Raw genomic sequence first — 144,179 nt, forward strand, 5'->3', positions numbered from 1 at the left:
AAAAGTTATTATTAAGAATTTTATTTTAATTTTTTTTTGGGTTAAGAAAATATATTTTCCTCAAAACCAACGTTTAAAATTATTATAATGACTTACTAGTAGTTGCTCTATTGTAATGCTTTTACGAATGAATTCCGTGCTCTCTCTGAGGAGGTCGCAGTGGAGGTGACAGAGGGTCAGCTTTTCACGTCTGGTCTCTCTGCTAGTTGATAATCAACTGAGTGCAAAATGGTGTCTTCCTTGTATTTATAAGTTTTACTCTGTGTCACTATTAATTTTTTTAAAAACTGCGTTCGTTGTGTTTTTTTAAATGCTTTGTTTTACTGTGGAAAATGATAATTTAAAAATGCTTTATTAAAAATATTGTTTTCATTCATTTGCTCCGTTTTGGCATCCATTTTGGAACATGTCTTTTGGTATTGTTTACATAGAAACTGTGGTAGGACAAGTTTTACAAGTGAGATGGTTAAAATGGCGCCTATGTGTATGTGTGTTTTACTCTGTATACTTACTTTCCGATTTATTCATGATAAAAATTGTGTTAGTACTGTTGTTTTAACTATCGTTCTTTTTGTTAATCTTTGAAATGTGTGAAAACGGAATTTAATTGGGGATTTTGAGTATTAATTCTAATACTCGAGTATTAATTTTAATACTCGAGTATTAATTTGGTTAAGCATTTCAGTAGATTTACGCTCAGTTGTTCTCCACATTTTAATACACTTCCCCACCCTAAAACCCCTAATTTCCCTGCATCCCGTGCCAGATTTTATTGTACTTTTAATTTAAAAAAAAAAAAAAATCGCGTTGTAATGGTATGCGTTGTAATAGATTTCGTTGTAACAGCACTTTTCAGTATTTTAATAGGTTTTGCGTTGTAAGAGTATTCGTTGTAAAGTAATGCGTTGTAGTAGTAGTTGCGGTGTAAAAAATGCATTGTAAAGGTATGCGTTGTAATAGCATGCGTTGTAACGTCATACATCCCACGAGGAGAGCTAAGCCCGCAAAACACACTCCACGCGTTGTGCTTGTGAAACATGATTCCCTTAGAAGCACATGGAGTTCTCTATCAATATGAAGACTTAAGTCGACCGCTCTCAGTTTGATTAACCATTTGGACTCAAGTTTTCGGAGTGCAGAAATTCTGTCCCCTCCACGTGGATGATCTGACACTATGGCAATCCCGTGAAACCTGATGCGTATTCCTGTGTGTAGTATTATAATGGTCGGCCAATGGGTAGTCGGTGTTCTTATTCCGAATGGCTCTAATATGTTCTTGTTTTCGCTCTTTGAGCGGTCGGATTGTGCTACCAACATAAATTATATTGCATTGGCGGATGATTCAATACACTATGAGTTTAGTGTTACAATTCATAAAGTGATATATTTGATGTATCTGTCCGGTGTTGCATCTGAATTTGGTCAATTTATTTTCAGCAAATTGGCAAACACTACACATTGTGCATTTGTAGAAGCCCTTTGGTTTATCCGGTGGCCATGATCTATTCTGGTCTGTGTCAGATTTTGCTCCGATGGAGGGACTTGACAAATCGCGTAAGGTTCCACCCCCTTTGTATGTACTACGGGGTTTGTTTGAAATATATGGATCCAAGCATGGTCCAATTTTAACAAATGCCAATGTTTATGGAACACTCTTGCTGTATGAGTTGTACTGTGTTATTAAAGCAATTTGTTTCCTTTCTGTTTGGTTCTTCTTTTTGCATTTGGACTTAAGAAGTCCTTTCCATTTTGTTCGATTAATCCTGGTGTGAGCTTTGTCCAGTGTGGTGTGATCGCAGCCCCTGTGAAGGAGTCGTTGTTTCAAGTTGGTGACCTCAGTTTGAAGAGCATCGTCACTGCCGCCATTCCTCCTTAGACGAGTCATTCCACCAAAGGGAATTGCACGAATTTGAGAAACAGGACGGGCGCTGCTAACGCGCAGCGCAGAATCGCATGCTGTGCTCTTACGGAATAGTTTACTCTCTAATTTGCCACCCTCTGCATAGATTGTGATGTCCAAAAAGTCAGTCTGTTTTGCACTGATCTCATGTGTAAAGCTCAAATTGTGTTCATTGTCATTGAGATGTTCAATGACACCACCCCATAGCATTATCACATCGTCGATAAATCTCCCCCAATATATAATGGGATTTGTTAGAGCAGATGGGCATGATTTCCAAATATAGTGTTCCTTATAGAAGGCCATTGTAGATATTTGCGAAGGAAGGGGGAACATTTAGCACCCATGGCAGCACCAGAGTGTTGTTTGTACCAGATGTTGTTGTGCATAAAGAAGTTATTATTGTGTGTCCGGCGTGTAAGTTCAAGAAGCATGACAGCGTGTTCACACAGGGTTGCATCCCGTTTAGAAAGAAAATATGTGCGTGCCTCCGTCCCCTTGGTAAAAGGAATGCTGGTATATAAAGCACTCACATCTAGGGTGCAAACGTGAGGCCGTCAGTCCAAACGAGATCTTCCAGTTTATTAAGAAGATCCTTAGTGTCCTCAATGAAGGCTGGCAAGTTTCTTACTAGTGGTTGCAGATAAATGTCTATATACTCTGAGATGCGTTCTGTCGGCCCCCCTATCCCCGATATAATGGGCCTACCCGGGGGCTCACTAGGAGTTTTGTGAATTTTGGGTAGGGTATACATGTACGCTGCTCTAGGTGCCACGTCATGAACATGAGACAAGGAGGTACAGAAGGGCCACCTGCCTTGTCATGACGAAGGGACCACGAGGCACAGAGGGCCACCTGCCATGTTATGAACAAGGAACCGGGAGGCAAAGAAGGTCCACCTGCCATGCCATGAACAAGGGACCATAAGGCACAGGAGGGTCACCTGTCATATCATGAAGGGACCAAGAGGCACAGAAGTGACCCCTGCCATGTCATGAACAAGGGACCAGGAGGCACAGAAGGTCCACATGCCATGTTATGAACAAGGGACCGGGAGGCACAGAAGGTCCGCCTGCCATGTCATGAACCAGCCTCCAACACCTAGTCTCCAGATGGGTGACTGACGCCTCAGGGCAACCTCTGCCATCACTGGACTCTCTCAAGTAGTCCTGGATGAATCAAAAAACTGTAACTGCGTCCACTTTTGGAGAGGAGGAGAGGCTGAGAGGTGCAGAACCCAGACCTGGTGGGAAAAGAGGAAGGCCTAGCTGAATGAACCTGCATGGAGGGTGAATCAAGGGAGTCCCCCCACAGCGGTTAGGACCTGGCGGCCCAGCTGGCCAGAACTAACCCAAGAAGGATGTACAAAGCCAGGTTGTCGAGTGACCCTGTTCACCAGGTATGTCGCCCCCCTCAGCCACCACACGGTCCTCCCTGTCACGCTGCCACTGCACCTGTTGTAAGATGCCCTGATTGCTCCTGTCTCCTCCGTTCCGGCCCCCTGACTGGTTGCCATTTTATTTTATTTTGTTTACTCTGGTTTACTGTTTGCCTACTTCTGTTCACTGTTGTGCCCTTTGTGCCCCCTGCCCCCCGCTTACCTTCCGTGCTGTACTTGGTTTTACTTTTGTGCCCTCTGTGCCCTCTGCCCCCCGCTCGTCTTCTGTGTCTCCCGCCCACCCTTTCACGCCGCTGCGTCCCTGCGGACCCGCCCCCTGCTGTTCCTTTCGCCGTCACTGTTGCCTCTCTGTTTTTGTTTGTCACCTGCTGCCTTTATTGTATTTTATTGCTGCCACTGTTTGCCCTTTTCTGACCTCGCCCCCCTGTCCCCTTTTTTTGCTTTCTGTGTCCTTTTCCCGCCGCTGCGTCCCTGCGGCCCCGCCCCCCGCCGTCCTATTCCCCGCCCTGCTCCCTCCTCCCAGCTGCTCCTCCCTCCCACAGCCCCTCATATGGCGGCCGCTCTCAGTGGCCGCGCGCAGCAAGCCCATCTGCGCCCGTCCGCGCCAGGACCGTGCCCAAAGCCAGAACCCCTGGCCGACGCTGGAACCAGGGTACCCAACTGAGATATGACTCCGCCGCCCTCAACACACTCAACACCGGACGACCACCCGCCTGCTACCGAGCCACTCCGAAGCACACCCACGGACCCTTCACCTGCCTAGCCTGCAAATTCACCTGCCTCCGAACCTGCAGACCACCCACCGGACCTAACATCAACAACAACCACCTCAAGTGCATCCTCCTCAACACACGCTCCGTCCACAAGCACGCCGTCAAACTCTGGGACCTCCTCGACACAACAGCACCAGACGTCGCCTTCCTCACGGAAACCTGGATGAACGCCTCCTCGGCCCCCGACATCGCCATAGCCATCCCGGACGGCTACAAGATCACCCGGAAGGACCGCGTCAACCAAACCGGAGGAGGAATCGCCATCATCTACAGGAACACCATCAGCATCACGACCAACGCCGAAGACACACTCTCCGCCGCCGAACACCTACACTTCCAGATCTACACCGACCCCAAGACCACCCTCAGAGGAACGCTCATCTACAGACCCCCGGGCCCGCGCACACAATTCAGCGAAACCATCGCCGACTTCATCAGCCCGCATGCCCTAGCCTCAACAGAATACATCCTCCTAGGGGACCTGAACTTCCACCTGGAGAAAAACAACGACAACAACACCACCACCCTGCTCGACAACCTCACCAACCTCGGACTCAAACAACTGGTGAACACCCCCACCCACCACGCTGGCCACATGCTCGACCCCATCTCCTCCGCCAGCAACCACGTCTCCTTCAGCCACTCCACCGGACTACACTGGACCGACCACAGATGCATCCACTTCACCTTCAAAAAGACTACATCCCACCACCGCACGCAACAGATCCCCCGCAAATGCTGGAGCAACATCACCACAGACCAGCTCCTCTCATTTCTGAGCCAGAACCCGCCAGCTGACACCTCTGACACCAACGACGCAGCCCACAATCTTGCACAGTGGATCTCCAACTGCGCCGACTACCTCGCTCCACTGGAGAACCCCCCAGGCACTACCGGCAACAGGAAAACCATATGGTTCACAGACGCCCTCAAAGACTCAAAGAAATCCCACCGAACCCTCGAAAAAACCTGGCGCCACGAACGGACAACAGAAAACATGACAGCCCTCAAGAACGCCACTCGCGAACACCACCAGCTGATCCACACCACCAAAAGGACATCGTTCAAAGAGCAGCTGGACAGCAACTCCCACAACAGCAAGGAACTCTTCAGCATCGTCAAAGAGCTCTCCAACCCCAGCGCCAGCAACCATGACATCACACCGTCGCAAGACCTCTGCAACTCCCTCGCCACGTTCTTCCACCGCAAGATCACAGATATACACGACAGCTTTGGACCCCAGACTCCGCCTCCAGACACCGAACCAACGACCCCCACCACCACCCTCAGCGCCTGGACCCCTATCAGCACTGAAGACACCACCCATGTCATGAACACCATCCACTCTGGCTCCCCCTCTGACCCATGCCCCCATCATATCTTCAACAAAGCCGACATCATCATTGCACCCCACCTCCGGAACGTCATAAACAACTCCTTCACGTCAGCCACCTTCCCTGAGAGCTGGAAGCACGCAGAGATCAACGCCCTTCTGAAGAAACCCACAGCGGACCCCAAAGACCTCAAGAACTTCCGCCCCATCTCTCTTCTTCCCTTCCTGGCCAAAGTCATCGAGAAGACCATCAATAAACACCTGACTGCATTTCTCGAGACAAACAACTCGCTCGACCCATCCCAGTCCGGATTTCGAGCCGACCACAGCACCGAGACCGCCCTCATCGCAGCCACCGACGACATCAGGACCCTGATGGACAACGGAGAAACAACCGCCCTCATCCTCCTGGACCTCTCGGCAGCATTTGATACCGCCTGCCACCGCACCCTAATAACCCACCTCTACAACACTGGAATCCAAGGAAAGGCCCTGGACTGGATCACCTCGTTCCTCTCCGACAGAACCCAGAGAGTCCGCCTCCCTCCCTTCTGCTCCGCGGCCACCAAGATCATCTGCGGCGTACCCCAAGGTTCCTCGCTCAGCCCAACCCTCTTCAATATCTACATGAGCCCCCTCGCCACCATCGCACGCAAACACAGCATCAACATCATCTCCTACGCCGACGACACCCAGCTGATACTCTCCCTCACCAAAGACCCAGCCATCGCCAAAACCAACCTCCAGGAAGGAATGAAAGACGTCGCAGAATGGATGTAGCTCAGTCGTCTGAAGATGAACTCAGACAAGACGGATGTCCTCATCCTCGGACAATCCCCATCTGCCTGGGACGACTCCTGGTGGCCCACAGTGCTGGGCACCACACCGACACCCACGGACCACGCACGCAACCTGGGTTTCATCCTGGACTCTTCCCTCACGATGACCAAGCATGTCAACGCCGTCTCGTCCTCATGCTTCAACACCCTGCGCATGCTCCAAAATATCTTCCGGTGGATCCCCACCGAAACCAGAAAGACGGTCATCCAGGCCCTCGTCACCAGCCGACTGGACTACGGGAACACCCTATACGCAGGAACCACAGCCAAACTTCAGAAACGACTTCATCGCATACAGAACGCCTCCACACGACTCATCCTTGACATCCCTCTCCTCCACAGCCACATATCCGCCCACCTGAGAAACCTGCAATGGCTCCCCGTCAGCAAGAGGATCACGTTCAGGCTCCTCACCCACGCACACAAAGCGCTCCACGACATGGGCCCCGAATACCTCAACAACCGCCTCTCATTCTACACTACCACCCGCCAGCTCCGCTCCGCCAGCCTCGCCCTCGCCGCCGTCCCACGGATTCGCAGAACCACCACCGGATGAAGATCGTTCTCCTACCTGGCATCCAAGACATGGAACTCCCTCCCCGCACACCTACGACTGACCCAGGACCATCTCACCTTCAGGAAACACCTCAAGACCTGGCTATTCGAGCAGTAGCAGCACCCCTCCCCTCCCTTCAGCGCCTTGAGACCCTCACGGGTGAGTGGCACGCTCTATAAATGTATTGATTGATTGATTGAAGGATGCATCTAGAACTGGTTAACTGCATCATCTATAAAGTAAACATGAGCCACCAGGGACCATGCGCTGACATCATCCGGACCATTGGTAGCCAACCCTTGACAGCCAGAAGGGGCATTGAGGTTTCATCTCTGTAACCGGCACATTGGAGTCCAGTCCCAGTGGCTGCAGCCATGACCTCGTACTCTAGACCTGTAGGAGCTTTGTCTCCTGGCGCTTTAGTTCTGGAGATGTCATATCTGAAGTCAAACTCAGGGCTTACCCGGTTCTCCAGTCCCAACTGGAGAGCCAATGTGTGCCTCTCCAGTGACGTTTGCTGTCCATGGTGGAAGAAATGTTGGTGCTGGCCACACTCCAGCATCAGCAGTCCACCTGCCTTAAACCAGGACCTGAGGCTACTTCCAGATCCAATTGTTTTTTCTTGAAGTAGAACCAGTGCTCCTAGCCCCAACTAGCAGATTCCAGGTAGCCTCAAAGTTAGAACTAGGCAGGCTTGTTAATGCATGGCAGATCCGGGAGTTTGGGAACCTGCCCAGGACAGGGGAGCCCTTGGCCTTTGGATGAAGGAAGCCATAAGTGGCCACAGAGCTCTGTGATGTTCGTAGCATCAGGGGCAGTGTCTCAGCCCAGAATGGGCAAGAACATACATGTTCTGTTTAACATTCGGTGCCCTAGCTACATGTGCAGTCCCCACTGGAGATTATGGGGTAATTACTCATAGCAAGCAGTCTGAGTTCTAGACTCTCCCTCACCTTGGGGGAAGCTTACAACATACTGCCCCTGTGGATTAAAGTGTCAACACACTGCCCTTGTGGAGTCAACACACTGCCCTTGTAGAGTAAAGTGTCAACACACTGCCCTTGTAGAGTTAAGTGTCAACACACTGCCCTTGTGGAGTCAACACGCTGCCCTTGTAGAATCAACACACTGCCCTTGTAGAGTCAAGTGTCAACACACTGCCCTTGTAGAGTCAAGTGTCAACACACTGCCCTTGTAGAGTCGTGTCAACACACTGCCCTTGTGGAGTCAACACACTACCCTTGAAGTATCAACACACTGCCCTTGTAGAGTCAAGTGTCAACACACTGCCCTTGTGGAGTCAACAAACTGCCCTTGTAGTATCAACACACTGCCCTTGAAAAGACAAGTGTCAGCACACTGCCCTTGTAGAGCTGTTTCAACACACTGTCCTTGCAGAGTCAAGTGTACAAAGGGAGTCACTTTGTTCTTCAGCTGGAGTTCAATAGTACACAAGACCCTGGGGCAGTGGTAGTAAGCGGCATTGCCCATCAAATATACTGCCCAAAAGCCACTGCCCACCAGTGATAATGCCCAATAACCACTGCCCACCCCAAGCCCTGAGGAAAGGCTTAGCGCACAAACAAAAAAAGAAAAGCTATTGGGAATATTTGCAAGTTTAATGAGTATCTAAACATTAAAGATTCTACTGGAATACATAAGGTTAGAAGTCCGGTGTCTGAGCATCTGTGCTATCCTTCAGTCCTCTGGCGCCATCTAGCGCTTCTGAGGGTGCACTGCAGGTCTGCTGGAGCTCCAGGGTCTCTACTTGGACTTGAGGTTCAGAGCTTCTTTCGCTTTGTGAATCTTATCAGTTATCCAGTCTCTGCAACAAAAACAGAGCACGGTTAGCATTGCTCCGAGAGGGGAGCAGTCAGTACAATCAAACGCAAGAGCACAGTAGACACGGCCCCCGAGAGGGGAGCATTCAGAAGGGTCAGATGCAAGAGCACAGTAGACACAGCCCCCGAGAGGGGAGCATTCAGAAGGGTCAGATGCAAGAGCACAGTAGACACAGCCCCCGAGAGGGGAGCATTCAGGAGGGTCAGATGCAAGAGCACGGTAAGCATTGCCCCTGAGAGGGGAGCATTCAGGAGGGTCAGATGCAAGAGCACAGTAGACACAGCCCCCGAGAGGGGAGCATTCAGAAGGGTCAGATGCAAGAGCACAGTAGACACAGCCCCCGAGAGGGGAGCATTCAGAAGGGTCAGATGCAAGAGCACAGTAGACACAGCCCCCGAGAGGGGAGCATTCAGGAGGGTCAGATGCAAGAGCACGGTAAGCATTGCCCCTGAGAGGGGAGCATTCAGGAGGGTCAGATGCAAGAGCACAGTAGACACAGCCCCCGAGAGGGGAGCATTCAGGAGGGTCAGATGCAAGAGCACAGTAGACACAGCCCCCGAGAGGGGAGCATTCAGGAGGGTCAGATGCAAGAGCACGGTAAGCATTGCCCCTGAGAGGGGAGCATTCAGGAGGGTCAGATGCAAGAGCACAGTAGACACAGCCCCCGAGAGGGGAGCATTCAGAAGGGTCAGATGCAAGAGCACAGTAGACACAGCCCCCGAGAGGGGAGCATTCAGGAGGGTCAGATGCAAGAGCACGGTAAGCATTGCCCCTGAGAGGGGAGCATTCAGGAGGGTCAGATGCAAGAGCACAGTAGACACAGCCCCCGAGAGGAGGGCATTCAGGAGGGTCAGACGCAAGAGCACGGTAAGCATTGCCCCTGAGAGGGGAGCATTCAGGAGGGTCAGATGCAAGAGCAACATAAGCATTGCCCTCAAGGTGAAGATCTAACCGATGTGGAGGCGAAGTTCTAACTGATGTGGAGGTCTAACCGATATGGAGGCATAGGTCTAACCGATGTGGAGGCGAAGGTCTAACCGATGTGGAGGCAAAGTGTGAGAAGTTGGCCTGATGTATGATGTCACAAGTTATAGTGTACACCTTATATCAGTCCAAATACCCTTACGGTGATTGGTTGTAAAGTCAACCTTATAGACCAGCTATCCTAGTGGTAGCATGGACAAGAGCAGTCTTAGGCTAAACTCTGAATGGCATGTGAAGCCAGCTGTGATACCATATATAATCCCTTGAATACCAAATGAAAGGACACCACAACAGATATATATATAAAATAAAGTGTATTTATTCTAAGCAAACCCTCAGCACTCTTTATGAGTATAGAGGTAAGTACAACACAGTCTTATTAATGCATACAGTAAGTCACACAGGTAAGTAATACAGTTAGGCCCTAGGGGCCACGCAAACCATATACTAAGTAAGTGGTATAAGAACCACTGTCACGGAAATAGAATAGGCCTAGGCCTAGGGAATCGCTGGGGCTACACTACACTAGCGTTAGTTAGGAAGTGGGAGGCCCACGGGATTCGTGTGCAGAGTGGAAACACTCACGCGTAATGCGTAAAAGTCAATAGCAATAGTACAGTTTAGAAAACGGTAGATTTAGGACACTTCCGGAGTAGCTAGGAAGTTGAGACTTGAAAACTAGACACTAGGATAGTCACTATCCTGATGAGCACCGGAGTACCCAAGTTACCTAGCCCACAGGCTGCGGGTGCATAGGGGTGAAGATGCGTCGTTTTCGTCGTCGACTCCTATGGATGCCTGAAGAAAGATGCTGACAGGCAGTCAGTGAAGAGTGTCTGGTGGATCCCAAGGCTGGGATCTAGAAGAGAAGAAACCTGCAAGCAGAAGGGACAGAGTCAAGGTCACTAGCCAGTGACCACGTGGAACCAGGAAGGAACCAGGCGATGTCGTGAAGAGTTGCAGGTGAAGGTGAAGCTTGTCGCTGCAGCCAGGAGGACCAGGAAGCGTCGAGGGCGACCAGGACCAGGAGGCGAGCTGTCCCACGAAGGCTCTTGCTGTCGGCGGCGTCGAAGTTGGACTAGGACTCACCAAGCCTTGGCAAGCGGAACCCACGAAGAACAAAGGACTTGCTTCTGGTGCAGACCAGGAAGGTCTGGGGTGCCTCTTCTTTGCAGAGAAGCGGGAGCCAGTCTGGAGGAGCCAAACCAGCGCAGAAGATTTCAGGGTGCGTCGTCACAGAGGCCACTAGCCAGCGGGCAAGCAACCGGACAGACGCGGCAAGCAGGAAAATGCTGAAGGGCCCCACGCAGGACTCGTGGAGTGTGGGGGGCTGATCTTCGGTGCAGATGGTGCTTGGGGTTGGGGCTTCTCAATCCCCGGTGCACAACTTCGAGGGTACCTCAGAAGCTGCGCTGTGAGTTACTAGCCACTTTTCCCAGGTAGCCGGTCCCACGTCGCTCGTCGCCTCCACGGATCTCAGCTCTGCTGCAGATGTGGATGAGGGTCGGAGAAGTCTGGAAGTCAAGGCTCTGGTCGGGCTCTGCAGTCGGTTCCTCGTAGAACGGTCGCAAAGCAAAGGGTAGTCTCTTGATGGTGCCTGTTTGCACAGGGTAGCCACTCCTTGGCTACAAGGGAGATTCTTCAGTCTTCTTCTTTCGTCGAATGTCGAAGGTCCAGAGTTTCTGTTCAGTTTTGCAGGTTCAGGATAATCTAATCTCTTGAGGCCCAACTCCCACTCTTATACTAATCTGGGGGACTGGGATACCTGCTAGGTCACGCCTTATGGGTGGGACCTGGGAGGGGGTGGTTACACCCACTTCCCTTTGTCCAGTTTCGCGCCAGAGCTGGGGCTGGAGTGCCCCAGCGCCGGTTTGAACTGGACTATGCAAGGAACACCTTGTGTGCCCCAGGCATGTCTCATTCCTTTCAGCCCACCCTGCCCCAATACACTAAAGGCTGTCTGGGGAGGTGCTAGCACCTCCCCAAGCAGGAAACCTATTGTCCAGGCCTCCCTGGCTGGGATCACTCCCAGCTGCAGGAGGTCAGACTTGTGTCGTGGCAGCAGCATCCATTTTGTGATGCTGAGGCTTTGGTCAGAGGCTAACAGTTGAAGTATGATTTTAACATGTCTTTCCCTCTAGAAGGGGGGAATAATATTCTCATGTCCAGAAATGGCATGGGGGTATTATTCCACAGTGTTAGACACCTTACACGACCTGTTTCGATAAAGCCAAACCATAGTTACCATAACCGTCTAAGATTATAAGGCACTTTAAGAGTATATGGTAGGCTATATCATAGAACAGCTATAAGGACAAGGATCCGAAAGCTGCAGACAGGCTCAGCTCATGCTAGAGCACCATCTCACATGTTACCAAGCACTCTGCCTCCAGGATTGTCAAGGCCTGCCATAGGAGTGACTGATAGGTACACATGTGTCTATATGTAAGTTAGGTATAGGAATACTACACCTAAGCAAGGGGTGATTACACGACCTTGCCCCAGCTGAGTGATCAGCCAGTTGTGTCAAAATGGAAGGCCAGGCCAGGGGTGGCATAATACATGCTGCAGCCCCTGGTAGGCCTAGGGTACACCTATGCCCTGGGTACCTAGGGTACACTGTACAGGGGCCAATAAGGTGATCCTATCCAAATGGGTTATGCACCTAAAGTACATAGTATTAATTTAGAGAGAGAACAGCAGGGCTGTGGGTCTGATTAGCAGGCCCACAGCCACATCTAAGTCGAAAACCAGTAAAGCAAAAGCAAAAAGTGGGGGTGAACATAGAAAGCAGACCCTACTCTCCTACACAACCCCCCCCCAAACTTAGGGACATTAAACTAACCTTGACCAGTTGAGTCTTCATGTTCTAAGTGGAAATATCTGGAGAGTCCATCTGCATTGGCATGGTCAGTCCCAGGTCTATGTTCCACTGTGAAGTCCATCCCCTGTAGGGAAATGGACCACCTAAGAAGTTTGGGATTTTCACCCTTCATCTGATTTAGCCACAAGAGGGGCTTATGGTCTGTCTGAATCTTGAAGTGAGTGCCAAACAAGTATAGCCTCAGCTTCTTCAGGGCCCAAACCACAGCAAAGGCCTCCCTCTCAATAGCTGACCAACGTTTCTCTCTAGGGGTCAGCCTTCTACTTATAAAAGCAATGGGCTGGTCTTGACCATCTACATTCAGTTGTGAAAGAACAGCTCCCACACCTAGCTCAGAAGCATCTGTCTGGACAATGAACTCTTTGGAGTAGTCTGGACTTTTCAGAATAGGTGCACTGCACATGGCCTGCTTCAGGTCATCAAATGCTTTTTGACAGCTTACTGTCCACTGAACTTTCTTTGGCATCTTCTTGGAGGTCAAGTCATTAAGTGGTGTCACTATGGACCCATAGTTCTTAACAAACTTTCTGTAGTACCCAGTCAGGCCCAAGAAAGCTCTGACCTGAGTCTGGGTAGTTGGAGGAGCCCAGTCCTTTATGGTCTGGATCTTGCTCTCCAGTGGTTGAACCTGACCCCCACCAACTAGGTGGCCCAGGTATACAACCTTGCTCTGCCCTATCTGGCACTTAGTGGCCTTGATAGTGAGGCCTGCCTTTTGCAGGGCCTCTAAAACATTCCTCAGGTGGACCAGGTGATCCTCCCAGGTGGAGCTAAAGACAGCAATATCATCAAGATAAGCTGCACAATAATCATCCAACCCAGTAAGGACTTGATTCACCAGCCTTTGGAAAGTGGCAGGTGCATTCTTCAAACCAAAGGGCATTACCACAAATTGATAATGTCCTCCTGGGGTCGAGAAAGCAGTTTTGGCCTTTGCACTCTCAGCTAGTCTGATTTGCCAGTAGCCTGCTGTTAGGTCAAATGTGCTCAAAAACTTAGCAGCTGCCAGTCTGTCAATGAGCTCATCTGCCCTAGGTATTGGGTGGGCATCTGTCCTAGTGACAGCATTGAGACCTCTGTAATCCACGCAAAACCTCATCTCTCTCTTACCCTCTTGGGTGTGAGGTTTTGGCACAAGGACTACAGGACTAGCCCAAGGGCTCTCCGAAGGTTCAATGACTCCCAGCTCCAACATCTTTTGTACCTCAACTTTTATGCAGTCCCTGACATGGTCAGGTTGCCTGTAGATTTTACTCTTCACAGGCAGACTGTCACCAGTGTCCACCTCATGGGTGCACCAGTTTGTCTGACTTGGGGTCAGAGAGAACATATGTCTGTAGGATTGCAGAACCTGTCTGCAGTCCTGTTGCTGATGGACAGTGAGGCTGTCAGAAAAGACCACACCATCAACTGAGCCATCATCAGGGTTCTGAGTCAACAGGTCTGGGAGAGGGTCACTCTCTTCCTCCTGCCCCTCATCTGTAGCCATGAGTAGCCCCATGTCTGCCCTGTCAACATATGCCTTCAATCTGTTGGCATGAAGCACCCTGTGGGGGCTTCTGGGAGTCCCAAGGTCCACCAAGTAGGTGACTTCTCCCTTTTTCTCAACAATAGTGTGGGGTCCAGACCATTTGTCTTGGAGTGCTGCTGGGGCCACTGGCTCCAACACCCACACTTTCTGTCCTGGCTGGTAAACAGTCAGTACAGCCTTTTGGTCATGCCAAGCTTTTTGGAGTTCTTGGCTTGCCTCAAGGTTTTTAGAAGCCTTCTTCATATACTCTGCCATCCTGGAGCGGAGACCAAGTACATAATCCACTATGTCTAGTTTGGGTTGTCTGAGAGGTCTCTCCCATCCTTCCTTCACCAAACACAGGGGTCCTCTTACAGGATGCCCAAACAAAAGCTCAAAAGGGCTGTAGCCAACCCCCTTTTGTGGGACCTCTCTGTAAGCAAACAGAAGGCAGGGTAAAAGGATGTCCCATCTTCGCCTAAGCTTGTCTGGTAATCCTTTTATCATTCCCTTTAGGGTCTTGTTGAATCTCTCAACAAGCCCATTGCACTGTGGGTGATAGGGTGTGGTGAACTTATAGTTAACACCACACTCCTTCCACATTGCAGTCAAGTATCCTGACATAAAGTTGGCACCTCTGTCAGAAATGAACTCCTTTGGAAAGCCCACTCTGGAGAATACTCCAAGCAGGGCCCTTGCCACAACAGGAGCTGTTGTGGTCCTCAGGGGAATTGCTTCTGGGTACCTGGTGGCATGGTCCACTATCACCAGTATGAATCTGTGCCCAGATGCTGTTTGTGGGTCCATTGGTCCTACAATATCTATGCCCACTCTTTCAAAGGGGACCCCCACCACAGGTAGTGGTATGAGGGGGGCCTTTGTGGTGCCACCTGATTTGCCACTGGCTTGGCAGGTGACACAGGAGCGACAAAACTCCTTAGTATCTTCTGACATATGGGGCCAGTGAAAGTGAGGGACAAGCCTGTCCCAAGTCTTGTTCTGGCCTAAATGTCCTGCAAGGGGAATATCATGGGCCAAGGTTAGAAGGAAGCCTCTGAACTTCAGTGGTATGACCAACCTCCTGGATGCACCAGGCTTGGGGTCTCTAGCCTCTGAGTACAGTAGCCCTTCATCCCAATACACTCTATGGGTACCTTGAGCATTCCCTGCAGCCTCAGCAGCAGCCAGCTGTCTGAGGGGTTCAAGAGAGGGGCAGTCTAATTGAGCCTGCCTCAGATCTGCCCTGGAAGGTCCCCCTGTCCCAAGAAACTCAACCTGATCAGGTTCAAGTTCTTCTAGGACAGTTCCTTCAGGGCTCTCAGAATCATCCTCCTGGGAGGGCTGATCCACCACCTGAGGCAGGGGGGAAGGCACAGCCTTAACCCTACTGCTCTTTCTCTTGGGTTGTGACTGGTCCATAGTTTCAGGATCCAGCACTTGTTCAGTGTTGCACTTTTTGGCCTGTGACCTGGTCACAGCAAGGACATGTGCATCTATCCCCAGCATTTCTGCATGGGTCCTATACTCCACTTCAGACCAAACTGAAGTTTCAAGATCATTGCCCAGTAAACACTCTACAGGAAGGTCTGAACTAACAACAACTTTCTTGAGGCCCGTTACCCCTCCCCAGGAGTAGTTAACAATAGCCACACTATGGGAGGTAGTGGCATTGCTAGCGTTGGTCACTAGGTAATTCTCACCTAGTATGATCTGTCCAGGGTCCACAAAAGCAGGTGTCACCATGGTGACACTAGCTCCAGTGTCCCTGTAGGCCTGAGCCATTCTTTGGTTGATAAAAGGTGTCTGTCTGTACTTGCCCAGGTTACTGGGGCCTACAGTAGAGGACAAAGCTAAGTCCCCATCACAGATCAGAACAGCCTGAGTAGGTACTCTGACTAGGCCAGAATCCTCCTCAGTTCCCAGGGTTAACCCTACTACACCCTTTTGCTGGGAACCACCACTTACAGCTGAACTAGGGGGTACAGTTGCCTTAGGGGCAATGGTGGCTGGGGGCTTATCCTTTTTGGTGCACTCACTAAACCAATGTGAGTTGGACTTACAATAGTTGCACCATGGTTTCTTTTGGCCATCTTTCTTCTTATCCTTTTTGGAACCACCCTCCCCCTGAGCCTTTTGGGGGCCTGGTGAAGACTTCTGGTCTTTTTGTTTCTGCTCATTACCCTTCTGGTCTGCCTTTTTCTGATCACCGCCCTGGTTCTGGTTTTTCTGCTTAACTCTAGTCCTGACCCATCTATCTGCCTTCTTTCCCAATTCTTGGGGAGAAGTCAGATCAGAATCAATCAGGTGTTGATGCAATAGCTGGTTTTGACAGTTGTTAAGTATTTGCTCTCTCATGATCAAATTATACAATCCTGTATAGTCCTTAACCTTACTTCCCATTAGCCAGCCTTCCAGAGCCTTAGTGGCACAATCTACAAAGTCAGTCCAGTCCTGAGTCTGTGTCTTCTGGGTATCCCTGAACACCAACCTGTATTGTTCAGTGGTTAGGCCAAACCCATCAATCAGAGCACTCTTCAGGACAGTGTAATTATCTGCATCCTCATCACTAACTGTGAGGAGCTTGTCTCTTCCTTTCTCAGAGAAGGAGAGCCACAAGATAGCTGCCCACTGACTTTGGGGTACCTGCTGTACTTTGCAAGCTCTCTCCAAAGCAGTTATCCATTTGTGGATGTCATCCCCACACTTGTAGGGAGGGACAATCTTGCTCAGGTTTCTATTATCATAGTGCCTGTCTCTATCTCTAGGAATGTTGCTGCCACCAGTGGGTTCTAACCCACTTAACTTTTGCTCTCTAGCCAGAGCAAGCTTCTCTTTGGCAAGGGCAAGTTCTTCCCTCTGAATCCTCAGATTAGCCTCCCTCATTCTGGCTGCATGCTCCTTTCTCTCAGGTGAAGTCATTCCCCTGTGAGAGGAAGCATTAGAGATGCTAGAGACATGGGAGTGGATGGATTCCCTTGAAGGGGATCTGTCCCTCCTGCTTCTCTGTGAATGCCTACTTGGGGGTCTGTATGGGGGGACCCCATGCAAACTCCCATGTAAACTTAGGTTAGCCTGGCTAAGTCTCCTTACTTGGCTCTGGCTGTCTACCTCCCCATCTGAAGCCCCATCTGACTCCTCTGTGGTGGGTAGACCCTCCTCTGTGCCTAGGGCACCTGCCGGAGATGCCCTATGAGCATCATACTCCTCTAGGAGTTGTCTTAACTGAAGGAGGGTAGGGTTTGCACCCTGTTTTATTCCTCTGGAGGTACACAAGTGTCTCATCTCCTGGAATGTTAAGGTATCATATCTAGAGGGGATCTTTTGCAGACCTGATCCTCCTGAGAGAGCATCTACTTGATCTACTCTCAGAGACATGATCTAGTGAGGGTGTGGTGTGTGCACCTACCTACACTAGTTGTATCTACTAAACCTCTCTAGTAGTTGTAGTCAGGGTGTGTTACTCCCTTCAACCTACAACTACAAAGTCCAGTAGGACTTAAGTATAATAATCTATGTTATATGTACCTAGACAATATCTGTGTGATCTTTCAATTTAGTATCTCAAGATTACAATGGTATTACAACAGCAAGCTCAGATCCCAACCGCTGCTCACCAATGTGAGAAGTTGGCCTGATGTATGATGTCACTAGTTATAGTGTACACCATATATCAGTCCAAATACCCTTATGGTGATTGGTTGTAAAGTCAACCTTATAGACCAGCTATCCTAGTGGTAGCATGGACAAGAGCAGTCTTAGGCTAAACTCTGAATGGCATGTGAAGCCAGCTGTGATACCATATATAATCCCTTGAATACCAAATGAAAGGACACCACAACAGATATATATATAAAATAAAGTGTATTTATTCTAAGCAAACCCTCAGCACTCTTTATGAGATTAGAGGTAAGTACAACACAGTCTTATTAATGCATACAGTAAGTCACACAGGTAAGTAATACAGTTAGGCCCTAGGGGCTACGCAAACCATATACTAAGTAAGTGGTATAAGAACCACTGTCACGGAAATAGAATAGGCCTAGGCCTAGGGAATCGCTGGGGCTACACTACACTAGCGTTAGTTAGGAAGTGGGAGGCCCACGGGATTCGTGTGCAGAGTGGAAACACTCACGCGTAATGCGTAAAAGTCAATAGCAATAGTACAGTTTAGAAAACGGTAGATTTAGGACACTTCCGGAGTAGCTAGGAAGTTGAGACTTGAAAACTAGACACTAGGATAGTCACTATCCTGATGAGCACCGGAGTACCCAAGTTACCTAGCCCACAGGCTGCGGGTGCATAGGGGTGAAGATGCGTCGTTTTCGTCGTCGACTCCTATGGATGCCTGAAGAAAGATGCTGACAGGCAGTCAGTGAAGAGTGTCCGGTGGATCCCAAGGCTGGGATCTAGAAGAGAAGAAACCTGCAAGCAGAAGGGACAGAGTCAAGGTCACTAGCCAGTGACCACGTGGAACCAGGAAGGAACCAGGCGATGTCGTGAAGAGTTGCAGGTGAAGGTGAAGCTTGTCGCTGCAGCCAGGAGGACCAGGAAGCGTCGAGGGCGACCAGGACCAGGAGGCGAGCTGTCCCACGAAGGCTCTTGCTGTCGGCGGCGTCGAAGTTGGACTAGGACTCACCAAGCCTTGGCAAGCGGAACCCACGAAGAACAAAGGACTTGCTTCTGGTGCAGACCAGGAAGGTCTGGGGTGCCTCTTCTTTGCAGAGAAGCGGGAGCCAGTCTGGAGGAGCCAAACCAGTGCAGAAGATTTCAGGGTGCGTCGTCACAGAGGCCACTAGCCAGCGGGCAAGCAACCGGACAGACGCGGCAAGCAGGAAAATGCTGAAGGGCCCCACGCAGGACTCGTGGAGTGTGGGGGGCTGATCTTCGGTGCAGATGGTGCTTGGGGTTGGGGCTTCTCAATCCCCGGTGCACAACTTCGAGGGTACCTCAGAAGCTGCGCTGTAAGTTACTAGCCACTTTTCCCAGGTAGCCGGTCCCACGTCGCTCGTCGCCTCCACGGATCTCAGCTCTGCTGCAGATGTGGATGAGGGTCGGAGAAGTCTGGAAGTCAAGGCTCTGGTCGGGCTCTGCAGTCGGTTCCTCGTAGAACGGTCGCAAAGCAAAGGGTAGTCTCTTGATGGTGCCTGTTTGCACAGGGTAGCCACTCCTTGGCTACAAGGGAGATTCTTCAGTCTTCTTCTTTCGTCGAATGTCGAAGGTCCAGAGTTTCTGTTCAGTTTTGCAGGTTCAGGATAATCTAATCTCTTGAGGCCCAACTCCCACTCTTATACTAATCTGGGGGGCTGGGATACCTGCTAGGTCACGCCTTATGGGTGGGACCTGGGAGGGGGTGGTTACACCCACTTCCCTTTGTCCAGTTTCGCGCCAGAGCTGGGGCTGGAGTGCCCCAGCGCCGGTTTGAACTGGACTATGCAAGGAACACCTTGTGTGCCCCAGGCATGTCTCATTCCTTTCAGCCCACCCTGCCCCAATACACTAAAGGCTGTCTGGGGAGGTGCTAGCACCTCCCCAAGCAGGAAACCTATTGTCCAGGCCTCCCTGGCTGGGATCACTCCCAGCTGCAGGAGGTCAGACTTGTGTCGTGGCAGCAGCATCCATTTTGTGATGCTGAGGCTTTGGTCAGAGGCTAACAGTTGAAGTATGATTTTAACATGTCTTTCCCTCTAGAAGGGGGGAATAATATTCTCATGTCCAGAAATGGCATGGGGGTATAATTCCACAGTGTTAGACACCTTACACGACATGTTTCGATAAAGCCAAACCATAGTTACCATAACCGTCTAAGATTATAAGGCACTTTAAGAGTATATGGTAGGCTATATCATAGAACAGCTATAAGGACAAGGATCCATGTTAGACCTGGCACCTTGGCGTGAGTCTCCCTTCCTCTTTTTGTCGCTGTGCCTCATGTGTTTTTATGGTGTTGGCCGCTCAGCGCGCTGTGCCACTGCCAACCAGTGTCACGGTGCGAGTGCTCCCTATGTAAATTGTATATGTTGGTTGGATTCCATGATTGGATTGTTTGATTTACTGTCAGACCCCAGTAAAGTGCGCCGGGGGCGCCAGGGCATGTAAATACGAACACCGCTGGTGGGCTTGCAGCACTGGTTGTGCCACCCACAGAAGCGGCCGGTAAAATATACCCGAGGTCTGCCATCGCAGAACCTGCGTGCAGTCTGGTACTGACATGCTGACCGGCAAGTGCCCACACTTGCCAGTCCCTAAACCCTTCTCTTAGCTGCATGTTAGTCACCCCTCTGGTAGGCCCACGGGCAGGGTGCATTGTACGCCTAAGGTAGGACAAGCCTGGATGCGTGGCATGTCCTAGTAGTGAATTACCGCCATCTTGTTGTTCACTACTGCAAGGCTACCCTGTTCCCATAGGCCAGTATGGGCGGCCTGGATTATTACACCCTATGATCCTAACCGACCCAGGGAACATGGTAGGAGATCGAGTTTAGTATGCCTGAACTCAGAATAATAAGGTACATCTTTTCGCAAGGTTTATTTTAATATTCCGGGTTTGCAAATGCCGCTTTTAGAAAGTTGGCCTTTGCTTGCCTAAACCTTTCAGCCGCCTCTGCGTGTTGTGTATCTGATGTCTGGCTGGTGTGAGTGACAGGGCTGGGGGAACCCAGATGGGCAGGGCTAGGTAGCCTGGTATGAATAGGACGATCGACAGGTAGATGGGTGGGAGGAGTGCTCCTAGGTTCTGAATAGGACAGTGCTCCGCTACCTCGATGCCGGCTCCACCCCCTGTGGAGCGTCTGATGACTCTGCCCTGCACTCTGAAAGGAGAAGCCTGCATCACGTAAACAAAGTGCTCAGAAACCGGACTGAACTAGGCAAGGGCCCCCCTGGCCTGGGAGAACAAAAGATTTGTGGTATAAATAGAGGAGCCCTGCTCCTAAGAAACTAGATCCGCTTTTGACCAAGAAGAATCTCTGCCTGAGGAGGAGGCACCGGGAAAGCTGTAGGAGGAAGACTGTCCCTATCCTGGGGGATTGGCCTGCAGTGGTGACCTTGCTACCAAAGGAGAGAAGAGAAACTGTTGCTGAAGACTTTTACTTTACTTTTACTTTCAAGACTTGTGCTTTTCCAAAACGATCTCCAAGGGCTTGGAACTGAGCTTGCCCCCTGAACTGAGCCCCAGGACCATTGGGCTCTACCTGATCTTCACTCGCCTGCTGCTGGACTGTGGTGTCCTTTCCCTCGCCGGAGCTGTGACCCTCGTGCCCCAGTCACTCCTTGAGCCGTGACCAGGACTGCTTAGCCGCCCCCGCCTTGGGAAGAGCCTCGCTCGATCGGAGCTGCTCCCCCTACGCTGTGCTGGGCTGCCCCGTCACCTCGCTCGTTGGAGGCTCGCTGTGCACCTTCACTCTCCCGCCGGAATCGGCGTTTGTGAGCATCTCCAAGCCTCGGACGGCCCGGACGCATCTGCGTGCCCGGCTGCCCCGCTTTGTTCACCCGCCACCTGCAACACCCCGCTCTTGTCGTGAGCCTGAAGATCAGACCCCCATCGTGAAGTGTGTGAGCCCCGGACGCCGCCTCGCTCTTCTGTCGAAGAGCCGCTGAAATCCCGCACCCGCCTTTGCGTCAAGAAACAAGGTACTGTACTTACGAACTCGACCGCGAGCTCGCATCGGATCCAGGGTCCGCAACGTTCTTATTTCCCTGTCATCTGCTGTGTGCTCCCTGGGCGCTGCCTCAGCACGAAGTGCGCTGAGGCCTACAGTTACCTTGTGCCCGCCTAAAGAATTTTCCGTAGAACTTGACCGAATTTCCGAGAATTGTGGCCCCATCAGTTCAACGTTACTGGGCCTTGTATTTGAATCTGCTGAAACTACATAAAAGCTTATTTTTATATACTTCCTGATTGGTGTCCGTTTGTGGTGCATGCAAGGGGTTTACTGTATGTGTAATTGCATTTGCTTAACCGTGTACGCCTGAGACTTAGCCTAGACTGCTCGCGCCACGCACCTAGAGGGTGAGCAGGGGTTATTCTGGGGAGTCATCCTTCGCCCTGACAAGAAGTAAAGGGTCCCTGCTTGTTGTGGGTTCACACCTGCGTCAACCAGAGCCCCCTCATTTCTAACATTGGTGGCAGCGGTGGGATTTACGGATTTGCATTTGTGGTTTGCGTATAGTGAATCACTGATCACCACGTAGTGAGAGCAGACCAGTAACACAGCCACAAGGCTAGCATTTGTTTTTGTTTTGCCAAGAGTCTCCGTTGCTAGAGCCATGCCTGGTTCACTTTCAGCCGGAAGGGCGGCTTCCATAATCTCTGGATTTGAAGACGTAGTATGGGACGAAGACGCACTTCAGAATCGTACCAATGACGACTTGAAAGGTCTTTGCTCCAAGTTCAGGATTGCCCAAACTGGATTGAAAAAGAAGGAACAACTTGTGAAAGCGCTGAGGGCCTGGTATGAGTCAAAGGCACCAGAGAATCAGGTGGAAGTGGTTCCACCAGAAAGTGTCCATGAGTTTGGCAGATGCCTGTCGCCAGAAGAGTTGGCGGACAGGGCTGCAACCCGGGCACACGAGGTGGAAATGGCAAAACTTCATGGGCAGATGGATATGGAAAAACAAAGATTAGCCATGGAAGAAAAGAAACTACAATTAGAGCATGACATGAAGCTGAGGGAGCTGGAGCTGAAAGCAAAAAGTTTGGAGCTTAATCCCTCTGGTGGCAGCACACCGCCAGTACCGGCGGAACCAAGAGTTTATATTCCCAAGGATGTAGTGAAGGAGTTCTTCAGGAATGACGACATCGGGCAGTGGTTCAGAGCCTACGAGGTAGCCATGTCTTCCCACCGGGTCCCTGAGAAAGATTGGGGAGCGGGGTTGTGGGGAAGGTTTCTGAGTGAAGGGCGGGACACACTGTTAGATTTACCTGTTGATGTTCGTAATTCTTATGCCCATATGAAGGAAGCATTGATGGCTAGGTATGGGTTGACCCCTGAGTTATATAGACAGAGGTTCAGGGGTTGCACTAAGATTCCCAATAGTACGTATGTGGAGTATGTGACTTTCTTTTGCAGAGCGCTGGACGGTTGGGTAAAGGGTAGTAAGGTAAATGATTATCAAGGGCTTCTTGATTTAATGGCATGGGAGCACTTGTCCAGTAATTGTTTTCCTGAGCTACGCCAGCACCTGATCGATAGTAAGCTGACTAACCCGAGTAAGCTTGCTGAGGAGGCGGACCGCTGGGTCAGTACCAGGGTCCACAAGGGTACCGTGGGAGATTCCGCCAAAGGTGGGCAGGGTCCCCAGCAGAAGAGTGGGGGGGACAGGGGTAAACAGAAGCAGTTCCAAAAAGGGCCCCAAAATAGTCCCCAAGGGAACCAAGGGAAGGGTTCTCAGCCTCCCCCACCCCAGAAACCGACCGGGGCCCCGACAGGTCCTCCTGTTCCAAAGGGGCCCGTAAGATGTTACAGGTGTAACAATTTGGGGCATTTTGCCTCTGATGTAAAATGTCCATTGTTTGGTAAACCAGCACCCACTGGTGCTCCATCCCGGCAGGTGACTAGTGTAGCCTTGGGGGAGGAGAGGGATGTCCAAGGTGGGTGGGGTCCCGCAGAGATGTCCCTGGTCTCGCTAGGAGACCGTGAAGTGGTCCCTCCAACCCAGCTGCCTGAGAACACTAAGAAGTACAGGCAGTGGGTGACCATAAATGGCCATAGAGTGGAAGCTCTTAGAGATACAGGAGCCAGTGTGACAGCTGTCAGGTGTCACCTGGTGTCTCAGGAGCAGGTGGTCCCCAATGCATTCTATCCCGTTGTTGCCGCTGACAACACAGAGAGACACTGCAAGGTGGCTCAGATTCCCTTTGAGTGGGGGGGGGTCTCTGGTACTCTTCAGGTAGCTGTGAGGCCCGCCATGCCTGTAGACTGTTTGTTAGGGAACGATTTGGAGAGCTCACCTTGGGCTAAGGTGGAGCGGAGTGCTCACCTGGAGATGTTGGGTATGCCGGATTGGGCGTGTGTCACCACACGGTCCATGGCAGCCAGTAGAGGTACTCAAGAGGTCCTGGAGCCTGAGAGGGAGGCCCAGGAACCGGCCTCAGAGAGAAGGAGCAAGGGGCGCGGGAAGCCGGCCCCTGAAGTTCCCACGGTCCAGGAGGAAGCAGACCTTGAGGGGGATGCCCTGGAGCCTACAGGGGAGCAGATAGCTGAACTGGGAGACCTGCCGGAGCTGACCCATTGGCAGCAGGGAGGGGGTCCCACCAGGGAGGACTTTTGCAAGGCACAGAAGGAGTGCCCTTCTCTCGTGGGTATGCGGCAGCAGGCTGCAGACCAGGCCGCAGGGGATCAGTCAGGATCGCATTTCGTTTACTGGGAGAACGACCTCCTATATACAGAGCCTAAGGTTGCTGAGCCTGGGTCAGCCCGTGCGCTGGTGGTACCCCAGGACTTCAGAGCCTTCCTACTGGGGCTGGCTCACGATGTGCCATTGGCAGGGCATTTGGGGCAGGACAAGACCTTTGAAAGGCTTGTCACCCACTTTTATTGGCCTCAAATGCGCAGGAGTTCAGATACTCACTGCAGGACATGCCAGACTTGCCAGGCAAGTGGAAAGAGTGGAAGGAAGCAGAAGGCTCCACTCCAGCCATTCCCTGTGGTCGGTACCCCATTCCAGCGAGTGGGGATTGACATTGTAGGGCCACTGGACCCCAGGACAGCGATGGGCAATAGGTTCATCCTGGTCCTGGTGGACCATGCCACCCGGTACCCGGAAGCCATTCCTCTAAGGACAGTGACGGCCCCCGTGGTGGGACGGGCACTGATGGGAATTTTCTCCCGAGTGGGATTCCCTCTAGAGGTGGTGTCTGACCGAGGTACCAATTTCATGTCCAAGTACATGAAATCCCTTTGGCAAGAGTGTGGTGTAACCTACAAATTCCCCACACCTTACCACCCCCAAGGAAACGGGTTGGTTGAGAGATTCAACCGAACCCTCAAAGGCATGATAATGGGCCTAGAAGGAGCCATGAGGCGTAAGTGGGACGTCCTCTTACCATGCCTTCTCTTCGCTTACCGTGAGGTGCCACAGAAGTCTCTGGGGTTCAGTCCCTTTGAGCTTCTGTATGGTCACCCAGTCAGAGGACCTCTAAGTCTGGTCAAAGAAGGCTGGGAGCAATCTCCCAGGAAGCCTCCCCAGAATGTATATAGTTACATGCTGGCCTTCAGGAATCAGACTAGGCGATTCAGGCAACTTGCTGAGGCAAATCTGGAAGCCAGCCAGGAGGAGATGAAGCGGTGGTACGACCAGAATGCCACTCTGGTAGAGCTTCAGCCTGGACAGAAAGTATGGGTCTTGGCCCCCGTGGAGCCGTGTGCGCTCCAGGATAAGTGGACCGGTCCCTTTGAGGTGGTGGAGCGCAAGAGTCCTGTTACCTACGTGGTGGACCTGAAGTCTCCTAGGAACCCCTTAAGGGTCCTACATGTCAACCGCCTCAAGCCCCACTTGGAGAGGTCCCAAGTGGGCATGCTCTTGGCAACAGATGCTGGAATGGAAGAGGAGACAGAACCTCTTCCTGACCTCCTGTCAGCCAAGGAGCAAGATGGGTCAGTGGATGGTGTCATCCTCTCTTCCACCCTGACCCCTGAGCAACAGAATGATGGTCGCCAGTTGCTGGGACAGTTTTCTGACCTGTTTTCCCTGGTCCCTGGTGTCACTGATTGGTGCGTCCATGATGTGGACACTGGGGATAGTCCACCTGTGCGGCACAAGGCCTACAGGGTGACTGACAGGGTGAGGACATGCATCAAGGAGGAGGTCTCCAAGATGTTTGCCCTCGGGGTAATTGAGTCTTCTAGCAGTCCTTGGGCCAGCCCCGTGGTCTTGGTCCCAAAGGCTGCAGGGCCGGGAGCCACACCCGAACTCCGGTTCTGTGTGGACTACAGAGGACTCAATTCGGTCACTAGGACCGACGCACACCCCATCCCCAGAGCTGATGAGCTCATCGATCGGCTAGGGGCTGCCAACTACCTCAGCACGTTTGATTTAACGTCTGGGTATTGGCAGATCGCCTTGACCGAGGGGGCCAAAGAGAGGTCAGCATTTTCCACCCCAGATGGGCACTACCAGTTCCGGGTTATGCCATTTGGGATGAAGAATGCCCCTGCCACCTTCCAGAGATTGGTCAACCAGGTGTTGGCTGGGCTGGATTCGTTCAGTGCAGCCTACCTGGATGACATCGCCGTGTTCAGCTCCACTTGGGAGGAACACTTGCGTCACCTCTGGGAAGTGTTGATGGCGCTGCGCAAGGCGGGCCTCACGATCAAGGCGAGTAAGTGCCAGATCGGGCAGGGTTCCGTGGTGTACTTGGGACACCAAGTTGGGAGTGGCCAGGTGGCACCCCTTCAGCCCAAGATAGAAACCATCCTGAATTGGGAGGCGCCCAAAACCCAGACGGAGGTGAGAGCCTTCCTAGGTCTCACCGGGTACTACAGGAGGTTTGTCAAGGGGTATGGCAACCTGGTTGCCCCCTTGACAGCGCTGACTTCGAAGAAGCAGCCCAGGAAAGTGATCTGGACTGACACCTGTCAGAAAGCTTTTGAGGCCTTGAAAACTGCTATGTGCACGGCGCCCGTGCTCTTGGCTCCCAACTTCTCCAAAGAGTTTATCGTTCAGACAGACGCTTCAGAGCATGGTGTGGGGGCTGTTCTTTCACAGATTAATGAGGAGGGCCTAGATCAACCCGTAGCCTTTCTTAGCAGGAGGTTACTTCCACGGGAACAAAGGTGGAGTGCTATTGAGCGTGAGGCATTTGCTGTGGTCTGGGCGCTGAAGAAGCTAAGACCCTACTTGTTTGGGTCTCACTTCCGGGTTCAGACGGACCACAGGCCCCTCAGATGGTTGATGCATATGAGGGGTGAGAATCCAAAGCTGTTGAGGTGGTCCATTTCCCTACAGGGTATGGATTTCACGGTGGAACATCGCCCTGGTACAGATCACGCCAATGCTGACGGTCTGTCCAGATTTTTCCGCCTTAGTGATGAGGAACTCCCTGGGGTAGGGTAGTTCTCCCCACTTTTCAGCTGGAGGGGACACGTGTTAGACCTGGCACCTTGGCGTGAGTCTCCCTTCCTCTTTTTGTCGCTGTGCCTCATGTGTTTTTATGGTGTTGGCCGCTCAGCGCGCTGTGCCACTGCCAACCAGTGTCACGGTGCGAGTGCTCCCTATGTAAATTGTATATGTTGGTTGGATTCCATGATTGGATTGTTTGATTTACTGTCAGACCCCAGTAAAGTGCGCCGGGGGCGCCAGGGCATGTAAATACGAACACCGCTGGTGGGCTTGCAGCACTGGTTGTGCCACCCACAGAAGCGGCCGGTAAAATATACCCGAGGTCTGCCATCGCAGAACCTGCGTGCAGTCTGGTACTGACATGCTGACCGGCAAGTGCCCACACTTGCCAGTCCCTAAACCCTTCCCTTAGCTGCATGTTAGTCACCCCTCTGGTAGGCCCACGGGCAGGGTGCATTGTACGCCTAAGGTAGGACAAGCCTGGATGCGTGGCATGTCCTAGTAGTGAATTACCGCCATCTTGTTGTTCACTACTGCAAGGCTACCCTGTTCCCATAGGCCAGTATGGGCGGCCTGGATTATTACACCCTATGATCCTAACCGACCCAGGGAACATGGTAGGAGATCGAGTTTAGTATGCCTGAACTCGGAATAATAAGGTACATCTTTTCGCAAGGTTTATTTTAATATTCCGGGTTTGCAAATGCCGCTTTTAGAAAGTTGGCCTTTGCTTGCCTAAACCTTTCAGCCGCCTCTGCGTGTTGTGTATCTGATGTCTGGCTGGTGTGAGTGACAGGGCTGGGGGAACCCAGATGGGCAGGGCTAGGTAGCCTGGTATGAATAGGATGGTCGACAGGTAGATGGGTGGGAGGAGTGCTCCTAGGTTCTGAATAGGACAGTGCTCCGCTACCTCGATGCCGGCTCCACCCCCTGTGGAGCGTCTGATGACTCTGCCCTGCACTCTGAAAGGAGAAGCCTGCATCACGTAAACAAAGTGCTCAGAAACCGGACTGAACTAGGCAAGGGCCCCCCTGGCCTGGGAGAACAAAAGATTTGTGGTATAAATAGAGGAGCCCTGCTCCTAAGAAACTAGATCCGCTTTTGACCAAGAAGAATCTCTGCCTGAGGAGGAGGCACCGGGAAAGCTGTAGGAGGAAGACTGTCCCTATCCTGGGGGATTGGCCTGCAGTGGTGACCTTGCTACCAAAGGAGAGAAGAGAAACTGTTGCTGAAGACTTTTACTTTACTTTTACTTTCAAGACTTGTGCTTTTCCAAAACGATCTCCAAGGGCTTGGAACTGAGCTTGCCCCCTGAACTGAGCCCCAGGACCATTGGGCTCTACCTGATCTTCACTCGCCTGCTGCTGGACTGTGGTGTCCTTTCCCTCGCCGGAGCTGTGACCCTCGTGCCCCAGTCCCTCCTTGAGCCGTGACCAGGACTGCTTAGCCGCCCCCGCCTTGGGAAGAGCCTCGCTCGATCGGAGCCGCTCCCCCTACGCTGTGCTGGGCTGCCCCGTCACCTCGCTCGTTGGAGGCTCGCTGTGCACCTTCACCCTCCCGCCGGAATCGGCGTTTGTGAGCATCTCCAAGCCTCGGACGGCCCGGACGCATCTGCGTGCCCGGCTGCCCCGCTTTGTTCACCCGCCACCTGCAACACCCCGCTCTTGTCGTGAGCCTGAAGATCAGACCCCCATCGTGAAGTGTGGGAGCCCCGGACGCCGCCTCGCTCTTCTGTCGAAGAGCCGCTGAAATCCCGCACCCGCCTTTGCGTCAAGAAACAAGGTACTGTACTTACGAACTCGACCGCGAGCTCGCATCGGATCCAGGGTCCGCAACGTTCTTATTTCCCTGTCATCTGCTGTGTGCTCCCTGGGCGCTGCCTCAGCACGAAGTGCGCTGAGGCCTACAGTTACCTTGTGCCCGCCTAAAGAACTTTCCGTAAAACCAAGAGAACTTGACCGAATTTCCGAGAATTGTGGCCCCATCAGTTCAACGTTACTGGGCCTTGTATTTGAATCTGCTGAAACTACATAAAAGCTTATTTTTATATACTTCCTGATTGGTGTCCGTTTGTGGTGCATGCAAGGGGTTTACTGTATGTGTAATTGCATTTGCTTAACCGTGTACGCCTGAGACTTAGCCTAGACTGCTCGCGCCACGCACCTAGAGGGTGAGCAGGGGTTATTCTGGGGAGTCATCCTTCGCCCTGACAAGAAGTAAAGGGTCCCTGCTTGTTGTGGGTTCACACCTGCGTCAACCAGAGCCCCCTCATTTCTAACAATCCGAAAGCTGCAGACAGGCTCAGCTCATGCTAGAGCACCATCTCACATGTTACCAAGCACTCTGCCTCCAGGATTGTCAAGGCCTGCCATAGGAGTGACTGATAGGTACACATGTGTCTATATGTAAGTTAGGTATAGGAATACTACACCTAAGCAAGGGGTGATTACACGACCTTGCCCCAGCTGAGTGATCAGCCAGTTGTGTCAAAATGGAAGGCCAGGCCAGGGGTGGCATAATACATGCTGCAGCCCCTGGTAGGCCTAGGGTACACCTATGCCCTGGGTACCTAGGGTACACTGTACAGGGGCCAATAAGGTGATCCTATCCAAATGGGTTATGCACCTAAAGTACATAGTATTAATTTAGAGAGAGAACAGCAGGGCTGTGGGTCTGATTAGCAGGCCCACAGCCACATCTAAGTCAAAAACCAGTAAAGCAAAAGCAAAAAGTGGGGGTGAACATAGAAAGCAGACCCTACTCTCCTACACAAAGGTCTAACCAATGTGGAGGCAGAGGTCTAACCGATGTGGATGCAAAGGTCTAACCGATGTGGAGGCGACGGTCTAACCGATGTGGAGGCGAGGGTCTACATGATGTGGTGGCGAAGGTCTAACCAATGTGGAGGCAGAGGTCTAACCGATGTGGAGTCGAAGGTCTAAGAGATGTGGAGGCAAAGGTCTATCCGATGTGGAGGCAGACGTCTAACCGATATGGAGTCAAAGGTCTAACCGACGTGGAGGCGAAGGTCTAACCGACGTTATGTTATGTTATGTTGTTATGTTACTGGGTATTTGTTGAGCGCGCGGCTACTCCCAAGAGTGTCCCAGCGCTGTGTGCTGCTGGGGAACCCATCCTGGCTTTCCCTGTGAGAAGGTCCCTACTGGGCATCTCCAAGGTGAAGACCAGCATCCCCGGCGCTGATGGGGCCGTAATTGGAGATTAAGCAAGCTATTGCCCAGAGTTGCTGAGTGGGATCCATGGTTAGAGTAGGCACCGAGGCGAGAATCATCGTGTCTGCTGACCTTGGCCCAAGACCCTGCCAGGTCGGGAATCGAACCCTGGTCCCGGGCCGACTTCTGCTTCCGGGTCTGACGCCTCTAACCAGTGAGCCACACCACTCCACTTGACGTGGAGGCAAAGGTCTATCCGATGTGGAGGCGGATGTCGAACCGATGTGGAGGCGAGTTTCTAACCGACGTGGATGCGAAGGTCTAACCGATGTGGAGGCGGAGGTCTAACCGATGTGGAGGCGGAGATCTTTGCATCAGGCCTACTTAAGGACCTTGAAGAATGGGCCGCATTGAACATAATACCAATATATCAATCAGGATTCCGGAGAGAACAATCTCAAATCTGCGTCCCTCACATTGATGACGGAGACGCAAATATACATGCAGTATCTGCAATGCAATAGGTCCCACATTTGTAATCAATCAATCAATCAATCATGGCATTTGTAAAGCGCACTACATACCCGCGAGGGTCTCAAGGGCCAGGCGCTGGGGGGGGGAAGCTGCTACTGTTCGAAGAGCTAGGTCTTGAGAAGTCTTCTGAAGGTCAGAAGGTCTTCGGTCTGCCATAGGCAGATGGGGAGGGTGTTCCATGTCTTGGCGGCGAGGTGGGAGAATGATCTGCCGCCGGCGGTCACTCTTCGGATGCAGGGGACAGTGGCGAGGATGCAGTCTACGGAGCGGAGCTAGCGGGTGGGGGTGTAGAGCCTGAGTCGGCTGTTGAGGTACGTTGGTCTGGTGTTGTGGAGTGCCTTGTGTGCGTGGGTGAGGAGTTTGAAGGTTATCCTCTTGTTGACAGGGAGCCCGTGCAAGTCTCTCAGGTGGGGTGTGATGTGGCTGTGGCGAGGGATGTTGAGGATCAGGCGTGCGTAGGCGTTCCGTAGTCCAGTCTACTGCTGACGAGGGCCTGGGTGACTGTCCTTCTTGTTTCGTGGGGATCCACTTGAAGATCCTGAGAAGCATGCGGAGGGTGTTGAAGCAGGAGGAGGAGACGGCATTGACCTGCTTCGTCATGGAGAGGGTAGAGTCGAGGATGCCCCTAGGTTGGGTGCATGGTCGGTGGGTGTTGGGGATGTTCCTACTGCAGTCGGCCACCAGGAGTCGTCCCAGGCCGAGGGGGTGGATCCGAGGATGAGGACCTCAGTCTTGTCGCAATTCAGCTTCAGTCTGCTGTTCCTCATCGGCGATGGCCTTCATTCCTTCATGGAGGTTGGTTTTGGCGGTGTGGGGGTCCTTGGTGAGTGAGAGGATCAGCTGGGTGTCGTTGGCATAGTAGATGATGTTGAGGTCGTGACGTCGTGCAATGTGGGCAAATGGTGCCATGTAGACGTTGAACAACGTTGGGCTGAGGGATGAGCCTTGGGTTACGCCGCAGATGATCTTGGTGGCTTCGGAGTGGAAGGTGGGGAGGCGGACGCTCTGTGTTCTGCCGGAGAGGAAGGAGGAGGTCCAGTCCAGGGCCTTCTCTTGTATTCCGGCATCGTAGAGGCGTGTTCATAGTGTGCGGTGGCAGACCATGTCAAAGGCGGCTGACAGGTCAGGGAGGATGAGGGCCGCGGTTTCTCCGTTGTCTAGCAGGGTCCTGATGTCATCGGTGGTGGCGATGAGGGCAGTTTTGGTGCTGTGGTTGCTGCGGAACCCAGACTGGGACGGGACCAGGATGCTGTTCTCCTCAAGGAAGCTGGTCAGATGTTTGTTGACGATCTTTTCAATGATCTTCGCCGGGAACAGGAGCAGGGAGATGGGTCAGAAGTTCTTGAAGACCTTGGGGTCCGCCTTGGGATTCTTGAGTAAGGCGTTGATCTCTGCGTGCTTCCAGCTCTCCGGGAAGGTCGCTGTCTTGAAGGAGATGTTGATGGTTTTCCGGAGATTGGGTGTGATTGTGCTGCTGGCTTTGTTGAAGATGTGGTGTGGGCAGGGGTCTTCCGGCTATCCGGAGTGGACGGTGTTCATGATCTTGATGGTGTCGTTGTCGTTGATGTTGGTCCAGGTGGTCAGGCGGCTGGAGCGGGTGGTGGTCGTGGGAGCGGGGGTCTCAGTGGTTGCCGGGATGGTGACGGCGTTAAAGCTGTCATGAATGTCTGCGATCTTGCGATGGAAGAAGGTGGCAAGCGAGTCGCACAGGTCTTGCGAAGGTGAGATGTCATTGGTGTTGGAACTGTGTTTGGAGAGTTCCTTCACGATGATGAAGAGCTCTTTGCTGTTGTGTGCGTTGTTGTCTAGGCGGTCTTTGAAGAAAGTCCATTTGGCTGATCTGATGAGGTGGTGGTGTCTGCGGGTGGTATTCTTGTGGGCTGTGTAGCTTTCCGGTGTTGGTTCACGGATCCAGCTTTTTTTGAGTTTTCGGCAGGTTTGCTTGGAGGCCTGGAGGTCTTCGGTGAACCAGCTGGCTTTCTTGCTAGTGTGGGTGTTAGAGGGCTTCTTGAGCGGAGCGAGGGTGTTGGCTCAGTCGTTAATCCACTGTTTGAGGTTGTGAGCGGCAGTGTCGGGGTTGGTCGGATCTGGAGGTGCGCTCCGGGCGAGGGTGGTGGAAAGCTGGTTTTTGGTGACTCTGCTCCAGCAGCGGCGCAGCATCTGTTGGGTGCGGTGGTGCGTGATGGGTTTCCGGAAGGTGAAGTGGATGCAGCGGTGATCGGTCCAGTGGAGTTCGGTGGTGTGGTTGAAGGAGACGTGGGAGCTTGTGGAGAAGATGGGTTCAAGCGTGTGGCCGTCGGAGTGGGTGGCTGTAGTGACGAGTTGTCTGAGTCCGAGGTTGGCGAGGTTGGCGATCAGGGTGGAGGAGTTGGTGTCGTTGTTGTTCTCGAGGTGGAAGTTCAGGTCCCCGAGGAGGATGTAGTCCGTGGAGGCGAGGGCGTGTGTGCTGACGAGGTCGGTGATGGAGTCGCTGAACTGTGCTCGTGGTCCGGGGGTCTGTAGATGAGGGTTCCTCTGAGGGTGGTATTGGGATCGGTGTGGATCTGGAAGTGCAGGTGTCCGGCAGTGCTGAGGGTGTCGTCTGTGTTGTTTGAGAGTGTTCCTGTGGACAATGGCGATTCCTCCTACTGCTCCATTGGTGCGGTCCCTGCGGGTCATCTTGTAGCCTTCCAAGATGGCTATGGCAAAGTCGGGTGCAGAGAAGGGGTTTAGCTAGGTCTCCGTCAGGAAGGCAACGTCTGGGGTGTTGGAGTCCAGTAGGTCCCAGAGTTCCACGGCGTGTTTGCGTGCAGAGCCTGTGTTGAGAAGGATGCATCTGAGGTGGTTGGGTTCTTTGGTAGGTGGGTTGGCGGGCCGGATGCTGGTGAAGCTGCAGTTCCAGCAGGAGAAGGATCCTTGGGTGTGCTTCGGGTTGGCCAGGCAGCAGGTGCGTGATCGTCCGGCATTGAGTGCATGGAGGGTGCTAGAGGTGTAGCAGAGGTGGGCATCGTGGCATTCGCGGGGGCCGGGAGTCCTGGCGCTGGGCACGGTCCAGGCGCAGATGGGTGCAGACGGGCTTGCCTTAGACGAGCCTTCGATGCGCCAGCGGCGCGTCCGCTGCACGGCTGAGCAGCGCCCGCCATATGTGGGGAGGTGGGAGGGAGGAGCAGCTGGGAGGTGGGAGGCAGGAGGTAGGGGCAGGGAATGGGCAGTCAGGGGGGCGGGGCCACAGGGGACTCATCGTCGGGAATGGGAGAGGTGAACGGCATGGAAGGCAAGGGCACAGAATCACGGGGGCACAAAAGGAAAACTGGGCACAGATCACAGGGGTCACAGAAGGAAAAATGGGCACAGAATCACAGGGGCACAGAAGGAATACCGGTCACAGATCATGGGGGTCACAGATGGAAAAAAAACAGCACAGAATCACGGGGGCACAGAAGGAAAAAACCGGCACAGAATCACAGGGGTCACAGAAGGAAAAAACGGGCAAAGATCACCGGGGTCACAGAAGGAAAAACGGGCACAGAATCACGGAGATTGAGCTATTGATATTGAAATGATGATACCTTTTATTTATGTTTTTTGAAAATCTGCAAGTGGTGCGTAAACATGTAGGGGCCGATTCACAGAACTAACTTAAGACAAAATCCTAAACTTACTACTTTTGGTATTCACAGAAGTTAGGATTTTGTCTTAAGTTTGTCTTAAGACAAACTTAAGACAGACTTAAGACAAACTTAAGACAAACTTAAGACAAACTTAAGACCGACTTAAGACAGACTTAAGACAAACTTAAGACAAAATCCTAACTTAAGTCTGTCTTAAGTCTGTCTTAAGTCTGTCTTAAGTTTGTCTTAAGTCAGTCTTAAGTCTGTCTTGAGTCTGTCTTAAGTCTGTCTTAAGTTTGTCTTAAGACAAACTTAAGACAAAATCCTAACTTCTGTGAATACCAAAAGTAGTAAGTTTAGGATTTTGTCTTAAGTTAGTTCTGTGAATCAGGCCCGTACTTTGTACTTATACTCATTGTTTACGAGAATCAAGACAGGCTTTAACTGCACCTCTTTTACTGCCAGACTTTCTTGCAGTGAGCAAGGACTATAAGTACAAAGGGGCAGATTTACTAGCCCCTTGCACCACTTTTGCGTCATTTCTAACATGGGAAAAGTGACGCAAAAGTGGCACAAGTGGCTTGTAAATAAGCCCCAAAGTGCATGTTCATGCACCGCTTGCAGGTTTTTCAAAAAATACAATGACAATAGCTCACACTTTTACAAATAAGAGACCTATTGCATTGCACATGCTTGTTAGAAAGATGTGCATGTGTGATCAGAGAGATCGAATGGCTAAAGTGAGCACTCCCATCACCCCCTGTTGAATGCTGTGGTGGGAAGAAGCAAAAGTGTGACCGAGTACTGGGGGGCGCTAGAGTGCCCGAGGCCAGATGGCTGCTCTGCCGGCCAGGTGTAAAAATCCGACGAGAATCCGCCCATCCAGCTACAGATTATAAGAAATACAGCTCATGAAGAGAGGGAGCAGTAAAGCTAGACTCGTGAGCCGAAGATTTGGAAAAATCCACAAATTAAATGATTAAGCCCAGAACCAGGCCTGGCCCCACAGCAACGCACTTGGATCCCCAACGCAGCCCGTGCTGCACAGGGAGAAACATGGGCTGGGGAAGGGGGGCTGCATGGTGACACCACAAGCTGTGGCCCTAAGGTATCCACGAGTCAAGGAAAAGACCAGAGACTGCATCTGTGGTCCTGCATGGTGACACCACGAGCTATGGCCATAAGGTACCCACGAGTCCAGGAAAAGAAAAGAGACTGCATCTGTGGCAGTGCTTGGTGACACTACGAGCTATGGCCCTAAGGTACCCACGAGTCCAGGAAAAGACCAAAGACTGCATCTGTGGCCCTGCTTGGTGACACCACGAGCTGTGGCCGTCACGTACCCACGAGTCAAGGAAAAGACCAGAGACTGCATCTGTGGCCCTGCATGGTGACACCACGAGATGTGGCCGTCAGGTACCCACGAGTCAAGGAAAAGACCAGAGACTGCATCTGTGGCCCTGAATGGTGACACCACGAGCTGTGGCCTTAAGGTACCCACGAGTCCAGGAAAAGACCAGAGACTGTATCTATGGCCCATCCATGGTGACACCACAAGCTGTGGCCCTAAGGTACCCACGAGTCAAGGAAAGGACCAGAGACTGCATCTGTGGCCCTGCATGGTGACATCACGAGCTATGGCTCTAAGGTACTCACGAGTCCAGGAAAAGACCAGAGACTGCATCTGTTGCCCCGCATGGTGACACCACGAGCTGTGGCCCTAAGGTACCCACGAGTGAAGAAAAAGACCAGAGATTGCATATGTGGCCTCGCATGGTGACACCACGAGCTGTGGCCTTAAGGTACCCACGAGTCAAGGAAAAGACCAGAGACTGCCTCTGTGGCCCTGCATGGTGACTCCATGACCTGTGGCCGTCAGGTACCACGAATCCAGGAAAAGACCAGAGCCTGAATCTGTGGCCCTGCATGGTGACACCTCGAGCTGCAGCCGTCAGGTGGCCACGAATCAAGGAAAAGACCAAAGCCTGTGTAGGAGAGTAGGATCTGCTTCACATGGGTACCCCCACTTTTTGCTGGTGTTTCACTGTTTTTCGACCTTAGTCTGGCTGAGGCCCTGCTAATCAGGACCACAGCCTAGCTGCTTCCTCTCTAAAATGGTTTCCATGTACATTAGGTACATATCTAATTGGATTCTGGAGTGCCTTATAAGCCCCTAGTACATGGTATACTATGTAACTAGTGCACAGGTACCTTAGAGGCCTACCAGGGGCTGCAGCATGTATTATGCCACCCCTGGAAAGCATTCCAAAATGACACCACAGGTCTGCTACTGCAGCCTGGGTGAGGGTGTGCTTGCACCACTTACTGTGGTATAGGCTACCTATATCACTACACTATCCAGACACATATGAACCTATAAGCCACTCCTATGGCAGGCCTTGACAATCCTGAAGGCAGAGCGCTTGGTTTTAAGTGAGAGGGTGACCGAGCATGAGCTGAGCCCCTCTGCAGCATTCTGAAACACTTCCTTATGGCTGTTCTGTGATACAGCCATACCATATACTCTTAAGTGCATTATGACCACGTGGTAAATGCTAACTTTGGAATGGCTGCATCAAAACATGTTGGGTTTGGTGTCAAAACTTTGGAATACTACCCCCCCCCCCGCCAGCCCTGGCAGCGGGGGTAGCATGCCACCCTTCTAGAGGGAGAGACATGTTCACACTGGCTAATCCCGGTTAAAACTTTCCAAAGCCCTGGCATCACAAAATGGATGCCACTGCCACAGACATGGGTCTGGCCTCCTGCTGCTGACCGAAACTCTGGCAGGGGAGGCCTGGACAATAGGTTTCTTGTATCAGGGAGGTGTAACCACCTCCCCAGACAGGCAGATGTGTATTGGGGCAGGGTGGGTGCATTCAGAGAATGCTTGTGAGAAACTGCCTGGGGCACACAAGGTGTGCCTGTGCATAGCCCAGTTCAAATCGGTTGCGGGGGCACTCAGCCCCTGCTCTGGCATGAAACTGGACAAAGGCGAATGGGTGTAACCAGCCCCACCCTAGGTCCACCTATAGGTGGGGCCTTAAAGTTAGTCCATCCCCTAATCTTAGTATAAGTATAGGAATCCAGTCCCTAGGACTTTAGATTACCCTGGAGAAAACTCTGCAACATATATCCTGGACCTTCGACTTTCTATCACGACTAGAAGACGGAAGAAATCTCCCTTGAGGTCAAGGAGTGACTCCCCTGCTTGACAGGCACCAAAGAAGCAACTGACCGGTCTGCAATTCTGAAGCTCCCGCCGGACGCCGAAGACTCTGCATCCCCAGATGTGGATTTCCAGACTTCACCGATGCAACAGTTAGTCCACAGCAAAGCTGAGTCCTGTGGGTATCGTGGGTGACGTGGAACCGTGACCCCTGGACACTGTGAACTTTTGCAGCAACACTATCTTCCTGGTCATCCTCGAAGTTGTGCTTTGGGCTACGAGTAGCCCCAGCCTTGATCACCACCTGCGCCGAAGATTGTTGACCTCCACTCCACAAGTGACCCGTGGGCCAGCTCCAAATGCGACTGCTCTAGGCTCCTTCGCGATCACTAGCCCGTTGGCTAGCAGGTCCCCACGAAGGCAACCCCTCTTCTGCTTGGGCTTTCCTGGTTGCCCCAGAAATACCCTTACTTTTTCTTGCTGGGTGAGTCCATCAGACCTTGCTGGTCTGCACCGCAGTCCTTTCTCTGATTTCCAGTGAATTGCCGTTGCCAAGGCTAGTTGGGTCCTTTCTGGTCGACGAAAATGCAGCAGTCGACAGACTTTGTGGGATAGCTCAAATCTGGCTAGTGGACTTCGTCAACGCCTCCTGGACCTCGTGGCTGAAGAGTCAAGACACCCATCAACTCACCTGAAGCACCCAACATCTGTGGGCATTGGTCCATCCTGCCCTAGGTCACTGGCAAGGGACCCAGACTCTGTCCCCTCTGCTTTCAGGTTCCTTACATCCCAGATCCAGACTTGGATCTCTTCGGACACTTCGCCTCTTCACTGCAGCAGCAGTTCTTTGCAGGTTTCCATTGGAATCGATGACGCGACCCGACACCAAAAGACACCTATGCACCCGACTTCCCTGGGTGATGTAACTAGAGTACTCCGGTGTTCTCGAGGGTGCTAGCCCTAGAACTGTCTTAGTCCAAAAGGGTTTGGTCATGACTCGATTAGAAGTGTCCCTAATCTTTAAAATTCCAACCGCGACATTCCCCATAGAAGATAACGGGAACCCGCGGTTGTGTTTTCACACTGCATACAGTCCCCGTGGGTCCCCTTTGTCACTACCTTGGGTGGTTCCTTGAGGTCCCAGTGTTTCTAGAGGCTATAGGCCTAGGGCCTATTCCAGTCGTGGTTCTTATACCACTTTTTAGTATATGGTTTGGTACGCCCCTAGGGCCCAAATGTGTATTTGTGCTTTTACTGATGCTTGATCACTTGTAACTAAAGTACTTCGAACGCCAGTCTCATAAAGAGACTAGAGGGGTGTTTTTTATCTTAAATACATATATGTTAAATATATACCTGGTGTGGTTGTCCTTTCATTTGATCATTCAAGAGATAATAGACTGGTAAAACAAGCTGCTGTACGTTCCTTCAAGACTTAGCCTGAAGGCTGCTCTCCATAGCTACCACTAGGATAGCTTTCAATAAAGGTTGTCTTTAACCATCCATAACAAGGGGTGGTTTGGACTGATACAAGGTGCCCACCTGAACTAGTGGACAGCATATATCAGGCCACCTTCTCACACTGTATCCCGTCATCACTGCTCCAGGCACTCCTTCCCGTATCCCTCCCTTACTGCTCCCAGCACTCCATCCTGTATCCCTCCCCTACTGCTCCCAGCACTCCTTCCTGTATCCCTCCCATACTGCTCCCAGCACTCCTTCCTGTATCCCTCCCATACTGCTCCCTGCACTCCTTCCTCTATCCCTTCTTTACCGATCCCAGCACTCCTTCCTGTATCCCTACCTTCCTGCGCCAGGCAATCCTTCCTGTATCCCTTCTTTACTGCTCCCAGCACCCCTTCCTGTATCCCTTCCTTACTGCTCCAGGCACTCCTTCCTATATCCCTTCCTTACTGCTCCAGGCACTCCTTCCTGTAAACCTTCTTTACTGCTCCAGGCACTCCTTCCTGTATCCCTTCGTCACTGCTCCCTGCACTCCTTCCTCTATTCCTCCCTTCCTGGTACTTGCACTCCTTCCTGTGTCCCTCCCTTACTGACCCCTGAACTCCTTCCTGTATCCCTTCCTTACTGCTCCCGGCACCGCTCCTTCCTGTATCCCTTCTTTACTGCTCCCTGCGCTCCTTCCTGTATCCCTCCCTTTACAACTCCCTGCACTCCTTCCTGTATCCCTCCCTGCACTGCTCAAGGCACTCCTACCTGTATCCCTCCCTGCACTGCTCCAGGCACTCCTTCCTGTATCCCTCCCTTCCTGCTCCAGGCACTCCTTCCTGTATCCCTTCCTTACTGCTCCAGGCACTCCTTCCTGTATCCCTTCTTTACTGCTCCAGGCACTCCTTCCTGTATCCCTTCCTTAATGTTCCCTTCACTCCTTCCTGTATCCCTCCCTTCCTGCTCCAGGCACTCCTTCCTGTATCCCTTCCTTACTGCTCCCGGCACCGCTCCTTCCTGTATCCCTTCATCACTGCTCCCTGCACTCCTTCCTGTATCCCTCCCTTACTGCTCCAGTCACTCCTACCTAAATCCCTTCTTTACTGCTCCCTGCACTCCTTCCTGTACCCCTTCCTTACTGCTCCCTGCACTCCTTCCTGTACCCCTTCCTTACTGCTCCCTGCACTCCAGCCTCTATCCCTCCCTTACTGCTCCCTGCGCTCCTTCCTGTATCCCTCCCTTACTGCTCCAGGCACTCCTTCCTGTATCCCTCCCTTACTGCTCCAGTCACGCCAACCTGTATCCCTTCTTTACTGCTCTCCGCACTCCTTCCTGTAAACCTTCTGTCTATCCTTGTTTCTAGCTCTTCTCCCACTCTCTTCTCTCAGACCATATCAATGTCTAACTCTTCCCTGGGCTCCTCCATCCATCCATATAACCGTGTAACCCTTTCATAGTAGTGTCTCTCTCGCTTCCCAGTTCTAGGTCTTTCATACTTGTGTTTGTCTCTTCTCTCAGCTCCTCAGTACTGGACGCTGCACTCGCCCCATGGGCCAGTGATGGTGCAGGAAGGTCCTTGCCTGACGCTGCCCTCACCGCACATGGCAGACATGGTGATGGGCAGGTGACTGGTCCCCCAGTCCGCTCGCCCTCCCGTGACCACAAGGGCAGTAGAGCTTCACAAATGGAATTTAATTCACAGTTGAAACAGGTTCATTGTCGTGGATTTTGCGAAACACCTACTTGGCTTTTTCACCGCCTTCTATAACCTTATCTTTGAATTCCTTCAGTTTATCGCCAAAGCCGGGGGAGGCGTCGGCGGAGGCGTCGGCGGAGGCGTCGGCCTTGGTGACGTCTGAGGGGGAGAGGGGATAAACACTTCATTAACAGGCACTGTAGAGCTGAGAAGCAGGCACAAGAAGCGAGCAGAGAAGCCTAGAGTCAGGTTGTGATTGGAAAGATTGTGGTCTGATTCCCAAAAACAATCTGAGACAAAAGTCTAACTTTACGACTTTTAATATTCACAGAGGTCATTTACGAGTTGAATCTCTGGCTCGGACCATACTCTCTGGCTTGGGCTGTACTCTCTGGAATCTCAAGCTCGGGCCATACTCTCTGGCTTGGGCTGTACTCTCTGGAATCTCCAGCTCGGGCATTACTCTCTGGCTCGGGCTGTACTCTCTGGAATCTCTGGCTCGGACCATACTCTCTGGCTTGGGCTGTACTCTCTGGACTCTCCAGCTCGGGCTGTACTCTCTGGAATGTCTGGCTCCGGCCATACTCTCTGGCTCCGGCCCTACTCTCTGGCTCCGTCCCTACTCTCTGGCTCGGGCTGTACTCTCTGGCTCAGCTGTACTCTCCAGAATCTCCGGCTCGGGCTGTACTCTCTGGCTCCGGCTGTACTCTCTGGAATCTCCAGCTCGGGCATTACTCTCTGGCTCGGGCCATACTCTCTGGCTTGGGCTGTACTCTCTGGAATCTCCAGCTCGGGCATTACTCTCTGGCTCGGGCTGTACTCTCTGGAATCTCTGGCTCGGACCATACTCTCTGGCTTGGGTTGTACTCTCTGGAATCTCCAGCTCGGGCCAAACTCTCTGGCTTGGGCTCTACTCTCTGGAATCTCCAGCTCGGGGATTACTCTCTGGCTCGGGCTGTACTCTCTGGAATCTCTGGCTCCGGACCTACTCTCTGGCTCCGGCCCTACTCTCCGGCTCGGGCTGTACTCTCTGGCTTGGGCTGTACTCTCTGGAATCTCCGGCTCGGGCTGTACTCTCCGGCTCGGGCTGTACTCTCTGGAATCTCTGGCTCGGACCATACTCTCTGGCTTGGACTGTACTCTCTGGAATCTCCAGCTCGGGGATTACTCTCTGGCTTGGGCTGTACTCTCTGGAATCTCCAGCTCGGGCATTACTCTCTGGCTCGGGCTGTACTCTCTGGAATCTCCAGCTCGGGCATTACTCTCTGGCTCGGGCTGTACTCTCTGGAATCTCTGGCTCGGACCATACTCTCTGGCTTGGGCTGTACTCTCTGGAATCTCCAGCTCGTGGATTACTCTCTGGCTCGGGCTGTACTCTCTGGAATCTCCAGCTCGGGCATTACTCTCTGGCTCGGGCTGTACTCTCTGGAATCTCCAGCTCGGGCATTACTCTCTGGCTCGGGCTGTACTCTCTGGAATCTCTGGCTCGGACCATACTCTCTGGCTTGGGTTGTACTCTCTGGAATCTCCAGCTCGGGCATTACTCTCTGGCTCGGGCTGTACTCTCTGGAATCTCTGGCTCGGACCATACTCTCTGGCTTGGGTTTACTCTCTGGAATCTCCAGCTCGGGCATTACTCTCTGGCTTGGGCTGTACTCTCTGGAATCTCCAGCTCGGGCATTACTCTCTGGCTCGGGCTGTACTCTCCGGAATCTCCGGCTCGGGCTGTACTCTCTGGCTCCGGCCCTACTCTCTGGCTCGGGCTGTACTCTCTGGAATCTCCAGCTCGGGCATTACTCTCTGGCTCGGGCTGTACTCTCTGGAATCTCTGGCTTGGACCATACTCTCTGGCTTGGGCTGTACTCTCTGGACTCTCCAGCTCGGGCTGTACTCTCTGGAATGTCTGGCTCCGGCCATACTCTCTGGCTCCGGCCCTACTCTCTGGCTCCGTCCCTACTCTCTGGCTCGGGCTGTACTCTCTGGCTCAGCTGTACTCTCCAGAATCTCCGGCTCGGGCTGTACTCTCTGGCTCCGGCCCTACTCTCTGGCTTGGGCCAGATGAAGAGTAATCAATGGTCCAGAATTTTTACAAAAAGGAACATTAGGAATGTGTGAAAAAATGGTAGAGCAGGTCATGAAAATCAGTTTGGAAAGGGAAAAGGGTGTGGCCAGACACTGCATCACATTCCAGAAAAGTTTGCTCCTTTGCATTATGGTACATGCAGTTCACAATTTACGCTCCCCTCAGTGCTGACTGTAGTGTTACACCAAACTTTCATGTAACACACAGTCAAGTCAATACTGAGCCAATAGGTCAAATAGGACGAGTGATGGTGTGGGTAGAAGGTGGCTGAGTGCTGTGGGTAGAAGGTGGCTGAGTGCTGTGGGTAGAAGGTGGCTGAGTGCTGTGGGTAGAAGGTGGCTGAATGCTGTGGGCTAAAGGTGGTTCAGTTCTGTGAGTAGAAGGTTTCTTTGTTATATGTACAACTGTTACAAGTGGTATGGGTAGATACTGTCTCCTGTACAAGTGGTAAGGGTGGATGCTGTCTCTTGTACGAGTGGTACGGGTAGAAGCTGTCTCTTGTGCAAGTGGTGGTAAGAGTAGAAGCTGTCTCTTGTACAAGTGATACAGGTAGAATCTGTCTCTTGTGCTAGTGGTACGTGTAGAAGCTGTCTGTTGTACAAGTGGTCTAGGCAGAAGCTGTATCTTGTGCAATTGGTAAGGGTAGAAGCTGTCTCTTGTTCATGTGGTAAGGGTTGATGCTGTCTCTTGTACAAGCGGCACGGGTAACACTCTTGTGCTAGTGCTACGGGTAGAAGCTGTTTCTTCTACAAGTGGTCTGGGCAGAAGCTGTTTCTTGTAGAAGTGGTAAGGGTAGAAACTGTCTCACGTACAAGTGATAAGGGTAGAAGCTGTTTCTTGTAGAAGTGGTAAGGGTAGAAACTGTCTCACGTACAAGTGGTAAGGGTAGAAGCTGTTGCTTGTACAAGTGGTCTGGGTAGAAGCTGTCTCTCGCACAAGTGGTAAGGGTAGATGCTGTCTCTTGCACAAGTGGTCTGGGTAGAAGCTGTGTCAGGGACAGGTGGTAAGGGTAGATGCTGTCTCTTGCACAAGTGGTAAGGGTAGAAACTGTCTCTTGTACAAGTGTTAAGGATTGACGCTGTCTCCCGCACAAGTGGTAAGGTTACAAGCTGTCCCTTGTACATGTGGTAAGGGTAGAAACTGTCTCTTGTTCAAGTGGTAAGGGTAGAAGCTGTCTCTTATACAAGTGGTCTGGGTAGAAGCTGTCACTTGTACAAGTAGTAAGGGTAGACGCTGTCTCTCGTACAAGTGGTAAGGGTAGAAGCTGTCGCTTGTACAAGTGATCTGGGTATAAGCTGTCTCTTGTACAAGCGGTCTGGGTAGAAGCTGTCTCTCGAACAAGTGGTAAGGGTAGATGCTGTCTCTTGCACAAGTGGTAAGGGTAGAAACTCTCTCTTGTACAAGTGTTAGGGTTGACGCTGTCTCTCGCACAAGTGGTAAGGGTACAAGCTGTCCCTTGTACATGTGGTAAGGGTAGAAACTGTCGCTAGTACAAGTGGTCTGTGCAGAAGTTTTCTCTCTTACAAGTGGTAAAGTTGGAAGCTGGCTCTTGTTTAAGTGCTCTGGGTAGATGCTGGCTCTCGCACAAGTGGTCTGGGTAGGAGCTGTCTCTCGCACAAGTGGTAAGGGTGAAATCTGTCTCTCATACAAGTGGTAAGGGTAGAAGCTTTCCCATACAAGTGGTCTGGGTAGAAGCTGTCTCTTGCACAAGTGGTCTGGGTAGAAGCTGTCTCTCGCACAAGTGGTAAGGATAGATGGTGTCTCATGCACAAGTGGTCTGGGTAGAAGCTGTCTCTTGCACAAGTGGTAAGGGTAGAAACTGTCTCTTGTGCAAGTGGACTGGGTAGAAGCTGTGTCTCGCACAAGTGGTAAGGGTAGATGCTGTCTCTTGCACAAGTGGTCTGGGTAGAAGCTGTCTCTTGCACAAGTGGTAAGGATGTTGTCTCTTGCACAAGTGGTCTGGGTAGGAGCTGTCTCTTGCACAAGTGGTAAGGGTAGATGCTGTTTTTTGCACAAGTGGTCTGGGTACAAGCTGTGTCTCGCACAAGTGGTAAGGGTAGATGCTGTCTCTTGCACAAGTGGTCTGGGTAGAAGCTGTCTCTTGCACAAGTGGTAAGGGTAGAAGCTGGCTCCGGGTTTCCTTACAAGATGGCTCAGCAGTTTGGGTATCAGCTGGCTCAGAGGAATGAAGTATAGCGCTGAGAAGTGCCAACAGTTGGCAGATAAAGCGCCTTACCAGTCATCACTGCTAGCGTCACAAGAAGCACAGCCAAGGACAGGAGCAGCTTCATGGTGAACTCTGATTATGTCAATCTCTGCAAAAGAAAAGTAAAGACCAAAGCTGTGCAAACCCTTAACTCAGGAGGACTCCGAGAGCCTCACACGGCCCTGTACCCACAGCATCAAAACCCCCATGATCCTCACTCATGGCCCTGAACCCACATCCCCACACATGGCCCAGAACCCACAGCTCCCTGAAACCCACAGCCCCACACACCGCCCTGAAACCCACAGCCCCACACACTGCCCTGAACACACAGCCCCATACCACACACCGCCCTGAATACACAGCCCCACATACTCCCTTTAAACCCACATCCCCACACATGGCCCAGAACCCACAGCTCCCTGAAACCCACAGCCCCACACACTGCCCTGAAACCCAGAGCCCCACAAGCTGCCCTAAAACCCACAGCCCCACACACTGCCCTGAAACCCACAGCCCCACACACCGCCCTTAACATACAGCCCCACATACTCCCTTTAAACTCACAGCCCCACACAGCCCTGAAACCCACAACCCCATACCTGGCCTGAAACCCACAGCTCCCTAAACCCACAGTGGCCCCACACATGGCACTGAAACCCACAGCCTCATAGGACCGTGAAACCCATAGCCCCACACATGACCCTGAACCCACACCCCCACACATGGCCCTGTAACCCACAGCCCCACCTATGGCCCTGATTTACTCAGCCCCACACATGGCCCTGAAATCCACAGTTTTCGGAAACCCACAGCCCACACATGGCCCTGAAATCAACAGTTTTCTGACACCCACAGACCCACACAGGGCCCTGAAACACACATTTACACATGACCATGAAAAATACAGTCCTACACACGACCCTGAAACTCACAGACCACATACGACCCTGAAACCACAGTCCCACACATGACCCTGAACCATAAGCCCCGAAACCCACTGCCCTGCACACAGTCCTGAAACCCACATCCTCACACACAGTGCTGATACCCACAGCCCCACACATGACCATCATCCAAAAGCCCCACACACAACCCTGCAACCCACAGCCTAAGACAGTCTTCGACCCTGAGCCTGTGACAGAGCCTTGGCACTGACCCTGAGACAGCCCCCCGCCCTCAGCCATGTGACGACCCTCAGCCACAGTAAGGCCACAGGAGAATCCTCAGCCATAGGAACATCCATAGCCACGGGAAGACCCTCAGCTATAGGAAGAATCTCAGCAGCGGAAAGACCCTCTGAAGCAAGAAGACCCTCAGCCATGGGACCTCAGCCACAAGAAGTCCCTCAGCCATGGGAAGACCCTAAGCCACAGGAAGACCCTCAGCTGCAGGAAAATCCTTAGCCACGGGAGAACCCTCAGCTATAGGAAGAATCTCAGCTGCGGAAGGCATGGGAAGACCCTCAGCCACAGGACGATTCTCCACTGCGATCGGAAGACCCTCACCCATGGGAAGACCCACAGCCTTGGGAAGACCCTTAGCCGTGGAAAGACCCTCAGCTGCGGGAAGTCCCTCAGCAACAACCCTCAGCCATGGGAAGACCCGCAGCCACATGAAGTCCCTCAGCCATGGGAAGATCCTCAGCCGCGGAAAGACCCTCATCCACAGAAAGACCCTCAGCAATGACCCTCAGCATAGGGAAGACCCTGAGCCGTGGTAAGACCCTCAGCCACAGGAAGTCCCTCAGCCATGGTAAGATTCTCAGCCGCGGAAAGACCCTCAGCCCCAGGAAGACTCTCAGCCATATGAAGACCCTCAGCTGTGGGAAGACCCTCAGCAACGACCCTCAGCCACAGGAAGACCCTCAGGAATCGGAAGACCCTCAGCCTTGGGTTGACCCTTAGCCGTGGGAAGACCCTCAGCCGCGGGAGGTCCCTCAGCAACGACCCTCAACCATGGGAAGACCCTCAGCCACAGGAAGTCCCTCAGCCATGGGAAGATACTTAGCCGTGGAAAGACCCCCAGCCACAGGAAGTCCCTCAGCCATGGGAAGATTCTCAGCTGCGGAAAGATCCTCAGCCCCAGGAAGACTCTCAGCCATGTGAAGACCCTCAGCTGTGGGAAGACCCTCAGCAACGACCCTCAGCCATGGGAAGACCCTCAGCCACAGGATGACCCTCAGCAGCTATGGGAAGACCCTGAACCACATGAAGTATCAAAGTAACGGCAAGACCAGCCATAGGAAGACCCACAGCTGGGGGAAGACCCTCAGCCACGAGAAGACCCTCAGCCATGGGAAGGCCCTCACCATCAGGGCGTGGGATGTGAGTGTGCTCTTAGTGTGAGGTTCTGAGGGCTTCTGACGTGTGCTCATAGACACTGGACTTTGAGTGACCATCAGTGTGTGTTGGACCGAGAGACCCCACCCTCAGAGAATGCATGTGGGGACCCCTCAGAGCCTTATCCGAAGGTCACACCGAGAGCCCACGTCATCAGGAAAGCTTAGCCTGGGGGTGCATATAGATGTAGTGTCAGTGACATCTCACAACCCGCATGCTAAGGGCACACACTGAGAACCCCACTCTCAGGGATGCTCAAATCATCAGACTCAGGGATTGCATGAGGGTTGACATCATACGGTCTCCTAAGAACCCTACTCCAAGGTTATGGTAAAACAAAAGTCCTTTGGAACTACAATCTCAGGTCCCAGGTACTCCAGATTATTGTGGTCTCAGAGACCACTCAGTGCCATTCCTACGCGCACACTCGTATCACACTGAAGGTCACTCAGAGTCCCGAGTCTAAGAGCACACGTCAGAACCCCCCTAAACCACATATCCCATAGTGACGGTCACTCAGAGTCCAGTGCCTAGAAGCATTAGAAAAGGTCCCTCAGAACCTCACATCCCACAGTGACGGTCACTCAGAGTCCAGTGTCTAGCAGTATACATCAGGGCCCCTCAGACCATCACACTAAGGGTCCACTCACATCCCACAGTGACAGTCACTCAGAGTCCAGAGTCTAGGAGCACGTCAGTACCCCTCAGAACCTCACACTGAGGGCCCACTCTCATCCCACAGTGACAGTCACTCAGAGTCCAGAGTCTAGGAACACACATCAGGACCCCTCAGAATCTCACACTGAGGGTACACTCATATCCCACAGTGACAGTAACTCAGCGTCCAGAGTCTAGGAGCACACATCAGGACCCCTCAAAACCTCACACTGAGGGCACACTCACATCACACAGTGGTGGTCACGCAGAGTCCACTGTCTGGGAGCACACATCAGGAGCCCTCAGAACCTCCCACTAAGGACACACTCACATCCCACAGTGACGGTCACGCAGAGTCCACTGTCTGGGAGCACAGGTCAGGACCCCTCAGAACCTCACATCCCACAGTGACGGTCACTCAGAGTCCAGAGTGTAGGAGCACACATCAGGACCCCTCAAAACAACACACTGAGGACACACTCACATCCCACAGTGACGGTCACTCAGAGTCCAGTGCCTAGAAGCATCAGTAAAGGACCCTCAGAATCTCACATCCCACAGTGACAGTAACTCAGCGTCCAGAGTCTAGGACCACACATCAGGACGCCTCAGAACCTCACACTAATGGAACACTCACATCCCACAGTGACGGTCACTCAGAGTCCAGAGTCTAGGAGCATCAGTAAAGGACACTCAGAACCTCACATCCCAGTGACGGTCACTCAGAGTCCAGTGTCTAGCAGTATACATCAGGACCCCTCAGAACCTCACACTGAGGGCACAGTCACATCCCACAGTGACGGTCACTCAGAGTCCAGTGTCTGGGAGCACATCAGTACCCCTCAGAACCTCACACTGAGGACACATTCATGTAGGAGAGTAGGATCTGCTTCACATAGGTACCCCCATTTTTTGCTGATGTTTCACAGTTTTTCGACCTTAGTCTGGCTGTGGCCCTGCTAATCAGGACCACAGCCTAGCTGCTTCCTCTCTAAAATTGTTTACATGTACATTAGGTACATATCTAATTGGATTCTGGAGTGCCTTACAAGCCCCTAGAATATGGTTTACTAAGTACCTAGGGCATAGGTACCTCAGAGGTCTACCAGGGGCTGAAGCATGTATTATACCACCCCTGGGAAGCACTCCAAAATGGCACCATAGGTCTGCTACTGCAGCCTGGGTAAGGGTGTGCTTGCACCCCTTACAGTGGTATAGGCTACCTATATCCACATATATATACAGACACATAAACCTATAAGCCACTCCTATGGCAGGCCTTGACAATCCTGAAGGCAGAGTGCTTGGTTTTATGTGAGAGGGTGCCCAAGCATGAGCTGAGCCCCTCTGCTGCTTTCGGAAATACTTCCTTATGGCTGTTCTGAGATCCAGCCATTCCATATACTCTTAAGTGCATTAAAACCTCGCGCTAAATGCTAACTTTGGGATGGCTGCATCAAAACATGTCGTGTTTGGTGTCAAACACGGCTCTGGCGACGGAGGTAGCATTCCACCCCTCTAGAGGGAGAGACATGTTCACTCTGGTCAAACCCGGTAGGAATTTCCTGAGCCCTGGCATCACAAAATGGATGCCTCTGCCACAGACACGGGTCTGGCCTCCTACTGCTGACCGAAACTCTGGCAGGGGAGGCCTGGAAAATAGGTTTCCTGTCGAAGGGAGGTGTAACCCCCTCCACCAGGCAGGCAGATGTGTTTTGGGGCTGGGCGGGAGCACTCTCTGGTGCTTTGAAGTCCTGCACTGGGGGCACGTTTGCTGTCCCTGTGCATAGTCCAGTTCAAACCGGTTGCAGGGGCTACCTGCCCCTGCTCTGGCGCGAAACTGGACAAAGGAAATGGGTGTAACCACCCCCTCTTTCCAAGCCCACACATAGGTTGGGCTTTAGAGCTAGTCCATCCCCTAAACTTGGTATAAGTACAGGAATCCAGTCTCTAGGACTTTAGATTACCATGGACAAATCTCTGCATCGTATATCCTGGACCTTCAACTTTCTATCTCAACTGGAAGACGGAAGAAATCTCCCTTGGGGTCAAGGAGTGACTCCCCTGCTTGGCAGGCACCAAAGAAGCAACTGACCGGTCTGCATCGCTGAAGCTCCCGCCGGACGCTGAAGTCTTTGCATCAACAAAGTTGAATTTCCAGACTTCCCCGAGGCTACCCTGAGACCCCAGCAAAGCTGAGGCCCGTGGCTATCGTGGGTGACGTGGAACCGTGACCCCTGGACACCATGACCTTTTGTAGCAACACTATCTTCCTGGATCTCCTCAAAGTTGTGCTTTGGGATCTGAGTTGCCCCAGCCTTGAGCACCTCCTGCACTGAACATTGTTGGCCTCCACTCCATGAGTGACCCGTGGGCCAGCTTCAAGTGCGACCGCTTGAGGCTCCTTTGCGATCACTAGCTCGTTGGGTAGCAGGTCCCCATGAAGGCAACTCCTCTTCTACTTGGGCTTTCCTGTTTGCTCCAGACGTGCCCTGACTTACCCTTGCTGGGTGAGTCCCTCAGACCTTGCTGGTCTATACCGCAGTCCTTTCTCTGAATTCCAGTGACTTGCTGTTGCCAAGGCTTGTTGGGTCCAATCTGGTCACCGACACCGCAGCACTCTACAGACTTTATGGCACTGCTCGAATCCGGCTTGTGGACTTTGTCGACACCTCCTGGACCTCGCGGCTGAAGAGTCAAGACACCCATCAACTCACCTGAAGCACCCAACATCTGTGGGCATTGGTCCATCCTGCCCTAGGTCACTGGCAAGTGACCCAGACTCTGTCCTCTCTGCTTTCAGGTTCCTTACATCCCAGATCTAGACTTGGATCTCTCCGGACACTTCTCCTCTTCACGGCAGCAGCAGTTCTTTGCAGGCTGCCATTGAAATCGATGACGTGACCCGACACCAAAAGACACCTATGCACCCGGCTTCCTTGGGTGAGGTAACTCGAGTACTCCAGTGCTCCCGTGGGTGCTAGCCCTAGAACTTCTTAAGTCCAAAAGGGTTTGGTCCTGACTCGATTAGAAGTGTCCCTAATCTTTAAATTTCCAACCGCGACATTGCCCATAGAAGACAACGGGAATCCGTGGTTGTGTTTACACACTGCATACAGTCCCCTTGGGTCCCATGTGTCACTACCTTGGGTGGTTCCTTGGGGTCCTAGTAATTCTACAGTCTCTAGGCCTTTTCCAGTTGTGGTTCTTATACCACTTTTTTGGTATATGGTTTGGTACGCCCCTAGGGCCCAAACGTGTTTTTGTGCTATTACTGATAATTGCTAACTTGCAAACAAAGTACTTCGAACTCCAGTCTCATAAAGAGACTAGAGGGGTGTGTTGAACCTTAAATACATATATTTTGAATATATACCTGGTGTGATCGTCATTTCATTTGATCATTCAAGAGATTATAGACTGGTAAAACAAGCTACTTTACATTCCTTCAAGACTTAGCATGAAGGCTGCTCTCCATAGATACCACTAGGATAGCTTTCATATAAGGTTGTCTTTAACCATTCACCATAAGGGGTTGATTGGACTGATACAAGGTGCCCACTAGAACTAGTGGACAGCATATATCATGCCACCTTTTCACAGCTATGACGTCTGAAAGTGCCCGACGAACAGCGTGTGATATTGGTAGCAAATCCTTCGGATTGCTGTGATAGAAGTATGCCAACAGGCTTGAAGTATTAATCACTTTTCCTGCGTTAGCTACCTGGAAATCTAAATAAGTTGAGACTGGGCTGGTTCAACAAACTTTTTGTTTGACCAGACATAAGGGTCAATTATTATCTTTTCATCGTCCTGAAGATGGTCTAACGGACTTTTAAGCCACAGAAACCGAAAGGTCGACCAGCTCATCTATTTATACTGTTATTTGGTTTCCTTGGAAATTGTTTTCTGTTGTTTCAGATCTGTTTTCCAATACAGCAACATTTTGGAATAGATGTTTACATACTTGACCCTGAGGTCACAACTTTTTATACAACATTGATTTACCTCGGTTCTTGTGTGTAGTTACATTGTTTTGTACCCTTTCTATTTGCTTTTATTAAATAACTTGATTTGTTGAAATATACTCACCCGTGTTGTTCATTTGAAGATTCATCATGATCTAAATGGGTCAAGTTTGATTTTAATTGTTCATTAGTCAGCCACCACTTGAGGGCTTGACAATAGATTTATTCATGTTTCTGATGTTTGTTTAGTTATTTTGAAATAAATCCCTTGTAGGCACTCTTACCTAGTAAATGTTACATGTCCCAAGCCTCCAAGGGTCTATTGGGTTTACCAAATTTCTTTTTACTCTTTGTGTATTTGGATTCGCTTTTTTTACTTGGGTTCCCCAATCCATCTTATCATTAAGAGTGAGGCCCAAGTAGTCAAAAAACGACACCCTTTCTCGGGGCCTGCCACCCATTTGAGGATTTGGGCAATTGCTAGTGTTAGCGTGGAAAACCATATACTTTGATTTCTGGAGGTTTATCTTCAGTTTCCTATTCCTGCAAAATGTGCAGACCTCCTCCAGTACCCACTGCATACACATAGGATTCTTGGACAGTAGCAGCGTATCGTCCGCAAACATTAAAGCTGGTATTTTGCAGTTCGCTAACCTCGGTGAGTCTGTATCTTTCACTGCCAATAAGGTTTCAATTAGACCCTTTAAAAAGAGGGAGAACAGGGTCGGGGCTAAGACACATCCCTGTCTCACCCCTTTCTCTACAGGGAAAGGAGCTGTCAATTCCCCTTTCTTGCCATATCTTACTCTCACGTACGTATCCTGGTGTAAGAGCTTCAGCCCCAGGATATGCCCAGAACTGCAGATCCCCAGGTCCAGCAGATGGCCAGCCCCAGAGGATGCTCTCCGGTGACATCTCCCGCTGCATGCGTCCACCCACAGCAGATGTCACCCCCAGCACCAGCATCGGCCGAGTGGATTTGAATTCGATGTCAGCGACTGGCAGCACAACATTTTTCTTTTGTAGCAACACTTAGAATTCGATTTTTATTACTACACCCTGAGGAAGCCCCATGGCCAGAAGGCCTTTGTAAGGGGGCGAAACACGTGTTGGCTGTTTTTTGCTACACTTGACTCCAAATATTACAAGCGTTACATACCTTACTATAGCGCATTAAAAAATTGAAATTATTTCCGAAAGAGAGAAAAAGAGTGACTAGCACACCGTCAAGGAGATGTCCTGCCCAAGGAGACGAGGAATGACCCTGCTGCAAACCTAAGGCAAAGAACAGCATAGAGATATCTTGCCCCCAGTCATAGCCACAGGAGATATCCTGTCCCAGAAGATATCCTGTCCCAGCCATAGCCCAGGAGATATCCTGCCCAGTCCTCAGCCCCTGGAGATATCCTGCCCCAGCCTCAGTCCCAGGAGATATCCTGCCCCAGTCCCAGGAGATATCCTGCCTCATCCATAGCCCCAAGAGATATCCTGCCCTAGCCGTAGACCCAGGAGCTATCCTGCCCTAGCCATAGCCCCAGGAGATATCCTGCCCTAGCCATAGCCCCAGGAGATATCCTGCCCTAGCCATAGTCCCAGGAGATAGTCTTTCCCAGTTACAGCCCTAGGAGATATCCTGCCCCAGCCATAGCCAGTATCCAGTATCCAATATCCAGTATTTGTAAAGCACGAACAATTAACTGAGGGTGTCAAGGCGCTGGGGGCCGTCGGGAAGATTAAGCGAGCTATTGCCCAGAGTCACATGTTGCTGGGCTTACCTACCGCTGGTTCCGGGGATCGAACCATGTGCCCCCATGGTCTGAAGTCTGGTGCTCTGGCCGCTGCACCACACCTCTTCCTAAACATGAGCTATCCTGCCCCAGCAATAGCCACATGAGATATCCTCTCCCAGCCTCAGCCCCAGGAGATATCCTGCCCCAGCACCAGGAGATACCCTGCCCCAGCCATTGCCCCAGGAGATATCCTGCCCTAGCAATAGCCCCAGGAGATATCCTGCCCCAGCCTTAGCCTCAGGAGATATCCTGCCTCGGCCCCAGAAGACATCCTGTCCCAACCTAACAAGATTTCCTGGCCCAGCTATAGCCCCATTTGATATCCACAGCCAGCCTCAGCCCCAGCCCTAGGAGATATCAGCCATAGCCCCAGGTGATATCATCCCCCATCCTCGGCCTCAGGAGCTATTCTACCCTAGCCATAGCCCCAGGAGATATTCTCTGCCAGCCATAGCCCCAATAGATATATTGCCCCAGCCATAATGCCAGGAGCTATACTGCCACAGCCACAGGAATTTTCTTACCCCAGCCTCGTCCCCAGGAGATATCCTGCCCAGCCCCAGCTCCAGGAGATATTCTGTCCTAGTGTTAGACCTGGCACTTTGGCGTGAGTCTCCCTTCTACTTTTTTGTCGCTGTGCCTCATGTGTTTTTAAGGTGTTGGCCGCTCAGTGCACTGTGCCACTGCCAACCATTGCCACAGTGCAAGTGCTCCCTATGTAAAATGTATATGTTGGTTGGATTCCATGATTGGCTTATTTGGTTTACTGTCAGACCCCAGTAAAGTGCACCAGGAGTGCCAGGGCGTGTAAATACAAATGCCGCTGGTGGGCTTGCAGCACTGGTTGTGCCAACCACAGAAGCGGCCTGGTAAAATGTGTCTAAGGTCTGCCATCGCAGAACCTGCGTGCAGTCTGGTACTGACATGCTGACTGGCAAGTGCACACACTTGCCAGTCCCTAAACCTTCCCTTAACTTCATGTTAGTCACCCGTATGGTAGGCCCAAGGGCAGGGTGCGTTGTGAGCATAAGGTAGGACAAGCCCTGATGTGCGTGGCATGTCCTAATAGTGAATTACAGCCATTTTTGTTTTTCACTATTGTAAGGCTACCCTGTTCTCATAGGCCAGAATGGGCTGTTAAGATTGTTACATCCTATGATCCTAACCGACCCAGGGAACATGGAGGAAACTCGAGTTTAGTATGCCTGAACTTGGAATAATAAGGTACATCTTTTCGTAAGGTTTATTTTAATATTCTGTGTTTGAAAATGCCACTTTTGGAAAAGTTGGCCTTTGCTTGCCTAACCATTTCAGCCCGCCTCTGCGTGATGTGTATCTGCTGTCTGGCTTGTGTGAGTGACAGGGCTGGGGAAAACCAGATGGGCAGGGCTAGGTAGCCTGGTGGTGAATAGAAAGATTGACAGGTAGATGGGTGGGAGGAGTACACCTGGACTCTGAATAGGACTGTGCTCTGCCACCACAATGCCGGCTCTGCCTCCTGTGGAGCGTCTGATGACTCTGCCCTGCACTCTGAAAGAAGAAGCCTGCATTGCATCAACAAAGTGCTCCAGAACTGGACTGAACTAGGCAAGGGCCCCCTGGCCTCGGAGAACAAAAGAAATGTAGTATAAATGTAGGAGCCCTGCTCCTAAGAAATCAGATCCGCTTTGAACCAAGAAGAATCTCTGCCTGAGGAGGAGGCGCCAGGAAAGCTGTAAGGAGGAAGACTGTCCCTATCCTGGGGGACTGGCCTGCAGTGGTGACCTTGCTGCCAAAGGAGAGAAGATGAACCTTTTACTAGAGACTTTGCTTTATTATTTTTTTTAAGAAACTTGTGCTTTCAAAAACGATCTCCAAGGGCCTGGAAGCGAGCTTGCCCCCTGAACTGAGCCCTAGGACCATTGGGCTCATCCTGACCTTCACTCGCCTGCTGCTGGACTGTGGTGTTCCTTCTCTCGCCGGAGCTGTGACTCCCGTGCCCCTCAGCCCCTCCTTGAGCCGTGACCGGACTGCTTATCCGCCCCTAATTTGGGAATAGCCTCGCTCGATCTAAGCCGCCCGCCCTACGCCGTGCTTGGTTGCCCCCGTCACCTCGCTCGCCGGAGGCCCGCTGCGCACCTTCGCCCCGGAAGCCGCCTCGCCCTTCTGAAAAGAGCCGCTGAGTGTCCCGCACCCGCCTTCACGAAAAGAGACAAGGTACTGTACTTACGAACTCGACCGTGAGCTCGCATCGGATCCAGGCTCCGCAACGTTCTGTTTTCCCTGCCGTCTGACGCGTGCCTCCCGGTTACCGTCTCAGCGCGAAGTGCGCTAAGGCGCACACTTCACCTTGTTGCCCGCATAAGAAGACTTTCCGTATAAAAGAACTTTCCGTATTCATAGAGATCGTGGCCCCACTGTTTCCCCGTTACTGGGTCTTGTACTAAGTCTGCTGAAAATATATAAAAGCCTTATTTTTGTATACAACCTGCTTGGTGTCCATTTGTGGTGCATGCAAAGTATTTACTGTGTGTATAATTGCCAGTGCTTAACCGTGTACGCCCTGAGGCTTAGCCTTGACTGCTCGCGCCACGCACCTAGAGGGTGAGCAGGAGTTATTCTAAAGAGCCATCCTTCGCCCTGACTAGAAGTAAAGGGTCCCTGCTTGTCGCTGGTCCTTACCTGCACCAACCAGAGCCCCCTCATTTCTAACACCTAGTCTCAGCCCTAGGACATATCCTACCATAGCCCCAGGAGACATCCTGCCCCAGCCATAGCCCTGGGAATGTTTCAGCCCCAGCCTCAACCGCAGACGATGTCCTGCACCAGTCATAGCCCGGGAGATACCATGCCTCAACTTTGACACCCAAGAAATATCCTGTCCCTGTCATAACCTGAGGAGATATCCTGTCCCAACCATAGCTCCAGGAGTTATCCTACCCCAGCCATAGCCCCAGGAGATATCATGCCCCAACGATCAACTCAGGAGTTATCCTGCCCCAGCCATAGCCCCAGGAGGTATCCTGCCCCAGCCATAACCCCAGGAGATGTCCTGCTCCAGCTATAGCTCCAGGAGATATCCTGTCCCAGCCTCAGCTCCAGAAGGTATCTTGCCCCAGCCTCGGCCCCAGGAGATATCCTGCCCCAGCCTCAGCCACAGGAGATTTCCAGCCTCAGTCCCAGGAGTCATCCTGCCCCAACCTCGGCCCCAGGAGTTATCCTGCCCCAGTCATAGCCCCAAGAGGTACCCTACCACAGCCTCGGCCACAGGAGATATACTGCCCCAGTCATAGCCCCAGAAAATGTCCCGCCCTTGCCATAGTCCCAGGAGCTATCCTGCCCCAGCCATAGCACCAGGAGATGTCCTGCCCCAGCTATAGCCCCAGGAGATATCCTGTCTCAGTCATTGCCTCAGGAGATATCCTGCCCCAGCCATATCCCCAGGATATATCCTGCCCCAGCCTCAGCCCCAGAAGATATCTTGCCCCAGCCCCAGGAGATTTCCTGCCTCAGCCTTAGCCCTAGGACTTGTCCCGCCCTAGACATAATCCCAGGAGATATCCTGCCCCAGCCATAGCACCAGGAGATATCCTGCCCCAGCCATAACCCCAGGAGATGTCCTGCCCTAGCCATAGCCCCAAGAGATGTCTTGCCCCAGCTATAGCCCCAGGAGATATCCTGTCTCAATCATTGACCCAGGAGATATCCTGCCCTAGCCATAGCCCCAGGAGCTATCCTGCCCCAGCCATATACCCAGCTGATATCCTGCCCCAGCCTCAGCCCCAGAAGATATCTTGCCCCACCCCCAGGAGATATCCTGCACGAGCCTTAGCCCTAGGAGATATCCTGCCCTAGACATAGCCCCAGGAGATATCCTGCCCCAGCCATAGCACCAGGAGATATCCTGCCCAGCCATAACCCCGGGAGATGTCCTGCCCTATTCATAGCCCCAGGAGATGTCTTGCCCCAGCTATAGCCCCAGGAGATATCCTGCCTCAGTCATTGCCTCAGGAGATAACCTGACCCAGCCCCAGGATATACCCTGCCCCAGCCACAGACCCAGGAGATATACTGCCCCAGCCTCGGCCCCAGGAGATATCTTGCTGCAGCCATGGCCCAGGAGATATTCTGCCCCAGTCAAAGCCCCAAGAGGTACCCTATCCCAGCCTCGGCCACAGGAGATATACTGTCCCAGCCATAGCCCCAGGAGATGTCCTGCCTAGCCATAGCCACAAGGAGCTATCCTGCCCCAGCATTAGCACCAGGAGATGTCCTGCCCCAGCTATGGCCCCAGGAGATATCCTGTCTCAGTCATTGCCTCAGGAGATATCCTGCCCCAGCCATTATCCCAGGAGATATCCTGCCCCAGCCTCAGCCCCAGAAAACATCTTGGCACAGCCCCAGGAGATTTCCTGCCCCAGCCTTAGCCCTAGGAGATGTCCTGCCCTAGACATAGCCCCAGGAGATATCCTGCCCTAGACATAGCCCCAGGAGATATCCCACCCCAGCCATAGCACCAGGAGATATCCTGCCCCAGCCATAACCCCAGGAGATGTCCTGCCCTAGCCATAGCCCCAAGAGATGTCTTGTCCCAGCTATAGCCCCAGGAGATATCCAGCCTCAGTCATTGACCCATGAGATATCCTGCCCCAGCCCCAGGATGTACCCTGCCCCAGCCATAGACCCAGGAGATATCCTGCCCTAGCAATAGCCCCAGGAGATATCCTGCCTCAGTCATTGCCTCAGGAGATATCCTGTCCCAGCCATATCCCCAGGAGATATCCTGCCCCAGCCTCCACCCCAGGAGATATCCTGCCCCAGCTCCAGGAGATATCCTGCCCCAGCCTTAGCCCTAGAGATGTCCTGCCCTAGACATAGCCCTAGGAGATATCCTGGCCTAACCATAGCCCAAGGAGATGTCCTGCCCCAGCTATAGCCAAAGTAGATATTCTGCCTCAGTCATTGCCCAGGAGAAATCTTGACCCAGCCATATCCACAGGAGATATCCTGCCCCAGCCTCGGCCCCAGGAGATTTCCTGCCCCAGTCATAGCCCCAGGAGAGACCATACCCCAGCCTCGCCCCAGGAGATATCCTGCCCCAGCCAGAGACCCAGGAGATATCCTGCCCCTGCTGTAGCACAAGGTGATGTCCTGCCCCAGATATAGCACTAGGAGATATCCCGCCTCAGTCAATGCCCCAGGAGATATCCTGCCCTAGCCATAGCCTCAGGAGATGTCCTGCCCCAGCTATAGCCCCGGGAGATATCCTGCCCCACCCTCAGCTTCAGAAGGTATCTTGCCCCAGCCTTGGCCCCAGGAGATATCCTGCCTCAGCCTCAGCCACAGGAGATATCCTGCCTCAGTCCCATGAGTTATTCTGCTCCAAACTCGGCCCCAGGAGTTATCCTGCCCCAGTCATAGCACCAAGAGGTACCCTACCCCAGCCTCAGCCAGAGGAGATATACTGCCATAGCCCCAGGATATGTCCTGCCCTAGGCATTGCCCCAAGAGCTATCCTGCCCCAGCCATACAACCAAGAGATGTCCTTCTCCAGCTTTAGCCCCAGGAGATAACCTTTCTCAGTCATTGCCTCAGGAGATATCCTGCCCCAACCATATCCCCAGGAGATATCCTGCCCCAGCCTCAGCCCCAGAAGATATCTTGCCCCAGCCCCAGGAGATATCCTGCCCCAGCCTTAGCCCTAGGAAATGTCCTGAACTAGACAGAGCCCCAGGAGATATCCTGCCACAGCCATAGCACCAGGAGATATCCTGCCCCAGCCATATAACCAGGAGATGTCCTGCCATAACCATAGCCCCAAGAGATGTCTTGCCCCAGCTATAGCCCCAGGAGATATCCTGCCTCAGTCATTGACCGAGGAGATATCCTGCCCCAGCTGCAGGATATACCCTGCCCCAGCCATAGACCCAGGAGATATCCTCCCCTAGCCATAGCCCCAGGAGCTAACCTGCCATACCCATAGCACCAGGAGATGTCCTGCCCCAGCTATAGCCCCCGGAGATATCCTGTCTCAGTCATTGCCTCAGGAGATATCCTGTCCCAGCCATATCCCCAGGAGATATCCTGCCCCAGCCTCAGCCCCAGAAGATATCTTGCCCCAGCCCCAGGAGATATCCTGCCCCACTCTTAGCCCTAGGAGATATCCTGTCCTAGACATAGCCCCAGGAGATATCCTGTCCCAGCCATAGCACCAGGAGATATCCTGCCCCAGCCATAACCCCAGGAAATGTCATGCCCTAGCAATAGCCCCAGGAGATGTCTTGCCCCAGCTATAGCCCAGGAGATATCCTGCCTCAGTCGTTGCCCCAGGAGATATCCTGCCCCAGCCCCAGGATATACCCTGCCCCAGCCATAGACTCAGGAGATAGCCTGCCCCAGCCTCGGTCCCAGGAGATATCTTGCTGCAGCCATGGCCCCAGGAGATATCCTGCCCCAGCCCTGGCCCCAGGAGATATCTTGCCCCAGCCCCAGGAGATTTCCTGCCTCAGCCTTAGCCCTAGGACTTGTCCCGCCCTAGACATAATCCCAGGAGATATCCTGCCCCAGCCATAGCACCAGGAGATATCCTGCCCCAGCCATAACCCCAGGAGATGTCCTGCCCTAGCCATAGCCCCAAGAGATGTCTTGCCCCAGCTATAGCCCCAGGAGATATCCTGTCTCAATCATTGACCCAGGAGATATCCTGCCCTAGCCATAGCCCCAGGAGCTATCCTGCCCCAGCCATATACCCAGCTGATATCCTGCCCCAGCCTCAGCCCCAGAAGATATCTTGCCCCACCCCCAGGAGATATCCTGCACGAGCCTTAGCCCTAGGAGATATCCTGCCCTAGACATAGCCCCAGGAGATATCCTGCCCCAGCCATAGCACCAGGAGATATCCTGCCCAGCCATAACCCCGGGAGATGTCCTGCCCTATTCATAGCCCCAGGAGATGTCTTGCCCCAGCTATAGCCCCAGGAGATATCCTGCCTCAGTCATTGCCTCAGGAGATAACCTGACCCAGCCCCAGGATATACCCTGCCCCAGCCACAGACCCAGGAGATATACTGCCCCAGCCTCGGCCCCAGGAGATATCTTGCTGCAGCCATGGCCCAGGAGATATTCTGCCCCAGTCAAAGCCCCAAGAGGTACCCTATCCCAGCCTCGGCCACAGGAGATATACTGTCCCAGCCATAGCCCCAGGAGATGTCCTGCCTAGCCATAGCCACAAGGAGCTATCCTGCCCCAGCATTAGCACCAGGAGATGTCCTGCCCCAGCTATGGCCCCAGGAGATATCCTGTCTCAGTCATTGCCTCAGGAGATATCCTGCCCCAGCCATTATCCCAGGAGATATCCTGCCCCAGCCTCAGCCCCAGAAAACATCTTGGCACAGCCCCAGGAGATTTCCTGCCCCAGCCTTAGCCCTAGGAGATGTCCTGCCCTAGACATAGCCCCAGGAGATATCCTGCCCTAGACATAGCCCCAGGAGATATCCCACCCCAGCCATAGCACCAGGAGATATCCTGCCCCAGCCATAACCCCAGGAGATGTCCTGCCCTAGCCATAGCCCCAAGAGATGTCTTGTCCCAGCTATAGCCCCAGGAGATATCCAGCCTCAGTCATTGACCCATGAGATATCCTGCCCCAGCCCCAGGATGTACCCTGCCCCAGCCATAGACCCAGGAGATATCCTGCCCTAGCAATAGCCCCAGGAGATATCCTGCCTCAGTCATTGCCTCAGGAGATATCCTGTCCCAGCCATATCCCCAGGAGATATCCTGCCCCAGCCTCCACCCCAGGAGATATCCTGCCCCAGCTCCAGGAGATATCCTGCCCCAGCCTTAGCCCTAGAGATGTCCTGCCCTAGACATAGCCCTAGGAGATATCCTGGCCTAACCATAGCCCAAGGAGATGTCCTGCCCCAGCTATAGCCAAAGTAGATATTCTGCCTCAGTCATTGCCCAGGAGAAATCTTGACCCAGCCATATCCACAGGAGATATCCTGCCCCAGCCTCGGCCCCAGGAGATTTCCTGCCCCAGTCATAGCCCCAGGAGAGACCATACCCCAGCCTCGCCCCAGGAGATATCCTGCCCCAGCCAGAGACCCAGGAGATATCCTGCCCCTGCTGTAGCACAAGGTGATGTCCTGCCCCAGATATAGCACTAGGAGATATCCCGCCTCAGTCAATGCCCCAGGAGATATCCTGCCCTAGCCATAGCCTCAGGAGATGTCCTGCCCCAGCTATAGCCCCGGGAGATATCCTGCCCCACCCTCAGCTTCAGAAGGTATCTTGCCCCAGCCTTGGCCCCAGGAGATATCCTGCCTCAGCCTCAGCCACAGGAGATATCCTGCCTCAGTCCCATGAGTTATTCTGCTCCAAACTCGGCCCCAGGAGTTATCCTGCCCCAGTCATAGCACCAAGAGGTACCCTACCCCAGCCTCAGCCAGAGGAGATATACTGCCATAGCCCCAGGATATGTCCTGCCCTAGGCATTGCCCCAAGAGCTATCCTGCCCCAGCCATACAACCAAGAGATGTCCTTCTCCAGCTTTAGCCCCAGGAGATAACCTTTCTCAGTCATTGCCTCAGGAGATATCCTGCCCCAACCATATCCCCAGGAGATATCCTGCCCCAGCCTCAGCCCCAGAAGATATCTTGCCCCAGCCCCAGGAGATATCCTGCCCCAGCCTTAGCCCTAGGAAATGTCCTGAACTAGACAGAGCCCCAGGAGATATCCTGCCACAGCCATAGCACCAGGAGATATCCTGCCCCAGCCATATAACCAGGAGATGTCCTGCCATAACCATAGCCCCAAGAGATGTCTTGCCCCAGCTATAGCCCCAGGAGATATCCTGCCTCAGTCATTGACCGAGGAGATATCCTGCCCCAGCTGCAGGATATACCCTGCCCCAGCCATAGACCCAGGAGATATCCTCCCCTAGCCATAGCCCCAGGAGCTAACCTGCCATACCCATAGCACCAGGAGATGTCCTGCCCCAGCTATAGCCCCCGGAGATATCCTGTCTCAGTCATTGCCTCAGGAGATATCCTGTCCCAGCCATATCCCCAGGAGATATCCTGCCCCAGCCTCAGCCCCAGAAGATATCTTGCCCCAGCCCCAGGAGATATCCTGCCCCACTCTTAGCCCTAGGAGATATCCTGTCCTAGACATAGCCCCAGGAGATATCCTGTCCCAGCCATAGCACCAGGAGATATCCTGCCCCAGCCATAACCCCAGGAAATGTCATGCCCTAGCAATAGCCCCAGGAGATGTCTTGCCCCAGCTATAGCCCAGGAGATATCCTGCCTCAGTCGTTGCCCCAGGAGATATCCTGCCCCAGCCCCAGGATATACCCTGCCCCAGCCATAGACTCAGGAGATAGCCTGCCCCAGCCTCGGTCCCAGGAGATATCTTGCTGCAGCCATGGCCCCAGGAGATATCCTGCCCCAGCCCTGGCCCCAGGAGATATCCTGCCCCAACCTTAGCCACAGGAGATATCCTGCCTCGGTCATAGCCCCAGAAGATATCCTTCCCCATCCTCGGCCCTAGTGGATATCCTAATCCATCCATAGACCTAGGAAATATTCTCTGCCAGCCATAGTCCCAATGGATATACTGACCCAGCCATAACCCCAGGAGATATCCTGCCCCAAACACAGGAAATATCTTGCCCCAGCCTCTTCCCCAGGAGTTATCCTGCCCCAGTCATAGCCCCAGGAGGTACACTACCCTAGCCTCGCCCCTGGAGATATCCTGCCCCAGCCATGGCCCCAGGAGATGTCCTGCCCTAGCCATAGCCCCGGGAGATATCCTGCCACAGCCATAGCACCAGGAGATGTCCTGCACCAGCTATAGCCCCAGGAGATATCCTGCCTCAGTCATTGCCTCAGGAGATATCCTGCCCCAGACATATCCCCGGGAGATATCCTGCCCCAGCCTCCACCCCAGGAGATATCCTGCCCCAGCTCCAGGAGTTATCCTGCCCCAGCCTTAGCCCTAGAGATGTCCTGCCCTAGACATAGCCCTAGGAGATATACTGGCCTAGCCATATCCCAAGGATATGTTCTGCCCCAGCTATAGCCCCAGTAGATATCCTGCCTCAGTCATTGCCCAGGAGATATCTTGATCCAGCCATATCCACAGGAGATATCCTGCCCCAGCCTCGGCCCCAGGAGATTTCCTGCCCCAGCCGTGGCCCCAGGAGGTATCTCGCCCCAGTCATAGCCCCAGGAGGAACCCTACCCCAGCCTCCCCCAGGAGATATCGTGCCCCAGCCAGAGACCCAGGAGATATCCTGCCCCAACCGTAGCACCAGGTGATGTCCTGGCCCATATACAGCACTAGGAATTATCCTACCTCAGTCAATGCCCCCGGAGATATTCTGCCCAAGCCATATCCCCAGAATATATCCTGCCCCGGCCTCGGCCCCTTGAGATATCCTGCCCAAGCCCCAGGAGATAGTCTGCCCCAGCTCTAACCCCAGGAGATGTCCTGCCCCAGCTATAGCCCCAGGAGATTTGCTGAACTAGCCGTAGCCCCAGGAGATGTCCTGCCCCAGCTATAGCCCCGGGAGATATCCTGCCCCAGCCTCAGCTCCAGAAGTTATCTTGCCCCAGCGTCAGCCCCAGGAGATATCCTGCCCCAGCCTCAGCCACAGGAGATATCCAGCCTCAGTCCCAGGAGTTATCCGGCCCCAGGAGTTATCCTACCCCAGTCGTAGCCCCAAGAGGTACCCTACCACTGCCCCAGCCATAGCCCCTGGAGATGTCTTGCCCTAGTCATAGCCCCAAGAGCTATCCTGCCCCAGCCGTAGCACCAGGAGATGTCCTGCCCCAGCTATAGCCCCAGGAGATATCTTGCCCCAGCCTCAGCCCCAGAAGATATCTTGCCCTAGCCCCAGGAGATATCCTGCCCCAGCCTTAGCCCTAGGAGATGTCCTGCCCTAGCCATAGTCCCAAGAGATGTCTTGCCCCATCTACAGGCCCAGGAGATGTCCTGCCCCAGCCTCGGCCCCAGGAGATGTCCTGCCCCAGCCTCGGCCCCCGTCCACCCCAGCCCGGGGCCTCTGCTCACCTCAGGAGTGAAGAAGAAGAGTCTCTGCTGAGGCTGAAGGCGAGGAGCCTGATATACCCGTCCTGACCCCTCTGAGTACACATGGAGGGAGGGGCTGTCGGGGGTGGGAGGGCCTGGGAAGGGGGGGGGGGGTTTGTTTGTTTCCTAAACATTTCACTCTGTCCCTCTGCTGCGTCCGGAGCATTATTTGAACAAAGATTCTGTTCAGAACCCGAGATAACAGGACTGGGGGGGGGGACCCCACTATCACCCCCTCAGTACACTCTGGGGCAGACAGTGTCACGCGTGGGACGTGAGATGAAGGACTCAATACAGAACCTGTGAGTGATAACCGGACAGGGGGTCTGTCACTCACTGAGTATCACTCACTGGGGCTTTGACACACCTCGGAGCACGACCTCACTGTTTGGCCCGATGCGCACACACCCTAGGCAGTCTTTCCTTTGGTATGAGACTCCCACCTTGGTGCAGTGTCACTCATTGGGAGTGAAGCTCACACCTTGGGCAATCTCGGTCATTTTGTGTGAGACCCACACCTTGGTGCATTGTCACTCATTAGGACTGAAGCACACACCCTGGAGCAGTCTCTGCCAATTGGCGTGAGATTCACACCTCGGTGCAGTGTCACTCACTGAAAATGAGTCTCACACACTGGGCAGTCTCTGCCACTTGGTGTGAGACACACATTGGTGCAGTATCACTCACTGGGAGTGAGAACCACACACTCTAGGCAGTCTCTGTCATTTGGCAGGAGACTCACACCTTGGTGCAGTGTCACTCATTGAAAATGAGTCTCACACACTGGAAAGTCTCTGTCATTTGGCGTGAGACTCTCACCTTGGTGCAGTGTCACTCAATGAAAATGAGGCTTCCACCCTGGAGCAGCCTCACTCATTTATCTGGAGACTCACACCTTGGTGCAGTGTCACTCATTAGGACTGAAGAACACATCCTGGAGCAGTCTGCCACTTGATGTGAGACTCACACCTTGGTGCAGTGTCACACATTGAAAATGTGTCTCGCACCCTGGGCAGTCTCTGTCATTTGGTGTGAGACTCACACCTTGGTGCAGTGTCACTCATTGGGAGTAAAGCTCACACTCAGGGCAATCTCTGTATTTGACCTGAGACTCACACGTTGGTGCAGTGTCACTCATTTGGAGTGAAGCGCACACCCTCGAGCTGTCTCTGTCATTTGGTGTGAGACTCACACGTTGGTGCAGTGTCACTCATTTGGAGTGAAGCGCAATCCCTGCAGCTGTCTCTTTCATTTGGTGTGAGACTCACACCTTGGTGCATTATAACTCATTGGGAGTGAAGCTCACACCCTGGACAGTCTCTGCCATTTAGTGTGAGACTAACACCTTGGTGCAGTGTCACTCATTTGGATTGAAGCGAACACCCTGGAGCTGTCTCTCTCATTTGGTGTCAAACCCTGTGGAATTGGCATTTGTCTTGCAAGTAATCTCTCACTTTGGTGCAGTGTCACTCATTGGGAGTGAGGCTCACACCCTGTGGCACCGGCCTGTGTCTTGGAGAGGACCTCTCACCTTGGTGCATTGTCACTCATTGGTAGTGAGGCTCACACCCTGTGGCACTGGCTTTTGCACTGGAGTGAACCTCTCACCTTGGTTCAGTGGCTCTCATTGGGAGTGTGGCTCACACCCAGTGGCACTGGCTCTTACTGGACGGAACCTCCCACTTTGGTGTATTGTCACTCATTGGGAGTGATGCTCACACCCTATTGCATTGGCATTTGTCTTGGAAGGAACCTCTCAGCTTGGATCAGTGTCATTCATTGGGAGTGAGGCTCACACCCTGTGGCATTGGCCTTTGTCTTGAAGGGGACCTCTGACCTTGGTGCAGTGTCACTCATTGGTAGTGAGGCTCACACCCTGTGGCACTGGCTCTTTCACTGGAGTGAACCTCTCACCTTGGTGCAGTGTGACTCATTGGGAGTGTGACTCATGCCCAGTGGCATTGGCTGTTACTGGAGGGAACCTCTCACCTTGGTGCAGTGTGACTCGTTGGGAGTGAGGCTCACACCCTGTGGCATTGGCCTTTGTCTTGGAAGTAACCTCTCACCTTGGTGCATTGTCACTCATTGGGTATGAGGCTCACACCCTGTGGCACTGGCTCTTGCAATGGAGGGAACTTCTCACCTTGGTGTAGCGTCACTCTTTGGGTGTGAGGCACACACACTGTAGCACTGTCTCTTGCACTGGAGGAAACCTCTCACCTTGGTGCAGTGTCAATCATTGGGAGTGAGGCTCACACCCTGTAACATTGGCCTTTCGATTTGAGGGAACCTCTCACCTTGGAGTGTTGGACTTGGCCCTTTTTGCAGGGTCATCCCTAAACTGTTTGCCTTCCTCCTGCATTTTTTCTGACCTGTTGTTGGCTGTTTTATGACTCTGGGCACTTTACCACTGCCAACCAGTGCCACAGTGCAAGTGCTCCCTATGTAAAATGTTTATGTTGGTTGGATTCCATGATTGGCTTATTTGGTTTACTGTCAGACCCCAGTAAAGTGCACCAGGAGTGCCAGGGCGTGTAAATACAAATGCTGCTGGTGGGCTCGCAGCACTGGTTGTGCCACCCAGAGAAGCAGCCTGGTAAAATGTGTCTTGGTCTGCCATTGCAGAACCTGCGTGCAGTCTGGCACTGTCATGCTGACTGGCAAGTGCACCCACTTGCCCGTCCCTAAACCTTCCCTTAACTTCATGTTAGTCACCCGTATGGTAGGCCCAAGGGCAGGGTGCGTTGTGAGCATAAGGTAGGACAAGCCCTGATGTGTGTGGCATGTCCTAATAGTGAATTACAGCCATTTTCGTTTTTCACTATTGTAAGGCTACCCTGTTCTCATAGGCCAGAATGGGATGTTAAGATTGTTACATCCTATGATCCTAACATGCCCAGGGAACATGGTAGAAGATCGAGTTTAGTATGCCTGAACTCAGAATAAGAAGGTACATCTTTTCGTAAGGTTTATTTTAATATTCTGCGTTTGCAAATGCCACTTTTAGAAAGTTGGCCTTTGCTTGCCTAACCATTTCAGCCAGCCTCTGTGTGATGTGTATCTGCTGTCTGGCTTGTGTGAGTGACAGGGCTGGGGAAACCCAGATGGGCAGAGCTAGGTAGCCTGGTGGTGAATAGAAAGATTGACAGGTAGATGGGTGGGAGGAGTACACCTGGACTCTGAATAGGACTGTGCTCTGTCACCAGAATGCCGGCTCCGCCCCCTGTGGAGCGTCTGATGACTCTGCCCTGCACCCTGAAAGAAGAAGCTGCATCGCATCAACAAAGTGCTCCAGAACTGGACTGAACTAGGCAAGGGCCCCCCTGGCCTGGGAGAACAAAAGAAATGTAGTATAGATGTAGGAGCCCTGCTCCTAAGAAATCAGATCCGCTTTGAACCAAGAAGAATCTCTGCCTGAGGAGGAGGCGCAAAGAATGCTGTAAGGAGGAAGACTGTCCCTATCCTGGGGGACTGGCCTGCAGTGGTGACCTTGCTGTCAAAGGAGAGAAGAGGAACCTTTTACTAGAGACTTTGCTTTATTTTTATTTTCAAGAAACTTGTGCTTTCAAAAACGATCTCCAAGGGCTTGGAAGCGAGCTTGCCCCCAGAACTGAGCCCCAGGACCATTGGGCTCATCCTGACCTTCACTCGCCCACCGCTGGACTATGGTGTTCCTTCCCTCGCCGGAGCCGTGACTCCCGTGCCCCTCAGCCCCTCCTTGAGCCGTGACCGGACTGCTTAGCCGCCCCTGCCTTGGGAAGAGCCTCGCTCGATCTGAGCCGCTCTCCCTACGCTGTTCTGGGCTGCCCCCGTCACCTCGTTCGCCGGAGGCCCGCTGCGCACCTTCACCCCTCCCGCCGGAATCGGCGCTGTGAGCATCTCCAAGCCTCGGACGGCCCGGACGTAGAAAGCGTGCCCGGCTGCCCCGCTTTGCTCACTTGCCAACCTGAAACACCCCGCTCTTGCTGTGAGCCTGAAGGACCAGACCCCCCTCGTAAAGTGTGGGAGCCCCGGACGCCGCCTCGCCCTTCTGAAAGAGCCGCTGAGTGTCCCGCACCCACCTTCACGAAAAGAAACAAGGTACTATACTTACGAACTCGACCGCGAGCTCGCATCGGATCCAGGGTCCGCAACGTTCTGTTTTCCCTGCCGTCTGACGTGTGCCTCCCGGTTACTGTCTCAGCGCGAAGTGCTCTAAGGCCCACAGTTCACCTTGTCACCCCGCATAAGAAGACTTTCCGCATTGTTGGAAGGCGTTCCCCGGGGAGGCTGCGGAATGTGTTCCTGACCACCCTGAGGCCCACCTTTCCCAGAGTTAGGCCGAGCAAGAGCAGGGAGGCCCTTCCTGGAAGGGTCTCGCACCTAGAATCGCACACGCTACGCTTCTCTCTTCTTCGGATAGAGGGACACCACACAGTAAATCGTTGTAAGATAATAAGCTTTTATCGGTGGTTATCAGGGATCTTTATGATCCGGCAGGCAGGTGCAGAATTAATGCCACAAGCGGCAGCGATCTTATGATGGAGGGAAAAGGGGTAGCGGGACAGTCTTTCAATCAGTGTCTCTGCGAGGTATCCGGTGCCCAGCTCTCAATCCTCGAGCTGAGGGGATGTTGCTTCTCTCGGCGATCTCTGCCGATTCTCTTGGAGGAGCAGGCCGCGAGTCACTCAGCAGGCACCGGAAGGTCTTAGTTCAGGGAGCCGCGACGGCGTCAGCAGGGCTCAGATGGTTCCGAGTTCGGGGAGCCGCGACAGCGCCAGCAGGGCTCAGATGGTTCAGAGTTCGGGGAGCCGCGACAGCGTCAGCAGGGCTCAGATGGTTCAGAGTTCGGGGAGCCGCGACAGCGTCAGCAGGGCTCAGATGGTTCAGAGTTCGGGTAGCGTTCTTCTGTTCGGGGAGCGATCGAGCCGCGACCAAGTCCGCAGGCTCTCGTCAGTCCAGGTCTTCTCTGCCTCTCGTCCCTTCAGCACCCCTTCTTATACTCCCCCTCCTCTTTGAAGTCCGGAGTCCTCGCGGAGAGGGGTCTGGTGCCTGGGGGGCGGTGTGTCGGGGTTTCCTGTCGCTTGGCCCCTTGATCTGTTCAGGTGTGTCCGGGAGGGACTCCAGACGCCCAGCAGGAGAGGCGCCCTCTCACCGGGGGCCTGGTGGTCGATCGAAACCTCCCTCGGGGAAGAGACCAGAGGTGTGACAGGGTCGGCGCCTCTTGGTCTGGTTTGGCGGGGGGGTTTCGTTCTCCCTCGGCCGGGCATGCGTGTTGGGGATCTGGTCGGCCCTCGGGATGTTGGTCCACGGAAGCCGGGAGGCCGTGCCCATGAGGTTCGGCGTGGTTGTAGTGTAACTTGCTGGTAGGGAGGGCCCACGCCACGAGGCCGGTCTCACATGCATAAAAGAACTTTCCGTAATCATAGAGATCGTGGCCCCACTGTTTCACCGTTACTGGGTCTTGTACTAAGTCTGCTGAAAATATATAAAAGCCTTATTTTTTTGTATACAACCTGCCTGGTGTCCGTTTGTGGTGCATGCAAGGAGTTTACTGTGTGTATAATTGCAAATGCTTAACCGTGTACGCCCTGAGGTTTAGCCTTGACGGCTCGTGCCACGCACCTAGAGGGTGAGCAGGGGTTATTCTAAGGAGCCATCCTTCGCCCTGACTAGAAGTAAAGGGTCCCTGCTTGTCGCTGGTAATTGCCTGTGCCAACCAGAGCCCCCTCATTTCTAACATGGAGCAATGTCACCCATTGAGTGTGAGGCTCATACCCTCTGGCAAAGTCTCTTGCACTGGAGGGAACCTCTCATCTTGGTGCAGTGTCACCCATTGGGTGTGGGGCCCACACCCTGTGGCACTGTCTCTTCCACTGGAGGGAACCTCTAACCTTGGTGCAGTGTCACTCATTGGGAGTGAGGCTCACACCCTGGGTCATTGGCCTTAATCATGGATGGAATCACTCACCTTGGTGCAGTGTCACTCATTGGGTGTGAGGCTCACACCCTGTGGCACTGGCTCTTGCACTGGAGGGAACCTCTCACATTGGTGCAGTGTCACTCATTGGAAGTGAGGCTCACACCCTGTTGCACAGGCTCTTGTACTTGTGGGAACATCCCTCCTTGGTGCAGTGTCACTCATTGGGAGTGAGGCTCACACCTTGTGGAATTGGCATTTGTCTTGGAAGAAACCTCTAAACTTGGTGTATTGTCACTCATTGGTAGTGAGGCTCACACCTTGTGGCACTGTCTCTTTCACTGGAGTGAACCTCTCACCTTGGTGCAGTGTCACTCATTGGGATTGTGGCTCACAGCCAGTGGCACTGGCTCTTACTGGAGGGAGCCTCTCACCTTGGTGCAGGGTCACTCATTGGGAGTGAGGCTCACACTCTGTGGCATTGGCCTTTGTCTTGGAAGGAACCTCTCACCTTGGTGCAGTGTCAACCATTGGGTGTGAGGCTCACACCCTTGGAACTGGCTCTTTCACTGGAGGGAACCTCTGACCTTGGTGCAGTGTCAACGATTGAGTGTGAGGCTCACATCTTGTGGCACTGGCTATTGCACTGGAGGGAGCCTCTCAAATATGGTGTAGTGTCACTAATTGGGAGTGAGTCTAACACCTTGTGGCATTGGCCTTTCGATTGCAAGGAACCTCACAGCTTGGTACATTGTCACCTATTGGGGGTGAGGCTCACACCCTCTGGCACTGACCCTTGAACTGGAGGGAACCTTTCAACTTGGTGCAGTATCACTCATTGGGAGTGAGGCTCACATCCTGTGGCTTTGGCCTTTGCCTTGGAGGGGACCTCTCACCTTGGTGCAGTGTCACTCATCAGTAGTGAGGCCCACACCCTGTGGCACTGGCTCTTACTGGAGAGAACCTGTCACCTTGGTGCAGTGTCACTCATTGGGAGTGAGGCTCACACCCTCTGGCATTGACCTTTATTTTGGAAGAAACCTCTCACCTTGGTGCAGTGTCACTCATTGGGTGTGAGGCTCACACCCTGTGGCACTGGCTCTTGCACTGGAGGGAACCTCTCACCTTGGTGCAGTGTCACTCATTGAGAGTGAGGCTCACACCCTGCGGCATTGGCATTTGTCTCGGAGGGAACATCTCAACTTGCTGGAGTGTCACTTATTGGGAGTGAGGCTCACTCCCTCTGGCACTGGCTCTTGCACTGGAGGGAACCTCTCACCTTGGTGTAGTGTCACTCTTTGGGTGTGAGGCACACACCCTGTAGTACTGGCTCTTGCACTGGAAGGAAACTCTCACCTTCTTGCAGGGTCACTCATTGGGAGTGAGGATCACACCCTGTGGCATTGGCCTTTATCTTGGAGGGAACCTCTCAAGTTGTTGCAGTGTCCCTCATTGGGAGTGAGGCGCACACCCTGTGGCATTGGCATTTGTCTTGGAAGGATCCTCTCACATTGGTGCAGTGTCACCCATTGTGTATGAGGCTCACACCCTGTGGCACTGGCTCTTGCAATGGAGGGAACCTCTCACCTTGGTGCAGTGTTACCCATTGGATGTGAGGCTCACACCCTTGACACTAGCGCCTGCACTGGAGGGAACCTCTCACCTTGGTGCAGCATGACTCATTATGAGTGAGGCTCAAACGCTGTGGCATTGGCCTTTGTCTTGGAGGGAACCTCTCACCTTGGTGCAGTGTCACTCATTGGGGGTGAGGCTCACACCCTGTGGCACTAGCTCTTGTACATGTGGGAAACTCCCACCTTGGTGAAGTGTCACTCATTGGGAGTGAGGGTCACACCCTGTGGATTTGGCATTTGGCTTGGAAGGAATCTCTCACCTTGGTGCAGTGTCACTCATTGGGAGTGAGGCTCACACCCAGTGGCATTGGCCTTTGTCTTGGAGGGGACCTCTCACCTTGGTGCATTGTCAATCATTGGTAGTGAGGCTCAAACCCAGTGACACTGGCACTTTCACTGGAGTGAACCTCTCACATTGGTGCAGTGTCCCTCATTGGGGGGTGGCTCACACCCAGTGGTACTGGCTCTGACTGGAGGGAACCTCCCACCTTGGTGCAGTGTCACTCATTGGGAGTGAGGCTACCACCCTGCGACATTGGCATTTATCTTGGAAGCAACCTCTCACCTTGGTGCAGTGTCACTTATTGGGAGTGAGGCTCAAACCCTGTGGCATTGGCCTTTGTCTTAGAAGGAACCTCTCACCTTAGTGCAGGGTCACTCATTGGGTGTGAGGCTCACACCCTGTGGCACTGGCTCTTGCACTGGAGGGAACCTCTCACCTTGGTGCAGTGTCACCCATCGGGGGTGTTAGGATCACACCCTGTGGCACTGGCTCTTGCACTGGAGGAAACATCTCACCTTGGTGCAGCATCACTCATTGGGAGTAAGGCTCACACCCTGTGGCATTGGCCTTTGTCTTGGAGGGAACCTCTCAACTTGGTGCAGTGTCACTCATTGCATGTGAGGCTCACACCCCCTGGCACTGGCTCTTGCACTGGAGGGATCCTCTCACCTTGGTGCAGTGTCACTCATTGGAAGTGAGGCTCACACCCTGTGGCACTGGCTCTTGCACTGGAGGGATCCTCTCACCTTGGTGCAGTGTCACTCATTGGAAGTGAGGCTCACACCCTGTGGCACTGGCTCTTGTACTTGTGGGAAACTCCCACCTAGGTGCAGTGTTACTCATTGGGAGTGAGGGTCACACCCTTTGGAATTGGCATTTGTCTTGGAAGGAATCTCTCATCTTGGTGCAGTGTCGCTCATTGGGAGTGAGGCTCACATCCTGTGGCATTGGCCTTTGTCTTGGAGGGGACCTCTCACCTTGGTGCATTGTCAATCATTGGTAGTGAGGCTCATACCCTGTTGCACTGGCTCTTTTACTGGAGTGAACGTCTCACATCATGTGGCAATGGCTCTTGCACTGGAGGAAACCTCGCACCTTGGTGCAGTGTCACTTATTGGGTGTGAGGCTCACACCCTGTGGCATTGGCTCTTCCACTGGAAGGAACATCTCACCTTGGTGCAGTGTCACTCATTGGGAGAGAGGCTCACACCCTGTGGCATTGGCCTTTGTCTTGGAAGGAACCTTTCACCTTGGTGCAATGTCACCGATAGAGTGTGAGGCTCATATCCTGTGGCACTGGCTCTTGCACTGGAGGGAACCTCTCACCTTGGTGCAGTGTCACTCATTGGGTGTGAGGCTCACACCCTGTGGCACTGGCTCTTGTACCTGTGGGAACCTCCCACCTTGGTGCAGTGTCACCTATTGGGAAGTAGGCTCACACCCTGTGGAATTGGCATTTGTCTTGGTTTGAAACTCTCAACTTGTTGCAGTGTCACTTTTTGGGAGTGAGGCTCACACCCTCTGAGACTGGCTCTTGCACTGGAGCGAACCTCCCAACTTGGTGCAGTGTCACTCATTGGGAGTGTGGCTCACATCCAGTGGCATTGGTATTTGTCTCGGAAGGAACCTCTCACCTTGGTGCAGTGTCACTCATTGGGAGTGAGGCTCACACCCTGTGGCATTGACCTTTGTCTTGGAAGGAACCTCTCACCTTAGTGCAGTGTCACCCACTGGGTGTGAGACTCACACCCTGTGAAACTGGCTCCTGCACTGGAGGGAACCTCTCACCTTGGTGCAGCATCTCTCATAGGGAGTGTGGCTCACACCCTGTGGCATTGGCCTGTGTCTTGGAGGGAACATCTCACCTTGGTGCAGTGTCACCCTTTGAGTGTGAGGCTCATATCCTGTGGCACTGGCTCTTGCACTGGAGGGAACCTCTCACCTTGGTGCAGTGTCACTCATTGGGAGTGTGGCTCACACCCAGTGGCACTGGCTCCTACTGGAGGGAACTTCCCTGGTACAGTGTCACTCATTGGGAGTGAGGTTCACATCCAGTGGCATTGGCCTGTGTCTTGGAGGGAACATCTCACCTTGGTGCAGTGTCACTCATTGGGTGTGAGGCTCAAACCCTGTGGCACTGGATCTTGCACTGGAGGGATTCCCTCACCTTGGTGCAGTGTCACTGATTGGGAGTGAGGCTCATTCCCTGTAGCACTGGCTCTTGTAATTGTGGGAAACTCCCATCTTGGTGCAGCGTCACTCATTGGGAGTAAGGGTCAGACCCTGTGGAATTGTCATTTGTCTTGGAAGGAATCTCTCACCTTGCTGCAGTGTCACTGATTGGGAGTGAGGCTCACACCCTTTGGCATTGGCCTTTGTCTTTGAGGGGACCTCTCACCTTGGTGCATTGTCAATCATTGGTAGTAAGGTTCATACTCTGTGGTACTGGAGGGAACCTCTCACCTTGATGTAGTGTCACTCTTTGGGTGTGAGGCACACACCCTGTAGAACTGGCTCCTGCACTGGAGGGAACCCCTCACCTTGGTGCAGTGTCAATCATTGGGGGTGGCTCACACCCAGTGGTACTGGCTCCTAATGGAGGGAACCTCCCACCTTGGTGCAGTGTCACTCATTGGGAGTAAGGCTAACACCCTGTGACATTGGCATTCATCTTGGAAGGAACCTCTCACCTTGGTGCAGTGTCACTTATTAGGAGTGAGGCTCACACCCTGTGGCATTGTCCTTTGTCTTGGAAGGAACTTCAAAACTTGGTGCAGTGTCCCTCATTGGGTGTGAGGCTCAAGCCCTCTCCACTGGCTCTTGCACTGGCGGGAACCTCTCACCTTGGTGTAGTGTCACTCTTTGGGTGTGAGGGATACAAACTGTAGCACTGGCTCTTGCACTGAAAGGAAACTCTCCCCTTGTTGCAGGGTCACTCATTGGGAGTGAGGATCACACCCTGCGGCATTGGCATTCCTCTTGGAGGGAACCTCTCAAGATGTTGCAGTGTCACTCATTGGGAGTGAGGCTCACACCCTGTGGCATTAGCCTTTGTCTTGGAGGGGACCTCTCACCTTGGTGCATTGTCAATCATTGGTAGTGAGGCTCATACCCTGTTGCACTGGCTCTTTCACTGGAGTGAACGTCTCACATCATGTGGCAATGGCTCTTGCACTGGAGGAAACCTCACACCTTGGTGCAGTGTCTCTCTTTGGGTGTGAGGGACACAAACTGTAGCACTGGCTCTTGCACTGGAAGGAAACTCTCACCTTGTTGCAGGGTCACTCATTGGGAGTGAGAATCACACCCTGCGGCATTGGCATTCCTCTTGGAGGGAACCTCTCAAGATGTTGCAGTGTCACTCATTGGGAGTGAGGCTCACACCCTGTGGCATTGGCCATTGTCTTGGACGGATCCTCTCACCTTGGTGCAGTGTCACCCATTGGGTATGAGGCTCACAACCTGTGAAACTCGCTCCTGCACTGGAGGGAACCTCTCACCTTGGTGCAGTTTTACCCATTGGATGTGGGGCTCACACCCTGTGACACTAGCGCCTGCACTGGAGGGAACCTCTCACCTTGGTGCAGCATGACTCCTTGGGAGTGAGCTCAAACCCTGTGGCATTAACCTTTGTCTTGGAGGGAACCTAGCACCTTGGTGCAGTGTCACTCATTGGGAGTGAGTCTCACACCCTGTGGCACTGGCTCTTGCACATGTGGGAAACTCCCACCTTGGTGCAGTGTCACTCATTGGGACTCAGGGTCACAACCTGTGGATTCGGCATTTGTCTTGGAAGGAATCTCTCACCTTGGTGCAGTGTCACTCTTTGGGAGTTACGCTCACACCCTGTGGCATTGGCCTTTGTCTTGGAGGGAACCTCTCACCTTGGTGCAGTGTCACTCATTGCATGTGAGGCTCACACCCTCTGGCACTGGCTCTTGCACTGGAGGGATCCTCTCACCTTGGTGCAGTATCACTCATTGGGAGTGAGGCTCACACCCTGTGGCACTGGCTCTTGTACTTGTGGGAAACTCCCACCTAGGTGCAGTGTTACTCATTGGGAGTGAGGGTCACACCCTTTGGAATTGGTATTTGTCTTGGAAGGAATCTCTCACCTTGGTGCAGTGTCACTCTTTGGGAGTTACGCTCACACCCTGTGGCATTGGCCTTTGTCTTGGAAGGAACTACTTACCTTTGTCAATCATTGGTAGTGAGGCTCAAACCCTGTGACACTGGCACTTTCACTGGAGTGAACCTCTAACATTGGTGCAGTGTTCCTCATTGGGTGTGTGGCTCACACCCAGTGGTACAGGCTCCTACTGGAGGGAACCTCACACCGTGGTGCAGTGTAACTCATTGGGAGTGAGGCTAACACCCTGTGGCATTGGCATTTGTCTTGGAAGGAACCTCTCACCTTGGTGCAGTGTCACTCTTTGGGAGTTACGCTCACACCCTGTGGCATTGGCCTTTGTCTTGAAAGGAACTACTCACCTTAGTGCAGGGTCACTCATCGGGTGTGAGGCTCACACCCTGTGGCACTGGCTCTTGCACTGGAGGGAACCTCTCACCTTGGTGCAGTGTCTCCCATCGGGGGTGTGAGGATCACACCCTGTGGCACTGGCTCTTGCACTGGAGGAAACATCTCTCCTTGGTGCAGCATCACTCATTGGGAGTGAGGCTCACACCCTGTGGCATTGGCCTTTGTCTTGGAGGGAACCTCTCACCTTGGTGCAGTGTCACTCATTCCGTGTGAGGCTCACACCCTTTGGCACTGGCTCTTGCACTGGGGGGATCCTCTCACCTTGGTGAAGTGTCACTCATTGGGAGTGAGGCTCACACCCTGTGGCAATGGCTCTTGCACATGTGGGAAACTCCCACCTTGGTGCAGTGTCACTCATTGGGAGTGAGGGTCACAACCTGTGGATTCGGCATTTGTCTTGGAAGGAATCTCTCACCTTGGTGCAGTGTCACTCTTTGGGAGTTACGCTCACACCCTGTGGCATTGGCCTTTGTCTTGGAGGGAACCTCTCACCTTGGTGCAGTGTCACTCATTGCATGTGAGGCTCACAACCTCTGGCACTGGCTCTTGCACTGGAGGGATCTTCTCACCTTGGTGCAGTGTCACTCATTGGGAGTGAGACTCACACCCTGTGGCACTGCCTCTTGTACTTGTGGGAAACTCCCACCTAGGTGCAGTGTTACTCATTGGGAGTGAGGGTCACACCCTTTGGGATTGGCATTTGTCTTGGAAGGAATCTCTCACCTTGGTGCAGTGTCACTCTTTGGGAGTTACGCTCACACCCTGTGGCATTGGCCTTTGTCTTGGAAGGAACTACTCACCTTTGTCAATCATTGGTAGTGAGGCTCAAACCCTGTGACACTGGCACTTTCACTGGAGTGAACCTCTAACATTGGTGCAGTGTTCCTCATTGGGTGTGTGGCTCACACCCAGTGGTACAGGCTCCTACTGGAGGGAACCTCCCACCGTGGTGCAGTGTCACTCATTGGGAGTGAGGCTAACACCCTGTGGCATTAGCATTTGTCTTGGAAGGAACCTCTCTTCTTGGTGCAGTGTCACTTTTTGGGAGTTACGCTCACACCCTGTGGCATTGGCCTTTGTCTTGGAAGGAACTACTCACCTCAGTGCAGGGTCACTCATTGGGTGTGAGGCTCACACCCTGTGGCACTGGCTCTTGCACTGGAGGGAACCTCTCACCTTGGTGCAGTGTCACCCATCGGGGGTGTGAGGATCACACCCTGTGGCACTGGCTCTTGCACTGGAGGAAACATCTCTCCTTGGTGCAGCATCACTCATTGGGAGTGAGGCTCACACCCTGTGGCATTGGCCTTTGTCTTGGAGGGAACCTCTCACCTTGGTGAAGTGTCACTCATTCCGTGTGAGGCTCACACCCTTTGGCACTGGCTCTTGCACTGGGGGGATCCTCTCACCTTGGTGAAGTGTCACTCATTGGGAGTGAGGCTCACACCCTGCGGCACTGGCTCTTGTATTGGTGGGAAACTCCCACCTAGGTGCAGTGTTACTCATTGGGAGTGAGGGTCACACCCTTTGGAATAGGCATTTGTCTTGGAATGAATCTCTCATCTTGGTGCAGTGTCGCTCATTGGGAGTGAGGCTCACACCCTGTGGCATTGGCCTTTGTCTTGGAGGGGACCTCTCACCTTGGTGCATTGTCAATCATTGGTAGTGAGGCTCATACCCTGTTGCACTGTCTCTTTCACTGGAGCGAACGTCTCACATTGGTGCAGTGTCACTCATTGGGAGTGTGGCTCACACCCTGTGGCACTGGCTCTTGCACTAGAAGGAACCTCCCACCTTGGTGAAGTGTCCCTCATTGGGAGTGAGGCTCACACCCTGTGGCATTGGCCTTTGTCTTGGAAGGAACCTTTCACCTTGGTGCACTTTCACCCATTGAGTGTGAGGCTCATATTATGTGGCACTGGCTCTTGCACTGGAGGGAACCTCACACCTTGGTGCAGTGTCACTCATTGGGAGTGAGGCTCACACCCTGTGGCATTGGCTCTTGCACTGGAGGGAGCCTCTCAAATTTGGTGCAGTGCCACTTATAGGGAGTGAGGCTCAAACCCTGTGGCATTGGCATTTCGATTGGAGGGAACCTCTCACCTTGGTGCAGTATCACTCTGCGAGTGAGGCTCACACCCTGTGGCACTGGCTTTTGCACTGGAGGGAGCTTCTCAAATTTGGTGTAGGTTCACTCATTGGGAGAGAGCCTCACAACCTGTGGCATTGTCCATTTGTCTCTGAAGAAACCTCTTACCTTGGTCCAGTGTCACTCATTGGGAGCAAGGCTCACACCCTATGGCATTGGCCTTTGCCTTGGAAGGAACATTTCACCGTGGTGCAATGTCACCCATTGAGTGTGAGGCTCATATCTTGTGGCACTGGCTCTTGCACTGAAGGGAACCGCTCACCTTGGTGGAGTGTCAACCATTGGGTGTGAGGCTCACACATTGTGGCACTGGCTCTTCCACTGGAGGGAACCTCTCACCTTGGTGCAGTGTCACTCATTGGGAGAGAGGCTCAAACCCTGTGGCATTGGCTCTTGCACTGTAGTATGGGTTAACCCCTCCCTACGTACAACGCTAAGTTAGCATAACCTCGTCGGCTGTTAGAAAGCCAGCTTGCCGCTTTTGCTGCTTTTGCACGCGACACTGTTGTTACATGTTATTCATTCGAGAACTGCTGACTCGACTTTGCTTCACATGAGAACCGTCTGTTGTTTAACATCCTTAACAGTGAGCAGTGACCTTGGTCTGTACACCGTGTAAAGAACGAGTCTGGGTCACTAGACGGTGCAGGTTGTTGTGTTCAGGTTGATCGTACCACTTCTTAGCCATAACATACATACAGCTGCCAATACCTGAAAGACGAGTCCTTTAATATTGCAGAGCAGCATGTTTTCTGTTACATTCAAAACGAAGAGCTGTTGCAGGAGAGAGCCTAGCTGATCCTGTGATGTGATTCCACTAAGCTGATCTATAAGGTATGGGGTCCCCCATGCAATCTGAAGAGACGTTCTATTAGTCTAATAATAACCTATTAGTTGCTAGAGAAAGGAGGGTGGTCGCTTTCCACTGTCATTATTAATATGATTGCTCCTTTCATTTTCTATGGTATTGTAACAATGCTGATGGTTCTGATCTTAACCATTTGTCTGCTTGTTTTAGCCAAAGTACTGCATCTTAGGACGCGAGGTTTATAAAATAAACTCTTTAAACTTTACTGTGTCTTTGTTATTCTGTTGTGGACTGATATATAGCTTCCAACGGGTATTTCAGATTCCCACCACTCCTGAGAGTATCTAAGTCGCTTGTTCTGGGATGTCTATACATTGGGACCGCCGAGCTAAATCTCGGATAACGAATGGGACACTAAGCTAGTCGGATAGGGGTTCTTGGTTCTGAGGGGAGTTTCTGGTACACCACAATTCTCTGAGGTCCTGGTTTACTGCGCATAGTTCTCTGCATAAGCAGAATCCCTGCAACAGCACTATAGGGAACCTCTCACATTGGTGCAGTGAAACTCATTGGTAGCTCACACCCTCTGGCACTGGCTCTTGTACTTGTGGGAACCTTCCACCTTTGTGCAGTGTCACTCATTGGGAGTGAGGCTCACACCCTGTTTTCACTGACTCTTGTACTTGTGGGAACCTCCCACCTTGGTGCAGTGTCACTCATTGGGAGTGAGGCTCACACCCTGTGGAATTGGCGTTTGTCTTAGAGGGAACCGATTAACTTGTTAGAGTGTCACTTATTGGGAGTGAGTCTCACACCCTGTGACATTGGCTCTCTCACTGGAGGGATCCTCTCTCATTGGTGCAGTGTCACTCATTGGGAGTGAGGCTCACACCCTGTGGCAGTGGCATTTCGATTGGAGGGAACCTCTCACCTTGGTGCAGTGTCACTCTTTGGGAGTGAGGCCCACACCCTGTTGCACTGGCTCTTGCACTGGAGGGAGCCTCTCAAATTTGGTGTAGTGTCACTCATTGGGAGTGAGGCTCACACTCTGTGGCATTGGCCTTTCAATCGGAGGGAACATCTCACCTTGGTGCAGTTTCACTCATTGGGAGTAAGACTCACAACCTGTGGCATTGACCATTTGTCTATGAGGAAAACTCTTACCTTGGTCCAGTGTCACTCATTGGGAGTGAGGCTCACAGCCTGTGGCACTGGACTTTGTCTTTGAAGGAACCTTTCACCTTGGTGCAATATCACCCGCTGAGTGTGAGGCTCATATCATGTGGCAATGGCTCTTGCACTGGAGGAAACCTCGCACCTTGGTGCAGTGTTACTTATTGGGTGTGAGGCTCATATCCTGTGGCACTGGCTCTTGCACTGGAGCGATCCTCCCACCTTGTTGCAGTGTCAATCATTGGGAGTGAGGCTCACCCTCACACCCTATGGCACTGGCTCTTTCACTGGAGTGAACCTCTCACTTTGGTGCAGTGTCACTCATTGGGAGTGTGGCTCACATCTAGTGGCATTGGTATTTGTCTCGGAATGAACCTCTCACCTTGATGCAGTGTCACTCATTGGGAGTGAGGCTCACACCCTGTGGCATTGACCTTTGTATTGGAAGGAACCTCTCACCTTAGTGCAGTGTCACCCACTGGGTGTGAGACTCACACCCTGTGAAACTGGCTTCTGCACTGGAGGGAACCTCTCACCTTGGTGCAGCATCACTCATAGGGAGTGAGGCTCACACCCTGTGGCATTGGCCTGTGTCTTGGAGGGAAAATCTCACCTTGGTGCAGTGTCACCAACTGAGTGTGAGGCTCACACCCAGTGGCACTGGCTCCTACTGGAGGGAACTTCCCACCCTGGTACAGTGTCACTCATTGGGAGTGAGGCTCACATCCAGTGGCATTTGCCTGTGTCTTGGAGGGAACATCTCACCTTGGTGCAGTGTCACTCATTGGGTGTGAGGCTCACACCCTGTGGCACTGGATCTTGCACTGGAGGGATTCCCTCACCTTGGTGCAGTGTCACTGATTGGGAGTCAGGCTCATTCCCTGTGGCACTGGCTCTTGTAATTGTGGGAAACTCCCATCTTGGTGCAGTGTCACTCATTGGGAGTAAGGGTCACACCCTGTGGAATTGGCATTTGTCTTGGAAGGAATCTCTCACTTTGCTGCACTGTCACTGATTGGGAGTGAGGCTCACACCCTTTGGCATTGGCCTTTGTCTTGGAGGGGACCTCTCACCTTGGTGTATTGTCAATCATTGGTAGTAAGGCTCACACCCTGTGGCACTGGCTCTTGCACTGGAGGGAACTTCTCACATTGATACAGTGTCACTCATTGGGAGTGAGACTCGCACCCTGTTCTCACTGACTCTTGTACTTGTGGGAACCACCCACCTTGGTGCAGTTTCACTCATTGGGAGTGAGGCTCACACCCTGTGGAATTGGCGTTTGTCTTAGAGGGAACCGATTAACTTGTTACAGTGTCACTTATTGGAAGTGAGGCTCACACCCTCTAGCACTCGCTCTTGCACTGGAGGGAACCTCCCACCTTGGTGCCGTGTCACTCATTGGGAGTGAGGCTCACACCCTGTGACATTGGCTCTCTCACTGGAGGGATCCTCTCACATTGGTGCAGTGTCACTCATTGGGAGTGAGGCTCACACCCTGTGGCATTGGCATTTCGATTGGAGGGAACCTCTCACCTTGGTGCAGTGTCACTCTTTGGGAGTGAGGCGCACACACTGTGGCACTGGCTTTTGCACTGGAGGGAGCCTCTCAAATTTGGTGGAGTGTAACTCATTGGGAGTGAGGCTCACACTCTGTGGCATTGGCCTTTCAATTGGAGGGAACATCTCACCTTGGCGCAGTGTCACTCATTGGGAGTAAGGCTCACAACCTGTGGCATTGACCATTTGTCTATGAGGAAAACTCTTAGCTTGGTCCAGTGTCACTCATTGGGAGTGAGGCTCACACCCTGTGGCATTGGCCTTTGTCTTTGAAGGAACCTTTCACCTTGGTGCAATATCACCCATTGAGTGTGAGGCTCATATCATGTGGCAATGGCTCTTGCACTGGAGGAATCCTTGCACCTTGGTGCAGTGTCACTTATTGGGTGTGAGGCTCATATCCTGTGGCACTGACTCTTTCACTGGAGTGAACCTCTCACCTTGGTGCAGTGTCACTCATTGGGAGGGTGGCTCACATGTAGTGGCATTGGTATTTGTCTCGGAATGAACCTCTCACCTTGATGCAGTGTCACTCATTGGGAGTGAGGCTCACACACTGTGGCATTGACCTTTGTGTTGAAAGGAACCTCTCACCTTAGTGCAGTGTCACCCACTGGGTGTGAGACTCACACCTTGTGAAACTGGCTCCTGCACTGGAAGGAACCTCTCACCTTGGTGCAGCATCACTCATAGGGAGTGAGGCTCACACCCTGTGGCATTGGCTTTTGTCTTGGAGGGAAAATCTCACCTTGGTGCAGTGTCACCCACTGAGTGTGAGGCTCACACCCAGTGGCACTAGTTCCTACTGGAGGGAACTTCCCACCCTGGTACAGTGTCACTCATTGGGAGTGAGGCTTACATCCAGTGGCATTGGCCTGTGTCTTGGAGGGAACATCTCACCTTGGTGCGGTGTCACTCATTGGGTGTGAGGCTCACACCCTGTGGCACTGGATCTTGCACTGGAGGGATTCCCTCACCTTGGTGCAGTGTCACTGATTGGGAGTCAGGCTAATTCCCTGTGGCACTGGCTCTTGTAATTGTGGGAAACTCCCATCTTGGTGCAGTGTCACTCATTGGGAGTAAGGGTCACACCCTGTGGAATTGGCATTTGTCTTGGAAGGAATCTCTCACTTTGCTGCACTGTCACTGATTGGGAGTGAGGCTCACACCCTTTGGCATTGGCCTTTGTCTTGGAGGGGACCTCTCACCTTGGTGTATTGTCAATCATTGGTAGTAAGGCTCACACCCTGTGGCACTGGCCTTTTTCTTGGAAGGAACCTTTCACCTTGGTGCAATGTCACCCATTGAGTGTGCGGCTCATATCCTGTGGCACTGTGTTGGAAGGCGGGCCTCGGGGGGTCGGAGAGACCACCCAGAGGGGCCCCCACACTGCACGAAGTAGCCGAGCGCTCCTGAGAAACCTCCGGGGAGAGGTCCTTCTCCTATAACGTACTAGCACAGTAACACCACCACACAGGACTCAAGGGGATTCAGCAAGACGAGCAGTTCTTTATCAGTACTTATGAAGTTACGATTATCAATATTTACAAGGGGGGGATCGAGGGATCCACAAGAGTCTCAAAGTCTTTGGTAGGGACGGGGTAGCGGGACAGTCTTTAGCAGCAGCTTGGTACGAGGGTCCCTGGGGCCCAGTTCTTATCCCCACGCTGGAGGGCCTCCGGATCTCGGGGGGGTCGAGCCGCGACGGCGTCAGCAGGGCTCTGGTGTTCAGTCCGTGGAGTTCGAGCCGCGACCAGGTCAGCAGGGCTCTTACGGTGTCTTGGTTCAGCTCGAGCCGCGACGACGTCAGCAGGGCTCCGAGGGAGGTTTCAGCGAGGTTGGGCCGCGACAGCATCAGCAGGGCTCCGATGTTCCGTGAGGCTTCGTGACCTCAATAAGGGGGAGCCGCGACGCAGTCAGCAGGGCTCGTGGTAGAGTTTCAAGCAAGAGTTCTTCTCCGTTGGGTCAGCCGCGATTCAATCAGCAGGGCTCTCGACTCCGGGATACAACGGCGGTCCTGTTGCAGGGTCGCCCCAGATATAGGTCTGGAGCCCTTTGATGTCCAGACCCTTGCGCCCGGGGGCGGAGAGGCCGGGCTGGGAGAGGCCAGACGCCCAGCGGGAGAGGCACCAGGCCCAGGAGAGCTGTGGGGCGATCGCACCTGGGTGTGGGAGGACGGTTGGGGGTCCCATCGATACTGCCCTCCGCCGGGAGTGGGGAAGTGTTCACGTGGTACCCCCTGGCCAGTTGTTGGTGCCTGGATGTCGGGGCTGGCTGGGGCTGAGGCCGGGTTGAGCGGGGTCACGTAGGCTGGCGCGCAGAGTTACGTACAATCCAAAATGGAGGAGCCCCGAGGTGCAGGGGACCTCGTGCGGCTTGGCGAGGGGGAACAGGACCACGCCACGAGGCCGGCTCCAACAAGCGTCCCCCCCAGCTGGAGGCAGGGACAGTCACCCATCTCCTTGGGGATTCTCCTCGTCGAGGCGGAAGAAGCGGGATAGGCCGTCGGCGTTGGCGTGGTCATTGCCGTGCCGGTGTTCGACGGAAAAGTCCATCCCTTGCAGCGAGATGGACCACCGCAGCAGCTTGGGATTCTCGCCTCTCATCTGCATTAACCACCGCAAGGGCCGGTGGTCAGTTTGAACCCGGAAGTGGGTGCTGAAGAGATAGGGCCGGAGCTTCTTGAGGGCCCACACGACAGCGAAGGCCTCTCACTCGATGGTGCTCCACCGCTGTTCCCGGGGCAATAGCCGTCGGCTGATGAAGGCCACGGGTCTGTCGAGTCCCTCCGCGTCTGCCTGGGACAGGACGGCCCCAATTCCATATTCGGAGGCGTCCGTCTGCACAACGAACTCCTTGCTGTAGTCAGGGGCCTGTAGCACGGGGGCAGTGCACATCGCCGTCTTGAGAGTCTCGAAGGCCGACTGGCAGCGGGGTGTCCAGTGCACCTTCTTGGGATGCTTCTTGGACGTGAGCTCTGTGAGGGGGCCAACAATGCTCCCATAGTCTTTGATGAATCGCTGGTAGTACCCAGTGAGGCCCAGGAAGGCCCGGACAGCTGTCTGGGTGGTGGGGGGTTCCCAGGCCTGGATGGCATCAACTTTTGGTTGGAGGGGAGCCACCTGACCGCTTCCCACCTGATGGACCAGATAGGTCACCGATCCTTGACCTATCTGGCACTTGCTGGCCTTGATCATGAGCCCGGCCTTTTGGAGGGCGGCCAGGACTGCCTTGAGATTCCCCAGGTGCTCAGCCCAGTGGTTGCTGTACACGGCAATGTCATCCAAATAAGCCGCGCTGAAGGCCTCTAGCCCGGCCAGAACCTTGTTCACCAGTCTCTGGAAGGTGGCCGGGGCGTTCTTCATGCCGAAGGGCATCACCCGAAAGTGGTAATGCCCATCAGGGGTGGAGAAAGCGGATCTCTCTCGGGCGCCGGGGGTGAGCTGGATCTGCCAGTACCCGGCGGTGAGGTCAAAAGTACTCAGGTAGCAGGCTGCTCCTAAACGGTCGATGAGCTCGTCGGCCCGGGGAAGGGGATGGGCATCGGTCTTGGTAACAGCATTCAGACCCCAGTAGTCCACACAAAATCGTAGCTGCGGGGGATTGCCTGGGGCGGCGGCCTTCGGCACCAGGATGACGGGACTGGCCCACGGGCTGTCGGAGGGCTCGATGACCCCGAGGGCCAGCATCTTTGCCACCTCGCCCTGGATGCAGGCCCGCACCCGGTCGTGAGGTTCTGTAGCGATCCGAACCCGTGTATTCGGTATTGTAGTGCTGACACGATTTTGGTACCAATGAACCGCAAATGATCCATTATATGCATGACAGTGTTTTCGCTGCGCAACTAACATGAATTCACTGAGAAATAGGGCATTCTGTTGTTAAGTCATGGCATCCATTTTAGATACGGCATCCATTTTGTTTCTTGCCCTCACATAGTCAATGGACGGGCGATGACCCCGGCAGAATCACCTTGTTAAGGACACGTTAGCTCGAGCCCCGAGAAAGGCTGACGCTGCATGACAAAGCAGAATCAAGCCGTCTCTCTTGCCTGAGGCCAGTCCTGCTATACTGGTTCTCGTGTCCATTGTCCTGACTGAGAGGCCGAAGACGGTAGCCATGCCCGTTTATGATCCACAAACACCTCTTATCCTACTTTTCAATCCTTTGCACCTGGCTCTGCTCCTCTCCTTCTGGGCCTTTACAATGGGGAGGTTACGATTTTTATGATGGGGAGGATCGGGCAAAGAATGAAGAACTGACAAGGAGACCTGATCGAATACCGAAAACCTACGACTAATTATTGTTTGATGTATATTTATTGTCTGTTTGGGATACCGGGTTGGGCATGAGAAATATTCGTGTAATGTTGCCTAAAGACATATTTAGTGTATTTAAGGCGCAACCCACTTAATGCAATTTGAACAGTCTCGTAGATTCTGCCTCTGTGTGGTTCCTATGACTTCTGTGTCCCTGCAGTAATTAAACCTTGGTCCTTGACGCCACCATCGAGAAACCCGTGTCTCTGTTCATTTGTGCACCGAGACAGGAAGGAACTCAGGGGTCTTCGGGTGTTGTTTCCCTGACACCTCTGGACTCTTAAAAGTCCAGAACAACAAATTGGCGCCCAACGTGGGGCGACGTCATCCGGTACTGGTCCAAAGCCTGAAAAGTTCGAGGAGCTTTGTGTGAAGATTCCGGAGGGAGGTACCCCGCTTCATCAATCCCTGCATGTCGTAAAAGTGGCCCGACGATCTCTTCCACGAGGGTTCCCGTTCCCAGACGGCTGCAGAGGACCGCTGCCCTGACTGTCGCCCTGTCTTGGACCCGAGGTGCAGACCTTAGTACGGCGAGATGTAGACGAGTTCTCCTTGGTGACGTCTTCCACAATTCAGTTAAGTATTAAGTTGGTCGCGCTTAGTTACGTTTGTTTTTGAATTCGTAGATTATCATTGGTTGCTCTTGTTAGGATAATCTTTGTTTTGGTATTGGTTCATTTTGGTAGGCCTAAGTTCTCTGCGCATTTTGGTTGGAATTTGTCTTGGTTTGTCATGCCTAACAGTAGTAATTGTTTGTTTCTTGTCTTGGTTACGTTGCAACGGGGATTCCCGGTTGGAGGATTCGTGTACGGTTCCTCCGATTGGAACTCCTACTTATGAGCTCCATTGTAAACATGGTGTAGGTCCTATCACTTATAATGAAGTATGGGTTCGTTATACCAGAAAAGATGGTGTCCTTAGTTGGCCACCGCATGGTAGCTTCGAAAGCGAAATTCTAGACAATCTAGAAATGAAGTTGTTTTAAAGGAAAGCCCGGCCGGCAATGTTTGATTCTTTTCGCGTATGGCGTAAAGAAGCCAAACAGAGAGAAATTAGGAAGACGAAGAAAGAACAGGAAGAGAAGGGGTTGACTTTAATGGAGTCTGCTAGGCAGCTGCATGTCAACGAGACTGAGAAAGCAATGGAGATGGCAAATAGAAAATATAATTTGGCAATTGATAAATGTTACCCTGTATTGCCATCTTGTCCTACTAAGCCGATAGAGGACCTTGAAAAGGATCCTCTGTTGTCTTACCTGCTAAGATCACCTCCACCGTATGCACAGGGTATTACAGCACCACAGTTACTACCTGTTGTACAGCCAGCTACTGGTCAGCCTGGAACAGTTGCTCCACTTCCTTTGATTCCAGCTCCTGTCCTTCCCGTGGTTAATGTTCCTTCGGCACCCCCTCTTCCTGGGTCGCCTGTTCCGCCTTTGCCTGTCGTTTCGCAAACTGCTTTACCTACTACACCCACCCTTACTATTTCATCTGCTCCAGTTGCCCTGTTCCCGAACCCTGTAAACATTCTGATTCCGCTTTCTGTTCGTCGGAAAATAACCGACTCTGTAACTAATATCTTAACTCCTCTCTACAGGTCTTTAATTGGGACCCCCGTTTCTGACTCTATACAGAGACGTAGCCAGCTTCCTGGTCCCCAGGAACGAGAAATGTTAGATTCGACAGCTCTTAGGTGGATGTCGAAAGCTGCGAAGTATGATACACGAAGAGTGTTAGATACCTTTATGCAATGGAATGAACCAACTCGACGTTATGTTTTTGACGTGATGTGTTCTCTTGTGCGTGAGGAATGGGATGATGATGACTTAGATTCTGTCCCCTCTGATCTGATAAATATTCAGCAGAAATTTGCCGCAGGAATGGTGATAGGTTCAGAAGTAGGGGAAGCGATAGAACTGATTTTAGCTTATAGGGATGATTCCCCTCTTCGAGCACCAAGGGACCCTGATGTTCACCGATTACTAGGAAAAGACGAGGTCAATATCCGATGAGGGAAGTTCCACCAATATGGCGTGATGCAGTTCAAGCTGATGGGGCTAATAATATTGTTGCTGCTCCGGCACATTTCCAGAGAGTGTGGATACACATCCCTTGGAAGCGGGCCGAAGTATTAGCAGTAAAACTAGCGCTGCCGGACCCGCGTAAAAACCCTGCTGGTTATTATAAAGAGTTAACTCAAACAGTTCAAGCGTGTGTCATGAATTTGGCAGACATTGAAATGCTATTTGGCAATGTAGTGCCACAGCCTATATGGGCCAAGATTCGGCAAGAGAACCACCCAGTCGCCCTAGGAGGTGATTGGCCAGCTATTGTAGCGGCAGATGCGCAACAAGTTGGCGGTGCTAAACCTGAACCTTTGATTGCTGCCTTACCTGGCAGAATAATTAATCTAATGAAAACGCTGATGCCAGCGTTACGAGTTAATTGGGATAAACTATAAGCATGCAAGCAAAAGAAGGACAAAAGCGTCTCTGACTTTTTCACTAGATTTGAAGAGACCTTCGTAGACCACAGTGGACAAGATATGAGTACTGAGGGAGGCCAGAGGTTGTTTGTCGACAAATTTGTGTTTAATTTACTACCTGAGCTTAGTAACAAGTTAAAGGATTCTGAAAGTGCATGGGCAGTATCAACGACAGCACAGATACTTGCAACTGCTCAGTATTATGAGAATAGAGAGAAAGAAGAGAAGGAAAAGTCAGAAAAGAAAACAAAAGATTTAAAGACTAAAGTACTATTGCAACAGGCGTACCCGCCTCGTTCGAATCAGTCAGATTCACAGCAGCGACCCCAGTTTCAGCAACAGCCACAATTCCAGCAAGGGACGTCCCAAAGATTCAATTATGGATTTCCCCAACAACAGTTAGCATGGAATCAGTGTGCTTATTGTAAAAAGGAGGGTCATTATAAGAATGAGTGCCCGGTACTGCACGCACAGACTAGTGGTGTCCCAGCTCAGAGAGGTAATGTTGGGTTTATGCAAGCTCCTAGAGGTAGAGGACGTGGTACTATGACACCACAGGCAAACCGCCCATCAAATTATTTCGATCAGCGAAATGTACAACCTGCGCAACCGGGTAGATCTTCACAGTATCATGTTGAGGGTTACTATGATCATAATGAAGAGATTCAGAGAAGCGAGTACTAGGACAGCCACAGGCAAAGAGAGGGAGTAGTATCAGTTCCAGTTGATCAGAGTGGACCTTATGTCGCAGTAGTTACATCAGGCGTGGTCGAACCGTTTCTGTTGGACACTGGTGCGGCAAAAAGTTCAATTATGCATGCGAAACTCCCTGGCGCACCTTTGTCTGGCTTAACGAACACTTCAGTAGGTTTCTCAGGCGCCCCTGTTCACAATCCTGTTTCTAGTCCTTTATCAATCTCTGTTGGGCCATGCGAACTAGAAGCACCCCTTATTCTAACAACCGGTTGTAATGAGAATCTGCTTGGTTTGGATCTGTTGAAACGCCTGCATGCGACACTATACTGTTTTCCTTCGGGAGTACAGCTCACATTAGGCAAGAGAGTCATCTCTCCAATGTACATGTCGATGAATAAGCTCCCACCGGAGCTGCGTTCTCTCCCTGATACTCTTTGGGCGACTGGTCCTAACGATGTAGGCCTTTTGGAAATTCCCCCTTATGTGGTAAGTCTGAAAGCGAATGTTAGATTCCCACGAATCCCACAGTATCGGATTTCGAATGAAGGTGAACGTGCACTTTTACTGATCGTGAAAGACTTAATACAGAAAGATGTGATAGAGGAAACTAGAGGAAATGTCTGCAATAGTCCTGTTCTGCCGATTTTGAAACGCACTGACCCTTCCAAACCTTCAATCTACAGATTTGTGATTGACCTCAGAGAAGTTAACAAAATAGTGATTCCGCAGTTTCCTGTGGTACCAGATATCACTGCATTATTGACGTTGATTCCTGCCTCAGCCTCATGGTTTACAGTGATCGATTTAAAAAATGCATTTTTCAGCATCCCGATAGCCGAGGAAAGTAGAGACATTTTTGGTTTCTCCTTAGGAGGTCGCAGTTTCAGATTCAAAACGCGCTCCACAAGGCTATTGTGAGAGCCCTTCAATTTACAGCCAAGCATTGAAAAGTCAATTAGATGCTCTTGTACTTCCTCCTGGTGTTGCTCTGATCCAATATGTAGATGATCTTTTACTGGCCGCTGATGACAAGGAAACTTGCAAGATAGCTACAATTTCTTTATTACGTCATTTGTCCGACTTACATCACAAGGTGTCACCTTCTAAACTGCAATATTGTTGCCAAGAAGTGACCTACTTAGGTCATCTTTTGTCAAAGGAGGGAAGAAGGTTGACCCCAGAGAGAATCAAAGCAATTTCGCAGATGACTGTACCAAGCACACAGAGAGAAGTGCGTGCGTTTTTGGGTATTACGTCATACTGCAGGCAATGGATCCCAAATTTTTCTCTCATGGCAAAACCATTGGTGGCCCTGACTGGAAAAGGTGTTCCGAGCCCTTTGCCATGGTCTGATGAATGTCAACAGAGTTTCTCCAACTTACGTGATGCGCTGTGTTCAGCTCCTGTGTTGGGTACTCCTGACTACAGTAAGCCGTTTACACTATATGTCCATGAAAGAGAAGGTTGTGCATTCAGGGCCCGATTCACAGAACTAACTTAAGACAAAATCCTAAACTTACTACCATTCTCGTATTCACAGAAGGCACTTACTCATTTTGGTATTCACAGAAGACACTTACTCACTTCGGTATTCACAGAAGTTAGGAGTCCTAACTTTAGGACTCCTAAATTCCTTCTGTGAATACCGAAAGTCTTAAATTTAGGATTTTTTTCAGCTTGGGAGTCCTAAAGTTAGGACTCCTAACTTTACTACTAGTAAACTGAGAAAAATCCTAATTTTAAGGTTTTCGGTATTCACAGAAGGCATTTAGGAGTCCTAAAGTTAGGAGTCCTAACTTTACTACTACTAAATTGAGAAAAATCCTAATTTTAAGGCTTTCAGTATTCACAGAAGGCATTTAGGAGTCCTAAAGTTAGGACTCCTAACTTCTGTGAATACCGAAATGAGTAAGTGCCTTCTGTGAATACCAAAATGAGTAAGTGCCTTCTGTGAATACCAAAATTGTAGTAAGTTTAGGATTTTGTCTTAAGTTAGTTCTGTGAATCGGGCCCTGAGTGTTTTAACGCAACAATTTGGTGACAAACAGCGACCTTGTGCATATTTCTCATCTACATTAGATCCGGTAGCTAGAGCATTGCCAAGTTGTTTAAGAGCTACAGCAGCTGCTGCAGTGTCTATTCGACAGTCTGCTGGACTAGTTATGAACAATATGTTAGTAGTCATGGTTCCACATGCTGTGGATACACTCATGAATCGAACGAAAACTCAGCACCTCACCAGTGCTAGACTATCAGGCTATGAGCTGACGCTTTTGGCAAGTCACATTCAGATCAAGCGATGCAACATATTGAATCCAGCAACGCTGTTGCCGACTACTCAAGAGTCGAGCGATTCAGAACCCCATGATTGTTGTTTTAGAACTGAGGAAGAGACAAAAGGTCGGATTGATTTAAAAGACACTCCGTTATTAGATCCAGATGGCACTTTGTACGTCGATGGGTCTTGTTTTAAACTACAGAATGGTGATGTGACGGCCGCGTATGCAGTTACGACTTTGAGTACGATTGTGGAGACCGCAAGAGTGAGTCAGAATTCTGCCCAGGCTGCAGAATTAATTGCACTAACAAGAGCGTGTGTTTTAGCTGAGGGAAAGAGAGTGAATGTGTTTACTGATAGCCAATACGCCTTCGGCGTAGCACATAGCTTTGGACGCCTGTGGAAAGAAAGAGGTTTTCTCACGTCCCATGGGACTAAGATCCAACATGGACAGTTAGTCAGCGATCTATTGGAATCCCTGACCCTACCGAATGAAGTTGCGATTGTGAAGTGCAGTGCACATCGAAAGATTATGGATGATGTTATGAAGAGTGTGTGTACGGGTCTGGGTATCACCCAGAAGTTCCACAGTGCGAATCACCCACAGTCAGCAGGTTTGGTTGAAGGGTACAATGGTACCTTGAAGCTGAAACTTGCTAAAATTCAAGCTTCCACTGGTCTATCTTGGCCAGATGCACTGCCTTTAGCTCTACTGTCTACCAGAGCGACTGTACACTCTCGAGTAGGGCTTAGTCCATATGAGATTGTGTTCGGTCGTCCTGCTAATGTTTGGGGAGTCCCTAGGCGAAAGGAATTCAAACAGATCGAATTTCCAATGTTGATTGATTATCTTTATGACCTGACTGCTAAACTAAGCCTTATTCGTCAACAGGTATTCGAATCCTTGCCTAAACTGCCAGAGAGTCCAGGCCACACTTTGAAACCTGGCGACCAAGTGGTGGTGCGGAATTTTGAACGAACCCGGAACCTCCAGCCAAGATTCGTAGGCCCGTTCCAAGTGCTCCTAACAACGAGAACTGCTGTACGCCTAGATGGAAGAAAGAATTGGGTGCACGCTAGCCATACGAAGCGTGTCCCTCTCCCACTCCCCTACGACAACTGGGTTAGACAGGGATTTGGTGTATCCGAGACAGAACCTGTTCCTAGGCTCATCCCTTTCAGTGATGCAGAGTATATAACGGACCCACAAACTGAAACTCAGAACTCTGACACCTCAGCAGGAACCGCTTTTTCGAACCTTGGACAGAGTATTGTACAAAGTGAACATTTGTCACCTGTGGAGTCGAACATTTCTGCACCTGTAGACCAGCTATTTCAAGATCAGACAAGACCTGGAAAGTACAGATACAATCTACGTTCTCATGCTATGAACTAATGACATTGCATAATTACCTTTCTGTTTAAAAACTATTTTTGATCTTATCGCATCCCATTCAGTCAGGAAGTTTGCTCTAAATTTTTATCTTTTTGTTTTTATTGTTCTCTCACCTTGCCGTCTGGGTTACCGTAGGGTCGTAACGTGTGCCTTGTTTTAATTTGCAGGGAACCAGACACAAGGTCGGTTTCTTCTGTTTACTTTGGGAACTCCCAGGGTAGACAGAGGCAATTTTTAACAGGTACAAACCATCCGTTGCGAACGGTTGTAGAAGATGGAGCTTCCTGAACTGCGACGGGTTAACGTCATAAAGGTTCACAAGACAAAACTTTATGACATATTGTATAGCAAATGTTTCCTAATGCAATGTGCTCTGACACTTCTGATTGTTTTAATAACTTTGGTAGGCGGAATTATTTTTGGCATTCAATTGATCTTTGCACCTGTTATGTCTACAGTATCTCCCCATGTTTCTGTTTCTCCGACTGTTGTTTCTATTCATTCTTTCCATCCTTTTCCTGCACACGAGCAAGCTCGACGCTCCGAGTTTATAAATAACACTTTCATTCAGCTCTTGCACCAACATCAACTAGTGGTTAACACAACGAACTGCTGGGTGTGTGGCTTGATACCACATACCATGGATAAGGGCATCCCTTATCTGGTTCTGCCCTTTATTTATAATGGATCATTCTGGGCATTTCAGACCATGTTCGCCTATGCCCTAGAGACCTATCCTCCACGACCTCCGCGTTCCACTAGGTATAACTCCGCTAACAGAGCCTTGGTAAAGGGAATTACTGACATGGTTAGAGACGTCAATAACACTCCGTTTATTCCCAAGATGAATTGCGAGTTTACATGGGTTGGAATGCTACGGAATATGGCATTACTTTGGGTGAGAACAAACGTAAAAGCTCGACTCCGATCTGGGTCGTACCCCACCAAGGTCAGGTCTGTTTGCAAGGAAATGGGAGGAATCCGAAAGCTTGACTAGGGAAGAGTGACTGTATCGAAACATACGTTTTCCCGTCACAGTCTTCCCCTGCATTTTTAGCTGCTAAGGGCACCTATTTTGTTTGTCAAGACAGAGCATACACATGGCTGCCCGCTGACTTCTCAGGCTCATGTTATATCGCTCAACTGTTACCTCCGACATACACTGCTGCACTGGATTATCACAAAACCAGAGTTGTGAGAGGTGTTTTCAGTAAAGAAGATACTGCTGGCCAAGAAGCAGGAGACTTCTTCAAAGGTTTCCTTCCGTTCTGGGGGCCTATGGCCAACAGTAGAAACTTACGTCAACTAACACGGGTAGTTGAATCCACTATTACCGAAACTGCGGGTGCCCTTAGTAACCTGACAGCTGAGCTTCAAGCGGATCGCCTCATGACATTACAGAACCGTGTGGTCCTTGATGTATTACTTGCCGATCGAGGTGGGGTATGTAAGATGATCCAATCAAGTTGCTGTGTTTTTATCCCAGATAATGCGCCAACGGTATACAAGGCCATCTCTAAGTTACACAAAATCTCTGACTCCATTCATGTAGAGGAAGGTGACTGGTCATTAATGGGATGGTTCTGGAGTCTGTTATCTGCGTGGGGATGGAAGGTTCTGATAGTCACTGGTGTTGCGTTGGTATTTTTATTTTCGTGCTGTCTCATTGTTCAGTGTGGTCCTGCCTTATGTAGCGTTTGTGTTTCGTCATGCGTAAGAAGACCACCTGTTATTAGAGATACGCCACGGGATAGGGTATGTTGGAAGGCGGACCCCGAGGAGTCGGTGAGACCACCAAGGGGGGCCCCCTCACTGCACGAAGTAGCCGAGCGCTGCCGAGAAGCCTCCTGAGAGATCCTTCTCCTATCACGTACTAGCACAGTAACACCACCACACCGGACTCAAGGAGGTTGTCTCAAGACAGGCAATTCTTTATCATCAATAAAAGGTTACGAGTTCAATATGTACACAAAGGGATCGAGGGATCCACCAAAAGTCTCAATGTCTCTTTGGAAGGGTAGGGGTAGCGGGGCAGTCTTTGGCAGGAATGCGGTACGAGGGTACCTGGGGCCCAGTTCTTATCCTCAAGCTGGAGGACCTCCGGATCTCGGAGGGGTCGAGCCGCGACGGCGTCAGCAGGGCTCTGGCGTACAGTTCGTGGAGAGCCGCGATTCAATAAGCAGGGCTCTCAAGATGGTTTCTGCTCAGCTCGAGCCGTGACGTCGTCAGCAGGGCTCCGAGGAAGGTTTCAGCGAGGTTGGGCCGCGACAGCGTTAGCAGGGCTCCGATGTTCCAGGTGGTTCAGAAAGGGTTCACAAGAAGGAGCCGCGACGCAGTCAGCAGGGCTTGTGATGGTTCCGACAAGAGTTCTTCTCCGTAGGGTCAGCCGCGATTCAATCAGCAGGGCTCTCGACTCCGGGATACAACTGCCGAGCTGTGGTGGGGTCGCCCCAGATATAGGTCTGGAGCCCTTTGATGTCCGGACCTATGCGCCCGAGGGGGCGGAGTGGCCGGGTGGAGGTGGCCAGACGCCCAGCAGGAGAGGCGCCAGGCCCATGGGAGTTGCAGGGCGATCACACCTCGAGAGGGGAGGACAGTTGGGGGTCCCATCGATACTATCCTCCGCCGGGGGCGATGAATGGTTCCTGCGGCACCCCCTGGCCAGTTCGTGGTGCCTCGATGTCGGGGCTTCGCTGGGGTCGAGGCCGGGTTGAGCGGGGTCGCGCCGGCTGGTGCACGGTGTGACGTGGATGCCAACAAGATGGCGGAGCCACGAGGAGTATGCGACCACGTGCAGCTCCGGGTGAAGGGCCTTGGTGCAGTCCAGACGGGTGGCCCGTGACGGCCGGGGCGGGGAACGGCCACAATCCAGAGGGTTAAGGACCACGCCACGAGGCCGGGTCCAACAGGCGTCCCCCCCAGCCGAAGGCATGGAGAGTCACCCATCTCCTTGGGGATTCTCCTCGTCAAGGCAAAAGAAGCGGGACAGGCCGTCGGCATTGGCGTGGTCATCCCTTGTAGCGAGATGGACCATCGCAGCAGCTTGGGGTTCTCGCCCCGCATTTGCATTAACCATTGCAAGGGCCGGTGGTCGGTCTGGACCCGGAAGTGGGCGCCAAAGAGGTAGGGCCGGAGCTTCTTGAGGGCCCACACCACAGCGAAGGCCTCGCGCTCAATAGTGCTCCAGCGTTGCTCCCGGGGCAGTAGTCGTCGGCTGATGAAGGCCACTGGTCGGTCGAGCCCCTTTTCGTCAGTTTGGGAGAGGACGGCCCCGATCCCATACTCGGAGGCGTCCGTCTGTACCACGAACTCCTTCTGGTAGTCCGGGGCCTGCAGCACCGGAGCAGTACACATGGCCGTTTTGAGGGTGTCGAAGGCTGTTTGGCAGCGGGGTGTCCAGTGTACCTTCTTGGGCTGCTTTTTGGACGTTAACTCTGTGAGGGGGCCAACAATGCTCCCATAGTCCCGGATAAACCGCCGGTAGTATCCGGTGAGGCCCAGGAAGGCCCGGACAGCGGTCTGGGTAGTGGGGGGTTCCCAGGTCTGGATGGCATCTATCTTCGCTTGGAGGGGGGCCACCTGCCCGCTCCCCACTTGATGGCCCAGGTAGGTCACGGATCCGTGGCCGATTTGGCATTTGCTGGCCTTGATTGTGAGCCCGGCCCGCTGGAGGGTGGCCAGGACGGCCTTCAGGTGGAGGAGGAGCTCGGCCCAGTGGTTGCTGTACACGGCAATGTCATCTAAGTAGGCCACGCTGAAGGCCTCAAGCCCGGCCAAAACCTTCTTCACCAGTCTTTGGAAGGTGGCCGGGGCATTCTTCATTCCGAAGGGCATCACCCGAAAGTGGTAATGCCCATCCGGAGTCGAAAAGGCGGATCTTTCTTGGGCGCCGGGGGTGAGCTGGATTTGCCAGTACCCGGCGGTGAGGTCCAGCGTGCTCAAGTAGCGAGCGGCCCCTAGGCGGTCGATGAGTTCGTCGGCCCGGGGTATCGGGTGTGCGTCCGTCTTGGTTACTACATTCAGGGCTCGGTAGTCCACGCAGAATCGCAACTCCGGGGGGTGACCGGGAGCTGCGGCCTTGGGCACCAGGACGACAGGGCTGGCCCACGGGCTGTCGGAAGGCTCGATGACCCCCAGGGCCAGCATCTTCGCTACTTCGGCCTGGATGCAGGCCCGCACTCGGTCAGGCACCCGGTAGGCTCTGTGTCGTATGGGGGGGTTCTCCCCGGTGTCGACGTCGTGGACGCACCAGTGGGTCACCCCCGGGGTGAGAGAGAAGAGGGCTGCGTAGTCCTGCAGTAATTGCTGGCAGTCGTTGCGCTGTTCCGGGGTCAGGGACGAGGCGAGTTGGACCCCTTCGATCGATCCATCGTGAATGTCGGATTGCAAGAGGTCGGGCAAGGGCTCGGAGTCGTCCTCGCCCCCCTCGTCGGACGCCAGCAGCAGGCTCAGTTCGGTCCGGGCGAAGTGGGGTTTTAGCCTGTTAGCATGTAGGACCCGGAGGGGGTTCCGGGGGGACTCCAGATCGACCAGGTAGGTGACGGGACTTTTCTTCTCCACCACCCTGAAGGGCCCGGTCCACTTGTCCTGGAGGGCGCCGGGTTCGACCGGGGCCATGACCCATACTTTCTGACCTGGCTCGAATTCTACAGTAGAAGTGTTGCGATCGTACCACCGCTTCATGTCCTCCTGGCTGGCCTCGAGGTTGGCTTCGGCTATGGCTCGGAACTTGCGGGTCTGGTTTCGGAGGGTCAGGAGGTATCGGTAGACGTCAGGAGGGGCGCCTCGGGGCTTCATCTCCCAGCCCTCCTTGACCAGGCTGAGCGGTCCGCGGACCGGGTGTCCATACAATAGTTCAAACGGGCTGAACCCCAGGGACTTCTGCGGGACCTCCCGATAGGCAAACAGGAGGCAGGGCAGCAGGACATCCCATTTCCGCATGAGGGGTTCTTCCAGGCCCTGGATCATCCCTTTCAATGTTCGGTTGAACCGCTCAACCAGTCCGTTCCCCTGAGGGTGATATGGGGTCGTGAACTTGTATGTGACCCCGCACTGTTGCCACAGGGACCGCATGTACCTGGAGATAAAGTTCGTGCCGCGGTCGCTCACCACTTCGCTGGGGAATCCCACTCGGGAGAAGATCCCCATCAAGGCCCGGCCTACCACAGGGGCCGTTATAGTTCTGAGCGGGACCGCCTCCGGGTACCTGGTGGCGTGGTCCACGAGGACCAGGATGAAGCGGTGGCCCAGGGCGGTTTGGGGGTCCAGGGGTCCCACAATGCTGACGGCGGGAAAGGGCTGGAGGGGGGCCTTGACCCGACCCCCCGTCTTTCGCTGGCTTGGCAGGTCTGGCAGGACCGGCAGTGGTTGTCCACATCTCTCCGCATCCGGGGCCAGTAGAAGTGGGTCACCAGACGACTGTACGTTTTGTCTTGCCCCAAGTGTCCGGCGAGGGGCACATCATGGGCCAGGTTGAGAAGGAACTCCCGGAAGCGGAGGGGGGCCACCAACACGCGGCTGGCCCCGAGTTCTGCTACTTTCTGTTCACTGTATAACAGGCCCTCGGCCCAGTAGATCCAGTGGGTGCCGGTCTGGTCACCGTTGGCTTGCGCGGTCGCCTGTTGTCGGACCCCTTCGAGAGAGGGACAGGACTGTTGCTCTTGCTGGAACTGCTCTCGGGTGGGGCCCCCTTCGTGTTGCCATTGCGTCAGCTCTGGTAGGGCGCTCGGAGAAGCCATCTCTTCGGGGGAGGATTCGCTGGGCCCAGGGTCGGTGTCCGCCTCCTCCTCGCTGCTGGCGGGAGGGGGTGTGAGCCCCTCGGGTCGGGCGGTCCCGGAGGTCGAGGATGAGCGGGGGGCCTGGGCGGTCATGGACCGGGTGATGGCGCAGGCCCAATCAGCCAGTCCCAACATTCGGAGGTGCTCCCGTCGCTCTACTTGAGCCCAGGGGGAACTCTCCAAGTCGTTCCCCAGGAGGCAGTCGACCGGGGCGTCGTCGCGCACTGTCACCTTCAGCAGGCCCGTCACCCCTCCCCACTCGAAGGGGACCAGGGCCATCTGGCATAGGCTTTCACTGTTGTCGGCCGTCCGTACAGGGCACAGCACATTCGGTAGAATCTGTTCAAGGGTCACCAGGTGGCAGCGGACAGCGGTGATACTGGCGCCGGTGTCGCGAAGGGCTTCGGCCCGTTGTCCGTTGACCGTGACCTGCTGCCGGTACTTCTGGGTGTTGGTTGGGATGGGGGTGCAGGGTACCATCTCTCGGCTACCCAGGCAGACCAGGGACATGGCTGCCGGCTCCCACTCAGGGTTTTCTCGGTCGAGGGCCTCTTCTTCCTCTTCTCCTCCCCCCAAGGCGGCGGCTGTCAGCTGCCGGGGCGGGGGCCCGCCGGCCCCGTTTCTTCGGTTCAGAGGGCAGGCCGGGTCGCTGGCAAAGTGTCCGGTTTGTTGGCAGCCATAGCAGGTCACTGGTGGCCGTGGTCCGGGTCGGGCCGGGCCCACCCTTCGAGCTAGGCTCGGGGAGAGATGTGGCTGCGGTGGCCCTCGAGGGGGGCTCCTGGGGGCCCCAGCGGGAGGGTCTCGGTTCCTGTTCGGCCCTCCCCCCCCACCGCGCTGGCGTGGGGGTCCGTTGGGGTTCCTCTGGTACTCCCCCATTGAGTTCCGGGGGACCCGGGAGTTGACCCATCGATCGGCCTCGACGGCAAGTTTTCGCGGGTCGGTCATTTTGCTGTCGAGGAGGTGCTGTCTTAGTTCCACGAAGCAATTGTTGGAAAGATGTTCCCACACGATGAGGTCGACCAGCTGCCCGTAGGTGGTTACTTTGCTGCCTTTGATCCACCCTTCTAGGGCCCGACTGAAAAAGTCCACATATTCCACCCAGGTGGTACCCGGGATTTTCTTGCAGTCTCTGAACCGCTGGCGGTACATCTCCGCTGTTAGCCCGTAGCGGGTGAGCAGGGCCTCCTTCATGTGATCGTAGGAGGTCATCACCTCCTCCGGTAGCTGGAGCAGCGTGTCCCGCCCTTCACTCAGGAATCGCCCCCACAGGCCTGCGCCCCAGTCTTTTCGGGGCACCCGATGGGAGGTCATGGCCACCTCGTAGGCCTTGAACCATTGTTGGATATCGTCATTCTTGTAATACTCCTTGACGACCTCCTTCGGGATATGTACCTTGGCCTCGGGAGGCGGTAGAGTGTCTCTAGTACTGGGGGTGTTGGTCCCTCCGTTCTTGGCCTTGATCTCGAGCTCCTTGAGACTGCGCTCGTGCTCAAGAGTTAGTTTCTTTTCCTCCAACTCCCGGTGTCGTCTCTTCTCTTCTATCTCTTCTTGAAGGCGTAGCTGCTCGAGGGCCAGTTTCTTTTCTGCCAGCTGGAGTTCGCCGTCCAGCCGCAGTCGGGCGAGCTCTAGCTCGTGGCTCCGGACCTTTTCCCGCTCTCGTATTTCTTCTTCGGAGAGGCCGGTTTCTAGGCTCTTTCTTCCTCCGGTTGCCGGGGTCAGTGCGGTTGCTGTGGTCTCCGTCAGGGGCAAGGGCCCTTCTTCCTGGGAGGGGCCTGCCCCGGCCTCCAACCATGCCCTCAGAGCTTTCTGCATCTCTTCCTTGGTACCTAGGCTGGTGGTTGCAATGCCTTTGTCTCTGCAGAACTGTTTTAATTCTTTGTGCGTATATTCTTCCAGCCGTTCGGGCTGGAACTCCATTGTCGCGTTGTTTTCCTGGCTGCTCATGATGCTATTCGTTTGGATGGGTAGCTAGTGGGTACTGGCTGGTACGTACTGCGTTCGGCTCGGATCCCGTCGCTGGCCACCAAATGTTGGAAGGCGGACCCCGAGGAGACGGTGAGACCACCAAGGGGGGCCCCCTCACTGCACGAAGTAGCCGAGCGCTGCCGAGAAGCCTCCTGAGAGATCCTTCTCCTATCACGTACTAGCACAGTAACACCACCACACCGGACTCAAGGAGGTTGTCTCAAGACAGGCAATTCTTTATCATCAATAAAAGGTTACGAGTTCAATATGTACACAAAGGGATCGAGGGATCCACCAAAAGTCTCAATGTCTCTTTGGAAGGGTAGGGGTAGCGGGGCAGTCTTTGGCAGGAATGCGGTACGAGGGTACCTGGGGCCCAGTTCTTATCCTCAAGCTGGAGGACCTCCGGATCTCGGAGGGGTCGAGCTGCGACGGCGTCAGCAGGGCTCTGGCGTACAGTTCGTGGAGAGCCGCGATTCAATCAGCAGGGCTCTCAAGATGGTTTCTGCTCAGCTCGAGCCGTGACGTCGTCAGCAGGGCTCTGAGGAAGGTTTCAGCGAGGTTGGGCCGCGACAGCGTCAGCAGGGCTCCGATGTTCCAGGTGGTTCAGAAAGGGTTCACAAGAAGGAGCCGCGACGCAGTCAGCAGGGCTCGTGATGGTTCCGACAAGAGTTCTTCTCCGTAGGGTCAGCCGCGATTCAATCAGCAGGGCTCTCGACTCCGGGATACAACTGCCGAGCTGTGGTGGGGTCGCCCCAGATATAGGTCTGGAGCCCTTTGATGTCCGGACCTATGCGCCCGAGGGGGCGGAGTGGCCGGGTGGAGGTGGCCAGACGCCCAGCAGGAGAGGCGCCAGGCCCATGGGAGTTGCAGGGCGATCACACCTCGAGAGGGGAGGACAGTTGGGGGTCCCATCGATACTGTCCTCCGCCGGGGGCGATGAATGGTTCCTGCGGCACCCCCTGGCCAGTTCGTGGTGCCTCGATGTCGGGGCTTCGCTGGGGTCGAGGCCGGGTTGAGCGGGGTCGCGCCGGCTGGTGCACGGTGTGACGTGGATGCCAACAAGATGGCGGAGCCACGAGGAGTATGCGACCACGTGCAGCTCCGGGTGAAGGGCCTTGGTGCAGTCCAGACGGGTGGCCCGTGACGGCCGGGGCGGGGAACGGCCACAATCCAGAGGGTTAAGGACCACGCCACGAGGCCGGGTCCAACAGGGTAATGCTTCAGCAACATGTCAGTGACCTGATGAACATAGAAATGGACTCTGACATAGAGTAATCTATTGCCTATGTAAGGGCAAAAGGAGGGTCTGAGGTTCTGTAGCGATCCGAACCCGTGTATTCGGTATCGTAGTGCTGACACGATTTTGGTACCAATGAACTGCAAATGATCCATTATATGCATGACAGTGTTTTCACTGCGCAACTAACATGAATTCACTGAGAAATAGGGCATTCTGTTGTTAAGTCATGGCATCCATTTTAGATACGGCATCCATTTTGTTTCTTGCCCTCACATAGTCAATGGACGGGCGATGACCCCGGCAGAATCACCTTGTTAAGGACACGTAAGCTCGAGCCCCGAGAAAGGCTGACGCTGCATGACTAAGCAGAATCAAGCCGTCTCCCTTGCCTGAGGCCAGTCCTGCTATACTGGTTCTCGTGTCCATTGTCCTGACTGAGAGGCCGAAGACGGTAGCCGTGCCCGTTTATGATCCACAAACACCTCTTATCCTACTTTTCAATCCTTTGCACCTGGCTCTGCTCCTCTCCTTCTGGGCTTTTACAATGGGGAGGTTACGATTTTTATGATGGGGAGGATCGGGCAAAGAATGAAGAACTGACAAGGAGACCTGATCGAATACCGAAAACCTACGACTAATTATTGTTTGATGTATATTTATTGTCTGTTTGGGATACCGGGTTGGGCATGAGAAATATTCGTGTAATGTTGCCTAAAGACATATTTCGTGTATTTAAGGCGCAACCCACTTAATGCAATTTGAACAGTCTCGTAGATTCTGCCTCTGTGTGGTTCCTATGACTTCTGTGTCCCTGCAGTAATTAAACCTTGGTCTTTGACACCACCATCGAGAAACCCGTGTCTCTGTTCATTTGTGCACCGAGACAGGAAGGAACTCAGGGGTCTTCGGGTGTTGTTTCCCTGACACCTCTGGACTCTTAAAAGTCCAGAACCTCAGTCGGGCACTCTGTAGGCTCGGTGTCGCACGGGGGGACTGTCCCCAGTGTCGACGTCGTGGACGCACCATGGGGTCACCCCCGGAGTGAGGGAGAAGAGGGCTGCAAAGGGCTGCAACAGCTGCTGACAGTCGTGGCGCTGTTCCGGGGTCAGGGAGGAGGCGAGTTGAACGCCTTCGATGGACCCATCGTGGTCGCTGATCCGCAGGAGGTCGGGTAGGGGCTCGGAGTCGTCTTCGCCCCCATCGTCGGTTGCCAGTAGCAGGCTCAGTTCGGTCCGGGCAAAGTGGGGTTTGAGCCGGTTAGCATGTAGGACCCGGAGGGGGTTCCGGGGGACTCTAGGTCGATTAGGTAGGTGACGGGGCTCTTCTTCTCCACCACCTTGAAGGGCCCAGTCCATTTGTCCTGGAGGGAGCAGGGGTCAACCGGTGCCATGACCCAGACTTGCTGGCCTGGCTCACACTCAATGGTAGAGGCGTTCCGATCATACCATCGCTTCATGTCCTCCTGGCTGGCCTCGAGGTTGGCTTCGGCCAGGGCTCTGAACCTGCGGGTCTGGTTTCGTAGGGTCAGGAGGTATCGGTAGACGTTGGGAGGGGCATCTTGGGGCTTCGTCTCCCAGCCCTCCTTGACCAGGCTGAGGGGTCCGCGGACCGGATGCCCATACAACAGTTCGAAAGGGCTGAACCCCAGGGACTTCTGCGGGACCTCCCGATAGGCAAACAGGAGGCACGACAGCAGGACATCCCATCTCCGCCTTCCAGGCCCTGGATCATTCCCTTTAAGGTTCTGTTGAACCGCTCGACCAGTCCGTTCCCCTGTGGGTGGTATGGGGTGGTGAATTTGTACGTGACCCCGCACTGCTGCCACAGGGACCACATGTATTTAGAGATGAAGTTCGTACCCCGGTCGCTCACCACTTCTCGGGGGAATCCCACTCTCGAGAAGATCCCCATTAGGGTCCGGCCCACCACGGGGGCCGTCACAGTCCGAAGCGGGATAGCCTCAGGGTACCTGGTTGCGTGGTCCACGAGGACCAGGATTAAGCGGTGACCCAGGGCGGTCCGGGGGTCCAGGGGCCCTACAATGTCTATCCCGACCCGTTCGAAAGGGGTGTTGACTGTTGGGAAGGGCTGGAGGGGGGCTTTGACCCGTCCCCCCGCCTTCCCGCTGGCTTGGCAGGTCTGGCAGGACCAGCAGTGGTTGTCCACGTCTCTCCGCATCCGGGGCCAGTAGAAGTGGGTCACCAGGCGGCTGTAGGTTTTGTCCTGCCCCAGGTGCCCGGCGAGGGGCACATCATGCGCTAGGTTAAGAAGGAACTCCCGGAATCGGAGGGGGACCACCAGCACGTGACTGGCCCCCAGTTCCGCAATCTTCTGTTCGCTGTACAGTAGGCCCTCTGCCCAATAGACCCAGTGCGTTCCGGTCTGGTCACCGTTGGCCTGCGAGGACGCCTGCTGTCGGACCCCTTCGAGGGAGGGGCAGGTCTTCTGTTCCTGCTGGAACTGCTCTCGGGTGGGACCCCCGTCGTGGCGCCATTGGGCAAGCGCTGGGAGCGCTTCGAGAGAGGCGATTTCGTCTGGGGAGGGTTCGGTGGATCCGGTATCAGCGTCCGCTTCTCCCTCGCTGGAGGCGGGTGGTGGCGCGGGCCCCTCGGCCTGGTGGGGTCGGATGCTATGGGCGAGCGTGGGGCCTGGGCGGCCATGGACCGGGTAGTGGCGCAGGCCCATTCGGGTAGCCCCAACATTCGGAGGTGCTCTCGCCGCTCCACCTGAGCCCAGGGAGAACTCTCTAGGTCGTTCCCCAGGAGGCAGTCCACCGGGGCGTCGTCGCGGACAGTCACCTTTAGTATGCCCGTCACCCCTCCCCATTCGAAGGGGACCTGGGCCATCTGGCACATGCTTTCACTGTTGTCGGCCGTCCAGACGGGGCATAGTACATTGGGCAGGATCTGTTCGGGGGTCACCAGGTGGCAGCGGACAGCGGTGACACTGGCTCCGGTGTCACGGAGGGCCTCGGCCCGTCGTCCATTGATAGTGACCCACTGTTGGTACTTCTGGGTGTTGCTCGGGATAGGTGTTCGGGGCACCATTTCTCGGCTGCCCAGGCAGACCAGGGACATGGCCGCCGGCTCTCACTGAGTGGTTCCTCTGTCGAGGGGTTCGTCCTCTTCCTCCTCTTCCCCCAGGGCGGCAGCCGCCAGCTCTCGGGGCGGGGGCCCGCCGGCCCCACTTCTTCGGTTTATAGGGCAGGCCGGGTCGGTGGCATAGTGTCGGGTTTGATGGCAGCCGTAGCAGGTTTTCGAGGGCCGGGGTCCGGTCTGGGCTGGGGCCGTCCCTCTTCGGGCCAGGCTCGGGGAGAGGTGTTGCTGAGACGGCCCTCGAGGCGGACTTCGGGGTGGCCCGGCGGGGATGTCCCGATTCCGGTTCGACCCTCCTCCTCCGCCGCGCTGGCTGGGAGGTTCGGTGGTGTTTCTCTGGTACTCCCCCATCGAGTTCCGGGGGACTCGGGTGTTGACCCATCGATCGGCCTCGGCGGCGAGCTTCCGCGGTTCGGTCAGCTTGCTGTCGAGGAGGTGTTGTCTTAGCTCCACGAAGCAGTTGTTGGAGAGGTGTTCCCAAATAATGAGGTCGACCAGCTGCCCGTAGGTGGTGACCTTGCTACCCTTGATCCATCCTTCTAGGGCCCTGCTGAAGAAGTCCACATATTCTACCCACGTGGTACCGGGGATTGTTTTGCAGTCTCTGAAACGCTGGCGGTACCTTTCCGCGGTTAGTCCGTAGCGGGTGAGCAGGGCCTCCTTCATATGGTCGTAGGAGGTCACCACCTCTTCTGGTAGCTGGAGCAGGGTGTCTCGGCCCTCGCTAAGGAACCGCCCCCACAGGCCAGCACCCCAATCCTTCCGGGGCACCCGATGGGAGGTCATGGCCACCTCGTACGCCTTGAACCACTGCTGGATGTCGTCGTTTTTATAGTATTCTTTGACAAAATCTTTGGGGATATGCACCTTGGCTTCGGTGGGGGGTGGAGCGTCTCTATGACTGGGGGTGCCGGTCTCCCCCTTCTGGGCCTTGAGTTCGAGTTCTTTGAGGCCCCGCTCGTGTTCAAGGGTCAACCTTTTTTCTTCCAATTCTCAATGCCGCTTTTTCTCCTCTATCTCTTCCTGCAGCCGTAGCTGTTCTATGGCCATTTTCTTTTCGGCCAGCCGGAGTTCGCCGTCCAGCCGAAGTCGTGCAAGCTCTAGTTCGTGGGTCCGGACCTTCTCCCGCTCTTGTATTTCCTCCACGGAGAGGCCGGTTCCCAGGCTGTTTCTCCCTTCGTTCGCCGGGGTCGGTGCGGGTGGTGTGGCTGCATTTAGGGGTAGGGGCCCTTCGTTCTGGGAGGGGTCCGCCTCGGACTCTATCCAGGTTCTCAGGGCTTTCTGCATCTCTTCCTTGGTACCTAGGCCGGTGGTTGCAATGCCCTTGTCTTTGCAGAACTGTTTTAACTCTTTGTGAGTATACTCTTCCAACCGTTCTGGTTGGAAGTCCATGGTCACGGTGGTTTCCTGGTTGCTCATGGTCTCTGTTCGTCTGGATGGATGGCGAGTGGGTTACTTGCTTGTATGAACTGCGTTCGGCTCGGATCCCGTCGCTGGCCACCAAATGTTGGAAGGCGGGCCTCGGGGGGTCGGAGAGACCACCCAGAGGGGCCCCCACACTGCACGAAGTAGCCGAGCGCTGCTGAGAAGCCTCCGGGGAGAGGTCCTTCTCCTATAACGTACTAGCACAGTAACACCACCACACAGGACTCAAGGGGATTCAGCAAGACGAGCAGTTCTTTATCAGTACTTATGAAGTTACGATTATCAATATTTACAAGGGGGGGATCGAGGGATCCACAAGAGTCTCAAAGTCTTTGGTAGGGACGGGGTAGCGGGACAGTCTTTAGCAGCAGCTTGGTACGAGGGTCCCTGGGGCCCAGTTCTTATCCCCACGCTGGAGGGCCTCCGGATCTCGGAGGGGTCGAGCCGCGACGGCGTCAGCAGGGCTCTGGTGTTCAGTCCGTGGAGTTCGAGCCGCGACCAGGTCAGCAGGGCTCTTACGGTGTCTTGGTTCAGCTCGAGCCGCGACGACGTCAGCAGGGCTCCGAGGGAGGTTTCAGCGAGGTTGGGCCGCGACAGCGTCAGCAGGGCTCCGATGTTCCGTGAGGCTTCGTGACCTCAATAAGGGGGAGCTGCGACGCAGTCAGCAGGGCTCGTGGTAGAGTTTCAAGCAAGAGTTCTTCTCCGTTGGGTCGGCCGCGATTCAATCAGCAGGGCTCTCGACTCCGGGATACAACTGCGGTCCTGTTGCAGGGTCGCCCCAGATATAGGTCTGGAGCCCTTTGATGTCCGGACCCTTGCGCCTGGGGGGCGGAGAGGCCGGGCTGGGAGTGGCCAGACGCCCAGCGGGAGAGGCACCAGGCCCAGGAGAGCTGTGGGGCGATCGCACCTGGGTGTGGGAGGACGGTTGGGGGTCCCATCGATACTGCCCTCCGCCGGGAGTGGGGAAGTGTTCACGTGGTACCCCCTGGCCAGTTGTTGGTGCCTGGATGTCGGGGCTGGCTGGGGCCGAGGCTGGTTTGAGCGGGGTCACGTAGGCTGGCGCGCAGAGTTACGTACAATCCAAAATGGAGGAGCCCCGAGGTGCAGGGGACCTCATGCGGCTTGGCGAGGGGGAACAGGACCACGCCACGAGGCCGGCTCCAACACACTGGCTCTTGCACTGGAGGGAACCTCTCACCTTGATGCAGTGTCACCCATTGGGTGTGAGGTTCACAACATGTGGCACTGGCTCTCTCCACTGGAGGGAACCTCTCACCTTGGTGCATTGTTATTCATTGATAGTGAGTCTCACACCCTGTGGCATTGGCCTTTGTCTTGGAAGGAACCTTTCACCATGGTGCAATGTCACCCATTGAGTGTGAGGCTCATATCCTGTGGCACTGGCTCTTGCACTGAGGGGAACCTCTCACGTTGGTGCAGTGTCACTCATTGGGAGTGAGGCTCACACCCTGTGGCATTGGCCTTTGCCTTGGAAGGAACATTTCACCGTGGTGCAATGTCACCCATTGAGTGTGAGGCTCATATCTTGTGGCACTGGCTCTTGCACTGGAGGGAACCGCTCACCTTGGTGGAGTGTCAACCATTGGGTGTGAGGCTCACACCTTGTGGCACTGGCTCTTCCACTGGAGGGAACCTCTCACCTTGGTGCAGTGTCACCCATTGGGAGAGAGGCTCATATCCTGTGGCATTGTCCTTCGTCTTGGAAGGAACCTTTCACCTTGGCGCACTGTCACCCATTGAGTGTGAGGCTCATATCCTGTGACACCGGATCTTGCACTGGAGGGAACCTATCACCTTGGTGCTTTGTCACTCATTAGGTGTGAGGCTCACACCCTGTGGCATTGGCTCTTGCACTGTAGTATGGGTTAACCACTCCCTATGTACAACGCTAAGTTAGCATAACCTCGTCGGCTGTTAGAAAGCCAGCTTGCCGCTTTTGCTGCTTTTGCATGCGACACTGTTGTTACATGTTATTCGAGAACTGCTGACTCGACTTTGCTTCACATGAGAACCGTCTGTTGTTTAACATCCTTAACAGTGAGCAGTGACCTTGGTCTGTACACCGTGTAAAGAACGAGTCTGGGTCACTAGACGGTGCAGGTTGTTGTGTTCAGGTTGATCGTACCACTTCTTAGCCATAACATACATACAGCTGCCAATACCTGAAAGACGAGTCCTTTAATATTGCAGAGCAGCATGTTTTCTGTTACATTCAAAACGAAGATCTGTTGCAGGAGAGAGCCTAGCTGATCCTGTGATGTGATTCCACTAAGGTGATCTATAAGGTATGGGGTCCCCCATGCAAGCCTAAGAGACCTTCTATTAGTCTAATAATAACCTATTAGTTGCTAGAGTAAGGAGGGTGGTCGCTTTCCACTGTCATTATTAATATGATTGCTCCTTTCATTTTCTATGGTATTGTAACAATGCTGATGGTTCTGATCTTAACCATTTGTCTGCTTGTTTTAGCCAAAGTACTGCATCTTAGGACGCGAGGTTTATAAAATAAACTCTTTAAACTTTACCGTGTCTTTGTTATTCAGTTGTGGACTGATATATAGCTTCCAACGGGTATTTCGGATTCCCACCACTCCTGAGAGTATCTAAGTCGCTTGTTCTGGGATGTCTATACATTGGGACCGCCGAGCTAAATCTCGGATAACGAATGGGACACTAAGCTAGTCGGATAGGGGTTCTTGGTTCTGAGGGGAGTTTCTGGTACACCACAATTCTCTGAGGTCCTGGTTTACTGGGCATAGTTCTGTGCATAAGCAGAATCCCTGCAACGTGGCACACCTAACGTTTGGTCTTTTGATCTGAAACGCCTTAGTAGTGCTTTTATTATTCCGCAACGCCCTCACTCTGGTTTCCGGACAACGGGAGTGACGGCTTAACCTACTTAGGTTTCGACTAAAGGTTCCTTCAAGCTTGATAATTAAAAAGGTTTTCTTTTTCTGAACGCCAGTGCTACTGTAGAGCTTGTTGTTGTTCTTCTGAGTGTTCCGATGGCGGTCAACGTTGCCGCGCATAGTCGGGTTCCCCTGACCGCACATTTACGGGTCTATGGGGTTCCTGATGATGGGTTGGCTGTTATTTTTGTGGTAGGGGCTGATGCGGCGTTCCCATATGCTGAAACATTAAAGGTGGTGTTGGAAATGAGGGACTGCAACCTAGTAAGGGAAAGATCTGGTTGCTTATCCCGGTTGGGGTAATTACACAGATCTTTCCCTTACTAGGTTGCAGTCCCTCATTTCCAACACCACCTTTAATGTTTCAGCATTTAATCCTGATGGGTGGTTGGTATGGCAAACTGGTTCAGATTCCTGTCAACGTCGATTTTTAGCCTTGGCACCTGGGTACACTCAAGTCAGGGTAGATCCTCGTTTTGAATCATCACACACTGGAACTACCTACTCTGTGGGTAAGTTATGCCAGTCATGGCTGCAACATTCCACATTAGCATCTGTTAAACTTCATTTGTCACGGTTAAACAACAAAATTGATCTGAATGATTTTATTAAGGGTCCTGCAGCAGGCAGGTCCAAAAGATGGGTATATGCTATTTACAACGAAGTTTGGAAAATGTCGCAAATTGAGGCTGCGTCCAGATTACGTGGTATTGACCAGGCCAATATGGAAAAAGTATTGGCTGTGCTTGATAATAGTATAAATACCTTGCCTTCTAGAATTTACACTTTAGATAATATTGTTTCCTCTGTCGTAGACATTGTGCAGAATGATTTGTCTGTATTGTATCATGGCCAGAATCAGTTGCGTTCTGTTATGCAGTTTGCATGGACTTTACAAACGTTAAAGGCAGGGAAGGTCCCATGGGATTACATTAATGTTTCCTCTTTGTTCCTCCCTTTTAATTTAACTGCAAAACAACAGTTTATGTCTATGAAGGATGCTACTTATTCATTACTGCACATTGAGTAATTAGAACCATTGCCTTTCTCTATTGCTGAGTTAAATTCGGCCGTGTGGCTTATCCACGGAGTGATCACTTTACCTTTTCCGCTTTTTAAGTTTAGTTCGTGCATGAAACATTACGCTCTTGGCAGATATGAACAACTTGGTACTGCATTCCTGCACGAAGTTTGGTCGTTCCCGTTCACATATAGATGCATGCGGGAGGGAAAAAAGAGGTTTATTTGAAGGGTGAGGAATGCACTTCTGCCCCTGATCATTCTGTAGTGTGTAGACACATACAATTACATGGTGCTTGCAATGTACACGCTCCTAATTTGGCTTGCGTCCTGAAAGGTATACCGGTGCCGGTTATAACCCCTTCATTCACGCTGCTTGCTAACGGTAGTTATATGCTTTTAAATAATGAGGATTGCTGCGGGATGCTAAAGGGCATACCATACATAGTGACTGTTTCACAGCGGGTTGTTTGCTGTAAGAATGTCCTTTTCCCACCCCCGCATGGCCGGCTCGATGTTTCTATCTGGCCTTCGATTCCAACCATGAGCGCAGAGTTCAACCAGATGAGCAGAATAAGGGCTCTTTTGTCTCAAAGGGAGTTCGCTTTGACTTCGTCCCGTGAAACCTTTCTTCTTCACGTGGCAAACACCCGCACGGAGGTGCAGGCGCTTTTGAATACTGACCTCCCCTTCCATTTTGGAACATTGATACAGACTATCTTTAATGCCTCGTCTACGACTGGCATAGTTCATTTTTTTAAACTTGTGGGCTCAGGCCTCGTGACCTCCTTTCAAACTATTTTTGGTGTGATTCCCGCATTTTTTCATTCTATTTTTTTCCAGCGTCTTCGGAGGTCTCCCTTTGCTTCTCGTCCTTATAGCTGGAATACTTCTATTGGTTTGCGTACTACGCAATGGCTGCGCAACTTGCGTACCAAGACAACATGCCCCGGCTGTTACATCTGCGTAACCGGATGCTTGAATACTATGGCACCTTACCCCTGGCGACCTTAAGTGTCGCGTATGGATTGGCCTTCCGGTTTCCATTCTTTACTTGTGTGCAACCAGTCTTTCACTGCCTGGATTGTCCATTCCAGTGGGCTCTGGATTTATGCCTGTCAAACTCGGTGTCACCTGTCCCGGATTTTGGTCAACTAATGGGCCCCTTAACGGCTCATGAGTTTGAATGTTCTGGTGTCGGGTTTATGGCCTTGGGTGCGGCACATGGAGTCCTTGGAAATTGGGCCATCGAAGAGGCTGCAATTGACTTGCTGGAACGAAGTTATGTCGAGGAACCTTCCTGTTGTCCTCGTGTGGTGCTGGAAGCTCCAATTGTGAATGAACATGTGTGTTCCTTTCCCTTGCTGGATTGGATGGCGGATAATTTTGCGGAACGCTCCAATTATTTCCTCTTGGAGGCTGTTGCAACTTATTGTGCCTATACCTTGATGGATTGACTCTTTGTCTTGGTCAACTCATGGTGCATCCATCGATGTCATTTTTCCCCATTTTTTCATGTTTTTTTTACTGACGACATCATTTTTTCAGTTTGACACTTTTTTTCTTTTCGAACTTTACACTTACCTTATATGGACTTATAGTTCATGCCCTTAGTTCCGTTCTTTCTGACTTGAACTCTGCGTTATTGATAAGTGCGCCCCTAGTGGTTAGTAGTCCGATCAAGTGGGGGTGTAGTATGGGTTAACCACTCCCTATGTACAACGCTAAGTTAGCATAACCTCGTCGGCTGTTAGAAAGCCAGCTTGCCGCTTTTGCTGCTTTTGCAGGCAACACTGTTGTTACATGTTATTCATTCGAGAACTGCTGACTCGACTTTGCTTCACATGAGAACCGTCTGTTGTTTAACATCCTTAACAGTGAGCAGTGACCTTGGTCTCTACACCGTGTAAAGAACGAGTCTGGGTCACTAGACGGTGCAGGTAGTTGTGTTCAGGTTGATCGTACCACTTCTTAGCCATAACATACATACAGCTGCCAATACCTGAAAGACGAGTCCTTTAATATTGCAGAGCAGCATGTTTTCTGTTACATTCAAAACGAAGAGCTGTTGCAGGAGAGAGCCTAGCTGATCCTGTGATGTGATTCCACTAAGCTGATCTATAAAGTATGGGGTCCCCAATGCAATCCTAACAGACCTTCTATTAGTCTAATAATAACCTATTAGTTGCTAGAGAAAGGAGGGTGGTCGCTTTCCACTGTCATTATTAATATGATTGCTCCTTTCATTTTCTATGGTATTGTAACAATGCTGATGGTTCTGATCTTAACCATTTGTCTGCTTGTGTTAGCCAAAGTACTGCATCTTAGGACGCGAGGTTTATAAAATAAACTCTTTAAACTTTACCGTGTCTTTGTTATTCTGTTGTGGACTGATATATAGCTACCAACGGGTATTTCGGATTCCCACCACTTCTGAGAGTATCTAAGTCGCTTGTTCTGGGTTGTCTATACATTGGGAGCGCCAAGCTAAATCTCGGATAACGAATGGGACACTAAGCTAGTCGGATAGGGGTTCTTGGTTCTGAGGGGAGTTTCTGGTACACCACAATTCTCTGAGGTCCTGGTTTCCTGCGCATAGTTCTGTGCATAAGCAGAATCCCTGCAACAGCACTATAGGGAACCTCTCACATTGGTGCAGTGTAACTCATTGGTAGCGAGGCTCACACCCTCTGGCACTGGCTCTTGTACTTGTGGGAACCTTCCACCTTTGTGCAGTGTCACTCATTGGGAGTGAGGCTCACACCCTGTGGAATTGGCATTTTGCTTGGAGAGAACCTCTCAACGTGTTGCAGTGTCACTTATTGGGAGTGAGGCTCACACACACTGGCACTGGCTCTTGCACTGGAGCGAACCTCCCGCCTTGGTGCAGTGTCACTCATTGGGAGTGAGGCTCACACCCTGGGGTATTGGCATTTAGATTAGAGGGAACCTCTCACCTTGGTGCAGTGTCTCTCATTGGGAATAAGGCTCACAACCTTTGGCATTGACCATTTGTCTTTGAGGAAACCTCTTACCTTGATCCAGTGTCACTCATTGGGAGCGAGGCTCACACCCTGTGGAAGGAGCCTTTTACCTTGGTGCAATGTCACCCATTGAGTGTGCGGCTCATATCCTGTGCCACTGGCTCTTGCACTGGAGGGAACCTCTCACCTTGATGCAGTGTCACCCATTGGGTGTGAGGTTCACAACATGAGGCACTGGCTCTTCCACTGGAGGGAACCTCTCACCTTGGTGCATTGTCATTCATTGATAGTGAGTCTCACACCCTGTGGCATTGGCCTTTGACTTGGAAGGAACCTTTCACCTTGGTGCAATGTCACCCATTGAGTGTGAGGCTCATATCCTGTGGCACTGGCTCTTGCACTGAAGGGAACCTCTCACCTTGGTGCAGTGTCACTCATTGGGTGTGAGGCACTCACCCTATGGCACTGGCTCTTGCACTGGAGGGAACTTCTCACATTGATACAGTGTCACTCATTGGGAGTGAGGCTCACACCCTGTTTTCACTGACTCTTGTACTTGTGGGAACCTCCCTCCATGGTGCAGTGTCACTCATTGGGAGTGAGGCTCACACCCTGTGGAATTGGCGTTTGTCTTAGAGGGAACCGATTAACTTGTTGCAGTGTCACTTATTGGGAGTGAGTCTCACACCCTGTGACATTGGCTCTCTCACTGGAGGGATCCTCTCACATTGGTGCAGTGTCACTCATTGGGAGTGAGGCTCACAGCCTGTGGCATTGGCATTTCGATTGGAGGGAACCTCTCACCTTGGTGCAGTGTCACTCTTGGGGAGTGAGGCCCACACCCTGTTGCACTGGCTCTTGCACTGGAGGGAGCCTCTCAAATTTGGTGTAGTGTCACTCATTGGGAGTGAGGCTCACACTCTGTGGCATTGGCCTTTCAATTGGAGGGAACATCTCACCTTGGTGCAGTGTCACTCATTGGGAGTAAGGCTCACAACCTGTGGCATAGACCATTTGTGTATGAGGAAATCTCTTAACTTGGTCCAGTGTCACTCATTGGGAGTGAGGCTCACAGCCTGTGGCACTGGCCTTTGTCTTTGAAGGAACCTTTCACCTTGGTGCAATATCACCCGCTGAGTGTGAGGCTCATATCATGTGGCAATAGCTCTTGCACTGGAGGAAACCTCGCACCTTGGTGCAGTGTTACTTATTGGGTGTGAGGCTCATATCCTGTGGCACTGGCTCTTGCACTGGAGCGATCCTTCCACCTTGTTGCAGTGTCACTCATTGGGAGTGAGGCTCACCCTCACACCCTATGGCACTGGATCTTTCACTGAGTGAACCTCTCACTTTGGTGCAGTGTCACTCATTGGGAGTGTGGCTCACATCTAGTGGCATTGGTATTTGTCTCAGAATGAACCTCTCACCTTGATGCAGTGTAACTCATTGGGAGTGAGGCTCACACCCTGTGGCATTGACCTTTGTATTGGAAGGAACCTCTCACCTTAGTGCAGTGTCACCCACTGGGTGTGAGACTCACACCCTGTGAAACTGGCTCCTGCACTGGAGGGAACCTCTCACCTTGGTGCAGCATCACTCATAGGGAGTGAGGCTCACACCCTGTGGCATTGGCCTGTGTCTTGGAGGGAAAATCTCACCTTGGTGCAGTGTCACCCACTGAGTTTGAGGCTCACACCCAGTGGCACTGGCTCCTACTGGAGGGAACTTCCCACCCTGGTACAGTGTCTCTCATTGGGAGTGAGGCTCACATCCAGTGGCATTTGCCTGTGTCTTGGAGGGAACATCTCACCTTGGTGCGGTGTCACTCATTGGGTGTGAGGCTCACACCCTGTGGCACTGGATCTTGCACTGGAGGGATTCCCTCACCTTGGTGCAGTGTCACTGATTGGGAGTCAGGCTCTTTCCCTGTGGCACTGGCTCTTGTAATTGTGGGAAACTCCCATCTTGGTAATGTGTCACTCATTGGGAGTAAGGGTCACACCCTGTGGAATTGGCATTTGTCTTGGAAGGAATCTCTCACTTTGCTGCACTGTCACTGATTGGGAGTGAGGCTCACACCCTTTGGCATTGGCCTTTGTCTTGGAGGGGACCTCTCACCTTGGTTTATTGTCAATCATTGGTAGTAAGGCTCACACCCTGTGGCACTGGCCTTTTTCTTGGAAGGAACCTTTCACCTTGGTGCAATGTCACCCATTGAGTGTGCGGCTCATATCCTGTGGCACTGGCTCTTGCACTGGAGGGAACCTCTCACCTTGATGCAGTGTCACCCATTGGGTGTGAGGTTCAGAACATGTGGCACTGGCTCTTCCACTGGAGGGAACCTCTCACCTTGGTGCATTGTTATTCATTGATAGTGAGTCTCACACCCTGTGGCATTGGCCTTTGTCTTGGAAGGAACCTTTCACCGTGGTGCAATGTCACCCATTGAGTGTGAGGCTGATATCCTGTGGCACTGGCTCTTGCACTGAGGGGAACCTCTCACCTTGGTACAGTGTCACTCATTGGGTGTGAGGCTCACGCCCTGTGGCACTGGCTCTTGCACTGGAGGGAACTTCTCACATTGATACAGTGTCACTCATTGGGAGTGAGGCTTACACCCTGTTTTCACTGACTCTTGTACTTGTGGGAACCTCCCACCTTGGTGCAGTGTCACTCATTGGGAGTGAGGCTCACACCCTGTGGAATTGGCGTTTGTCTAAGAGGGAACCGATTAACTTGTTGCAGTATCACTTATTGGGAGTGAGGCTCACACCCTCTAGCACTCGCTCTTGCGCTGGAGGGAACCTCCCACCTTGGTGCCATGTCACTCATTGGGAGTGAGGCTCACACCCTGTGACATTGGCTCTCTCACTGGAGGGATCCTCTCACATTGGTGCAGTGTCACTCATTGGGAGTAAGGCTCACACCCTGTGGCATTGGCATTTCGATTGGAGGGAACCTCTCACCTTGGTGGTGCAGTGTCACTCTTTGGGTGTGAGGCCCACACCCTGTTGCACTGGCTTTTGCACTGGAGGGAGCCTCTCAAATATGGTGTGGTGTCACTCATTGGGAGTGAGGCTCACACTCTGTGGCATTGGCCTTTCAATTGGAGGGAACATCTCACCTTGGTGCAGTGTCACTCATTGGGAGTAAGGCTCACAACCTGTGGCATTGACCATTTGTCTATGAGGAAAACTCTTACCTTGGTCCAGTGTCACTCATTGGGAGTGAGGCTCACACCCTGTGGCATTGGCCTTTGTCTTTGAAGGAACCTTTCACCTTGGTGCAACATCACCCATTGAGTGTGACGCTCATATCATGTGGCAATGGCTCTTGCACAGGAGGAAACCTCGCACCTTGGTGCAGTGTCACTTATTGGGTGTGAGGCTCATATCCTGTGGCACTGGCTCTTGCACAGGAGCGAACCTCCCACTTTGTTGCAGTGTCACTCATTGGGAGTGAGGCTCACACCCTATGGCACTGGCTCTTTCACTGGAGTGAACCTCTCACCTTGGTGCAATGTCACTCATTGGGAGTGAGGCTCACATCTAGTGGCATTGGTATTTGTCTCGGAATGAACCTCTAACCTTGATGCAGTGTCACTCATTGGGAGTGAGGCTCACATCCTGTGGCATTGACCTTTGTATTGGAAGGAACCTCTCACCTTAGTGCAGTGTCACCCACTGGGTGTGAGACTCACACCCTGTGAAACTGGCTCCTGCACTGGAGGGAACCTCTCACCTTGGTGCAGCATCACTCATAGGGTGTGAGGCTCACACCCTGTGACATTGGCCTGTGTCTTGGAGGGAAAATCTCACCTTGGTGCAGTGTCACCCACTGAGTGTGAGGCTCACATCCAGTGGCACTGGCTCCTACTGGAGGGAACTTCCCACCCTGGTACAGTGTCACTCATTGGGAGTGAGGCCTGGCATTGGCCTGTGTCTTGGAGGGAACATCTCACCTTGGTGCAGTGTCACTCATTGGGTTTGAGGCTCACACCCTGTGGCACTGGATCTTGCACTGGAGGGATTCCCTCGCCTTGGTGCAGTGTCACTGATTGGGAGTCAGGCTCATTCCCTGTGGCACTTGCTCTTGTAATTGTGGGAAACTCCCATCTTGGTGCAGTGTCACTCATTGGGAGTAAGGGTCACACCCTGTGGAATTGGCATTTGTCTTGGAAGGAATCTCTCACTTTGCTGCACTGTCACTGATTGAGAGTGAGGCTCACACCCTTTGGCATTGGCCTTTGTCTTGGAGGGGACCTCTCACCTTGGTGTATTGTCAATCATTGGTAGTAAGGCTCATACTCTGTGGCACTGGCTCTTTCACTGGAGTGAACCTCTCACGTTGGTGCAGTGCCACTCATTGGGAGTGTGGCTCACACTCAGTGGCACTGGCTTCTACAGGAGGGAACCTTCCACCTTGGTGCATTGTCTTTCATTGGGAGTCAGGCTAACACCCTGTGGCATTGACATTTGTCTTGAAAGGTACTTCTCACCTTGGTGCAGTGTCACTCATTGGGTGTGAGGCTCACATCCAGTGGCACTGTTTCTTACTGGAGGGAACATCTCACCTTGGTGCAGTGTACCTCATTGTGTGTGAGGCTCACATGCTGTGGCACTGGCTCTTTCACTGAAGGGAACCTCTCACCTTGGTGTAGAGTCACTCTTTGGGAGTGAGGCACACACCATGTAGCACTGTCTCTTGCACTGGAGGAAACTTCTCACATTGGTGCAGTGTCACTCATTGGGAGTGAGGCTCAGCCTCACACCCTGCGGCATTGGTGTTTGTCTTGGAGGGAACCTCTCAACTTGTTGCAGTGTCACTTATTGGGATTGAGGCTCACAACCTATGGCACTGGCTCTTGCACTGGAGGGAACCTCCCACCTTGGTGCAGTGTCACTCGTACGGAGTGAGGCTCACACCCTGTGGCATTGGCATTTCGATTGGAGGGAACCTCTCAACTTGGTGCAGTGTCACTCATTGGGAGTGATGCTCACACCCTGTGGCACTGGCTCTTACACTGCAGAGAGCCTCTCAAATGTTGTGTACTGTCACTCATTTGGAGTGAGGCTCACACCCTGTGGCATTGGCCTTTCGATTGGAGGGAACCTCTCAACTTGCAGCAGTGTCACTCATTGGGATTAAGGCTCACAACCTTTGGCATTGACCATTTGTCCTTGAGGAAACCTATTACCTTCATCCAGTGTCAATCACTGGAAGTGAGGCTCACACCCTGTGGCATTGGCCTTTCTCTTGGAAGGAACATTTCACCTTGGTGCAATGTCACCCATTGAGTGTGAGGCTCATATCCTGTGGCATTGGCTCTTGCACTGGAGGGAACGTCTCACCTTGATGCAGTGTCACCCATTGGGTGTGAGGCTCACACCCTGTGACACAGGCTCGTCCACTGAAGGGAACTTCTCACCTTGGTGCAGTGTCACTCATTGGGAGTGAGGCTCACACCCTGTTGCATTGGCCTTTGTCTTGGAAGGAACCTTTCACCTTGTTGCAATGTCACCCATTGAGTGTGAGGCTCATATCCTGTGGCACTGGCTCTTGCACTGTAGGGAGCCTCTCACATTGGTGCAGTGGCACTCATTTGGAGTGAGGCTCAAACCCCGTGGCACTGGCTATTGTACTTGTGGGAACTTCCCACCTTGGTGCAGTGTCACTCAATGGGAGTGAGGCTCACACTCTGTGGAATTTGCTTTTGTCTTGGAGGGAACCTCTCAACTTGTTGCAGTGTCACTTATTGGGAGTGAGGCTCACACCCTCTGGCACTGGCTCGTGGACTGGAGGGAACCTCCCACCTTGGTGCTGTGTCACTCATTGGGAGTGAGGATCACACCCTGTGGCATTGGCTCTTGCACTGGAGGAAACTTCACACATTGGTGCAGTGTCACTCGTTGGGAGTGAGGCTCACTCCCTGTGCACTGGTTCTTGTACGTGTGGAAATGACCCACCTTGCTGCAGTGTCACTCATTGGGAGTGAGGCTCACACCCTGTGGCATTGGCCTTTCGATTGGAGGGAACCTCTCACCTTGTAGCATTGTCACTCATTGGGAGTAAGTCTCACAACCTGTGGCATTGACCATTTCTCTTTGAGGAAACCTCTTACCTTGGTCCAGTGTTACCCGTTGGGAGTGAGGCTCACACCCTGTGGCATTCGCCTTTGTCTTGGAAGGAACCTTTCACCTTGGTGCAATGTCACCCATTGAGTGTGAGGCTCATATCCTGTGGCACTGGCTCTTGCACTGGAGGGAACCTCTCACCTTGGTGCAGTGTCACCCATTGGGTGTGAATCTCACACCCTGTGGCACTGGCTCTTCCACTGGAGGGAACCTCTCACCTTGGTGCAGTGTCACTCATTGGGAGAGAGTCTCACACCCTGTGGCATTGGCCTTTGTCTTGGAAGGAACCTTTCACCTTGGTGCACTTTCACCCATTGTGTGTGAGGCTCATATCCTCTGACACTGGATCTTGCACTGGAGGGAACCTATCACCTTGGTGCAGTGTCACTTATTGGGTGCGAGGCTCACACCCTGTGGCATTGGCTCTTGCACTTGAGGGAACCTCTCACATTGGTGCAATGTAACTCATTAAGAGTGAGGCTCACTCCCTCTGGCACTGGCTCTTGTGGGAACCTCCCACCTTGGTGCAGTGTCACTCATTGGTAGTGAGTGTCACACCCTGTGGCATTGGCCTTTGTCTTGGAAGGAACCTTTCACCTTGGTGCAATATCACCCATTACATGTGAGGCTCATATCCTCTGGCACTGGCTCTTGCACTGGAGGGAACCTCTCACATAGGTGCAGTGTCACTCATTGGGAGTGAGGCTCACACCCTGTGGAATTGGTGTTTGTCTTGGAGAGAACCGATTAACTTTTTGCAGTATCTCTTATTGGGAGTGAGGCTCACACCCTCTGGCACTCAGTCTTGCACTGGAGGGAGCCTCCCACCTTGGTGCAGTGTCACTCATTGGGAGTGAGGTTCACACACTGTGGCATTGGCTCTTGCACTGGAGGTAACCTCTCACATTGGTGCAGTGTCACTCATTAGGAGTGAGGCTCTCACCCTCTGGCACTGGGTCTTGTACTTGTGGGAACCTGCCACCTTGGTGCAGTGTCACTCATTGGGATTGAGGCTCACGCCCTCTGGCATTGGCCTGTGTCTTGGAAGGAACCTTTCACCTTGGTGCAATGTCACCCATTGAGTGTGAGGCTAATATCCTGTGGCACCGGCTCTTGCACTGGAGGGAACCTCTCACCTTGGTGCAGTGTCACTCATTGGGAGAGAGGCTCACACCCTGTGGCATTGGCCTTTCGATTGGAGGGAACCTCTCACCTTGGTGGAGTGTCACTTATTGGGAGTGAGGCTCACACCCTCTGGCACTGGGTCTTGTACTTGTGGGAACCTCCCACCTTGGTGCAGTGTCACTCATTGGGATTGAGGCTCACACCTTGTGGCATTGGCCTGTGTCTTGGAAGGAACCTTTCACCTTGGTGCAATGTCACCCATTGAGTGTGAGTCTCATATCCTGTGGCACTGGCTCTTGCCCTGGAGGGAACCTCTCACCTTGGCGCAGTGTCACCCATTGGGTGTGAGGCTCACACCATGTGGCACTGGCTCTTCCACTGGAGGGAACCTCTCATCTTGGTACATTGTCACTCATTGGGAGAGAGGCTCACACCCTGTGGCATTGGCCTTTCGATTGGAAGGAACATCTCACCTTGTAGCATTGTCACTTATTGGGAGTAAGGCTCACAACCTGTGGCATTGACCATTTGTCTTTGAGGAAATCTCTTACCTTGGTCCAGTGTTACCCATTGGGAGTGAGGCTCACACCCTGTGGAATTGGCCTTTGTCTTGGAAGGAACCTTTCACCTTGGTGCAATATCACCAATTACATGTGAGGCTCATATTCTCTGGCACTGGCTATTGCACTGGAGGGAACCTCTCACATATGTGCAGTGTCACTCATTGGGAGTGAGGCTCACACCCTGTGGAATTGGCTCTTGCACTGGAGGGAACCTCTCACATTGGTGCAGTGTCACTCATTGGGAGTGAGGCTCTCACCCTCTGGCACTGGGTCTTGTACTTGTGGGAACCTGCCACCTTGGTGCAGTGTCACTCATTGGGATTGAGGCTCACACCCTCTGGCATTGGCCTGTGTCTTGGAAGGAACCTTTCACCTTGGTGCAATGTCACCCATTGAGTGTGAGGCTCATATCCTGTGGCACCGGCTCTTGCACTGGAGGGAACCTCTCACCTTAGTGCAGTGTCACTCATTGGGAGAGAGGCTCACACCCTGTGGCATTGGCCTTTCGATTGGAGGGAACCTCTCACCTTGGTGGAGTGTCACTTATTGGGAGTGAGGCTCACACCCTCTAGCACTGGGTCTTGTACTTGTGGGAACCTCCCACCTTGGTGCAGTGTCACTCGTTGGGATCGAGGCTCACACCCTGTGGCATTGGCCTGTGTCTTGGAAGGAACCTTTCACCTTGGTGCAATGTCACCCATTGAGTGTGAGTCTCATATCCTGTGGCACTGGCTCTTGCCCTGGAGGGAACCTCTCACCTTGGCGCAGTGTCATCCATTGGGTGTGAGGCTCACACCATGTGGCACTGGCTCTTCCACTGGAGGGAACCTCTCATCTTGGTACATTGTCACTCATTGGGAGAGAGGCTCACACCCTGTGGCATTGGCCTTTCGATTGGAAGGAACCTCTCACCTTGTAGCATTGTCACTTATTGGGAGTAAGGCTCACAACCTGTGGCATTGACCATTTGTCTTTGAGGAAATCTCTTACCTTGGTCCAGTGTTACCCATTGGGAGTGAGGCTCACACCCTGTGGAATTGGCCTTTGTCTTGGAAGGAACCTTTCACCTTGGTGCAATATCACCCATTACATGTGAGGCTCATATCCTCTGGCACTGGCTCTTGCACTGGAGGGAACCTCTCACATATGTGCAGTGTCACTCATTGGGAGTGAGGCTCACACCCTGTGGAATTGGTGTTTGTCTTGGAGAGAACCAATTAACTTTTTGCAGTGTCTCTTGTTGGGAGTGAGGCTCACACCCTCTGGCACTCGCTCTTGCACTGGAGGGAGCCTCCCACCTTGGTGCAGTGTCACTCATTGGGAGTAAGGTTCACACCCTCTGGCACTCGCTCTTGCACTGGAGGAAACTTCTCACATTGGTGCAGTGTCACTCGTTGGGAGTGAGGCTCACTCCCTGTGCACTGGTTCTTGTACGTGTGGAAACAACCCACCTTGCTGCAGTGTCACTCATTGGGAGTGAGGCTCACACCCTGTGGCATTGGCCTTTCGATTGGACGGAACCTCTCACCTTGTAGCATTGTCACTTATTGGGAGTAAGGCTCACAACCTGTGGCATTGACTATTTGTCTTTGAGGAAACCTCTTACCTTGGTCCAGTGTTACCCATTGGGAGTGAGGCTCAAACCCTCTGGCACTCGCTCTTGCACTGAAGGGAGCCTCCCACCTTGGTGCAGGGTCACAAATTGGGAGTGAGGTTCACACCCTGTGGCATTGGCTCTTGCACTGGAGGGAACCTTTCACTTTGGTGCAGTGTCACTGATTGGGAGTGCGGCTCTCACCCTCTGGCACTGGGTCTTGTACTTGTGGGAACCTGCCACCTTGGTGCAGTGTCACTCATTGGGATTGAGGCTCACACCCTCTGGCATTGGCCTGTGTCTTGGAAGGAACCTTTCACCTTGGTGCAATGTCACCCATTGAGTGTGAGGCTCATATCCTGTGGCACCGGCTCTTGCACTGGAGGGAACCTCTCACGTTGGTGCAGTGTCACTCATTGGGAGAGAGGCTCACACCCTGTGGCATTGGCCTTTCGATTGGAGGAAACATCTCACCTTGGTGGAGTGTCACTTATTGGGAGTGAGGCTCACACCCTCTTGCACTGGGTCTTGTACTTGTGGGAACCTCCCACCTTGGTGCAGTGTCACTCATTGGGATTGAGGCTCACACCGTTCGGCATTGGCCTGTCTTGGATGGAAGCTTTCACCTTGGTGCAATGTCACCCATTGAGTGTGAGTCTCATATCCTGTGGCACTGGCTCTTGCCCTGGAGGGAACCTCTCACCTTGGCCCAGTGTCACCCATTGGGTGTGAGGCTCACACCATGTGGCACTGGCTCTTCCACTGGAGGGAACCTCTCACCTTGGTACATTGTCACTCATTGGGAGAGAGGCTCACACCCTGTGGCATTGGCCTTTGTCTTGGAAGGAACCTTTCAGCTTGGTGCAAAGTCACCCATTGAGTGTGAGGCTCATATCCTGTGCCACTGGCTCTTGCACTGGAGGGAACCTCTCACCTTGGTGCAGTGTCACTCATTGGGATTGAGGCTCACACCCACTGGCATTGGCCTGTGTCTTGGAAGGAACCTTTCACCTTGGTGCAATGTCACCCATTGAGTGTGAGGCTCATATCCTGTGGCACCGGCTCTTGCACTGGAGGGAACCTCTCACGTTGGTGCAGTGTCACTCATTGGGAGAGAGGCTCACACCCTGTGGCATTGGCCTTTCGATTGGAGGAAACATCTCACCTTGGTGGAGTGTCACTTATTGGGAGTGAGGCTCACACCCTCTTGCACTGGGTCTTGTACTTGTGGGAACCTCCCACCTTGGTGCAGTGTCACTCATTGGGATTGAGGCTCACACCCTTCGGCATTGGCCTGTGTCTTGGATGGAAGCTTTCACCTTGGTGCAATGTCACCCATTGAGTGTGAGTCTCATATCCTGTGGCACTGGCTCTTGCCCTGGAGGGAACCTCTCACCTTGGCCCAGTGTCACCCATTGGGTGTGAGGCTCACACCATGTGGCACTGGCTCTTCCACTGGAGGGAACCTCTCACCTTGGTACATTGTCACTCATTGGGAGAGATGCTCACACCCTGTGGCATTGGCCTTTGTCTTGGAAGGAACCTTTCAGCTTGGTGCAAAGTCACCCATTGAGTGTGAGGCTCATATCCTGTGCCACTGGCTCTTGCACTGGAGGGAACCTCTCACCTTGGTGCAGTGTCACTCATTGGGTGTGAGGCTCAAACCCTGTGGCACTGGCTCTTGCACTGGAGGAAACCCCTCACATTGGTGCAGTATCACTCATTGGAAGTGAGACTCACACTCTGTGGCACTGGGTCTTGTACTTGTGGCAATCTCCCATCTTGGTGGAGTGTAACTCATTGGGAGTAACGCTCACACCCTGTGGGATTGGCATTTGTCTTGGAAGGAACCTCTCACCTTGGTGCAGTGTCGCTCATTTGTAGTGAGGCTCACATCCTGTGGCACTGGCTCTTTCACTTGAGTTAACCTCTCTCCTTGGTGCAGTGTCACTCATTGGGATTGTGGCTCACAACCATTGGCACTAGCTCTTACTGGAGAGAACCTCTCTCCTTGGTACAGGGTCACTCATTGGAAGTGAGGCTCACGCCCTGTGGCATTGGCCTGTGTCTTGGAAAGAACCTTTCACCTTGGTGCAATGTCACCCATTGAGTGTGAGGCTCAAGTCCTGTGGCACTGGCTCTTGCACTGGAGGTAACCTCTCACCTTTGTGCAGTGTCACTCACTGGGAGAGAGGCCCATACCCTGTGGCATTGGCCTTTCGATTGGAGGGAACCTCTCACCTTGGTGCAGTGTCACTCATTGGGATTGAGGCTCACACCCTGTGGCATTGGCCTGTGTCTTGGAAGTAACCTTTCACCATGGTGCAATGTCACCCATTGAGTTTGAGGCTCATATCCTGTGGCACTGGCTCTTGCACTGGAGGGAACCTCTCACCTTGGCGCCATGTCACCCTTTGGGTGTGAGGCTCACACCATGTGGCACTGGCTCTTCCACTGGAGGGAAACTCTCACCTTGATGCAAAGTCACTCATTGGGTGTGAGGCTCACACCCTGTGGCACTGACTCTTGCACTGGAGGGAAGCTATCACATTGATGCAGTATCACTCATTGGGAGTGAGGCTCACACTCTGTAGCAAAGGTTCTTGTACTTGTGGGAATCTCCCACCTTGGTGCAGTGTCACTCATTGGGAGTGAGGCTCACACCCTGTGGGATTGGCATTTGTCTTGGAAGTACCCTCTCACCTTGGTGCAGTGTCACTCATTGGTAGTGAGGCTCACATCCTGTGGCACTGGCTCTTTCACTTGAGTGAACCTCTCACCTTGTTGCAGTGTCACTCATTGGAATTGTTGCTCACAACCATTGCCACTGGCTCTTAGTGGAGAGAACCTCTCACCTTGGTGCAGGGTCACTCATTGGGAGTGAGGCTCACACCCTGTGGCATTGGCCTGTGACTTGGAAAGAACCTTTCGTCTTGGTGCAATGTCACCCATTGAGTGTGAGGCTCATGTCCTGTGGCACTGGCTCTTGCACTAGAGAGAACCTCTCACCTTGGTGCATTGTCACTCATTGGGAGAGAGGCTCACACCCTGTGGCATTGGACTTTCGATTGGAGGGAACCTCTCACCTTGGTGCAGTGTCACATATTGGGAGTAAGCCTCAAACCCTCTGGCACTGGGTCTTGTACTTGTGGGAACCTCCCACCTTGGTGCAGTGTCACTCATCGGGATTTAGGCTCACACCCTCTGGCATTGGCCTGTGTCTTGGAAGGAACCTTTCACCTTGGTGCAATGTCACCTATTGAGTGTGAGGCTCATATCCTGTGGCACCGGCTCTTGCACTGGAGTGAACCTCTCACCTTGGTGTAGTGTCACTCATTGGGTGTGAGGCTCACACCCTGTGGCACTGGCTCTTGCACTGGAGGGAACCTCCCACCTTGGTGCAGTGTCTCTCATTGGGAGTGATGTTCACAACCTGTGGCATGGCTCTTGCACTGGAGGGAGCATTTGTCTTGGAAGGAATCTCTCACCTTGGTGCAGTGTCACTCTTTGGGAGTTACGCTCACACCCTGTGGCATTGGCCTTTGTCTTGGAGGGAACCTCTCACCTTGGTGCAGTGCCACTCATTGCATGTGAGGCTCACACCCTCTGGCACTGGCTCTTGCACTGGAGGGATCTTCTCACCTTGGTGTAGTGTCACTCATTGGGAGTGAGGCCCACAACCTGTGGCATTGACCATTTGTCTATGACGAAAAAAACTCTTACCTTAGTCCAGTGTCACTCATTGGGAGTGAGGCTCACACCCTGTGGCATTGGCCTTTGTCTTGGAAGGAACCTTTCACCTTGGTGCAATGTCACCCATAGAGTTTGAGGCTCATATCCTGTGGCACTGGTTCTTGCAATGGAGGGAACCTCTCACCTTGGTTTAGTGTCACTCATTGGGTGTGAGGCTCACACCTGTGGCACTGGCTCTTGTACTTGTGGGAACCTCCCACCTTGGTGCAATGTCACTCATTGGGAAGGAGGCTCACACCCTGTTGAATTGGCATTTGTCTTGGTTGGAAACTCTGTAACTTGTTGCAGTGTCACTTATTGGGAGTGAGGCTCACACCCTCTGACACTGGCTCTTGCACTGGAGCGAACCTCCCACCTTTGTGGAGTGTCACTCATTGGGAGTGAGGTTCACACCCTGTGGCATTGGCATTACGATTGGAGGTAACCTCTCACCTTGGTGCAGTGTCACTCATTGGGAGTCAGTCTCACACCCTCTGGCACTGGCTCTTGCACTGGAGGGAACCTCCCACCTTGGTGCAGTGTCACTCATAGGGAGTGAGGCTCACACCCTGTGGCATTGGCATTTCGACTGGAGGCAACCTCTCACCTTGGTGCAGTGGCACTCATTGGGAGTAAGGCTCACAACCTGTGGCATTGACCATTTGTCCTTCAGGAAACCTCTTACCTTCATCCAGTGTCACTCAAGGGAAGTGAGGCTCACTCCCTGTGGCATTGGCCTTTCTCTTGGAAGGAACCTTTCACCTTAGTGCACGGTCACCCATTGAGTGTGAGGCTCATATCCTGTGGCACTGGCTCTTGCACTGGAGGGAACTTCTCACATTGATGCAGTTTCACCCATTGGGTGTGAGCCTCACACCCTGTGGCACTGGCTCTTCCACTGGAGGGAACTTCTCACCTTGGTGCAGTGTCACTCATTTGAAGTGTGACTCACACCCTGTGGCATTGGCCTTTGTGTTGGAAGGAACCTTTCACCTTGGTGCAATGTCACCCATTGAGTGTAAGGCTCATATACTGTGGCACTGGCTCTTGAATTGGAGGGAGCCTCTAACATTGGTGCAGTGGCACTCATTGGGAGTGAGACTCACACCTTGTGACACTGGCACTTGTACTGGTGGGAACCTCCCACCTTGGTGCAGTGTCACTCATTGGGAGTGAGGCTCACACCCTGTGGAATTGGTGTTTGTCTTGGAGGGAACCTCTCAACATGTTGCAGTGTCACTTATTGGGAGTGAGGCTCACATCCTGTGCCATTGGCTCTTGCACTGGAGGGAACCTCTCACATTGGTGCAGTGTCACTCATTGGGAGTGAGGCTCACACCCTGTGGAATTGGCGTTTGTCTTGGAGGGAACCTCTCAACATGTTGCAGTGTCACTTATTGGGAGTGAGTCTCACATCCTGTGCCATTGGCACTTGCACTGGAGGGAACCTCCCACCTTGGTACAGTGTCACTCATTGGGAGTGAGGCTCACAACCTGTGGCATCGGCATTTTGATTGGAGGGAACCTCTCACCTTGGTACAGTGTCACTCTTTGGAAGTGAGTCTCACACCCTGTGGCAATGACTCTTGCATTGGAGGGAGCCTCTCAAATTTGGTGTAGTGTCACTCATTGGGAGTGAGGCTCACACCCTGTGGCAGTGGCCTTTCAATTAGAGGGAACCTCTCACCTTGAAGCAGTGTCACTCATTGGGAGTAAGGCTCACAACCTGTGGCATTGACCATTTGTCTATCAGGAAAACTCCTACCTTGGTACAGAGTCCCTCATTGGGAGTGATGCTCACACCCTGTGGCATTGGCCTTTGTCTTGGAAGGAACCTTTCACGTTGGTGCAAAGTCACCCATTGAGTGTGAGGCTCATATCATGTGGCACTGGCTCTTGCACTGGAGGGAAACTCTCACCTTGGTGCAGCATCACTCATTGGGAGTGAGGCTCAAACCCTGTGGCATTGGCCTTTGTCTTGGAGGGAACCTCTCACCTTGGTGCAGTGTCAACCATTGGGAGTGAGGCTCACACCCTCTGGCACTGGCTCTTGCACTGGAGAGAACCTCCCACCTTGGTGCAGTGTCACTCTTTGGGAGTGAGGCTCACACCCTGTGGCACTGGGTTTTGCACTGGAGGGAGCCTCTCAAATTTGGTGTATCGTCACTCATTGGGAGTGAGGCTCACACTCTGTGGCATTGGCCTTTCGATTGGAGGGAACTTCTCACCTTGGAGCAGTGTCTCTCATTGGGAGTAAGGCTCACAACCTGTGGCATTGACAATTTGTGTATAAGGAAAACTCTTACCTTGGTCCAGTGTCACTCATTGGCAGTGAGGCTCACACCCTGTGACATTGGCCTTTGTCTTGGAGGAAACCTCTTACCTTCATCCAGTGTCACTCACTGGAAGTGAGGCTCACACCCTATGGCATTGGACTTTCTCTTGGAAGGAACCTTTCCCTTTCACCTTGGTGCACGGTCACCCATTGAGTGTGAGGCTCATATCCTGTGGCACTGGCTCTTTCACTGGAGGGAACGTCTCAACTTGAAGCAATGTCACCCATTGGGTGTGAGCCTCACACCCTGTGGCACTGGCTATTCCACTGGAGGGAACTTCTCACCTTGGTGCAGTGTCACTCATTTGGAGTGAGGCTCACACCCTGTGGCATTGGCCTTTGTGTTGGAAGGAACCTTTCACCTTGGTGCAATGTCACCCATTGAGTTTGAGATTCATATCCTGTGGCACTGGCTCTTGCACTGGAGGGAGCCTCTCACATTGGTGCAGTGGCACTCATTGGGAGTGAGGCTCACACCCTGTGGCACTGGCTCTTGTAATTGTGGGAACCTCCCACCTTGGTGCAGGGTCACTTATTGGGAGTGAGGCTCACACCCTGTGGAATTGGCGTTTGTTTTGGAGGGAACCTCTCAACATGTTGCAGTGTCACTTATTAGGAGTGAGGCTCACACCCTGTGCCATTGGGTCTTGCACTGGAGGGAACCTCTCACATTGGTGCAGTGTCACTCATTGGGAGTGAGGCTCACACTCTGTGGCACTGGCTGGGAACCTCCCACCTTGGTACAATGTCACTCATTGGGAGTGAGGCTCACAAAATGTGGCATTGGTATTTTGATTGGAGGGAACCTCTCACCTTGGTACAGTGTCACTGTTTAGGAGTGAGGCTCACACCCTGTGGCACTGACTCATGCACTAGAGGGAGCCTCTCAAATTTGGTGTAGTGTAACTCATTGGGAGTGAGGCTCACACCCTGTGGCATTCACCTTTCAATTGGAGGGAACCTCTCACCTTGAAGCAGTGTCACTCATTGGGAGTAAGGCTCACAACTTGTGGCATTGACCATTTGTCTCTGAGGAAATCTCTTACCTTGGTACAGTGTCACTCATTGGGAGTGATGCTCACACCCTGTGGCATTGGCCTTTGTCTTGGAAGGAACCTTTCACCTTGGTGTAATGTAATCATTTAGTGTGAGGCTCATATCATGTGGCACTGGCTCTTGCACTGGAGGGAACCTCTCACCTTGGAGCAGTGTCACCCATTGGGTGTGAGGCTCACACCCTGAGGCACTGGCTCTTGCACTGGAGGGAACCTCTCACCTTGGTGCAGTGTCACTCATTGGGAGAGAGGCTCACACACTGTGGCATTGGCCTTTGTCTTGGAAGGAACCTTTCACCTTGGTGCAATGTCACCCATTCAGTGTGAGGCTCATATCCTGTGGCACTGGCTCTTGCACTGGAGGGCACCTCTCACCTTGGTGCAGTGTCACACATTGGGTGTGAGGCTCACACCCTGTGACACTGGCTGTTGTACTTGTGGGAACCTCCCACCTTGGTGCAATGTCACTCATTGGGAAGCAGGCTCACAACCTTTGAAATTGGCATTTGGCTTGGAGGGAAACTCTCAAATTGTTGCAGTGTCACTTATTGGGAGTGAGGCTCACACCCTCTGGCACTGGCTCTTGCACTTTAGCGAACCTCCCATCATGGTGCAGTGTCACTCATTTGGAATGAGACTCACACACTGTGGCTTTGGCATTATGATTGGAGCGAACCTCCCACCTTGGTGCAGTGTCACTCATTGGGATTGAGGCTCACACCCTGTGGCATTGGCATTTCGATTGGAGAGAACCTCTCACCTTGGAGCAGTGTCACTCATTGGGAGTAATTCTCACAACCTTTGGCATTGACCATTTGTCTTTGAGGAAACCTCTTACCTTGGTCCAGTGTCACTCAATGAGAGTGAGGCTCACACCCAGTGGCATTGGCCTTTGTCTTGGAAGGAACCTTTCACCTTGGTGCAATGTCATCTATTTAGTGTGAGGATCACACCCTGTGGCAATGGCTCTTGCACTGGAGGGAACCTCTCAAATTGGTGCAGTGTCACTCATTGGGAATGAGTCTCACACCCTGTGGCACTGGCTCTTGTACTTGAGGAACCCTCTTGCCTTGGTCCAGTGTCACTCATTGGGAGTGAGTATCACACCCTGTGGCATTGGCCTTTGTCTTGGAAGGATTCTTTCACCTTGGTACAATGTCACCCATTGATTGTGAGGCTCATATCCTGTGTCACAGGCTCTTGCACTGGAGAGAACCTCTCACCTTGGTGCAGTGTCCCTCATTGGGAGTGAGGCTCATACCCTGGGGCACTGGCTCTTTCATTGAAGGGAACCTCTCACCTTGCTGCAGTGTCACTCATTGAGAGTTCACATATGAAGAGATGGAAGTGAGTGGCTGATGGTCATGGGTGACAAGAAAGGTGTCCACATATGAAGATATAGAAGTGAGTCGTTGATGGTCATGGGTGACAGGAAAGGTGTCTACATATGAAGAGATGGAATTGAACGGCTCATGGTCAGGGGTGACGGAAAAGGTGTCCACATATGAAGAGGTAGAAGTGAGCAGCTCATGGTCAGGGGTGACGGAAAGGTGTCTTCATATGAAGAGATGGAAGTGAGTGGCTGATGGTCATGGGTGACAGGAAAGGTGTCTACATATGAAGATATGGAAGTGAGCAGCTCATGGTCAGGGGTGAATGAAAAGGTGTCCACATATGAAGATATGGAAGTGAGCGGCTCATGGTCTGGGGTGACCTGAAAGGTGTCCACATATGAAGTTATGGAAGTGAGCATCTGAAGGTCAGGGGTGACGGGAAAGGTGCCTACACATGAATATATGGAAGTGAGCAGCTCATGGTCAGGGGTGACAGAAAAGATGTCTACATATGGAGATATGGAAGTGAGTGGTTGATGGTCATCGGTGTCTGGAAATGTGTCTACATATGAAGATATGGAAGTGAGTGGATCATGGTCACAGGTGATGGAAAAGGTGTCTACATATGAAGATATGGAAGTGAGCGGCTCATGGACAGGGGTGACGGAAAGGTGTCTACATATGAAGAAATGAAAGTGAGCAACTGAGGGTCGTGGGTGACAGGAAAGGTGACCACATATGAAAATATAGAAGGGAGCGAGTCATGGTCAGGTTTGACTTTGAAAGGTATCTACATATGAAGAAATGGAAGTGAGCGGCCCAGGGTCAGGGGTGACATTAAATGTGTATACATATGAAGATATGAAATTAGCAGCTCATGGTCAGGGGTCATGGCAAAGGTCTTCAAATATGAAGAGATGGAAGTGAGTGGTTGATGGTCGTGGTTGATGGTCATGGGTGATGGGAAAGGTGTCTACATATGAAGGGATGGAAGTGAGCAGCTTAGGGTCAGGTGTTATGGGAAAGGTGTCCAGATATGAAGATATAGAAGTGAGCAGCTCATGGTCAGGGGTGACGGGAAAGGTGTCAACATGGGAATATATGGAAGTGAGCGGCTCATGGTCAGGAGTGACCGTAAAGGTGTCCACATATGAAGATATGGAAGTTAGCGGCTCATGGTCTGGCGTGACGGGAAAGGTATCTACATACTAAGATATGGAAGTGAGTGGTTGATGGTCAGGGGTGACATCAAAGGTGTCCACATCTGAAGAGATGGAAGTGAGCGGTTCATGGTCAAGGGTGACGGGAAAGATGTTCACATATGAAGATATGGAAGTGAGTAGCTGAGGGTCAGGGGTGATGGGAAATGTGTCTACATATGGAGATATGGAAGTGAGTGGTCGATGGTCATGGGTGACGGGAAAGGTGTATACATATGAAGATATGGAAGTGAGCAGCTCATGTTCAGGGGTGATGGGAAAGATGTCTACATATGAAGATATGGAAGTGAGTGGCTGAGGGTCATGGGTGCTGGGAAAGGTGTCCACATGTGAAGATATGGAAGTGACCGGCTTATGGTCAGGGGTGACTGGAAAGGTGTCTACATACGATGATATGGAAGTGAGTCATTGATGGTCATGGGTAAGGGGAAAGGTGTCCACATATGAAGAGATAGAAGTGAGCGGCTCATGGTCAGGTTTGACTTGAAAGGTATCTACATATGAAGAAATGGAAGTGAGCGGCCCAGGGTCAGGGATGACATTAAATGTGTCTACATATGAAGATATGGAATTAGCAGCTCATTGTCAGGGGTCATGGCAAAGGTCTTCAAATATGAAGAGATGGAAGTGAGCGGCTCATGGTCAGGGGTGATGGAAAAGGTGTCCATATATCAAGAGATAGAAGTGAGCAGCTCATGGTCAGGGGTGATGGGAAAGGTATCCACATATGAAGACATGGAAGTGAGTGGCTCATGGTCATGGGTGACGGGAAAGGTGTCCACATATGAAGATAAAGAAGTGAGTGGTTGATGGTCAGGGGTGACATCAAAGGTGTCCACATATGAAGAGATGGAATTGAGTGGTTCATGGTCAGGGGTGATGGGAAAGGTGTCTACATATGGAGATATGGAAGTGAGTGGTCGATGGTTATAGGTGACGGGAAAGGTGTATACATATGAAGATATGAAAGTGAGCAGCTCATGGTCAGGGGTGATTTTAAAGGTGTCTACATATGAAGATATGGAAGTGAGCGTCTGAGGGTCAGGAGTGCCAAGAAAGGTGTCCACATGTGAAGATATGGAAGTGAGCGGCTCATGGTCAGGGATGCCAGGAAAGGTGTCCACATGTGAAGATATGGAAATGAGCGGGTCATGGTCAGGGGTGCCAGGAAAGGTATCCATATATGAAGACATGGAAGTGAGTGGCTCATGGTCAAGGGTGATGGGAAAGAAGTCCACATATGAAGACATATAAGAGAGCAGCTCATGGTCAGAGGTGATGGGAAAGGTATCCACATATGAAGACATGGAAGTGAGCGGCTCATGGTCAGGGGTGACGGAAAAGGTGTCCACATATGAAGACATGGAAGTGAGTGGCTCATGGTCAAGGGTGACGGGAAAGGTGTCCACATATGAAGAGATATAAGTGAACAGCTCATGGTCAGGGGTGCTGGGAAAGGTGTCCACGTATGAAGACATGGAAGTGAGTGGCTCATGGTCAGGGGTGATGGGAAAGGTGTCTACATATGAAGATATGGAAGTGAGCGGCTGAGGGTCTGGGGTGCCGGGAAAGGTGTCAACATGTGAAGATATAGAAGTGAGCGGCTCATGGTCAGGGGTGACTGGATAGGTGTCCACATATGAAGATACGGAATTGAGCAGCTCATGGTCTGGGGTAACGGGAAAGGTGTCTTCATACGAAGATATGGAAGTGAGTCGTTGATGGTCATGGGTGAGGGGAAAGGTGTCTCCCTATGAAGATATGTAAGTGAATGGCTGAGGGTCAGGGGTGGCCGTAAAGGTGTCTACATATGAAGATATGAAAGTGAGCGGGTCATGATCAGGGGTGACAGGAAAGATGTCAACATATCAAGACATGGAAGTGAGTGGTTGAGGGTCAGGGGTGACGGGAAAGGTGTTTACATATTGAGATATGCAAGTGAGCAGCTGATTGTTGGAGCTGATGCTATTCACTTAGCGTTTCCCTAAAGCTTTACTTTTCCAGCTGGAGTTTTCCTGCTTCTCTTGTGTGGCCTTATGGCTCCAGGTCATTTTACTACTTTACATGCAGTGTGAAAGTGCACACATGCTCCCTATACATGTTAGCAAGTGGTGCTAACCATTGCGCAGGTCTGCTGTGGCCGGATTGCCTATGCTCGCGGGCGACTGTAGACCAGTGTCCGGCCTGCCATTGCGGGCCTGTGTGCGCACTTGCACTGAACATGATTTGAAACGTGTCCAACCTGCCAAGGCAGGTCTATGATGGTGCCATTGGGCGTGTGCTCAGTCTGGCACTTTGAAACCACTGTCCATCCTCAGGGAACCTTTCACTTCCACTTGGAGTGGAAGGTGAAGGTCCGTTCAGGTGCACATGTGTGTGCCCTGCCCAGGAAGTAGGGAATACCCATGCATGTTTCCCTTCCTATGACGCCGGCTCTTCCTATAGATTAACATGGGAAAGGGGTCGACGGTGCTTCGAGTTGCAATAGTGGATTGCAGTGGTACAGCCTCATGATGTTTCCTATCAATGGATTTGCAGCGACAAACTCTGTAGACTGGTGCATGGTGCAACACCGGAGACTGGTGAAGCACATCTGGACAATTCCCAGAAGCAGCAATAAACCATCGGGCATGCACATTTTCTGGCCAACCTCTGCCATTTGCGGGCCTGGTGAGTAGGAAGTTGTGACGTATGAGTCTGAGGGGGTGAGTTTAAAATCGAGGGAGTGAATCAGCGCTCACTGTTTTGCCGTGTCTGTGTTCTTCTAAATATTCAAGTTTAGTGTTGCTCAGAGGGAGGAGGTAATCACCCTTAAACCCACCATTTAGGACCTGCTACAGAATCCACACATTATTCAACCATAGCCCTGAGCACACACTCGCCGTCAAAACTACCACACATTGGGTTCTTAATATACAAATACAATCTATTTCTGTTGTTGTCTATCTTTATTTTATTTCTTCATTAAGGCTTCAGCCAACACGTGTTTCATCGTGTCAGTATTACCCCACGACTTCTTCGGGGCAAAAAGACACAATAAACAACATCATGCTGGTTGCAGTGTGCTTGCACAGACCAGCCCACTCACGCTTGCTTATTAAGGGGATTCACAATATATGCACATTAAAGACTCCCTTATGGGAGGATTGATTATTGGCTTGTCCCATCACAGAATTAAAAAATGTACATTATGTTTAAGGCTGATAGGAATTAACATTTACATGGATGAGGTACACAAACTAATGTGAAATGGAAGGAGATGGAATTGTACAAGGATTTAGACAATGAGTTTCCACTTGCACATTTCGAATAATGTTAACAGTCAACGGCACACTATGTCACAGGTACAGTGGGCTGGTCTGTGCAAGCACACTGCAACCAGGATGGTGTTGTTTATTGTGTTTTTTAGCCCTGAAGAAGTCGTGGGGCAATCCCGACACAACTAAACACCTGTTGGCTAAAAGCTAAAGGCTTAATGAAGAAAGAAAACAAAGATAGACAACAACAGAAAGAGATTGTATATGTATATTAACAACCCAATGTGTGGTAGTTTTGATGGCGAGTGTGTGCTCAGGGCTATGGTTGAATAAGAAGTTGTGACACTTGGCCATTAGAGCCAGATGATGCCCCCCATAAAGCTAGTAATCTGCACTCCATGGCCTCATGGCAGACAGGATGGAAATTTACGGGACACATTTGTAGTTCAAAGGGATATCCTTTGAACTACCCCAAATTCAGAGGCCCACTTCAGTATAACTACTGGTGCCATCTTACCTCAAAGGGAGGGATCCGCTTTTTAGGAAACAGGACAGGAGAACCGAGTCTGCATGGTGCACACTGCCAGTGGTACCTGTTGTGCACGAGGAGAATTATTGCTGTTAGAAAGGACCATGTGGCCTTTCTGAATATTGTCTGGCCTGGGCCGACTTCCTGCTGAAGTGTGCCACCCTGAAGTGGGTTCCCCAAGGACCGGTTGGCAGATCCCCTGTTCTCTTGAAGATCTCAGGGACATCAAAGATCTCCTACTTGAGACCCACTCCATCTAATGGTTACATCTGAAGAGTGGTGCCCTCTAAAGTGCCCCCATCACCGGCTGAATTTCAACAGACAGCACGGTGTGAGTTTGTGACTAAGAATCATGCCTCGATACCGGAGTGTCTAGCATGGAGCCCCAAACTCCTGCTTTCATTGAAGGCATGTGGCCCCTGTGCTGTAGGGACCTTGGCGCGTGTAAGCATCTTGTTGTTGGTTGGGAGTGGATCCTCCAGTTGTGGGATCCAAAGTGGCCCGCCTCGTCGACTGTGCTGCATATCTCTTGTGCAAGACACCGACTGCATGCTCATTGTGTATGTTGTCCTAATCACTGGTTGCGAGCTTCAGAGGTGGGGGCCGTGTCCGTTGCAGTGTCTCATTCTACCTCATGAGATCTTGCTGAACTTGTGCTTGTGTGTGTGACCAGAATCATCTGGTGCAGACTACATTAACGTGCACAGGACAGAGTGCCTCATTTCCAGGGAGGTACAGAATTTGAAACTCTTCATTGTATGACCTGAATTGTCTGATGCGACCCATTTCATCATGCACCAGATCTTGTGACTAGATTGCCTGGGCATTACCTTGATCAACGTGTACCAGATGGCGTGCCTCCTCAGGCTGAGAGGTTCCCCAAGTGTTATTTCCCATTCACCACTTCTTTCCGTTCTGGCCCCATCACAGTGGACCAAGTGCCTTCTCCCTACCTGGCCCTCCTGACGACTTCTTGGTGAAAGGTAGGATTGCGAGTGATTGACTAGGCTGGAGGGACTCTTTCAAGGAAGTTCAGGAGCAGGTTATGAGAGTGCGTGACCCCCAGTGCTTAGCAGAAATGGGCTGGTGCTGTAAGGCCTTGAAGGACCCCTGTTTATAACTGATTGTTGCCCTCAGCCTGCTTCTGCTTCACCACTTGATGGTGAATTTCCTGAGTGGCACCAAAACCCCCTTGTGTACACCTGCCTGTTCTTTACTCCTGCTACCTATCTGTTGAAAACTAAAACAGCGATATGATTAAGCATTCACTAAAGACATGAATTCTCTCTAGTTAAAACATGTTTCTTGTCTTATGTTGACTAATGTCTGGACTCCATTTTATATTGTCATGTCTCCACGTGCTTTGCACGAGAAGAGTCCTACCTTTTCGCTAGTTGCTCTTGTAATCTGCCTAGTAACAGTCTATAAATAGCTCCTTTGTCCGTCTGGCGCATGCCCAGACTTGACCACATCTGTTATCAGTTAGTCCTTGTTTGACCATGTTTTTGCGGGCTTAGGAAATTGTTAACTCCGCCCATATATTGATCCTGTATCGAAAATGTCCATAAATGGTAATGAATTTTGCTCCATGTTGTATCCACCCACTTATGAGCCCCTCTGTTGTGTATAAAAGGGGACCACGTACGCAAGTTCTTTGTGCTACTCTACGCAATACTGAAGAGTGTTGTGTAGGTTGTAGGACCACCCTTAAGGGTTAATAAACTCTGTCTTTGTATTTGCAGTTTCCGTGCCAACTTCCTTCTAGCTTTTGTTACAGGAGAGCGAACCCTTGTATTCTGCGGGCCTAGCTGGGGCCTGTACTCATCATATCCCCACCTGCTTCCCAGGAACCCAGAGTAAGTGGGACCTCACCGTGTGTGGATTCGAGTACGGAAGGTGGTGCTGGCGATCTTCGATCCGGGGGGGTGAGTTAGAGGGTGGCTGGAGGCTTGGAGTCACAGGGTCCGCAGCGTGTTATCCGCTGACCTACTGCATATCAGTTGTACTTCCTTCAGGGTGTTGTGTATGTATGTGAGGCAGAGTGTCCCACACGCACCAGGCTGGCACCTGTAGTTCCGTGTAGCAGTGCGGAATGAGTGTGTGTCTGTGAGAGTGACAGTGTGTGGGCCTACTGTGATTCACGACACTGGTCGGCAGTGGTTTTATTAGTTGATTCCTTGCCAAGTCCTGCTAGTAATTTTGCCAAATGTGATTCATGCCCAGAAATACATGTTATTCATGTTGCATTGATTAATGTGTGTGTTGAATATAAACAAAATGTACCTGCAACCTGTGTGAAGTCTCCCTTTTGTGATGTGCAGTGTATTTACCATGAAAGCGTGCTATCTTTCTTTACACATTGCCTCTGTGTTAAGCCTGACTGCTCAGTACCAAGCTACCCAAGGGTGAGCGTGAGTGGTACAGTGTGTGTTATCACCTGCCCTTGATGGGGGCGGTGGGTTCTGCCCGGCTGGGGCATTAGCTCATCCAACCAGAAAGCACTGGTTTCCAAAATTTGGTGGTCAAGCAGTGTGAGGGATAGGCATTTGCACTGTGGGGCTCGCAAGGGAAGAGCCAAGAAGGTGGAGCTACAGGAAGCCGTAAGGTCCTGAGCAGAGGCCCACCCGAGGGAGCAGTGACTGCTGAAGGAGAAGTGGAGAATGGGGAAGAGTCATGGCAGGGTCAGGGGGGCCCTGGCAGACAGCTAATAGAGGGGGAGTACCCTCTTCCTCCTGACCTGGGGGGAGACTCTGAAACCAGTAGCAGCATAACCTCAAGGAGTCTGTCCTCCGAGGAGCTGGAGGACGGGAGGGAAGAAAGGAAGCTAAAGTTAGAACTCGCCAGGAATGGCAAGTTGCAGGCCCTAGCCCTTGCTAAATTAGAAACAGAACAGGCCCTGCCTAGATTGGCTAAAGAGCAAGCTCTAGCGGAACAGAGACTAGCCATGGAATAGAAAAAGATGGCCCATGAGCTTAGCCTCAGAGAGTTGGACACTAGAGCCATACAAATGGAGTCCAGCAAAGGTAATGGTGAAGGCGCCCTGGCAGTGGCTGGCAGAATAGGGGTTGAATCCCAGAGGATATGGTACAGGATCAGCAGGTGGATTGGATGAGATCGATAAATGGCCGGCAGCCTATGAGGTGACCTTAAAGGTAGACCGGGTCCCCGAAGTGAACTGGGGAGATAGTCTGCAGTGGTTCATGCCCCCATGGTGAGGAACACCCTCCTGATACTGGACATGGGGGAGTAAACCAACTACCCAGCCATGAAGACCACGTCCGTCAATAAGTTCGGACTGACCCTGCAAAAATACCGTCAGAGGTTTAGGGCCTGCCGTAAGCTGGCCACACAAAACTGGTTGAACTTCTTAGACTAAGCAAGTAAGGCACTGAAGGGTCGGGTTTGGGGCCGTAAGGTGAAAGAATATGTGTGTTTATAAAATTTGGTCTTGAGGGAGAAGCTCCTTGAGACCAGTTTTACTGACCTGAATCAACATCCGGTCCACAGCAGACTGACGGATTGACGGAAACTTGCTTAAGCAGTGGACCTCTAGGCTAGCACCAGAGTGTCCTAAAGCTAACTGGGGGGACTCCCAAAAGGGGGGCCAGGGTGTCCATTAAAAGAAGGATGGGGTGACAGAAACAAAGAGTCTTCATTCAAGCCTCAAAACATTCCCCGGTGAAAGGGTCTGGCTCGAATCCCCAATCCGGTCCCACCAACAAAATTAACCCAGATAAGAGTCCGCCACCGAGGACCCCTAAGTGCTACGAGTGTTATGAGTATAGACACTATAAGGGAGATCCGTAGTAGGGCAATATCATTGGATGGAGGGGGGTTTGAGGCGTGTTCAAGGTCGCTGTGAGCCCCTCTGTGCCAGTGGCTTTTTTGTTGGGTTATGACCTGATGCACACTATCTGGATGGAAGTGGAACGCCGGGCTCATGTGGAGATGTTGGGTTTAGCCAAATGGATCTGTGCTACCACACGGTCTATGGCTAACCCAAGAAGGGAGTCAGAAGGGGCTGGAGTCTGGAGCAATGGCCCAGCCCCCTGCTAAGAAGGGGAGAGGATGGGGGAAACCTGCCTCAGAAGGTACCTCTGGTAAGATGGATAGGGAACTAGTCGAGGCCACCCCAGAGTCCAGTGCAGAGAAGATTGCTTCTCCTGGCGCCCTGCCCAAGCTTGCTGGTTGGCAAGTGGAAGAAGACCCCACCAGGGAGTAATTATGTAGGGCACATTGAATGTTTTGTTATATTATTTTAATTCAAATTTATAATGGGTGCGAATCACCCCGGGAGTGGTATCTCGGCGCAGCACAGCAGAATGAGTGAAGAAGTAGACTGATTAGGCCTGAAATAATGCCGTTTTTAGAAGTTTCCTAAAATTTAAATGATCTGTGCATTGGCATATATGAAGTGGGTGCTTATTCCACCAGAGGGGAGCCAGGTGAGAGAAGGATCTGCCTCCTGAGCGAGGTTTCGTGAGATGTGGAACTGCCAGCAGGGCTTTATCCCTAGATCTCAGAATTCTGCCAGGACAATAGTGAACAAGCTACGCAGAAAGGTAGCTAGTTGCGTTGTCCTGCAAAGACTTGTGAGTCAGGCTGAAAACATTGAAGATTCTTCTCTTGCCAATCGAAAGCCAATGAAGTGCACATAGAAGAGGGGCAGATGCCGCCCTGGCTGGAAGATTGAGAGTGAGACGTGCTGCCGTGTTTTGAACGACTTGCAGTTTGCTGAAAGCCATCTCATTTATAGAAGCCAATAGAGGGTTACAATAGTCCAAGTGACTGATGGCGAGTGCTTGGACTTGCATTTCTCTCATTGAATGTGGAAGAAGGAGTAAGACTCTCCGCAATAGACGTAACATGTGAGAAAACGTGCCAGTAGTGGCTGCGACCTGTTCTTTCAGAGTGAGTGCTTGGTCAAGGCGTGCGCACACATTTCTTACAACCGGTTTTAGAGTAGGGACTGGATCAAGTTCAGAAGGCCACAGTTTGGGTGTCCAAAGATGCTGGGTGCTGCCAAACAGCATGATTTTGGTTGTGTTGGCATTCAGCTGGGGACAATTGACTGTCATCCAAGATGCAATAGCAATCAAACCTGCTGACAAACGAGCTGTAACGTTCTTTAGGCGTTGATCCAGAGTAAATATCAGCTGCGTGTCACCAGCATATGACAGAGGAAGAAAGCCTAACTTTGTAGGTTTGTTGGCAAGGGGGACATATATGTTAAAAGATGTGGGGCTCAGACAGGAGCCTTGGGGCACCCCTTTATCCAGGTTTATGTTGAGTGATTCATGAGCTCCCAAGGGTATAGTTTGAGTGCGATCCATTAAATATTCTTGAGCCGTGATGATGCCGCTCCTTGAATTCCTACCTCCTGTAATCCTACAACATTCTAGAATGAGAAACAGTGAAGGATGACGCTGAGCGGTCCAACAGCACAAGCAGTGTTGGGTGTTGTTGTCAAGAGAGTGGCTAAAGTGGTCCGTCACTGCAAGCAGAGTAGTCTCGGTACTGTATGAGGCTCTGAAACCCGATGGGGAGGAGTCCAGCAGCAAATGTTTTTCAAGCTACTCCATAAATTGGATATTAATTTGCCTTTCCAACAGTCTGCCCAGTAATGGAAGGAGAGAAATGGGTCTGTAACTGGTAAGATCCGTAGGTGGCAACTAGTGCTGCTTTCAAAGCCAACAGAAGTTTGCCCAAGGAGGTTGATGGATTAAATAATGAGAACATGGCAGATGCAAGCTGAAAGGACCACGAGGCGGCCATGGAAGCTGCACAGATATCTAGAGGGGACCCGGATTTAGGCGTTACAAATGCTCTCTGGATAGACTCTGGCCACAAAGGCTTAAATTCGCTTAAAATGGGCATATTGGTAGATAACGGAGAACAAATCTTGAGCTCCTCGTTATCTTGCTCAGTTCTAGTAGGGAAATTCTGATCAATTTCATTGATTTTACCTTCAAAATGATCCGCGAAGGAGTCACAGAGAGCTTGTGCCGGCACGATCCCAGACGAACAGGCTCGTGATCTCAGGAAGGAATTCAGAAATGTAAAAAGCATCTCGGAAGAGTTTCCTGCCTGATTAATTTGTTAAGAGATATATGTCTTGAGGGCATTTTTTAGAGTTTGATGATACTTCATTATGTCTTGTTAATATGCCTCTTTATCAACAAGAGTATTGAAACAGCGCCATCGCCTTTGAAGCTTTCTTCATTGGGGTATCCAGGAGTACCAGGGAGCTTGTGTTCCATGGTGAGGCTTGGAGCAAGATTTTATAGGGGCAATCTTGTCGAAAGCCTCATTGGATTTGAGTGAAAGTCAAATATAGAGGAGAAGCCATCTAGTGTAAATTTACAACAGTGTCTAGCACTTGTCAACGGAGGCTTTTGTTTCGTTAAGTTTAGGGATCTGAAAACGTATTAAGAAGTGATCTGTCCAAGTAAGGGGATGGGGCGTCTCACGCAACGAAGTGGGAGAGTTTGTGAACATCAGGTCTAAGGTGTGGTCAGTCAAATGAGTGGGACCGGTCACTTTCAGTTGGAGGCCTAACAAGTTTAAGTCATAGATTAGCTGAACTTCCTCAGAGCTAGAAAAATCTTCTCCATGAAAGTTGAAGTCACCCAATAGAAAAAAAAATTGGGGCCCAAGAAGATGGAGGGCAATTTATTTCAGAAGAAGCTGTCACGTTGTAAAGCCCTGCGTCATATTATAGCTGCGACAGGTATAATGTATGCAGGGTGGGCGTTCCCACGCAAAAAGCCATGTAGAACTGCGACGCTCTACTTCTTCACTGCGTCAATTTCCGTATGCCTGCTTAGACCAGGC

The 144,179-nt window shown here is 52.4% G+C and overlaps 1 long non-coding RNA gene across 1 annotated transcript; it reads right to left on the reverse strand.

The window, feature by feature from the left end:
• Positions 1 to 8,400: 8,400 nt before the first annotated feature.
• On the reverse strand, positions 8,401 to 64,837 carry LOC146808672 (uncharacterized). The gene is made up of 4 exons (XR_014966216.1): positions 64,792 to 64,837; positions 45,010 to 45,088; positions 40,738 to 40,849; positions 8,401 to 8,625 (listed from the first exon to the last, which is right to left on the reverse strand). It is a non-coding gene; the product is annotated as an uncharacterized LOC146808672 (long non-coding RNA).
• Positions 64,838 to 144,179: the final 79,342 nt, after the last annotated feature.

This window comes from Triturus cristatus, chromosome 7, assembly GCF_964204655.1.
Source record: "Triturus cristatus chromosome 7, aTriCri1.1, whole genome shotgun sequence".
Taxonomy (NCBI): Eukaryota; Metazoa; Chordata; class Amphibia; order Caudata; family Salamandridae; genus Triturus; species Triturus cristatus.